Source organism: Molossus molossus, unplaced genomic scaffold (genome assembly GCF_014108415.1).
Source record: "Molossus molossus isolate mMolMol1 unplaced genomic scaffold, mMolMol1.p scaffold_m16_p_3, whole genome shotgun sequence".
Lineage (NCBI taxonomy): Eukaryota > Metazoa > Chordata > Mammalia > Chiroptera > Molossidae > Molossus > Molossus molossus.
This window is the reverse complement of record NW_023425366.1, coordinates 124,345,751-124,457,499: the sequence shown is the minus strand read 5'-3', so window position 1 is coordinate 124,457,499 and position 111,749 is coordinate 124,345,751. Positions and strand designations below refer to the sequence as shown.

Here is a 111,749-nt window from a genome sequence, read left to right as displayed (position 1 = left end):
ATAATTTGTGCCAGAAAGTGAAGTTGGTGACTATCAGGACACAAAAACCAGGTTGAAGGGGTTTCCAGCAGCCAAAATCAGGGACAAAAATAATGAGACTGGCAGGGTCATGAGGGAGCCTTCTGATGTGCTAGAAATGGTCTAATTCACCTAGGTGGTGATTACACAGTGTTCATATCAAAACACTAATCAAGTTGCACACTTAAGATCTGTGCACTTTATTGTATGTAAATTATATCTCAACAAACCATTTTAAGGATAATGACAGTAATGGATGTAATAAATTGAACTAAAGAACAATCTGAGACCATACTGACACTAAAAATTGTAAATAAATGGAGAAAAGGACCTTCTTTCATAGTAGAATGCCAACTAATAAATGAAGAATGGTAAACTTAAAACATCAACATTTTGTAAGCCTCATAATTGTCTTAGGCATACTGGGCATTAAAATTATTGGGGAAAATTTGCTGGGGAACAGGATATTTATACAGATTATTTTTTAATTACAAAGAATAAAAGGTATCTTTACCTTTTACCTTGCAGAAGTCTAACAGACACTACCTTAACCAAGTTGTCAATATTACCACCACCAATAAGAGAGTAAATTGACATCACATGCCTCTTGGTGTGATGTACTGAGGACACATTAACATTATGTAGTATTTCTAACCCGAATCCAATCATAAGAACCCAAATTGAGAACATTCTACAAACTGGCCTGCCTGCAAACATGTTATGAAAGACAAAAAAAAGAAAGGATGAGGACCTACTAAAAATTGAAGAGATACGACAATTGAACTCATTAAGTGTGTTCCCACACTGGACCTTAAAGCAGAAAAGAAATTGCCATTCGGCCCTGGCTGGTTTGGCTCAGTGGTTAGAGTGTCGGCCTGTGGACTAGAGTCCCAAGTTCGGTTCCCACTAAGGGCACATACCTCGGTTGCAGTTTGTCCCTGGCCCCAGATGGGGTCATGTGGGTGGCAATCAGTCAAATGTGTCTCTCTCACATGGATATTTCTTTCTCTCTTCCTCCCTGTCTCCCTCCTGCTCTATCTGAAGATAAATGCAAAAATGTCCTTGGGTGAGGATAAACTAAATAAATAAAGGATGTCATTGGGACAACTGGCAAATTTGAATATGTACTATATATCAGAAGATAATATTGTATTGATGTTACCTTCTGTGGATTACATAATTGTTCCCTAATTATGTGAGAAAATATCTTTGTTCTTAGTAGATAGATCATGAAGTATTTAAGAATGACAGGCCTTCAACTTAACCTCAAATGGTTCAGTAATAACAATATGTATATGTAGAAAGATACACAGTAAGTGTGGGGAAATGTTAAAAATTACAGATCTAGATGAAGAGTGCACAAGTTCATTGTACTATTCTTTTATTGTTCTGTAGGTTTTAACTTTTTTCAAAATAAGAGTTAAAAATTAGAAAGACCTCATTTAATCAGTTTGGGAAAAAGAGATATTCTTTACTAGTAAACTGAAGATGCGGATTAATCAAACAGCTTTAAAAAAGTTTCTGTAAAAATCTCTTTAGAATGTGTTATCCTGATAACCACGCAGCAGCTCACACCAGTTAAATCAGAATCTCTAAAGGTAAAGCCCAGGCTTTACCTTTTAAAGCTCCCCACATGGTTCCATTGTTGAAGACAAAGCTGAGAACCAATGCCCTATGTATGGCTTCTACCCATTGATGTCTGGGACCTACAATGGATTCTCTTCACTTTTTTCTTCCTGGAGCACTTTGAAACACTGAAGACAATTATCAGGTGCCTCTCTTTCCCCTTTAATCTTCTCTCTTCAGTGTGTACTATCCATAATTCTTTTAGGTGCTCTGCTGGTCTCTGGATTATGGTGAAATAACCTAAAATTTCCACTCACAGGGCATATGTACTCCAAGAGAAATGTACAAGAATATCACAACAGAATCATTCATACTATTCCAAAACTGGAAACATCCCCAAAATCCACCAACATAAAATGAATAAATTACAATATATTCATGTAATGGAATGCTATACAGTAATGAAAACTATAGCTACACCAAAGATTGATAAATCTCACAATTAAGAAGCCAGCCCTGGCCGGTTTGGCTCAGTGGTTGGAGCGTTGGCCTGCGGACCAGAGAATCCTGGGTTCGGTTCCCGCTAGGGGCACATATCCCCCCCACCCCACCCCCCAAAAAAGCCAGATAAATAGCCTGGCTGGTATGGCTCAGTGGTTATAGTGTTGGCCCTCTCACCAAAGGGTCATGGGTTTGATTCCCAGTCAAGGGCATGTACCTGGGTTGCAGGTTTGAGTCCCAGACCCTGTCAAGGCATGTGTGGGAGGCAACCAATCAATGTGCATGAGGTGGCCAATCAATGTTCTCTCTCATTGCTGGTTCTTTCTTTCTCCCTCTCCCTTTCTCTCTCTCTAAAATCAATAAAGGAAAAAAAAAAAAAGAAGAATATATATGAGCCCTGGCTGGGTAGTTCAGTTAGTTGGAGTGTCGTCCTGTGCAACAAAGTGTTGTGAGTTAAATTCCCAGTCAGGGCACATACCTATGATATGGGTTTGATCCCTGGTTGGGGCATGTTCGGGAGACAACTGACTGATGTTTCTCTTTCACCTCGATGTTTCTCTCTCTAAAAATCGATAAATATATCCTACTTGATGCAGTGAACAGTCTAGGGGGCAAAAAGGGTATCTGGCCACCAGGAGCCAGAACTGAACTTTGCTAACAGGACACAAACTTAAAAATCAACAGCAGCATCCTTAGGAAGCAAGTCACTGCATACAACATAAGGAGAGTTCCCTGGAAATGCAGTTGTCAGAGGGCATGCCAGTAATGAAGCAAAGATGGAGCAAGCAGTTTCGACCATAGGCAGTAACCATAGGAGAGGAGTTCCCAGGAATGCTAAAAAGAGAGTCATCAGTACAGCAAATAGACCAACACTCATTCAGTTCCAGGTTTGGAGTAAAGGTTTATACGCCTGTTGGTAAGAATCAGTGTAGAGATATCACACACAAAAATAAAATAAATAAATATATCTTCAGGTAATGATAAAAAAATACATATGAATTCATTTATATAATGTTCAAATGCTGGCAAAACTAAACTACATTGTTTTTAAGTCAGAATGAGTTACCTGTTGGAAGAAAGGAAGTAGTAGTGATTAGAAGGGATATAAAGGAGGCTTTGGCAATGTTCAATTTCTTGACTGAATGGTGGTTGTCCAGATGTTTGCTTTGTGTTAACTTACTGAGCTGTGTATTTGTTTTGGATATTTTCCTATATGTGCAAAATATCACATTTAAAATGTTTAAAATATTATCATTAAGGCTAAGATAAAGTATATGAAAATTCATTATAATCATAGAAACCTCCAGATACAGGGTGACGGGTGCTGTATTCAATCCATTTATCCTCTCTCTCAACTCTGGAACCAAACTGTCTGGGTTCAATCCCAGCTCTGCCACTTATTAGCTATGTGACCCTATAATCTATGCCTGTTTCCTCAACTATAAAATGAGAACAATGGTACCTACTATTGTGTCATTGTAAGAACTGAAGGAGTTAAAATAATAGTGTTTAGAACACAGCCTGGAATATATCAAGCACTCAATAAATAGGAGCTGGTACTATTACTCTTGCTCTGGCTTCTGGTCTCCATGTGTAAGAGAAAAGCTGAGATCTTTCCATAAAGGGATACTTCTACAAGAAGAAAAATCTTTCCTTCTCATGGAATAAATAGGTAAGGGGAGATGCAGACTTCTGCCATCAGTCAGATGTCCACTCTGGCTCTCACCAAGGTCCCAGGAAGAAGCAGGGAAGAACAAGTAGACAGGAGCAGCATTTCACTACTAAAAAGATTTTTATTACAAAACAAATTCTAATAAAATCAGGCCTGGTCTTCAACCCCACCTTTGGGTAGAGGACCCTAGGATGGGGTAGGTTGAGGGGGAACAGGGAATGATGAACACTGAAAGAACAGAGCAGGCTGACCTCCCTTCATCAGTCTCAGTTGCCATTTCCTTTTATAAAGGGCTGGAAGAGCTCTTCCAAAGCCCTTTGAGAGAGGCACCATCCTCCAGCCAGGAAGGACCACTGCTGGTACCAGGCCCTAGTAGTACTGCAATGCAGGAGCAAGAAGGTTTCAGCTGACTCTCAGCAGAGGCCACCCACAGTCACTCAGCTTGGGCGATGGCGTAAGAGAGAAGCCACAGAAGTAGGGGGCCCAGAATGAGGACAGCTAGCCAGACAGCAAAGCTGGCAAGAATAAACTTCTGGGCTCGAGCCCCCCAGTGCACTGCTTCCTCGGAGTGGCCTGCCTTATGCCGCTCTTCCGCCTGTGGGGGCAGGTTTTTGGTTAGGTTCTCCCCCTACTTCTGTCCCAAAGTGCCCACTGCCCCACTCCAATCCTGCATCTTTGTTATGGCTCAAAACCTCACATCAGAATCCTCTACCTCCCTTTCCATTTTCTATTTCTCATGCCTCATCTTCAAAATAAGTTATCCACTCTACTCTGCCTACTTTTTAAGGTGGCCATTGTTAATTCACAAGATCGTATACGGTATATTTTTCAATCCTTTTATTACCTAATCTTTTCTACTCATCCCAGATTCATTCCAAATTTGGAATTCTTGGCAAGAAATAGTGAGCTATGTTGGAGTATTTCACTCATGTCCAGTCAAATAACATCCCATTCTCATTAGTCCAGTGGGTCTCATCTTTTCATTATTAAGAATTCTTTTTATGATTTTACTGTAATAAAACCCAGAAATTTTTATAATGATAGGAATAGTTTCTGATTGTTAAAATACAACTAGGGCCCTGGCCATTCTGGCTCAGCAGTAGAGAGTCGGCTCATAGACCAATGAGTCCTGGGTTTGATTCTGGTCAAGGGCACGTACCTCGGTTGCGGTTCGTCCCTAGCCCTGGTTGGGGTCGTACAGGAGGCAACCAGTCAATGTGTCCCTCTCATGTCGATGTTTCTCTCTCTCTCCCTTTCTCTCCCCATCTCTCTACCTGAAGATAAATGGAAAAATATCCTCGGGTGAGGATAAAAAAAATAAAATAAAAGTAGGCTTGAGAAAATTCGAGAATATTTAAGTTAGCCTATGTGGCCTTTCAAACGGTAAATGTACAGTTTCTGTTAGGTATTTTGAAATGATGAAGCCCTCTCAAAACCCCTATAGCTTCTGCTGGACTCCTACAGATTGCTCTCATCACTGCTCAGCTGCCTCCAGTTTTGCCTCTTCTAATTCATCCATGTAGGCCTTGAGAGTAGATCTTACTAACATAAATCTCACCATGTCATTCTCCTCTGCTAAACCCTTGAATGGCTCCCTAGTACTTTCAAGATGAAGCTGAAACTCCTAAGCATAGCATTGGAGGCCCTTGGGAATCTGGGCCCTCTGCCTTCATCTCTCACTATTTCTCACAGTTATGCTGAACTAATAGTCCAGACCTTTGTACACAAGGCTTCCTTTCACCCTAATTCATTCATCCGTTAAGGTTATTTTCCTGTCACCTCCTCTCCCCAGGATGGCTTGCCTGCCACCTACTCTACTTTACACACACATGTAATCATACACATTCAGGGTGGGGCAAAAGCAGGTTTACAGTTGTATGTATGGAAAATAATAATTAATAAATAATACAAGAATAGCTTGGCCAGTGTAGCTCAGTTGGTTGAGAGTCATCCTGTACACGAAGAGGTTGCCAGTTTGATTCCCAGTCAGGGCATATACCTGGGTTGCGGGCTCAAATCCCAATAGGGGATGTGCAGGAGGCAGCCAATGGATATTTCTCTCTCTCCCTCTCCCTTTCTCTGTCTAAAAACAGTAAAAAGTATTTTAAAAATATAATAGAAGAATGAATTTTCACACCCTCTCAACTGTAAACCTACTTTTGTCCCATCCTGAATATCCTCCCCAGCTCCCAGAATACCCTGTGCTTCCTTTGCCATAGTACTAATGAGCTACATTCCATTAATAATTATCCACTTTCACAGCCATCTCTTTCATTACACCATGGGACAAATGATGGCAGGAACCATGTCTTATTCTTATTTCTGGAATAAAGCTGACAGATCCTTAGCAACTGCTTGATCCATGTGGATAGATCAGATATGAATTAAACCATTGCCTTACTACACCCACCCGTCTGCTCCCATAGGAACTGCATTCCTCACCTTGATGGCAAACACAAGGGCCATGATTCCCAGGCAAGAGCAGCCACAGATAATGCTAGTAGCTGCCAAGTAGCGGAGGCGGAGCCGGCAGCAGCGAATGGGGGATGGAGAATGAGCAGCTTCCATATTGCTCACCAAGATCTCCACTGCATTCTCCTTGTCCTCCATCACCTGTGGGCGATACAGTCAAGGTCCTTTTTTATTTATTTATTTATTATCCTCACCTGAGGACATTTTTGCATTTATTTTCAGATAGAGCGGGAAGGAGAGAGGAAGAGAGAGAGAGAGAAACATCGACAGGAGAGACACACATCGAGTGGCCGCCACCCACACCACCCCAACCAGGGCAGGACACAAACCGCAACCTAGGTACGTACCCTTAGCAAGAACCAAACCCGGGCCTCTCCGGTCTATGGGCCGACGCTCTAACCACTGTACCAAACTGGCCAGGGCTAATCAAGGTACTTTTAAGCCCCAAAACCATGCCCTTGGCCTGTCTTGCTCAGACTCCACCCATCTCTGATCATGTCCTTGTGGCCTTGCTCAATTCTCAAGAATGCTGCCTTACTGGGCAATTCCTCTAATGACTCACAGACCGAGAGAGGAAACATACGTCTGGAATCCTTTTTCCTCAGCCTAAGATTTCGACTCTCTAAAGGCAAGCCAGCATGAACATAGCATTATCTGTATTATAGTTTTGACAAGTGGGGAGAAGCAGAAAATAGAATCTCAACAGCTGCTAGGAATCTGAGACAATCAAAGTCTGATTTTGAAACTGTACTTCAAAGGGCACTAAAATTCCCTTAAGTTCCTCAGAGACTGCCCCTGAATAATAAGGGGGATCAGAGCATTACACCCTAGGCCCTGTTCCCTGCTTTAAACAAAACAGCCATTTCACGTGAAAACACAATTCTGGGGAATGGGAGAAAAGGAGGGAAACAGTGCCCATCTAAGCTCTCTTTAGTTGAGGAAACTGAACAGGAAGACCTTACCTTCCCAAATGGCCTGCCTCTCTCCATTTCAACATAGGCCATACAATACAATCTGGTTAATACTAGAGTCCGAATGACCTCATTACCCACACAGTAACCTGTATGATAATGCCTTGCTTAATCATTTCTCATCTCCCTACTTCTCAGGTCTTTTGAGCTTTGGTACCAAACCACCATCTCCAACCATTCCCCTACGTCCTAGATAAAATCAAACCATTTGCAGTTCTCTGAACACAACACAGGATACAAAGGGTGAATCAAGACAAGAAACAAGCAGAGAGCAAAGAATATGTGCCACAAAGCTGCAGAAGTGGGTATGAGGAAAGAACTCAGATGAGGTAAACAGATACAGACATGAGGGGGAGAACACAAGGAGGGTCCAGGGAGTTGAGATCAGAGAAAATGTAAAATAAACAGGGGCTCTTACCTGGCTATAGGCCTTGATGTACTGTGAGTTTCAGCTTCTGCCTCAGGTTTGATCTGGCTTGGGTAGAGATGGAGCTGATTCAGGGCTCCAAGCCAAGCCAGGGGCGGGGTTGGGTGGCCAGCCACCACCTGAAGAGCCCCAGGAGCTCATATGGGGGTGTAGCTGACTCAAACCAGTTTGGCTAGATGGAGGAAAGTGAAGGAGGAAAAACGATGGGAGCAACTCAAGGTAATGATGCCTGCCTTCTGGAAAAGGAGTAAAAGCACCTGAGCAAGGAAGATAAAAGCAGGAGAAAGTCTAAGGCATCAGAGGGCTCTGAGGGAAAGTCCAGAAAATGAGAGAATAGAAGGGAGGAGAGAAAAGTGTGAGTCTGAGTGATTGAAAACTAAAACCTTAGGGAAAGGCACCCTACCAGGAGATCAGATTTGCCAATCTTCTTCGGTGAACATTTCCACTTCCAAGATATATAATTCTGGGTTAGAGATGAGGTACTAGGTTCTTGGCAGGAGGAAAAGAAAAAAGATGCCCAAGTTCCCACCCAACCCTCCACCAGACCAGAAAATCAGAAGCCTCCTTACGCGGATGCTCATACAGAAACTAAGTTTATTATTTTTTCTTCTTAAAAAAAAAAAAAAAAAAAGAAAAAAAAATCCTTATTGTAGAGAAGCCCCTCCCCCTTCCCCTAAGGGTGGGGGGCTGTGAAAGATTGCTGGGGAATCAAGTACAATGGGGTGGGGCCAGAGACTATCTTGCCACCCTTAACACTGCCCAGCCATGTGGGGTGGAAGGGAAGGGAGTATGTGAAGTGCCCCATTTCCATGACAACCAGTTTCCTACCCCCTACTTTGGTGGAAAGAAGGGAGAAGGCCCCTATGTCTCCCTGGAGGCTTTCCCCCTCAAAAGACTTCAAGTAGTGGTTAACAGAGTCAGGCCTGGTTGTGGAGGGAGAGGGGCCATGGTGGAAAGCCTAGGTGGAGGGGCAGCCCATTCACGTCTTGGCCTTTCGGCCTCTGTGACTAACAGTGGGGCCAGCAGGGTGGGGAGGGGCACTGCTGCGTAGGATGCGCTGGTCCCCTTGGCTGGTTAGCCCACCAGGTCGGTGGGAGCCAGACCGGCGACGTGGGGTCCCATCCTCTTCCTCTTCCTCACCTGAGGCTTCAGCCTCAGACTCCTCTACTGAACCCTCAGGTCCCAAGGGACTTGGGGACTGCAGGCGGCCCCGCTTTGCTTGCCCTGGACCCCTGCCAACTGGGACACCTGCCCGTTTCCGAGGCACCTTCTCAGTCTCTAGTGGGGGAACAAGAGACCCTGGACGCAGCCGGGTGGAGCGCAGTTTTGGAGCTAATGAGACCATGGGAGGTGTCAATTCTAACCCGCCTGGCCCACCATCTGCTAAATCCAGGTCATCCTGAATTACAGCCACCACCATGGACCCTTCACTTTTTCGTCCCCGCATTCCCTCTGCTTCAAGGCGCAAGCGGGCCAGACGGGTGAGGGGGCGGCTTCCATCCTCATCAGATGAACTACCCTCGCTCTCCCCCTGGCCCTGGGGTTGCTGCCGCCTCCCCAGTCCACAGCTCTCAATGACAGATGTGTCTCGGTCCAAGGCAGGGAGCTGGCTGGGCCGAGGTGATGGTGGATTCTTGGGAGGTCGACCCCGCTTCCGTTTGGGTGGGGATGTTGAAATGGTGAGAGTGGTGACAGTGTTGGCGACAGTAACAATGGGACAGGCTAGGAGTGGTGGCACAGGTGGTGGTAGTGGGAGTGGCTGTGTCCGGCTCTCTAAGTTGCCATCCCCTGGAGAGGAAATGGTCCCAGGAATAGGTAAATCACGTGCCTTAGGGGGCCGCCCACGCCTTCTTTTCTCCACAGGTGATAAGATGATAGGCTCGGGTTTATGAATTGGCTGGGGTCCAAGAGACTGGGGCCCAGGAATAACCTGGGGTCCTAGAACAGGTTCTGCAACAATAAGGGTCTCAGGCCCAGGGACTGGGTCAGCCCCGTTGGTTTTCCCCTTAGAGGTGGATGAAGGTGTCTCATCCACCCCTCGTCCAGCATCTGCCGGAGACCTGTTCTTCTTAGGAGGCCTCCCCCTCCGACGCTTCATAGCAGGAGGGGTGATGGCAAGCACTGCCCCTTCTCCATTCTCTGGGCTGCCCTCTCCAGTCACCCCCAGCTCAATGTGACGGCGAGCTATGAAGGGCTGCTGAGTTGAGGTGGGCAGTGTGGATGGGGGAGCAGCTTCACAGGGCCCACTGGTGGAAGGTGAGGATTCTGGCCCCAACATACTGCAGGTAGATGGGCTTCCTGGGCTGGCACCAGTCTCAGAGACCCCAGGCACTAGGATGCTGGCAGTTCCCCGCTGTTGTCGCCGTCGTCTCACCAGTTCCTTTTCCTCTACCACAGTCACTAGCCGTCCCGGCAACTTGCGGAGCACTTTGGGGCCTGGAGGCTGCCCTGGCCGACCAGCCCCCTGACCCCTAATTTCTACATCGGCACTGGTGCGACGCCGAGGGGGCCGGGCAGGTGAAGAACCGTCAGGTGAGGAGGTGGCTGAGGATGAGGTTGACGGAGCTGTAACCTCAGATGAAACAAGTTCCTGAGGTTTTTGTGGGCTAGATGTTGGGGTCTGGGCTTCCACCAGCTCTTCTGAGTTCTTGTCAACCTCCAATGGCAACTCAAGTAGCTCATCAGATACTGCTGAAGGTGGAAGCATCAGACCATTGTTCTCATTCATACATGTGGGCACCTCCTCACCATCATGCAGCACTGTGAGGATGGTCCCCTCAGCAGGCTCTGGTACCTCCTGCTCTTGACCACTGGGGAAACTGCCAGCCTCTAGGATTGGGCTAGGTGCAGAAGAGGTGAGAGAAAGGTTCTTCTCTGGCATAGGCAGGATCTCAACAGCAACTGGCAACAGATCCTTAGGGGGCATACAAGTAAGCGAGGAAGTCTCAGAACTGGCCATATCAGCCAGCTCCAAGGACTCAGTAGATGCTAATGCTTGCGCACACAGCTCTGCCTCAGGCCCCAAGCCCAAAGGGAGGTTGGTGACTGGGGGAAAGATGGGCACAGAAGGTAGACCAAGCAAGAGAGGGGAGGTAGGAGTTAAGACAGAGGTTTGAGCTGGAGGTGGGGTATGAGCTGGTGGAGGGGTACAGGCAGGAGGAGGTGTGCAGGCAGAAGAACAAGAAGGAGGAATCTGCGGAGGAAGTGGGGGAGAAGGCAAGATGTGGACAGGAAGCACAGTTAATGGATTTGGAGCTGGAATGGGGATTGGGGCAGGGATTGGGACAGCAACTGAAGCTGGAGTGGGTCGAGGCCTAGAAGCTGGCCTGGGAATTCGCTCCCTGGCAGGGCTGCAGCGAGGGGGTGTGGAGGTGCTGCGGGTATGATGGGTTGATACGACAGGAGTGTGGTTGGCCCCTTGAGTCTCAGCCCGGGCTCCACGAAGACGCTCACTGACTCGAGTCCCTGGCCTTTCAGGGGCCTTGACCTTCTTACTGCGCCGGTGGCTGCCTCCACCAGTCCCACAGGAAACCTCATCCCCAGCCCCTGGCCCCTCCTCCTCCTCTTGGGGTAGGCGAAACACCTCCTCCTTGGCTTGGTCCAGGTCCTTTCGGGCAGCTTCCACTTGCTCCTACCAACAACAGAACCAACAGGGTGATCAGGGAGAGACAAGCAGGATGGTGAGTGACTGGAAAGTAGTAGTAGCTTCCCAATTCCAACCCCACTCCGTAGAACTACTCACTTCTGCCTGCTTGAGCTCCTCTCGGCTCACCTCCTCCAGCGAGGCTTCCAGGAATTTCATAGCATAACGCTCAATAGGGGTCAGCTGTGGGGAGGAGCAGTGGTGATGAACAGAGGAAATGCTGTGTCTAGGGCCCATCAACTGTGGTTATTTTTACTGGGGAAGATAGGAGGGTCACAGAGTCCAAAGAAAGGAGTTATAGAGGATGAGGTTGAGAACTAGTGGGTCCAATACTAACCTGTTCTACAAGGGCAGCAATTTCCTGCTCAGCCCGGGACATCTCCTCATCCTCAGCCCCAGGCCGACCAGCCTCCTCTCCCTCACCAGCAGGAAACCCATCATTCTCATTGAATTCTGCAAGCTCAGCCACCTGTTCAGCTTTGGCCTGGGTGGCTGCACGGATATCTTCTTCATCTTCTGCCCGACACAATGCCTACAAACGTGTGTGGAAAAAATCCATGAGAATTAACAAACTACATCCTGTGATTTGATTCTGCCAAAATTTGAGGCCGAGTTTACAACAACAACAAAAAAGGAACAAAAAAGCAATACGCTCAAAAATCCTGGGTTCCAATCCTGCTTCTGTCCTTGCCTTTTTTCATAAATAAGTCAGTTAATTAACTTTCTGTTAGTCCTCAGCCGAGGATATTTTTTTCATTAATTTTTTAGAGAGAGTGGAAGGCAGGGAGGGAGGGAGAGGGGGAAAGAGAGAGAGAGAGAAACACCAATGTGAAAGAGACACATCAACTGGTTGCCTCCCAAACTTGCCCGACCAGGCCTGGAGATTGAACCTGCAACCCAGGTATGTGCTCTTGACAGAGAACTGAACCTATGACCCCTCAGTGAGCAGGATGACGCTCTAACCGCACACCACACTGGCCAAAGCACAAGTCAGTTAATTTCTAAGAAGCAGCTATCTCACCTGTAAAATGAGATCATAGCACTTTTCCTGCTTACCCTGAGGCATTTACTGTATTTAAACATACTGTAAGTTTATAATTTTTTTTTTATCCTCACCTGAGGACATTTTTCCATTTTTTGTTCAGATAAGAGTAGGAGGGGGAGAAAGAGTGACAGAGAAAGAAAAACATCGATTGAAAGGGAAACATCGAGAGGCTGCCTCCCGCATGAGCTAACCAGGGCCGGGGAAAAACTGCAACCGAGATACGTGCCCTAGTGGGAACTGAACCCGGGTCTCTCTGGACCGCAGGCTGACGCTCCAACCGCTGAGCCAAACCGGCCAGGGCAGTTTATAATTAAGTACTATAAAGGTGACATCATTATAAGAACTAGACTAAACTGGTTCTTCACTCTACAAGGCAGATTTTGGATAAATCAAATATTGTCTGGGTCACAGCCCATATATTTTTTTTAAGTTTATATCAAACCAGGTTTATAACATTATAACAGAACTTAACTGGGCCCCCAAAGTTACCAAAGCAATGCAGTGATCTACACAGGATAGAATGGATTTGACCAGGACTCCTACCAGGGACAAAATAACTGTTTTAGTGACCTCTTACTCTACTTCCTTTCTGTGTGAATCAACCTTAAATCTCTTTTAAAAAGCAGAAAATTCTGACACAGTCTTCGCAGAGAGTCACCGTGGTTTCCTGCTTCAACAGTGCTAGGACGGAACCCGACATTCGACCCATCCCCGCCAGCCACCTGATCCAGCCTACGGCCACCTCCTCACAGCGCCTTGGACATCCCCAAGGCCCCCGCTCCAGGGCTGCGCAGCCGCCTCTCCTTAGCCGCCCACCATGATGTCCACCTCGCAGGTGCCAGAACTACCATCAGGACTCAGGCCGCCATCCACCGCCAGATCAACCTGGAGCTCTACGCTTCCTACGTCTACCTGTCCATGTTTTACTACTTTGACTGCGATGATGTGGCTTTGAAGAACTTTGCCAAATATTTTCTTCACCAGTCTCATGAAGAGAGGGACCATGCTGAGAAACTGATGAAGCTGCAGAACCAACAAGGCGGCCGAATCTTCCTCCAGGATATCAAAAAACCAGACCGTGACGATGGAGAATGGGCTGAATGTGATGGAGTGTGCATTACTCTTGGAAAAAAATGTGAATCAGTCACTACTGGACTTGCACCAACTGGCCACTGACAAAAATGACCCTCACTTGTATGGCTTCCTTGAAACTCACGACCTGAATAAGAGGGTGAAATCCATCAAAGAACTGGGTGACCACGTAACCAACTTGCACAGACTGGGGGCCCCTGAAACTGGCATGGCAGAGTATCTCTTTGACAAGCACATCCTGGGTGACAGTGACAAGAGCTAAGCCTTAGGCTGGCTTCTCATAGCCAGGGGGGTGACTTCCCTGGTCACCAAAACAGTATGGGCATGTTGGATTTACCTTTACCTTTTCCATAACTTGTACCAAATCATCCACTTACATCTTTTCATTTGTACCATTCTTTCAAATAAAGTAGTTTGGTACCCCCCTCCCCCCCAAAAAAACCCCAGAAAATTCTGAATACAAAATTCTTGTTTGCACCAAGATGTCTCATAACAACAAACTAACCACATCTAATCTTTCCCTTGAGAAATGATGGGAGCTTACATTTCTAAAGGAAGTGGCTTAGAGTGTGCTCAAAAATGAGGGAAAAGCACTTGGTAGTGGAAAACATCTCCATGATACTCTATACTTATAGTTCCTAAACATTTGTCTACTTCTGAAAGGCTTGAAAAAATACATATGCCCAGACCTCACCTCCTAAAATGATTTAGATTTTTGGATGGGGTCCAGGAATCAATCTTTATAAAAGCTTTCCAAGTGATTCTACTGTGTGTCAGTATTTGGAAAATAAAGAGTTCTACGCCATGTACAAAGCACTTCTTTTTTTTTTTTTTGTGGTACGTGCCCCTAGCGAGAACTGAACCCAGGACTCTCTGGTCCGCAGGTCAACACTCAACTGCTGAGCCAAACTGCCCAGGGCATACAAAGCACTTCTTAATCCACTATGTCATTTAACCTCAGTTACTTCCTTATCATTATCATTTCAGGAAAGTATAAAGTAAGGCTCAGAAGATTAAACAGATTTGGCTTACAATACTAAGAAGCACTGCTGGCCCTGGCTGGTGTTGTTCAGTTGGGTGAATACAGTCCTGTGCACTCAAGTGTCAGGTACATGCCTAGGTTGTGGGCTCGATCCCCTGTTGGGTGTGTTCAGGAGGCCGCCTATCGATGTTTCTCTCTCACATGGATGTTTGTTTCTCTGACCCCCTCCCTCTCTAAAATCAGTACAAACTTATTAAAAAAAAATATACATATATGTTTTGTTTAAAATAAAAAGCAGCGCCCTGGCCAGTTTGGCTCAGCGGTTAGAGCGTTGGCCTGAGGTCCAGAGAGACCCGGGTTCGGTTCCCGCTAAGGACACGTACCTCGGTTGCAGTTTGTCCCTGGCCCTGGTTGGTCGTGTGGGTGGCAGCCACTCGATGTGTCCCTTTCACATCGATGTTTCTCTCTCTCTCTCTCTCTCCTTCCCACTCTGTCTGAACAAAATATGGAAAAATGTCCTCGGGTGAGGATAAAAAAATAAAATAAAAAGCAGCACTTCTGAAATTCAAACTTAGAAATCAAAACATCAGCCCGGTTGGCATGACTCAGTTGGTTGAGTGTTGTCCTACGCAACGAGAGGTACCCAGTTCAATTTCTGGTCAGGGCATATGCCTCGGTTGCAGGCTTGATCCCCAGCAGGGAGCATGCAGGAGGTGGCCCATCGATGTTTCTTTCTCAATGATGTTTCTATCTCTCTCTCCCTCTCTTTTAGATCATTAAAAACATATTTTTAAAAAAATGAAATAAAAATTCTTTTTTCTACGAAATCACGTGAACCAATAAGCAATTTATTCACAACTATCAAAGGCCAACTGTAATCTGGGAAGCAGCAGAAACAGTTCTTTCCCCCTGGACAAGCTCAACAGACCAAGAGATAGCACACACTGTAACCCTTAACTCTCCTCTAAGGACGTCCACTTTTTTCACCTGCTCCAGGATGTGGGTCTGCTTGCTGGCCACAGTCTCTTCCTCCTCTTCAGGGGCAGAGGGTACAGAGGAGCCAGATGACTCCTCCAGGGGCATATCAAACAGCTCTCGAATGGTCTGCTTTGGAAAGAACAGAAGAAAAAGTGTCAGAGTCAATGGAATGCTGGTCCCAGGCCTACAGCTATGAGCCTGATAGTTCTTAGAAGTATTAAAGGTGTGCCCTAGCTGGTTTGGCTCAGCGGTAGAGCGTCGGCCCGCAGACCAAAGAGTTGCGGGTTTGATTCTGGTCAAGGGCATATGCCTAGGTTGCAGTTCAGTCCCCAGCCCTGGTCAGGGTTGTGCGGGAGGCAGCCAATCAATGTGTCTCTCTCGTGGCAATATTTCTGTTTCTCTCTCTCCTTCCCTATCTGAAGATAAAAATGGGAAAAAGTATCCTCGGGTGAGGATTTGAAAAAAAAATCAGCATTAGAGGTGCCACTGGTTGGAGACACAGGACACAGGTCTGTAGGGGTCAAAGCAGTTTCTTTAATAAGTAGAAGTAACTCTTACAGGCATAGCAGTTCTTTCCTCCACAGGCTGGAAGATAGTAGTACCTGTTTAAAATAGGCTGTGGTAAAGTTGCCTCCCTCAATGGCCATGTCTCCCAACATTCTCTTCTGATTTGCCTTTTTCAGGATGTTTTCCTCCACTGTCCGTTCACTGATAAGCCTGGGGGATGATAAAAGTCATCAGTAAACAGTCAACTACATCAATAAAACCCTATCAGCAATGGGGAAGCAAGGTAAGGGGGGACTAGGCAATACCTATAGATGTGAACATCTCGGGTCTGGCCAATTCGGTGACAACGATCCTGGGCTTGGGCATCCATGGTAGGATTCCAGTCGCTGTCATAAAAAACAACAGTGTCTGCTCCCGTCAGGTTCACGCCCACACCCCCACTCCGAGTTGAAAGGATGAAGCAGAATATGCGTTTGTCTGCATTGAATCGTTCCATCAAGGCCTAGAGGGAAAAGGAAAAAAAAGACAGCATTGGGAGCCATCCCCAAAAGTACACCTAAGGCTTAGTAGGGCAGCTTCTGGGACCCCAAGGCCTAGAAAAAGGAAACAGAAGCTGAGGTGTCTCTAAATGCTGCAATGCCTGGATTACCTGTCTCTGCTCAACTCTAGTAGACCCATCTAGACGCAAGTAGAGGTGGCCATGGTAGGTGAGAAACTGCTCCAATACATCCAGCATTCGGGTCATCTGGGTGAAGATGAGCACACGGTGGCCCTCTACCTTGAGCTGTCGCAACAGCACTGCTAACGTTTGCAATTTTCCTGAAGAGATATGAAGTGGTACAGGGAGCTAGCTATAATCTGGAATGGGGAGAATACTTAGCAACGGAAGGTTGTAGCTGAAAGATAACCAAAATTTTAGGCCAGGATTTCAATTAGCCTAGAATACAAAAAATATCTGAATTCACGTATTTTCTTCCCTTAAGGGTTTCCCTCCTCAGTCTGTTCCTGTCTTGGATCTAACTTCTTTAGTCTAACTAGGAGCAGGGTAATATAGACCCCTCAAGGGGAAAAAGGAATCCACAATTAGTGTATGAGCAAGAGATCTTTAAGTACTACAATGAGATATACTAGCTGAAACACAGGACAGATTCACAGGATAAACATCAACAAATCCACTGATGTCATGGTTTATAGACAGGGATGGAAGGTCACTGAGGTCAGAATGACAGAGGCAGGAGGATCTTAGGTTATCTATCTAGTTCAATCTCCCATCAAACACAATTAATTTCTGTAACATTTCTGACTTAATAAGTCAGTCTGAAACACTTTAACAAAGACTCTGAATTCATCTACTCTGAATGATTTAAAATTGTATTTTTACTCAAATATGTATTGAGCACATATAGAAATAAAAATTCTGCTGACTTCCTTATATTAGAAGACATTCAGGAAATCTCCAAACATGCTACTATAGAAATATCTCTGTAGGGTTGTGGCAGAAACTATTCACTACTATTCAAAAGACATTCTTGGTTAATAGAACCTGAATAATATTGTGGACACCCAGGCAAAGATCAACCCAATCCCAGAAGGTAAATCATGATTGGCCCTAAATAAACCAGATTTCCTCTTTGCCATTTCCCATTGTCAGTGATTGCTCTAGGGATGGGCTTATGGCCCAATTTGAGATGAATTATGAAGCCAACTGAGAGGGCTTTCTTTCCCAGAAGATTTGCTAAGAGTATTTTGCCTCAACCCCTGGCTTTCTGCATTTGACATGCTCCCTGGAGTTACAGCAGCCATCGTAAGACAATGAAGAAATAAGCATAAGAATAAATAGATAAAAACTAAGGATGATAGAGAGCAAGACAGAAAGACAAGGTCCTAGATCCATAAAAACACCACTAAACTATTGAACCAGCCACACACCACTATTCTCAGAACTGCTCATTAAGTAAACAATAAATGCTCTGGTGGTTTAAGTCACTTTTGGTTTTCTGTTACTTGCAGCCTAATGCATTCTAACCAATAGGATTCTAATAAAAAGATAAGGATTCTTGTCTTTTCAAAAAACAAAATTTACTACTTACTGTGCAGTCTTATACCACATAAATCTGAAAACTCTATGCTGTGCTTTCATTTGCCATTATATCCCAAATCATGAGCAAAACAGATGTTCACAAAATAATCACTGAGTTAACACACACTTTCAACTTCATCAACTTCATCAATCAAATTCATGAATGCCAAGAATCAAGCACAAACCCTACAATTCTCCATCTTGCACATAAGCATAACCTAAGTCAACTAAGTTTAATGAAATCTACAGAGACCTTAAGTACAGAGTCCCTGATATAACAATCTTGCTACTAACACAGGAAATGAGGTCAAGGGACCCTTGCTGGTCAACGAACTCACCGCAATCATACTGGATGAGCCTCAAGTCAGGGAACTGGGTGCGCATGTTACATACAATTCGGTGCAAAGGACGAGCCCGGGGCCAGAGCTCACAGGCCAATTGCTCCTGGAAGGCTGACTGACGTGGGGCCAGCCAAGGAGGTGGGTGGCAGGCATGCAGGGAAGGGGGAGGTGCCTCCACAGGAGGCATGACAAAGATGAACCTGCAAAAGGAAGAAGGTAAGCAGTATAAAAGATGGAACTTTGAAGGATCCCAAAAGTTAACACCTTCAACAGTCCTAACAACTACATCCACTCAAGAGGCCCCGAGACCCTCTTCCCATGAGCACTTAGCCCTGCCAACCTCTCAATGATTTCAGACAGCTGGTCTAGTCGTTGCTGAGGAAACAGTACAGCCCGGCGGGCAGCCTCAGTATAAGCCCAAAAGGTGGGGTGGCTGGGGCGAGGAGAACGAGGGCCGATGGGGCTGGCAACAGGTTGGGGCAGGGTACAGAAATCCAGGACTTCAGTCCCATACATGGGTGCCAGGGCCCCATGAGCCTCACTAAGTTGGAAAATCCGTTCCAGGCGTTCAGACCGCTGTCGTTTTCGCTTTTCCTCTAGAGAGTCCTTGGGACAAGGAGAAAAAACAAACAAACAAACAAAAAAATAAACATAAAAAAGTAATCAGTGTCCTCATAGAAAACCTGACAGTTCCTTGCTCTGGCTGGTATGGCTCAGTGGTAGAGCCTTGGTCTGCACACAGAAGGGTCACGGGTTCGATTCCCGGTTAAGGGCATGTACCTGGGTTGCAGGTTTGATCCCTGGCTCCAGTCAGGGCATGTGCAGGAGGCTCCCAATCAATATGTCTCTCTCACACCAGTGCTTCTCTCTCTCTCTCTCTCTCTCTCTCTCTCTCCCCCCCGCCCTCCCTCTCTCCCAAAATCTCTAAAAACCAATGGAAAAAATATCAAGTGAGGATATATCAAAATAAATAGACAGACAGATAGATAGCGCAAAGGATCCATAGAAATAGTTCTTCAAAGATACACAAATGGCCACTAACCACTTATAAGATGCTCAAAATCACTAGCCATCAGGAAAATGCAAACCAAAACCATAAGATACTACTTCATACACACTAGAATGTAATAAAAAAAGACAAGTGTTGGCAAAGATGTAGAGATCCTGGAACTACCTTTCAGGCTGCTGGTGGGAATGTAAAATGGTAGTTATATAGGAAACCAATATGGCAGTTCCCCAAACAGTTAAACATAGTTATTGTATGGCCCAGCCAATTCCATTCCTAGGTATATATCCAATAACAGAAAACATGAAAAAACAAAATATTATGTTCACATCTGCATTATTCCTAACAGCCAACAAGCAGAAATAATTCAAATATCCCCATTAACTGATGAATGTAGAAAATGTAGTATATCCATAAAATGGAATATTTAACAATAAAAAGAAATGACGTACTGATGTGCTATAACATAAATGAACCTCAGAAACATTAAGCTAAGTGAAAGAAATCAGTCACAAAAGACCATAAATTATATGACTCCATAGGCAAATCTATAAAGACAAAAAATAGATTAGTAGCTGCCTCAAGCTAGGAGGGATGGAGATGAGAGCTAAGGATGTGAAGTTTCTCTGTAGGGCCATGAAAAAAATGTCCTGAAGTATGATTGTGGTAATGCACAACTCTGATTCTAAAAGTCACTCATTGGCCCTGGCCGGTTTGGCTCAACAGTTAGAGCGTCGGCCTGCGGTCCTGAGAGACCTGGGTTCGGTTCCCGCTAAAAGCCACTCATTGTACACTTTAAATGGGTTAACTGTATAGTATGTGATTTATATCTCAAACTCAAATAGTGTTAAAAAGCTGCTGTCTACTTGCAGAGCAACCAAAATTTAGCACAGACCATGGGTTGTCAGCCTTGGGCTAGGATCTAGGATCTCTTCTATTTCCAACAAGCCAAACCAGCCTGGCAGTATTAGAAAGACAAAAGGTGGAGTCAGTGGCACTGATGGAGGGTGAGAGACTGAGGCTAAGGCAAAGAATAAAAAGCAGCTCTTTAATAGAGGGAGAAAAAGATAGAAGGGACTGGAATGACTCACTAGGTCTTTCTTCTGATTTGTTCCTAGGTTATTTACTTGAATCCGAGTTGTACGTTTAATATATAAGGAACTATTTAAATGATACAAAAACAATGGCTACCAGAAAGCTAATGAAGGGACAGGGAACATAGTCCTTTTTTAAAATTTAAAACCCTCATCTGAGGATATGTTTTATTAATTTTTTTGGTGAGAGAAGAAGGGAAAGACAGGCAGAGAAAGAGACAGAAAAGGAAACAATGTGAAAAGAGAAACATCTATTGGTTGCTTCCTATACATGCCCTGACTGCAGATCAAACCCACAACCTACATATATGCCCTGATCAGAAATTGAACCTGCAACCTTTTGGTGTACAGGACAACGCTTCTAACAATTGAGCAACCCGGCTAGGGCTAGAGTTCTTTTTATTGCCCACTTAATCACCATGGAGGTAAAAATCTTTTAGAAATGGCCATCAAAGTGAGATACGATCTTTAGGAAACTGCATTCCATGATGTCATCCCTCCCTTAGAAGTTCAAATACTTGATGATGATAATGGTTTCAGCAACTGCAGAAAGTAAAAGTCTTCCTGACTCTGAGGACTGCTTCTTGTGGGGAATAGGAGAAAGCAACGGAGTCAGCATATCCCTGTTCTCACAAGTTCTGTAGCATTTATGTCATATAATGGGCTAGTTTCTTCATCTGTAAAATGGGGTAATTAGATGCCAACCAACACTTACTCAAAAGAGTAAGCAAGAAGAAAGAGACCAATAACAAGAAGGCCTTCAACTCATTAGTGAATAGTTTTAAAAGCACTGTCCTCAATTACCCCTATGGGAAAAGTAGAACATGGATTATTATTCCCATTTTACAGATAAAGAGTACAGGCTCAGGGAAGAGAAGGGACTTGTCTAATGGCACTAAAGTATTAGATCCATGAAATCAGATTTTGTAATTTACCAAGATAAAAGTGACATTATTTTGTTCCATCCCTTCTATCAACACTCCAAAGAAAATTTCCCATTCCCTCTCCTTTAAGGCAGTAAAACTTACCAGATAGAAAGGGGAACGAGGTGGTGGTGGGGGCTGGCGTCGAGGCCGGGGACCACTGAACGAAGTAGCAGTGGAGGGAGGGCTGGGGGGACCAGAGCGCAATGTCAATGTCTCAGGCTCATCCTTGGAAACAGGCAGCCGGGATACCATGGTGATGGGCAAGGGAGCGGCGCCAGATGCAGAAACCACAAGGGAGGATGCCTGGGAAGCTGGGGCCTGTGTTGAGGCTGGGGCCAGTGCCAGAGTCTGAGTTGTGGCTGGGCCCAAGGTGGGCACTGGAACTGGGGCAGGGCTCAAGGTCAGTGTTTGCACTGAAGCTGGGGTCAGGAGTGAAGCAGATGATGATACCGGAGCCAAAGTCAGAGTGTGAGCTGGGGTTGGGCCCATTGGAGAAGCAGGAGCCAGAGAGGGTGCTGGAGCCAGAGACAGCGTCTGAGTTGGACCCAGTGGTGGTCCTGGTGTCAAAGACAGTGTCTGGGCTGGAGCTGGTACTAGGGATGATGATGGAGTCAATGACAATGTCTGAGCTGGAAAGGGCTTCTGGGGGTTCCCTGTTCCCAAAGAAAGTGTCTGAGATGGAGACGAGCCGCCAAGAGTAGACGCTAAAGCTGGGGCTAAGGCCAGTGTCTGTGTAGAAGCCGGGCTTGGGAGAGGTGACGGAATCGGGGCTGGTACCATAGTTTGAGTTGACGATGGAGCCAACACAGGAGTTGGGACTGGCACCAGTGAAGAAGCTGAGGCTAAAGGAGTTCCTGAAGTAGATGTTGAAGCCATAACTGGAACCGGAGTCTGCGATGGAGCCAGGACTGGAAGAGGAGCCAAGGTAGAAGCTGGAGGAGCCAGGATTGCTGTCTGTGGAACCGCCATGGGAGCCAGAGAGGTGGCTAGAGCCTGAGATGCAGAAGGTGCTGGAGCCAGAAGGGAAGCCTGAGCTGGAGCTGGATTTGGTGCTGCCGGAAAAGAATTAGCCAGAGCGGAAGCTGGCACCAGGACAGGTGAACATGCTGGGGCCACGGCTGAATTCAACCCTGGAACATGTGAAGAGGCTGGAGCCAACAACAGAGGATGACCAGGTGCCTGAGATGGGGATAGGGATGAAGTTGTGGCCAAACCTAGAGTCAAGGCTGACGCTGATGGGGAAGCCCCGGCTGGTGACAAAGAGGGAGGTCCAGGAGCTGCTGAGACAACAGGTGCCAGTGTTGGAGTGACATTGGTCAACACAGCGGGGCCTGAAGCCGTAACAGGTAAGGGAGCTGAGATGGGGATGGTGAGGGGGGCTGGGGCTGGGGCAGGAAGCGTGGTGGAGACAGAGATGGGGAGTGAAGATGACACTGGTACTGAGACTGTAGAGGACACAGCACTAGCAAGGGGAGAGGAGATGGGAACTGGCATTGGAGAAGAGGCTGGCCCAGGGAGTGAGGATGGCACAGGAAGGGAAGAAGAGATGGTCAAGGGAGCAGCTCCGGGTGCTGAAGCTGTGGAGACAGAGGATGAGTTAGCCCCTGAATTCTTTTCTTACTCATTCTATTACCCTCTCCCACCTCCTTCCCTTACCCCCAAGTATCACCTGTTTCCCAGAAAACCTTCATTCCCATACCATGAGGTCAAAGATGCAAGGAATCTGGTAACTTAATATTTCCTTTCCCTCTAAGATTCCAATAAATTTATCTTAGAATTAGGCAAAGGCTCAGCAGCCTAGTTCTGGGGCCCATTTCACAGCACATCAGTATGCTGGATAATAAAGGGATCTGTTATGACTAAGAAACCCTTGGGGCCATTCTATCTCCATTCCTGACAAAAATTTTTGGCCTCAGCCACCTTGACTCACCACTGACTTCGGGCGAAGGACTGTGGACCAGCTTGAGAAGGGGCCTCACCAGAGTGGACGTGGGTATGGGAGCCCGGGCAGTACCCAGAGAAGGTGTGGGTAGCCGGCCAGGGGTTAGTGTGGGACGTGGAGTCAACACAGCTGGAAGCCCAGAGCTCGGAGGCCGGGGTGCTGGGGCCAACGGAGGAACAGGAGTCAGTCCATCCCGAGGGGCCTGTCTCACTACAATCTTCACCACGCCTGTATTATTCACCATGGTTGGTGGCACTGCAAGAGGAAGCTACATTGAGGGAAAGGTAGAAAAGAAACAAGAGACCCAAAGGATGGAAGAAGTCCAGGGGCAGGAGAGGGAAGCAGACAGTTATTGGAGGTACTGGCAAGGGAAAACAATACTGAGGGAAGGCTGGACAGACAGTAGCCCAGGGCATGCCTGGAAGGACCAAGGCCTGCAAGAGCTAAGTAGGAAGGCCAGGAGCCTCACCCTGGTTAGCAGCAAGCGGAAGGCTGAGGCCAGTGGGGGCAGGGGTGGTGCTGGGGGTCGAAGAAGGCAGCACAGAGACAGGGGTGGGGCCAGGGGTCGGGGCCACGGCCTGGATGAGGGCCACATGGGCAGGCTGACTGATGAGGTGGTGCTGCCCCCCTGCTGACACCAGGTGCACCACATTCCCTGGGTTAAGGGAAGAGAGAAAGAGAAAGAGAAGCAGCTATCAGCCACAGGAAGGCAGAGAGGCAAGGGCAAGAGGAGAGAAAAAGAACAGAGAGGAGATAACTTCTCTAAAATGACCTCATCCTTATCTTTTATCAAAAACTTCCTCCAACCATTCCCTTTGACCCCACCCACCAAATACTAGGGAAAGAAAAACACGAGCTGACATTTTAAAAGAGCCATAAAAAAACAAGGACAAGAAAATAGAGGAAAAAGGCAGGACAGGGGGTGGGTTTTACCTACTTTGCAGCGGGCGGGGCTGCCCCACGGCTAGCTGGCGCACCTGGGCACCAGTCAAAGTCAGCTTGTTGCCCTGGATTTGGAAGGTGAGAGGTTTGCTTCCCCCTGCACTAGCCACCGGACGTTGTGCTAGTGATGCCAACTGGCCGATGCTGACCACTTCGCCTGCTATAAACAAAGAAGAGGCTTAATGTATACAGAGCTCACTCTGGCTCAATGGTAGTTTGCAGACCCTCATGAGGCACAAGTCTCAGTTCCTCTAACCTTTCCCTTCAAGTTATGTTCCAACAAGCTCAGCCCCAAACTACAGTCTGAACTTTTGCCATGCTATTCCTTTCAATCCTACTTATTTGCTTAACAATCTCCTTTACATCCTCTAATAGCCTGCCACCATACTGAGCTAATCACCACCCTCTCCTCTACCTGCCCTTTTACCTCAAATGATTTTCTGCTACTGTAGGATTATATGTCAACTCCCCAACCAGACTGTGAACTCCCTGAGGGCTTTTACCTGATTGTGAGTAACCAATGTCTGGCAAAATACCTAATGTATGTTAGCTATTTGGAATTTAATCCTCTCATGTTCCCAAGCTTTTCTTCCCCAGCTCCAGGGCATATAAGCCTTCCTCCCCATCTCAAGTCCCTCAGCCTCAGAGCCCTGGGAACTTACAGGGCAGGCGAGCTTGCATATCAGGAGACAGGATGAGGCGCTGTGGTGCAGGAGCAGGAGCTGGTACTGCTGTGGTGGGAGCAGTGGCTGTGGTTGTAGAAGTCGTGGTGGCAGCAGCAGAAGGGAAGGTATAGCCTGGTGGCACTGTCAAGGGCTTCAAAAGGCTGGAGGAGCCTGGGGGTGGGGCAGGACTCAGGCGAACAGGGGCAGGTGGGGCCGGTTTCAGGGATAGGGTTGGTGTGGGAGGTCGTGGGGTCCCACTCAGGACCCCTAGCGGGGAAGGCAACACTGTAGACACAAAGGGAACATGTCAGATAAACCCTGACCAGAGCCTTAGCCAGCTTCCAGCAGCCTCCATTCATACTCCCTTCTAGCCCAACAAACACCACACCCGTCTCTAATCCAACTTCTCAAACACTCTAATTTCACTACTTCTTCCCCAGTCTGACCATTCTACCTGAAGTATCCCCCAACCCAACACTCTGGCTCCCTTGCAACTCACCCTGGGGAAGAGGCCCACTGTTTGGCTGCAGTGGGGGCAACAGAACAGGGCCAGGAGGCCGGGATGCTGGAATAAGTGGGGATCCAGCAGGCGAGGCTGACACCATCAGTGGTGCTGGCAGCACTGGAGGGGTTGGGCCAGAGGTGGGCTGAGCTGACAGCTCAGGGCCTGGAGGGGTTCGGACAGGGACAGGACCCAGGAGGGTCCGTGGGCTGTTCACTACCACCACTGTCCGGCCTTCTTGCTTGGGCACTGGCTGCAGCATCCTATGAAGAAAAAACAAGGGGGTAAATAGAAAAGGAGGGAGAATAAGGAGTAAGAAAAAAAAATGAACAAGGTATACGAGGCAGAAAAATAGACTGTAAAAGTAAAGGTGGGAAAGAAAAAAGACCCAAATAAGAAAGAGGGAAAAAAAATCGAGATAACCAAAAACACCAAGCAGGGAAGATGGGGATCAATGACAAACACAAGGGCCCCTGCCAGGACTTCCTTCTAGTTATTTGCTCTCCTAAACCCTCCACAGTATTTTGAATCCATCCCATATAAACATTTTAGCCTAGTCTCCAACCCTCTCCTTGCCATCACAATCCCACCAGCCAGTTTTAGCCACTGGGAATCCATCCCCTTATTCCTCAGCCCTGGTACCTGTTGACTTTCATCTTGACTGGCTTGGGCCGGGGTGGGGGATCAGGAGCAGTAGCCACCTCTAGCAGAACCCGGCGGGACAGGCGGTGCCGGGGTAGAAATGTGTCAGCCTCATATCTAGAGATTCGACCCTCCAGGCCAATAAGATCAAAACGACCCATGTCTATCCGCTGGCACAAGAAGGAACACAAAAGCACAGTGTCAAAGGGATCAACGTGGCAATAATTTCTTAGATATGACACCAAAAGCACAGACAACCTCCAAAAAATGACAAACTGAAGTGCATCAAAGTATGCTATCAACAGAATAAAAAGGTAACCCATAAAATAGGACAAAATACTTGCAAATCGTGTATCTCATAAGGGGTTATTATCCAGAACATATAAAGAACTCCTATAACTCAGTAACAAAAACACAAACAACCCAACTGAAAAATTGGTAAAGGCCTTTAATAGACGTTTCTCCAAAGAAAATACACAATAAGCACATGAAAAGATGTTCAACATCACTATAGGTAGAGAAATGGAATACCATCTCACATCCATTTAGATATTACTTAAAAAAACAGGGTTGGCAGTCACTATGGAAAACATATGGCGGTTCCTCAGAAAATTAAAAATAGAATTACAAATTACTATATAGAACCCAGCAATTCCATTTCTTGCTATACAGTCACACACCACATGTGGTCAATGGAGGGCTGCATATATGACAATGGTCCTGTAAGATTTTAATGGAGTTGAAAAATTCTTATTGTCTAGTGACATCTAGGCATCCCAATATTGTAGTGCAACTCACTATGTGTTTGTGGTAATCCCAATGTAAACAAACCTACTGTGCTACCACTCATATAAAAGTATAGCACACTGCCCTGGCCGGTTTTGCTCAATGGTTAGAGCGTTGGCCTGTAGACCGGAGAGTCCTGGGTTTGGTTCCCACTAAGGGCATGTACCTCGGTTGCAATTTGTTCCCGGCCCCAGCTGGGTCATGTGGTGGCGACTACTCAATGTGTCTCTCTCACATCGATGTCTCTCTCTCCCACTCTATCTGAAGATAAATGCAAAAATGTCCTCGAGTGAGGATATAGAAAAAAAAAATGTATAGCAATAGCACATATAATTATGTATAGTGCATATTTTTAAATGTTTTTATTGGTTTTTGAGCGAGTTGGAGTCAGAGACTGAAACACCGATAGGCTGCCTCCTGCACATCCCCCCACCAGGGATTGAGGCCGCAACCCAGGCTTATGCCCTACCTGGGAATCGAGTTGGCGACCTCTTGGTGCATGGGACAACGCTCAACCAACTAAGCCACACCGGCCAGAGATATATGGTGCATATCTGATAATAATAGCCCTAGCTGATGTAGCTCGGTGGTTGGAGCATTGGCCAGCACATGAAGGGTCAGGAGTCTGAATCCTGGTCAAGGGCACATATCAGGGTTGCACTTGGTCCCCTGGCCTAAGTCAGGAAGCATGCAGGAGGCAACCGATTGATGTGTCTCTCACATCAATGTTTCTCTCTTTGCGTCACCCCCCCCTCACCCACTTCCTTCCACTCTCTCTAAAAAAAAAAAAAAATCAATGGAAAAAATATCCTCAGGTGAGAATTAACAAAAATAAATAATACATAAAAAACAGAACTCGTGCCCTGGCCAGTTTGGCTCAGCGGTTGGAGCATCGACCGGCGGTACAGAGAGACCCGGGTTCGGTTCCCGCTAAGGGCACGTACCTCGGTTGCAGTTTGTCCCCGGCCCTGGTTGGTCGTGCGTGTGGCAGCCACTCGATGTGTCCCTTCACATCGATGTTTCTCTCTCTCTCTTCCTCTCTCTCCCTCCCACTCTAACTGAACAAAAAAAGAAAAAAAAAAACAGAACTCGCTTCTTTGAGTGTATTTTTTCTACTTAATAAAAAAAAATCTAGCCCTGGCCAGTTTGGCTCAGCGATTAGAGTGTTGGCCCACAGACCAGAGAGTTGCGAGGCGGTTCCCGCTAGGGTCACATACCTTGGTTGCAGTTTGTCCCCGGCCAGGGCCATGTGGGTGGCAACCAGTCGATGTGTCTCTCTCACATAGATGTTTCTCTCTCTCCCCTGCTCCTGCTCTATCTGAAGATAAATGCAAGTGTCCTTGGGTGAGGATAAAAAAAAAAAGTCTGCACCCAGCCAGTGTGGTTCAGTGGACTGAACATTGTCCCATGGAGTGAAAGGTCTGACTTCAATTCCTGGTTGGGCACATGCCTGGGTTAGAGGCTCAATCCCCAGTAGTGGACGTATAGGAGGTAGCCAGTTGATGTTTGTAACTAAAAAAAATCAATAAAAACCTATTTAAAAAAAAGGTTGCCGTATGACAATACATATGCCATGTGAGGTCAGCCGCAGCCTCATACATCTCGTTTATCGTGTCTCTTAATTGTATCACTTTCTCTTGTGCTTCACTTAATCTCATGTAGTTTCTTTCTTTCTTTTTTTTTAAATCCTCACTGGAGGATATTTTTCCATTTATCTTAAGATAGAATGGAGGGGGAGGAGAGAGAGAGAGAGAAACATCAATGTGAGACAGACACATCGACTGGTTGCCTCCTGTATGACCCTGACCAGGGCTGGGGATTGAACTGCAACTGAGGTATGTGCCCTTGTCCAGAACCGAACTCGCAACTCTTTGGTCCATGGGCCAACGCTTTAACCGCTGAGCCAACCCAGCCAGGGCTCATCTTGTGTAATTTTATATATTTAATGTAGCTTAATGTCCTATGCCTTCACATTCACTCATTCATAAACTCACTCAGAACAATTTCCAGTCCTACAAGCTCCTTTCATAGTAAGTGTCCTATACAGGTATACTATTTTTAACTTTTATACTGTATTTTTATGGTATCTTCTATGTTAAGATACATAAATACTTGCCATTGTGTTACTATTGCCTATAACATTCAGTCTAATATGCTGTACAGGCATATAACTTAGAGACTGTATGCTACACCATATAGCCTAGGTATGTAGTAGATTACACCATCTAAGTTTGTGTAAGTGCACCCTGTGATATTCGCACAATGATGAAATCACTTAGACACATTTCTCTGAACACATTCCCATCATTAAGCAGAGCATGACTGTATACCCAGAAAAGTATTGGAAGTCAAGAACTATATTATTTCATTCATATGTGGGGTGTAAAACTGAAAGCAACAAATGAACAAATAAGACAAAAACCCACAGACAACAGTGTGGTGGTTACCAGAGGGAAAGGGGTAGGAAGAAGGTAGAAAAGGGTACATGGGGTCAAATATATGATGGCAGAACAAAGAGTTGACTTTGGGTGGTGAACACACAATGCAATATACAGATGATGTATTATAGAACTGTACATTTAAAACCTGTATAATTTTATTAACCAATGTCAACCCAATAAATGTAATAAAGACTAAAAAGAAAAACAAAAACAAAATAAAACCAGAGAGAACTGAAAGCAGGGACTTGGATATTTGTACACCTTTGTTCATAGCATTATTCAAAATAGCCAAAAGGTTTAAGCAGCAACCCAACTGTTCAATGATAGATGAATGGATAAACAAAATGTGGCATGTATGTATGTGAAAATATATGAATATAACACAACCTTAAAAAAGGGAATTCTGACACGTGCTACAACATGGATGAACCTTAAAGACACTCTGCTAAATGAAATAGGCCACTCACAAGAGGACAAACATTGTCTAATTCCAGTTAAATGAAGTACCTAGCATACTCAAATTTATAAACAGAAAGTAAAATGGTGACTGCCAAGAGCTGAGCGAAGGGGGAGAAGGAGGAGTCAATATTTAATAGGTACAGAATTTCAGTTTGGAAATATGAGAAAAGTTCTGAAGATGGATGGTGGTAATGGTCGAACAACATCACTGTACTTAATGTCACTGAATCATATGCTTAAAATGATTCAAACAGTAGAATTTGTTATGTATTTTACCACAATAAAAACAAAACTTGGAGGGGGCAGGTAGGAAGTAGCCAAAAGAGGGAAGGAATAGAAAAACAAAATAATAGTTAAATATTACTAACATGCCAGGCAGGCCCTTTCAAAAAGATTAACACAATTCTCACAAACCTATTGCAGAATAGGCCATAGAATCTCTATTTTGAAGGGCATGCAAACTTAGGTTTAGAGAGTAATAATTAGTTTGCCCAAAGTCACACAGCTAAAAAATAATGAAACTAAGGGAATAGTGCTGAGATGATAGAAGATGGAAGACTGGAAAAGGTCAGACTCTAGCCAAAAAAAAAAAAGAAATGAAGGTTTGGGGTAGGGCCAATAACCTTGGGGGCAACTACTTACCTGAAGAGGGTGGATATCAGTAGCCCTTAGGACCAGAGAGGCAGTGCTGAAACAGATGCCTGGGGTGATGAAGGGAGAGGTAACAGGTCGAGGGTCAAACAAGTTTGGATGATTGCAGACTTTTCGCAGCTGCATCAAAATGTTGATGACGCTCATGAAATGGCCAGTGGCTAGTGTCTCTTTAGTTCTGGGAGAGAAGAAAAATAAATGGGGCATCCTAACTCTGACCTCTGACTTCTGCTACAACATAAGAGTCCCAGGGCCCACCCTCAGCCCTCAGCCCTCAGTTCTCCCTTACGTGGTCTGTGCCATGAAGTCATCATAGAGACAGCGTTGGCGCTTGGAGAGCCGGCAGCGGATAACATGCTCATACTTTTTAGGCATCTGCTTCTCAACATCCACCTTAACTCGGCGCAGCAAAAAAGGCCGCAAAACCTAAAAGGAAATAATCAAGAGGTTGACAGGAGACCAGTGGGCACTGAGCCCTAGCCTAGCCCTACTTGCTGGGTCTTGGCTTGATGACCAGGTGGGCGCTGCCTGAGCCCATCAGTAAATACTCATGGAGCCATGCAGCATGCCAGAAACTCATCATAAAAAGATGAGTCATACACAAGCCCTCCTCTCAAGGAATTTACTGTCTGCTGAATGAGACAGACATAAAAATTGTAATACCACAACATAAGAAGTGATACAGAGCAACTAAACAGGAGGAATGACTCAAATTACATTCAAAGAGTAATGTAAATACACAAGATTATGAAAGTAAGTTCAGGAGAGAAGCTGAGAACAAAAATTGGGGGAGTAAAAACAACATAGAGAACAAAAGGCAAATCTGAGATCTCAGGAGGTAAAATCTGATAGGTCATAGTCATCAAGTTAACATGGAAAAAATGAAGGGAGATAAGAGGTATAGTTAAGAAAGACTTTTTGGTTTCTAGTTTGACTTACCAAAATGATGGTGTGAATGACTAAAATGGGATAGAAATAATAGGCTATAAAGCTTGAGATGTTTGGGTTAGAACAGAGTGAGTTCAATAGCAACTTTCAATTAAAGACATAAAGTCAAATTAAATACATGCCAAGTGGTCTAGAGAGTCAAGGGATTAAAAACACAAACTGGAGTCTTTAACGCCTTATGAATGAGTATGCCTATGATATATATAAATAGGGAGACAAAAAAAGTAAAGATCAGAATGGTGAGAGATGTTATTTAAGAGATGGACAAATAGGAGGCAAAAAAGACAAGAGGGGGCCCTGGCCGGTTTCGCACAGCAGTTAGAGCATCAGCCAGAGGACCAGAGATTCTCGGGTTCAGCACCTCGGTTGCAGTTTGTCCTTGGCCCCAGTTGGGATCGTGTGGGTGGCAACCAGTCGATGTGTCTCTCTCACGTCGATGTTCCCACCCCCTCACCCTCCACACTCTATCTGAAGATAAATGCAAAAGTATCCTCAGGTGAGGATTTAAAAAAAAAAAGACAAGAGCGAGCCTGGCCAGTGTGGCTCAGTGGTTGAGTGTCAACCCATGCATGCATCAAGAAGTTGCCTGTTTAATTCCCGGTCAGGGAACATGCTCAGGTGGTGGGCTCAATCCCCAGCGAGGGGCATGCAGGAGGCGGCCAATTGATGTTCTCGTTCATTAATGTTTCTCTTTCCCTCTCCCTTCTTCTCTCTCTCTAAAATCAATAAAAAAAAATAAAAAGATGAGAGCGGGAGGGAGAGAAAGAGAGAAAAGGAAGAAACAACAAAAATACAAAGTTGAGGGAAGTCAGGTAAAGAGAAATCCAAGCAGGGACTGATGAGTAATATCGTTCCACTCAGAGAATAAGGACAGAAATGTCACCATTAAACACTGCAGCTTGCCCTGGCCAGTTTGGCTCAGCGGTTAGAGCGTCGGCCTGCGGTCCGGAGAGACCCGGGTTCAGTTCCCGCTAAGGGCATGTACTTCGGTTGCAGTTTGTCCCCGGCCCTGGTTGGTCGTGCGGGTGGCAGCCACTCGATGTGTCCCTTCACATCGATGTTTCTCTCTCTCTCTCTCTGTTCCTCTCTCTCCCTCCCACTCTATCTGTACAAAAAAATGGAAAAAATATCCTCCGGTGAGGATTAACAAAAAAAAAAAAAAAAAACACTGCAGCTTGACATCTGGGTGAATTCAGCGTGTCTCTGTCTGACTTCCCTCTCCCTAAGGGTTTTCTACCCTTAGTTCATCATCATCCCCAATAACCCTGACAAACTGTTACAGACCCTACCTTGTGGAGCCGTTTGACTAGACCTTCATTGTACTCTTGACTGCCCTCAATCATGCCAGTTAGGGGGTTAGAGAACCACTCTTTGAACTCGCGATGAGACTGGAAGACATGGGGCATCAAAAAGTGCATCAAGGACCACAGCTCCATGAGGCTGTTCTGCAAGGGAGTTCCTGTCAGGAGCAGGCGTCTCTGGCTGCAAAGAGACAGAGGGAATTAAGAGGACGGATGGTCAGCAAGTTCTCAACCTTCCAAGCATCATACCCTTCAGACCAAGTCAACCCTCTCATGAATCCCATCTCCATTTTCACCTGTTGAAGTTGAGCAGTGACTGCCAACGCTGTGACTTGAAGTTCTTGATGTTCTGAGCCTCATCCAGAATGAGATAGCGCCAGTTCTTGCGGCGAAAGGCCTGGTGGTCCTGCAGCACCAGCTTGTAAGATGTGATACACACATGGAAGGCATTGGGCTTGGTCCACCCCTGAGGTATCAGGAGAAAACAGGACAAAGGCACAATGTTGAAAAAAAGAAAGAAAGAAAGGGCAAAGGAAAGATGTCCTCAGGGGACAGAAATCAGGTTGGAAAAAAAACAAAGTCCCAGGAACAGAATGGAGCAACAGAAAGGGGAAAGAAAGAAACTCAACAAAATCAGGCATCAACTGGATGAAGGGGATGGAGGTGTTCTCATGGAGGAGCGAACCTGCCGCTTGAGCTTCCTCTCTTTCTGGGCTCCATAGTAAGTGAGAATTTTAAAGCTTGGGCACCAACGCTTCAGCTCCATCTCCCAGTTTAACATCACACTGGTAGGGACAATGATCAAATGAGGACCCCAGTTACCTGTTTAGCAAAAGAATGAGAGATGTATAACACGATAACTATAGTCAGTACTGTACTGCATTATCTGGAAGTTGCTAAGATAGATCTTAAAAGTTCTCCTCATAAAAAAAATTTTTTATACGTATGGTGACCAATGTTAATTTATTGTGGAGAACATTTTGCAATGTACACTAATGCTGAATCATGTTGTACACCGGAAACTAACATAATATGTCAATACACCCCAATTAAAAAAAAAAAGTTCAGGAAGATTTTAAACAGATTAATTTTTTTAAAAAAGAATAGAAATAGTAAGGCAATACAAACTTTTTTTTTTTTTTTTATCCTCACCCGAGGACATTTTTCCATTTTTTGTACAGATAGAGTGGGAGGGAGAGAGAGGTAGAGAGAGAGAGGGAAACATCAATGTGAAAGGGACACATCGAGTGGCTGCCACCTGCACGACCAACCAGGGCCGGGGACAAACTGCAACCGAGGTACATGCCCTTAGCGGGAACCGAACCCGGGTCTCTCCAGACCGCAGGTGGACGCTCCAACCGCTGAGCCAAACCGGCCGGGGCAGGCAATACAAACTTTAAGGTTCTTGTTCCTCAGGCCTAACCCTGACCAGACTCCTAACGGTCCTTCCTAAGAATCCTAGCACTTACACTGGCGTCTCTGTACAGTTACTGACTAGTCAATGAAGCTATTAAGATTCCAGCAAAGAGTACTTCACTATCCCACAGCTGGAGTCACCATTAAACAAGCTCCCCAGGGAGATGGCCAGGGAGACCCAAGAGGAAAGGGGCCCTGCCTAGTTACCTTTCTCACAAGCCAAGTGGGCAAGCAGGGAGATGGTCTGGATCGTCTTGCCCAGCCCCATCTCATCAGCAAGAATGCCATTAAGCTTCTTCTCATACATAGTAACTAGCCAGTCCAACCCAATGTGTTGGTACTCCCGGAGCTGGCCCCGCAGGAGCAAGGGAATGGGTGTCTTCACCTGGTAGGGAGGAGGAAAGGTGTCAAGGCATCTGTGACTAAGAAAAAGAAAAGTCAAGATATGAGAAGCAGAAGCTGGGGCCTGGGGATACCTGGGTAGTAGCCAAGGTATAACCTTTGGGCTGAAGACTTTCAGCTGCTGCAGCGATGTCAGTAATTTCTTTCTTAGGGCCCAGAGTGGTGGTGGGCCCTGGGGTGGGAGGTCCACTGCCAGCATCTGCCTCACTATGCTCTTCGTCCCTGGCAAGCAAGTACTCCACTCCAAAGTCATCCTCCTCCTCCTCTTCCTTGTCTGCTTGGCTTTGTGATTGGGACTCCTCAGACTCATCAGACTCAGATTCCTCTGATTCTGAGCTCCCGCTTGTTTCTTCCTCCTCTGAATGCTCATCTTCTTCTTCCTCACTCTGCTCCTCAGCAGAGTCTAAAGCACAAAACCAAGACTTAGACTAGTTCACTTTACCTGCTCCTCCAGCGCCTGCTCTCCCCAGCTCCTGCCTCACAACCAATCATTTACCTGAATGACTGCTACTATCCTCTTGAGGAGCTACTTCAGCTTCTGTGGCCCCCTCCGGTTCACAGTCAGAACTGTTAGTATCAACCTCATCTTCCTCTTCCTCTTCACTACTCCCAGAAACTGGAGCAGAGGCATCAGAGGCATAGGCTCCTGCATACCGCTGCAGTAGCTCCTCCATAGATAGCTCACCTGAAGGAGAAACAAAGAGCAAGTTTTTGGGTGCTTCAAGAGAAAGGGAGGAGAGGTCTGAAAGGAGCAGTTCATTTTACCTAGGTCTCTGTAAATACTGCTAAGCCCAGGTCCAAGAGAAGGCAAAAAAAGTTTTCAGCACCAGCTATTAAAGCCAAGCCTTACCATAACATGGGCTAGAACCATGAATGGTGCTGCCTTCCACTGGAAGGACAATTCCAATCTGATAAACCTCCTCTTTAAGGTAAAACATAACCAATATTCTCTTACAATAACTCTTCTATGAGCGCTCACATCACTTTGTTCAAAATTCCAACACAACCAGTCATTATATTCTACTTATAAATATTCACTTATAAACCTGTCTTTGTCATTAGACCTGGAGTTCCTTGGTTGGAGGGGGGGAGATACATGTTTTATTCATCTCTTTATTCCTGCCACTCTGCACAGGAGACACCAAAGTAGATGTTTATTAAAATGTCTAGTGAATGTCACCTTCTCGAGCCAACTCGCTCAGTTCCATGGCATGATCCACCTCCCCTTCCAACTGCTCCTCAGCTGCTATGGTATCCTCTTCATCCTCCGCTAGGAAAAAGAATAAAGCAAGATCAGTAGGGACAGAGGCAAGGCACACACCCAGTGTAAGAGGTAAGAAAGCCTGAAACATTAGGTCCAAACTAGTCATGTGTTAAGGGGCAACAGGATAAAGACAATAGGTCTGACCTTCATCCTCATTGGCAGTGAACTCTTCATCGTCCTCATCTGGATGCCAAGGCTGTTTGTTACGCTGTGTAACAGAGGAGGGTGGGGGTTTTACCTGTAAGTAAAGGATAAAAACGAACAGGGCCTAAGATTAGAGCAACAGGAGAAAGGCACAATGTTGAGTAAGATGCTACAGAATAGACTCTGTGCCACTGAGTGACAGCTGCCACTGGCACAGTCCCAGGGCAAGGATGCAATCAAGAGTTTCCTTTCAGCACCAGCTACCAAATCCTGGTCCCACTACCTGGGGAAGGACCTGTGAAAGTGCTATATAACAAATACAGGCCCTCGATACCACTCCCACACATTCAGTCATATGGAGAAACAGAAACCTAGATCCAAAAGAGACTTCAAGGTTACTATCCCAGCTCCAAATCTACAAACCAGTAAGGGAGGATTAGGGCCATTTCACAGAAATGGCAAGGACTAAAATAAGTATTTTTCAAGGTCAAAAAGCAATTTAAAGAGTCAAGCACAGTACACTCCTCCCAGCATCAGAAACTCTGCCCATCTCAGACTGCAACTTGCCCCAAACCCAGATTCTTCCTTATTCATCCCCAACTGAGTGTCCCAAAATTACCTTTCACCAGGGAGAACTCCTGAAATCCACGACCAATCTTATAGACAGAATTCTGTCCTAGAACCTTTCCCCCTGCTCCCACTCTAAGCCCTCCTCCACCCCTTCTGCCTATACCTTCAACACTTGAGAGGGCTCTTCTTCACCACCATCTTCAGGCCCACCTCTGGTGTCACTATCATGAGATGATGGCGTTCTTGAGGGGCTGGAAGGCCCTCCTAGCAGCTGAGGGGGAAGGGAACGGAGCAGCTCTTCCAAAGGCAGTTCTCCCTCACGTCTAAGCAGCTCAATCTCCCGCCTCTGCGTCTCTGCATCATTGCCTTCCTGTTGTTCTTCAACCTCAATCGTCTCCTCATCATCTTCTTCCTCCTCCTCTTGGGGTTGGAAGTCCCCATCTATAGCAGGAGAACAAGGTCACAAAGTCCACGGGGCCCTGCAAGCCACAGGGTCGGTTTTCAGCTCTTGAAAGGGTACATGAGGAAGAGTAACAGAGCCAAAGAGGACACACACCTTCATCATCCAGCTGGGAAACTGGGGGTGGAGGACTAGAGGCAGCTGAGGAAGAGCCAAGACAAGGGGAGGAGCCAGCTTTGCTGGAGGCTAGCGGCTGGTTGAGGCTCTGAGACAGAAGGTCTGAGTACTTTTCAGTTTGCCCCACAATGAAGTCCAGGTGCAGGTCCAGAGCTTTTTTGCGCTTTTCCTCCAGTCGGGACTGTTGCTTGAATTGCACCACCTGCCACAAGCATGACATGGACGGTTCACCAACATAATCATTTCTTCATGTACTCTTTTACTCAACATTTAAGGAAGCCTCTGCCTATGCTAGGCCCTGGCTGGCTTTTTAGAAAGACAAACTAAATGTACTTAAGGGTGCTTCTGAGGAAAACACAAAGGGAGCACAGGGGAGAGAAGAGCCAGCTTAGCTTCAGGCAACAGAGAAAGATTTACAAATGTATCTGGAGCTAAATCTTTTTTAAAAATTTTTTTATTGAGTTGAGAGAAGAGAGGGAGACAGAAACATCAATATGAAAGAGAAACATCGATTGGCTGCCTCCACAAGTGCCCCAACCAGGTAGTGAATCCACAACCTAGGTATGTGCTGGGAGTAAGAATCAAACCAGCCACCTCTTGATATACGAGACAATACTCCAACCAACTGAGCCACAGAGGCCATGGCTGGAACAGAATCTTTTTTTTAAATCCTCACCTGAGGACATTTGTTTTTGCATTTATCTTCAGGGTGGGAGGGAGAAAGAGAGAGAGAGAAACATCGACGTGAGAGAGACACATCGAGTGGTTGACACCCACACAACCCCAATCGGGGTGGGGACAAACTGCAATTGAGGTACGTGCCCTTAGTGGAAAACCAATCCAGGACTCTCTGGTCTGCAGGCAACGCTCTAACCGCTGAGCTAAACCAGCCAGGGCTGGAGCAAAATCTTAAAGCCTAAGTAGCTCTTCCCTAAGTGGAAATGAGGAGAAAGGCATTCCCAGCAGCACAAAGAGCCGTGTATTAATGGTCAGGGACGTGCAAAAGAAGGAACAGTTTTAAATGGAAAAGAGAAAAGGAAATGGCAGAATACAAAAGACTGAAAGTATAGATAGAGGCCAGGTAGTGCTTGATAAACAATGATGTCAGTATATATGAACAATTTAATCAACGAGAACTTTGATGGCACAGATAGGTTTCAGAAAAAGCATGCTAAATGCCCCGTAAAGGACAGATGGCCTAGAGGAGTCAGCAAGCCCTATTAGCAATCCCTAATCCAATTAAAATGGGCAGAGAACCTGAGAAGACATTTCTCCAAAGAGTACAGATGGCTACTAATAATCAGAGCAGTGCATATTAAAACCACAATAAGGTATCACCTCACATGTTACAATGGCTATCATTAATTAACAAACAAATGTTGGCCAGGATGTGGCGAAAAGAGAACCCTTGTGTATTGTTGGTAGAACTGCAAATTGGTGTAGATGCTATGGAAAACAGTATGGAGGTTCCTCAAAAATAAATAAATAAACAAGAACCTCAAAAAGTGAAAAACACCCCAGCCGGTGTGGCTCAGTGGTTGAGTGTTGACCCGTGCCCAGGTTGTGGGCCCAAACCATAGTAGGGGTCATGCAGGAAATGGCCAATCGATGTTCTCTCTCATCAGTGTTTCTCTCTCTCTCCCTTCCTCTCTTCTCAAAAATCACTGAAAAGGAAAAAAAAAAAGTAAAAAATAAAATTACCATATGACCCAGCAACCCTATTTCTGGTATATATCTGAAAAAACCTAAAATACTAATTAGAAAATATATATGCATCCCTAGGTTCACTGCAGCATTATTTAAAATAGCCAAGATATGAAGCAACTCAGATGTCCACTGAGAGACAAATAGACAAAGATGTGATACAACCCTGGCTAGGTAGGTACACCAAGGTTTCAGGTTCAATCCCCCATCAGAGCACATACAAAAATCAACTAATGAGCCCGGCCAGTGGGAATATCAACCCATGCACCAAAAGGTCACCGGTTCAATTCCTGGTCAGGGCACATGCCCAGGTTGTGGGCCTGATCCCCAGTGAGGGGCATGCAGGAGGCGGCCAATCGATGCTCTCTTTCATCAATGTTTCTATCTCTCTCTCTCTCTCTCTCAAAAATTAATGAAGAAAAAAAACACTAAAAAAAAACCCATCAACCAATGAATGTATAAAAAAGCGGAACAAATCAATGTCTCTTCTCTCTCCATCCACCCCCTTCCTCTGTTTCTCAAAATAAGAAGTGATACATACATATATAATGGAATATTAGCCATAAAAAAAAAAGAAATCTTGCCCTGGCCGGTTTGGCTCAGCGGTTAGAGCGTCCGCCTGTGGTCCGGAGAGACCCGGGTTCGGTTCCCGCTAAGGGCATGTGCCTCGGTTGCAGTTTGTCCCCGGCCCTGGTTGGCCATGCGGGTGGCAGCTACTCGATGTGTCCCTTTCACATCGATGTTTCCCTCTCTCTCTTCCTCTCTCTCCCTCCCACTCTGTCTGTACAAAAAATGGAAAAATGTCCTCGGATGAGGATTAAAAAAAAAAAAGAAAAGAAATCTTGCCATTTGTGACAACATAGACGGAGACAGAGAATATTATACTAAATGAATTAAGTGAGACAGAGAAAGACAAATACCATATTAATTTCACTAATGTGTGAAACCTAAAAAACAAAGTAAGTGAACAAACAAAACAGACTCATAGACACACAGAGAATGAACTGATAGTTGCAAGACGGGAGAGGGTTATGGGGGCTGAGTGATAAAGGTGAAGGGATTAAGAAGCACAAAATGTCAGTTACAAATAGTCATAGGGATATAAAGTACAGCACAGGGAATATGGCCAATAATATAATAACTGTGTGCTGAACTGATCAGGGAATCACTTCATAAGTTATATAAATGTCTAACCACACTACGTTGTATGTGTACCTGAAACCAATATAATGTTGAATGTCAACTGTAACTGAAAAATAAAAATGTAAAACTATTCCCAAAGGCAGGGCCTATTTTCTACTGTATTTCTTTATTCTTCCTTTTTTTTAATAAAGGGACACATCAAGCGGCTGCCACCAGCACGACCAACCAGGACCGGGGACAAACTACAACCGACGTATGCACCCTTAGAGGGAACCGAACCCGGGTCTCTCTGGACCACAGGCCAATGCTCTAACCGCTGAGCCTAACCGGCCAGGGCTGTATTTCTTTCTTCTTAATAGAGCTTAATGCAAGAAAGGTCCAATGCACAACAGAAATATCACTAGAGTTGCTTAAAATCATAATATTCGCACTCTCACAAAGTTTTTTTCCCCCTTAATTATTGAGAGGAAGGGAGGAAGAGAGAGAAAAACATCAATAAGAGAGCATTGATTGGCTGGCCGCCTCCTGCACACTCCCCAGTGGGGATCTGGCCCAAAATCCAGGAATCAAACTGGCGACCCCTTGGTGCATGGGTCAACGCTCAACCACTGAGCCACACCGACCAGGCTCTCACAAAGTTTTGATCGTTCCTGCTACCATGCTACCCAGCAACCAAACCCAAGGCATCTACCTTTCCTAATCCCTGCTGCCTACCTTCTCCACATTGCTCCAGAACTGCCTGACATCCTTGGCCATGGTGGAGGCAATTCGGCGCAGCTTGGCCTGCTCCTCCCTCCGGGCCCGTTCCTCTTTCTGTCGCTGTTCCTCGTGGTGCCGGATCACCATTCGCACTACCTGTGGGAATGAGGAACCAAGATAAAAACACTCCAAGGCCAGACCCTTGCCCTCTCCCCAAGACAAAAAGCAAAGAAAATAATCAACGCCAAAAAACCTGGGAAGTCAGCTTGCCTCTAGAGACTACGGGCATTAATAAGCATCCTACATTGTTGTTTGGTTTCCCTCCAATCAATCCACCCATCAAAAAAAGCAAACCTGAAAAAGAAATGGGAAGTAGGCCTAATTGAAGACATACCTTACGGGCCACACCCCGTTTCCAACGGCGCTCCTGAGCAAAGTCGGCAGAGAGCCACTGCATCTCCTCACATAGATAGTCCCAGTGGCCTTTGGGGCGGGGAGGCTCAGGTACTTTAGGCAGCCTCTTCAGTGACCAGAAACCCTCCTTGCGCAGCTCAGCAATCCGAGTCTCAATCTCAGCCTCCTAATGAGGGAGAGTTGGGTCAATCAAATTACTGGACATATACGTCACACCTCATGACCATGACTAAATTCCTGAGCGCTGACTACGCGTAGGAACTGGCTGGACTGAGTGTTTTATGTTTGTCTTAAATCCACACGCTGATCCTACAAGTGGGTATTATACTCTCTTCAGATAATTTTTAAAAAATCAGATAAGATTATGTGATATACTTGAGATCACATAGAAAGTATTAACATGCTGAGAATTCAAAATATATGTCTAATGATTCTAAACACCAAATTTCATGCTCTTTCCATTATTTTATCCAATCTCCACTCCCTGTGAATATAGGCAAGACTTGGGAAAACATATCCGAAGGGAATTTCCCAGAGAAGCAGGGAGCACAAGTTTCTTGACTGACTCTAGAGACAAGGGCTCTTCTCACTGTAGAACTCTACTTATGCTGGAGAATGTTCATGTTTAGAAGTAGGCTATAAAGCCCAATTTATACAATCGTGCTTGCTTTTATTTTTTTTTTAAAGATGTTTTTATTGATGGTTTTTTTTAGAGAGAGGAAGGATGAGGGAGATAGAAGTATCGATGTGAGAGAGATACATCAATCAGCTGCCTTCTGCGTACCCCCACTGGGGATCGAGCCTGAAATCCAGGTATATGCCTGACCTGGAATTGACCTGGAACTCTCAGTCCATGGGGCGATGCTCAATCCAGAGCCAAACCGGCCGGGCAATCTTGCTTGCTTTTAAAAAATACTATTTTTAGAAAAGAGTACTTTTTTGGTGAAAATACTGAAATTATACACCAAAAGATTAACAGTGGTTACTATAATAAAAAAATAATCTTGTTTCTACATTGATTATACAGGGTGGAGCAAAAGTAGAATTACAGTTGTGAGTACACAAAACAGTTTATTCTTGTATTATTTATTATTTTACATATGAACTACTATAAACCTATTTTGCTCCACCCTGTATTTCATAAGGGAAAAAAACAAGAGCATTTTAATTTTTTTCATATAACAAAGGTGACTTAAAAACTTAAGACAATTTCCCTCATTATCCTTGACCTCTCCTGACAAAAATTAATCCAGAGGAAGTAACACCCAGAGATGAAATCAGGGAACTAAATGGCTTGATAGTGAAGAAAATATCAATTACATGGGAATTTAGACCAATGGCTCTCAAATTTGAGCATGCATCAGAATAATCTGAAGTGCTTTTTAAAACAGATTGCTGAGCCCTACTCTTTAGTTTTAAATGGGTAGGTGGAAGAGAGATATTAAGAATTTGCATTTCAATAAAAAGAATTTGCATTTCTAACAATTTTCCAGGTGATGCTGATGCTGAAGGCCCATAGACAACATTTACCACTGGATAAATAAGAAGCAGAAACCAGTAAATCTGAAGAGCCTCATAGCCTACAAAGCATTTTTATGTCTTTAATTTAAACCTCCTAACAGCCTATAGACTATTATACCATCCCTATTCTATAGAAAAGGAAATAAGGCTCAGAGTTCAAGCAACTTTCTCAAGATCATGTAAGCTAAGGCAGAACCTATACATGAGGAGAAAAAGAAATGTAAAATATCCATGAAACACAGGAATTCAGGAAAGATTCTTAAGAATCCTCACGAGCCTTCCCAATACATACATGCTTGGCCTGCTCTGCAATCTCAGCATGGCTCTTCTCCCACTTTGGGCCCTTGTGAGCCAGGTCAGCAGCCTGGAGTAAGCTGAGCCCCTCCAGGGACACTGTGGCACCATCTGGGGGCCCTGGAGGTCCATCCAGAGAGGAATCTTGAGCTATATGCTGGGGGGAGATGCCACCTGCCCCACTAGAGGCTGGGGAACTGGATGAGGCAGGGGAAACAGGATTGCTGCCTGTCATGCCGTCCGACACCATCTAGAGAAAGGAAAAATGAAAGATAAAATGAATGTTTAGCACTATACCAGGAGTTTAAAGTACATTATTTCACTGTATCTTTACAAGATAAAAACTCTGAAGTTAGGTATCAACCTCATTTTGTAAACACAAATTTTTAGGATAAAGTTGTTCAAAATAAGGTGTTCAAGACAGCACAACCAATCTTATGGTAGAAGCCTGGCATGCGAGAGAATTTATAACCTAGCAGTTTTAAAGAATACAATAAATACAATATTCTTTCATAGTTACAGTATTCAAGAGTACTATAGCATATGATTTCAAATTTTAGTTAACTTTTTAGAACCATCATGATTTCACTTACATAAACAAATCCCTGTTTTTCCTTCATTTTCACAGCAAGTATGGCAGATTCACCTATGCAAATAAATTTGAGCTACCACAAAATTCAAAAGGCCTCAAAAAACAAAAAAAAACAAGATCACCTAATCCTCTTTATATTCATTACCACTCTTGATAGTTCTTGATAGTTTCCGCTACTGGGGAGGTGTGAGAAAAAGGGAATGGAGGTTGGTCACTGTCTTCAAAAGCCCACCTATTATTTTATAAGGTTATGGGCCTGATCCCCAGTGGGGGGTATGCAGGAGGCAGCCAATTGATGTTCTCTGTCATCGATGTTTCTGTCTCTCTCCCCCTCTCCCTTCCTCTCTCTGTAAAACTCAATAAATAAAAAAAAATTAATTAAAAAAAAAATTAGAGAGCAAAGTCCTATTTAAATGTGGATAGTGAGCCCTGGCCAGTTTGGCTCAGCGGTTAGGCTGTCAGCCTGCAGACCAAAGAGTCCCGGGTTCGGTTCTGGCCAAGGGCATGTACCTCAGTTGTGGTTCGTCCCCGGCCCCAGTTGGGGTCGTTCAGGTGGCAACCAATTGATGTGTCTCTCTCACGTCGATGTTTCTCTCTCTCTCTCTCCCCCCCTCCCACTTTGTCAGAAGATAAATGTAAAAATATCCTCGGGTGAGGATTAAAAAAAAAAAGTGGATAGTGAGGGAACGCATGAAATTAACTCCAGTACACAAGAGTGCCCCTCAAATGCCTACTCAGCTAAATGACAAAAAACTGTATGTCACAAAATTTCCCAGCTGCTCAGGAAAATTATAAATATTAAATCCATAACCATCAAAAGCCTACAAACCTAGGTCTGTCTAGTGTAAAAAGCCATGATTTGCCCCCTACTTCTTTAATTTCTTTGGTATGAAAAATGAATGAATACCACACACACACACCCCCATCCATTAACGCTTAACTTACTCCAGTTCCAAAAGAAACTGAGCTATTCACAAAGAAGACAGTCTTAGAAGCATGTTGTCCCAACCTCCATTTCCAATCTGGTCTAATGCAAGCTTTTTCAAGTACAGGGAGTTTCCACACTTTCAGAGAGCAATGATAGACCAATATCAAGTACGATGTAAGTATCCAACAGGCTTACCAGTTCACCTGAAGATTCTCCAAACTCAGTACCCAAGTAACTAGGATCATGGAAATATGGCTAAGACCTGCCATACTTCTTCTGTCTCAGAGCCAGCAGCCCAGAAATTATGAGCAGAGAAGAAACCCTCCCAACTTTCAAACCTGTGTCTGCAGGACTGGGAGTTGAGGGTGAGCAGGGGAGGGGCTGCTCTGCATGGTCCCACTCCCAGGCTCCTCTTTGGATGCCTGAAGAACGACTGGGTCGTTGTCACCACTGCTGCTGGCCGAGGGGCTGGCGTCCGGCTGCAGGGCATGCTGGGAACTGGCCTCATTCTGGGCCACAGGCCACCGGGACCCGCCTTCCAGGGCCCGGGGCCCACTAGGGCGTCCCAGCCTCCGCTCAGGTCCACCGGCCTCTGGAGCACCTAAAGTAGGATAAAAAGAGTAAAAATGGGATTTTAAAATATTAAAGAATCTTTTAAATAACTAGAGATAACATTTAAAAAAAGTGATTAAACCCTGCATTTCTTTTGAGCATTTACTATATGTCCGATATTTACTTAGTACTTACTTGATGTATTCCATATCCTCACGTCCACCTTATGAACCAAGTACTTTTCATGCCATAATAAATATTTACTTAGTTCCTTCTACATATTGAGGATAGTGCCATGCATAAAAACGTCCTGACCTAAATGGAGCTTACATTCTAATATTTTCTCTATTTTACAAGTTAGAAAGAAACCAGGACACAAAAAGACCAAATGACTTAACTTGCATAAGGTCACAGTAAGGAAGTGGTTAGAGGAGGACTTAAACTTAGGTAGTCTGATGCCAAAACCATGGAGGACATGCTATTTACCTTGGTAGAGCCAGGATGATCAGATCTTTCTCTACCCACAGTCCCAGTTCTATTGTTGTGAACCCAGAAGTATTAACCTATCATTTCTCTCATTAATTATCTCAAACATCTCTCATTAGCATCAGTACACAAAACGGTACCTGAATCCTCACCTGTGTGAGCTGAGACCACAACCCCTGTGAAAGTCTGTACTTCCACGGTGCCGCCGTACTGAGGAGAATCACAACTGAAACAAACAGAAGGGGAAGAAAACAGCAGTGAGGAATCAATCCACATTTACCAACAGCAATCAAAGCCTTCTTTACACCAACCTTTGAGGCTTTTAAATATACCCAAAGCAGTTCAAAGACTGAAAAAGCGTTACAGTATTAGGAAAAGCTCACATTTCAGAAAAACAAAAGTAAATCTAGATTCTGGCTAGTGGGAAGAGCAAGTGAGTGAAGAAGAAAAAAAAAGTTTAAAAAGCCTAAGCATAAAAGGTTCCAACAACTGAAGACAAGTAACAAAGAAAAAACACCTGTCACATCTACAAGCCCAAAAAGGTGCTAGGTGCCTGGGAGGGCAGAACACAGTCACAAGAGAACCCACCCTCTCTTAGGGGAGGGCTCCCTGACCCCCATACCTGCACCAGGAGACACTTTCCGAAACACAAGAACGACCGCAGGAAACATGAGAGGAACAATCTGATGTGAGGAAGGCCGCATAGCAAAGAACTATGGCCCGGAAATAGGCAGGGTAAATCCACACAAGGCCCGGAAGTGTTTCCCCAGTGTTTAAGGAAATTCCTTAACCGTGGTGCTGCCTTTGATTCACTCCCTCCTCAACAGATTCACAGGACCCGAGCTAACTGAAATCCAAGAAACTTGCCTGAACTCTTAACCCGAGGCTTCATTACGGTCTCTCACCCCTCCAAAAGTCTAACCCAGCATGACCCCTGACCTCTGCCCCAAGTTGCCACTAGCCCTAAGATAGCCCCGCCCCTTCCTAGACTCCCACCCCACCCAACGTGAGCGAGAGTGGGGGAGGGGCCCGCGCGTGCGCGGCTAGAGGCGGAGTGAACCGGCTGCGCGCATCGCCCGGGGGCTCCCGCCAGAACCCAAGCCCACGCACACAAGGGTCGCAGGGCTGGGTAGCCTTTCATCCCTGCCCGCCAGGGAGCCCCCCCCCCACTACCAGACCGCGAAAGACTGAGATAAGGAAAGGTTCGAGCTGCCAGGTCCTGATCCCTGACTGGATATGGTGGGCGTACGCCCCGACTACTCATCCCACGCCCCCCTTCCTCTTCCCGCGCGCCCCTAAGGGGGACTGGGGTTGGTGGGCGGGCAGGAGCACACCTGGGTCCGTCCTCTCAAGGCTCGCTCGCTCGCTCAGGCACGCGTGCGCAGACGGGAGGGAAGGGAGAGGAGACGCGCCCAGGCCCAGTGCCGGCCGGCCGGCCTGGCCCACCTCAGCCTGTTTCTCTATGGGCGCGCGCCGACAGCCTCGCGTACCGGCCCCGGGGCCCCGGCCGAAGGTGCGCGCGCAGCACCCCGGGAAGGAGGGAGTGAAGGCGGTGGCGAAAAGGATGCGCGCGCAGTCCCCCGTCAGGGGAGGGGGAAGTGTGGAGCGTCCGCCATCTTGTCTCCCTCTCCTTACCTGCGTCCTCGGGGGCGTACGCACCACCCCCCTCCCGTGGAAGAGGAGGGGGGAGGACCCCCTCTTGGTGGCCGCCTTTGCGGCCTTTAAATTCCCCTGGGGCCTGCAGCTACTGCCACTGCCTTTCTCCCACTACCTCCTCTCACACCACAGAGGTGCGGACGGTGGGTGGGAAAAATGAGACGGTAGCCCCAGCGAACTGCCGCCGCCGCCGCCGCCGCCGTTTCCGAGGCCTCACCAAAATGGCCGCCGCCGTCTCGGCCGCCACCACCAGCACCAGCACCAGCAGCGCTATAACTATCGCTACCGCCAGCGCGGCCCGTCCTCTCGCGAGAGACGGTAACTGGAGGTTGGAAATGCGGAGAAGCTCGCGTGCTAGCTCAGGGCGCTGTCCGAAGCGCAAGGGAGTCTGGGAGGTGTAGTCAGCCTGGAGGCTCCGCGCTTTCCGCGCAGTAGAACGTCTTTATCATCCACCACAGAAGGTGCCACGGGGGTTACAATGCGGCTGCAAAGTTGGATCAGTTCCCCCTTTTTAATAGATTACCCAGAAAACTGAAGCGGTTTGTCAGGTATTTTCAACAAGTTAGCAGTGGAGCCTGAGCCTCTGGATTTACACTGCAGTCCATTTAACATAGAGCTGCTGATTTACAGAAGGGTGGTATTCCAGATAGCTCCCAAATACCTGTACCATCTGTCCACCAACTTCTAGGTTAAGAACCCTTTTGAGAATCGATACCCTAACCCCAGAATAGAATAACAGTTAATTTCTACAAAGACCACTTTGTGCACTGATGATCCCATTTAATCTCAACAACACTCCATTTACAAATGAATTGAGGCTCATAGGTTAACCAATGACGGAGCCCAAAACCAAGATTCATTGCCAAGCAGTGTAAGTCACAAGGATATTCACACTCTCAAATTGCACCACCTAAAGCGCACCGTAGGAGCCAGATTAGGAAGCACTGACAAAGTTCTCATCTCCTCTTCATCCACTCAGGTTAGCACTTGCCTATTCTACTCAAAGTGTTGCTCATTCTTTCTCTCTCTCTCATTGATTTGCAGTCGTATTTTTCTTGCAACAAAAACCAGTGGTTGAAAACAAAAACCTAAAAGGGCCAGAAAATAATGTAAATAAAGTGAAGACAAGCAAATGACGAATGTAAAGAGCAGGAAACTATATGCTCTATCCTAAAGGAACAGCCATTGTTCAAACCACTATTCCAGTGACCCTATAGGAATGTGGGGCAGAATACATGTAAGGGTCAGATTCAGTCCACAGGCTGCCACTTTGCTACCTCTGGCCTCTCCTGGAGCCTAAAGGCATACAGAAGCACCCAGGAGTGGTTGTTTGAATAAATAATTAAATGGCTATCCATTTGGGCCCAATTTAAAGTCTTTCCAGGCCAGGCTTGTATATTTATGAGATCCCATCCTAGAACCACACAGAGCTTACAAGATATCTCACATCTCTTGGCCTTTCCATACACCTTTTCATCCTTTTTAAATTATTCTTCCTTAAAATTTAGTTCAAGGGCCACAACTCCCAGGTGATCTCTCTTGATCACTCCCAGACTGGTGTAATACCTCTTGTGGCTCCCATAGCTTCCTAGGCTTGTAAAGTACTGATTGCATTGTATCTGGATTCACGGTCTGTCCACACCACAACAAAAGGTATTAACCTTTTAAGTGTAGGGACATAGTTTACACATGAAAATTCACTATTGCAGTCTCAGAAAGATTATTTAGGAAATTAATTCGTGTGAGCTCTTTGCATTATAATACTTTAAAAACCATTGTAGTGGATAAATAATCTCAAACTCAAATCCAAATCTTTCTTATATTTCCATGAGTATCACCCTGGTCCAGTCACCATCACCTCTTGCTTGGATTACTCCTAATTGGGCTTCCCACTTCCACTCCTGTTACCTTTTACTCCATTATTCACATAGCAACTAGAGTGTCCTTTTCATGTAAATCAGATCATGTTGCTCTCAAACTTAAGACCTTCAAATGGCATTCTTAGTCCACTTAAATCATCAAAGGACAAACACGATGAACTGAAGAAACAAAACATAAGAGTATATACATATGATTCCATTTGTTTAAAATTCAAGAACTAGCAAAATTAATTGATGGTGATAAAATCATAGCAATAACTATGAGAGAGAGGGATTTTACTGGGAAGAGGTACAAGGGGAACTAAAAATGAGTTATATCATAAATTAGTAAACTATGACCTGAAGGGCAAGTCCTGCCCACCACCTGTTTTGTACAGCCCATAAGCTAAGAATGGTTTTTACATGTTCAAATGGTTGAGGAAAAATCAAAATAAGTATAATTTGTGATATACGAAAATTCAATATGATTCAAATTTCAGTGTTCATAACTAAAGGTTTATTGAAACCCAGCCGTGTGCATCCACTTACATAGCATCTATGGCTTCTTTCCTGCTGCAATAGCAGAGCTGAGTAGTTGCAAATGAAACCATAGGCCCACAAAGCCTAAACTATTTTCTGTCTGACACTTTACCAAAAAAGTTTCCTGATCTCTGTCCTATGTCTTGATCTAGATGAGGTTACATCCATGGATGTGTACACTCGTAAACATTCACTGAGCTGTGCACTTAAAATTTATACAGTTTATGTACCTCGCAGCATGTATTTTATACTTAGATTTAAAAAATAAACTAACTCACTCTGGCCAGTTTGGCTAAGTGGTTAGAGCGTTGGCCCTCAGACCAGAGTCGCGGGTTCGATTCTAGTCAAGGGTATATACCTCAGTTGCAGTTTGTCCACGGCCCCATGGGTGGCAGCCAGTCGATGTGTCTCTCTCACATCAGTGTTTCTCTCTCTCTCCCTCCCTCTCTCCTTCCCACTGCATCTGAAGATAAATGCAAAAATGTCTTCAGGTGAGGATTAAAAAAATAATAAAAATTATAAAATGAACTAACTTTATAGGGTATGACCCCTGTCTAGTTTTTTATTCATTTACCCCTTGTTCACTACACTATAGCTGCCAGACCATCCATAGAGTTCATTTCTTCTGCTTCCAGAGCCCTCATCTTTGTTGTCTGAACTTTTTTCCTCACGGCTAGCTTTCCCTTTTCATGAAGATCATGGTTCAAACATTGCCTCCTCTGACAAGTTTCCTGACATTGAGTAGCCTTTTCACTACCAGTCACTTTATCACATTCTTTTTTCACATACCTGAAACTATTAATTTATTTGTATGCTTGTTTATTGTCTGTCTCCTTCCCCAGTAAAAGATAAGTTCTATTATCACAGAGTTCATAGCTCTCTAGATAACTACTGAATTAATGAAAAAATTTTCAAACAACCTTGTAAAGATTGGTGGTTCAGTTTTACAAATGAAATTTTGGTTGGATGAAAAATGAATGATGAAGACTCAATATCATAAAGATGTCAGTTTTTCTTCCCAACTTGATCTATAGATTTAATGCAATCTCAATAAAAATCTTGGCAAGTTGTTTTGTGGATATCAAAGAACTGAGTCTAAAGTTTATGTGGATGGGCAAAAGACCCAGAATAGCCAACACTATTGAAGGAGAACAAAATTGAAAGACTGACATAATCTGACAACAAAACTTACTATAAAGCTGCAGTAATCAAGACTGTGATATTGGTGACAAACTAGACAAAGAGATCAATGGAACAGAATAAAGAGTCCATAAGTAGACCCAAATAAATACAGTCAACTGCTCTTTGACAAAAGGAACAAAGACAATACAATGGAGCAAAGATAGTCTGGAACAACTAGACATCCACAAAAAAATTAATCTCAACACAGACTTTACACCCTTCACAAAAAATTAACTGAAAATGGAACACAGATCTAAATGTGAAACACAAAGCTATAAAACTTCTGTAAGATAACAGGAGAAAATAGAAGCTAGGAGAAAAACCTAGATGACCTTGGATAAGGCAATGATGACTTTTAAAACACAATGTCAAAGGCATGATTCATGAAAGAAATACTTAACAAGCTGGACTTCATTAAAATTTAAAACTTCTCGTCTGTGAAAGACAATGTCAAGCAAATGAGAAGACAAGCCACAGACCAGGAGAATATATTTAAAGAAGACACATCTGATAAAGGTCTTATCCAAAATATACAAAGAGCTCTTAAAAGTCAAAAAGAAAACAAGCTGATTAAAACTGGGCCAGCCCTGGCCAGTTTGGCTCAGCAGTTAGAGCGTCGGCCTGCAGTCCAAAGAGACCCCGGGGGTTCAGTTCCCATTAAGGGCACATACCTCAGTTGCAGTTTGTCCCCGGCACTGGTTGGGTTGTGCAGGTGGCAACCTCTCGATGTGTCCCTTTCACGTCCATGTTTCTTTCTCTCTCTCTCTCTCCCCCCTTCCCATTCTATCTGAACAAAGAATGGAAAGATGTCCTCAGGTGAGGATAAAAAAAAAAAAAATGGGCCAAAGATCTTAACAGACAACTCATCAACCAGACATACAGATGCTAAATATGCATATAAAAAGATGCTCAAAAAAAAGAGAAAAATACACACAAACAAATACACACAAACAAATAAAAAGGTGCTCCACATCATATATTATCCGGGAAATGCAAATTAAAATAATGAGATATCACTGCATATCTATCTGAATGTCCGAAATCTGGAATGCTGATAATACCAAATACTGACGAAGATGTGGAACAATAAGAACTCTCATTCTTAGCTGATGGAAATGCAAAATAGTGCAGCTACTTTGAAGATCGTTTGATTTGTTTCTTATAAAAGTAAACTTACTCTTACTACAGGAAGCAACAATTATCCTTTGAACTCCCAACAGAATTGAAAACTTATGCCCACCCAAAAACTACACACAGATGTTTATAGCAGTTTTATTCATGATTCCCAAAACTTGGAAGCAACCAAGATGATCTTCAGTATATGAATAGATAAATAAGCTGTAGCATATATCTGTTAAGGGGTTAATATCCAAAATACATAAATATCACATACAACTCAATAGCAAAAACAAAACAACCCAATTAAAAAATGGGCAAAGGACCTGAATAGACATTTTTTCAAAGAAGGTATATGAAAGGCTTACAAGAAAAGATGTTCACCATCATTAGTCATTAGGAAATGCAAATTAAAACCAGATGAAACATCACCTCACACCCATTAAAGTGGCCATTATAAGATAGGCAAGATATTATATAGAGAGAACCCTAAAGAGTCTACCAAAAAACTTTTAGAATAAATTAATTCAGTAAATTAACAGAATACAAAATTAATATTCAGGAATATGTTGCATTTTTTTTTGTTTATGCAACTTTATTGAAGAAAAATCAATTACTAGCAGAGCTATTAGTTGATCACTCATTCATTGACAACTTACATATTTTATTCAGTGCTATATTAAACAGTGTATTGGAAAATAGATTAACTAATAGCTCCAAGTCTCCTAACAATTTAAATGAAAATTACAAAATGTTTGAGACCCTATTTTGGAATACAAAGGGTGTTTGACTTCCAATTTCCATTCTCTGTAAAACAAGAACAGGTCATTCCTTTATTGACATGCATAAAATACATCACATTTTCTGTTCTGCTGATGCTATAAATTCAATACCAATTCTCCAGCCACATCAGTTATGAGCATAAAGTATATCATGTAACCTCAGATCTCTAACCATGGAAGGCTTAAACAAGAATGGATGCTGCTAGAATAATGCTGTTTCCTTTAATGCGACAACTGAGCATCCATCTCCCTCCCCTTCAGATGATTTCTACAGCATATTAGAGCAGTGAGGAATGGTTTTAGTCTCATAACCAAGTTAGAGTGAAGACATTGGCCACATAATACACATTCTCCACTTTTTAAAAAATTCTGAATCTTAGGCAACTGTTCTCTTGTAACTACTTTACAATTTCTAAAAGCAGTTATTGTCCAAAGCTGGAAGAACAAGTTTTCTCAGATGAGCATGTGAATGAATGAAGGGAGGTAAACAAAAAATAAAATTAAAAAAGATGAGGTCTGATAGGGGAGCAGCGGATAAGAAAATAAAAAAAGGAACAGTAATTTAAAGTTTATTCCAGCTATAATGCAGGTTATTCTGACTTTAAGGTAGCATCACATGGCATACTTCTGAGTCCATTCTCGAGATATTCTGTTGTACTTATCTCTGTTTTATAGATCCATGCAATCTCTGGCACTAGGGGGTCATCTGGGTTTGGATCATATAGCAGTGAACAAATGGATAAAAGAACTTTAGAAATAGTTAATGCAGGAGACCACTGTGATCTTAGAATATCGAGACAAGTGCTGCCATTACTGTTAATATTTGGATGATAAATTGTTGTAAATGCAACCTTAGGTGGTTTGAAGGGATAGTCTGTAGGAAAATGAATTGTCAAAAAGAATACACCGCCTTGATATGGGCTGTCATTAGGTCCCATTATTGTGTCTTGCCAATGAAACATATCATCCTAAACTGGACCTGCAGAACATTTTGCTGTAGGGTCATGGGTCAAATCACTAAGTTCCTTATTAATCCGTTTCAGCGCCATAGTCTGTGCTATGCATCTGGCTCCTCACTATCTCAGTGTGTGCTCAAAGGTCCGGCCAAAACTCTTGATTATCCCGGCGGTAGGGAAGGATTGCCTCTTTGTCTCACACCGGCTCTGCCAGACACAGGTGCTTGGTATTGAGGCGGATCTCGCGATAACCTCGTGGCTGGCTCACAGGAACTGTCCTGTTGCATTTTTATACACCAATAATGAACTATCAGAAAGAGAAATTAAGAAAACAATCCCATTTACAATTGCATGAAAAAGAATAAAACACTTAGGAATAAATTTAAGGAGGGAAAGACCTGTAGTAAGAAAACTATGACATTGAAGAAAAAAATTGAAGAAGATATAATAAATGGAAAGTTATACTACGCTTATGGATAGGTAGAATGAACATTGTTTAAAAGCCATACTACCCAACCCTGGCCGGTTTTGCTCAGCGATTAGAGCATCGGCCTGCGGTCCAGAGAGACCCGGGTTCAGTTCCTGCTAAGGGCATGTACCCTGGTTGCAGTTTGTCCCCGGCCCTGGTTGGGTCGTGTGGGTGGCGACCACTCGATGTGTCCCTTTCGTGTCGATGTTTCTCTCTCTGTCTCTTCCCCTCTCTCCCTCCAGCTCTATCTGAATAAAAAATAGAAAAATGTCCTCGAGTGAGGATAAAATAAATAAATAAATTTTTAAAAAGTATGAAATTTTACTACTTGTGACAATATGGATGGACCTAGAGGATATTATGCTAAGTAAATTAAGTGAGACAGAGGAAGACAAATACTATATGATTTCATTTATATGTGGAATCTAAAAAACAAAATAAATGAACAAACAAAATAGAAACAAATACATAGATACAGAAAAAAGCACTGATGGTTGCCAGATGGGAAAGAGGTCAGGGGTATGAGTAAAAAAGATGAAGGGATTGCCCCACTGGTGTGGCTCATTGGACTGAGAGTTGTCCCATGGACTGAGAGGTCCGGATAGATTCCAGTCAAGGGCACGTACCACAGTTGAAGTTTGTTGCCGGCCCTGGTCCGGGTCGTGTGGGAGGCAGCCTGTTGATGTGTCTCTCTCACATTGATGTTTCTCCCTCTCTCCCTCCCTTCCTCCCTCCCACTCTGTCTGAAGATAAATGGAAAAATATCCTTGGGTGAGGATAAAAAAAATCATAGGTATATAAAGTACAGCATAGGGAATATAGTCAATTATATTGTAATAACTGTAACCGGATGGGTACTAGATTTATTGGGGTGATCATTTAATAAGTTATATACGTGTCTAATCACTAAGTTGTACATCTAATATAATGTTGGATGTCAACTGCAATTGAAAAATTGAAAAAAAATTTTTTTTTTTATCCTCACCCGAGGACATTTTTCCATTTTTTGTTCAGGTAGAGTGGGAGGGAGAGAGAGGAACAGAGAGAGAGAGAGAAACATCGATGTGAAAGGAACACATCAAGTGGCTGCCACCCGCACAACCCAACCAGGGCCGGGGACAAACTGCAACCGAGGTACGTGCCCTTAGCAGGAACCGAACCCGGGTCTCTCAGGATCGCAGGCCGACGCTCTAACCGCTGAGCCAAACCGGCCAGGGCTAAATATTTTTTAGAAAAACAAGAGATAGCCCTGGCTGGTTTGGCTCAGCAGTTAGAGCATCGGCCCACAAACCAGAGAGTCCCGGGTTCAGTTCCCACTAAAGGCACATACCTCGGTTGCAGTGTGTCCCCGTCCCCGTGGGGTTGTGTGGGTGGCAACCACTCGATGTGTCTCTCTCACATCGATGTTTCTCTCTCTCTTCCCCCCTCTCTCCCTCCTGCTCTATCTGATGATAAATGCAAGAATGTCCTCAGGTGAGGATTAAAAAGAAAAACAAAACAAAACCAAACAAGAGATAACAAATCCTGGCATGGATGTGGAGAAAAAGAAACATCTATGCACTGTTGTTAGAACTGTAAATTGAAACAGCCACTAAAGAAAACACTATGGAGGATCTTCAAAAACTTAAAAATAAAACTACTATATAATCCAGCAACTCCACTTTTGGGAATAGACCCAAAGGAAATGAAAACATTAACTTAAAAAGATATCGGCACCCAGATGTTCATTGCAGCACTATTTGCAATAGCCAAGACATGGAAATAGCCAAAGTGTTAATCAATGGATGAATGGATAAAGAAGTCAGAACAGAAACCTATGAATGCAGTGAGTGTGGTCTCACCTTCAGTGATCAGTTATGTCTTATTTTATGTTAAAGGAAACCAATAAGAAGAAGGTTAGAGACATTCTGTGTGCAAAAAATCGAACAAAAATTTCCAGCTCAGGTTATGGTTTTAAAGTATATTCTGAGAGAAATTATATTAATGCTGAGATTGGGAGGTTGTGATATTCCCATCTTATTACATATATGAATTGCTATGGAGGCATAATCTGATGTTAACCCGCACACATACATCACTTGCTCTATTGTGTCAATTAAAGAAATGAGAAAAACTAGAAAAAAAAAAAAAGGAATGTGATTCAGTCATTAAAAAAGAGGAAATCCTGTCCTGGCTGGTGTATTCCAGTGGTTAGAGCATCGACCCTTGCACTAAAGGATCTCAGGTTCAATTCCTGGTCAAGGGCACGTACCTCGGTTGCAGGTTTGATCCTGGGCCCAGGTTGGCGTTGTGTGGGAGGCAACCAATCGATGTGTCTTTCTCACCTACCTCTTTCTCTCTCTCCGCCCCCCCCACTTCCCCTCTCTAAAAATCAATGGGAAAAATATCCTTGGGTGAGAAATAAAAAAAAAAAAGGAAATCCTACCGATTGTGTCAACATGGATGGATCTTGAAGGTATTATGCTAAATGAAATAAGTCAGACAGAGAAAGATAAATACTGTGGAATCTAAAAACAAACTCAGAAATAGAGGGGACTGGTGGTTACCAGAGTGGAGGGTAGGGCAGGGGTAATTGGAGGAAAGTGGTCAGAAGTCACAAACTCCCAGTTATAAGATAAATAAGTGCAAGGGATGTAATGAACAACATGATGACTATATTTAACACTGCTGTATGATATATAGGAAAGTTGTTAAGAGAATAAATCCTATGCATTCTCTTCACAAGAGAAATTTTTTTCTTCTTCTTCTTCTTTTTTTGTGGTACATACCCCTAGCAGGAACCAAGCCCGGGACTCCCTGGTCTTTGGTCTGCAGGCCGACGCTCAACCGCTGAGCCAAACTGGCCAGGGCTTTTCTTTTCTTTTTTCTTCTTATTGTATCTATATGAAATGGTGGATGTTAGCTGAACCTATTGTGGTAATCATTTTATAATATGTGTAAATCAAACCATCATGCTATACACCTTAAAGTTATACAGTGATGTGTGCCAATTATTTCTCAAGAAAATTGAGGGAGGAAAAGCTGAGGTACAGACAACAGAATATTATTCAGGGCTTAAAAAAGAGAGAGAGCTATAAAACCATGAAAAGACATGAAGGAACTTTAAATGCATATTACTAAGTGGAAAAAAAAGCCAATCTGAAAAGGCTACATAAATATAATTCAAAGTACATGATGTTCTGAAAGAGGCAACAGTATGGGGAAAATAAAAAGATCAGTGGTTGCCTGGCTGATGTGGCTCAGTGGATTGAGTGTCATCCCATGGACTGAGAGGTCCCGGTTCAATTTCCCGGTCAGGGCACATGCCAGGGTTGCGGGCTCTGGGGACATGCAAGAGGCAGCTGATCAATGTTTCTCTCTCAGATTGATATTTCTTGCTCTTTCTCCCTTCCTCTCTCTATAAAAAAACAACACAATAAAAACATATTTTAAAAAAAGATAGTGGTTGCCAGGGAGGTGGGGGAGGAGGAGTGAATAGGTGGAGCACAAAGGATTTTAGGGCAGTGAAAATACTCTGCGTGATACCCTAACAGTGGATACATGTCATTACACATTTGTCCAAACCCATAGAATGTATAGCACCAAGAGTGAACTCTAATGAAAACTATGGGCTGTGGGTGATTATGATGTGTCAATGTAAGTTCATCAATTGTAACAAATATACTCCTCTCATGGGAAATGTTGATAGTGGGAGAGACTATTGCATGTGTGGGAGCAGGTGGTATATAGGTAACCTCTGCATGTACCTTTCCCTCAATGCTGTGAACCTAAAACTGCTCTAAAAATTAAAGTTTTAATTGTTTTATCCTCACTCGAGGATATGTTTTTCTTTCTTTCTTTAGAGAGAGGAAAGGAAGGAGAAAGAGAGAGAGAAATATTGATGTGAGAAAGAAACATTGATTGGCTGTCTCTCATATGCATCACAACCTAGATATGTGCCCTGACCAGGAATTGAACCCGCGACCTTAGCTCCACACTCCAATCAACTGAGCTACCCGGCCAGTGCAAGTCTTAATTTTTGAAAAAGTGAATGATGCCCATCTTTTTAGACCCTCCTCTCATCCCCTCATAAGACAGGAGGCCAGGTCAGAGTCTGAATGAATTGGAACTAACCTTGTGATACTATTTTCTTGCTATGTGACCTTTAGCAATTTACTTCACTTTTCTGAGCGTCATTTTTGTCATCTGTAAAGTGGGGATAGAGTTGCTGATGTAAAATAACTTTGAACAATCTAAGGAATCACCTAAATGCAAAGGTGTATTGCACTTGGCACTTTCACACATTTGTCATATCTGTGTGGCTCCTGAAGCCAGTTGAATTTGTTCCCTCTTGTCCCTATACTAGTGGTAGTGGGTACACTCTCCTGACCAGCATTTCACCTGCCCACTGCATGTCAGGTCTATGCTGGGTGAAGTGGGAGAGACAGAGGGGAAGATGACATGTCCCTGCTCTCAAGAATTTAGTCTCATTGTGGGATGACCTGTGAGCCTGATAAAAATCAGGGCAGAGTGTTTTGATGCCACAGGAGAAGGTGGTCAAGGGTGAGGTCGGATCAAGGAGTAAGTGTCATTTAAGCCTGTCTTTGAAAAATTTAGACACTTCAGCAAAATGACACAGCCTCAAGAAGGTTGAGGTGTGGGAGGACAGTGAATAGATCAGCTTATCGTTTTTTATGAAGGAGCCGATTGAGATAGTCTCCACGTAACCAAAGGCCCCGCATGCCAGGCTAGGTAGTGGAGCATTCGTTGGGAGATGACAGGGAGCTACTGAAAGTTTCTGAGCAAGGATTAGCATGGTCCAGGCTCCACTTTCCAAAGAATGATTTAACAGGATGCATGAGTTGGCTGCAAGGAATGCAGTAAGGCAGGAGATGGGACAGAACAATTACCCAGTTGTAATGGGGGCTACTGGACAGGAGGTGGCAGTGGAGATTGAGGGAGAGGCTGTAGAGGACGAAAAGCAGAATTTGGCAGACAGTTGATGGCTAGTGACAACAAGCCTCTCTAAATAGCCTATTTCTCGCTTTTTGTGAAGCCAGCCTTTCCCAGTCTCCTGCTACCTCCTGGCCACTCCTTCTCAGTCTCCCTTGCAGGCCTCTTCTCCTGAACCCCTCCATCCGTTGTGGGGTTCCTCAGGATTCTTCCCTGAATCGCCTTCTCATCCAACATGTTCTCAAAGGCAGAGGCAGATACCCTAAAGTTAATGAAGTGTAAGCTTCAGGACCTCTCCCTTATAGGGATCCTTCATTGCTAGAAGTATCTGGGGGCTATAGAACAGTCTAGATAAGGCGGGGAAGCCAGGTTGCAACCAGAGAGCATTTGCACGTAAACATTTCTGGTAATTTGTCTAAAGAGATCTCAGAGGGAAAGGCATTATTCCCAACACTTTGTCATGATTTCATTGTTCACTCTGTCAACACAAGAAATGTCCAAACCTGTAGGGAATCTTTATAAGAGTTTATTTGAGCTCTGGCCGGTTTTGTTCAGTGGTTAGAGCGTTGGCCCGCAGAGCAGGGAGTCCCAGGTTCGGTTCCGTTAAGGGCATGTACCTCAGTTGCAGTTTGTTTCTGCCTGGGCAGGGTCATGTGGGTGGCAACCACTCGATGTGTCTCTCTCACATCAATGTTTCTCTCTCTCTCTTCCTCCCTCTCGCCCTCTTGCTCTATCTGAAGATAAATGTAAAACTGTCTTCAGGTGAGGATTAAAAAAAAAAAAGAGTTTATTTGAACCCAACTGAAGACACTGCTGGGAAGCAAGATCTCAAATGCTTCGGAGAATAACAGTTTTGCTGTTTCTTTTATACATTTGAAATTAAAAGGGAATGTATGGAAGATTACATGGAGGTGAGAGAAAGCAAGGATAGTTGACAAGATGATGAGCTCCCTTGAGGGTAGTTACAGCTTTGAGAGGTCTGGAAAAGAGGATTGCTTTTGGCATTTCAAAATAACACAGATGCACAATAACAATGTATAGGGCTTGCTTAAAAACCTTTTACTGCCCCGGCTGGTGTGGCTCAGTTGGTTGGAGTGTCTTTCCATAAACTGAAAGGTCACAGATTTGATTCCTGGTCCGTGTACATATACCTAGGTTGCAGGTTCAGTCCTGATTGGGGTGCATAGAGGAGGCAACCAATCGATGTTTCTCTCTCACGTCAATGTCTCTCTCTCTCCCTCTCTGTAAAATGAAAAAACATATCCTTGGGTGAGAATTTTTTAAAAACCCTTTACTAAAGAAGTTATAGGCCTGGGGTGTGATTACCCATCATGATCTGTCCAGTTAGGAATTTATTATCAGATCACCTTATGAGGTTACTTTGGGTCACTGAACTTGTTTGTACATACCCCCTTTTTTGTCCACAATACCAAATACCAAGGACTCCCAAGGACTATCCCTAGCTCAGAACTTGAGTTCCTGTCTGCCTAAATCCTGGATTCTTCCTGTAGGCGTCCCAGGCACCTTGGACTCATACAACCAAAACTGAACTCATGATCTGAACCACAAAGTCTGCTCTGAGGCAATGACACCACCATCCAACCAGTTGCTCAAACTAGAAATACAGGCATCACCTTCCCTTTTCCTCAAGCCCCACACACCCAGCCACCTAGTCTTGTCCCTTAAATCTTAAATATTTCTCCATTCTCTAAATTTCTCTCTAGTCTCACACAGGATCCTTAGCCCTTAGTGACTTACCATCAGTGACAATACCAAGAACTGTCTTGGGACTGCTGGGATTTTAGTCCCTCCTCCTCACTACCATTCTCTCCAACTGCCTCTGTACCTCATTCTTTGATTTGCACAAGTGTTGTTTTCTCAGTCTTATGTAAAGTCCTATGCAAATGAAGCTTCAAGATGAGGCAAGCCTTCCAGCCTCCTGTTCTCTACTAGCCAGATAGCTACTCCTAACCTTCCTAGCAAGTAAAAATTCCAGAGCTTGGACCATCTGCACCAGCATCCCAATGGGTCTCCCTGTGGTCAGTCTCTCCTTTGGAATGGAACCCCTGCAAGAGCTTTGGGGAGGGTTCCATTCCAATGGACGCAAACAGAGAACAAACATGAGAAAGTGTAATATAATGTTAGGCACTGATGAGGGCCCAGTCCTCTCATCAGAGGTGAAGAGGGGCAGAAATGAGGGCCAGGGAAGATGCTATTTTAGACAAGGTGTTCATTGATAAGATGGCAGTTGAACTGAGACCTAACAAGGTCTCTCCACACAGTAACCAGGAAAAAACTGTTCTAATTGCAAAAATGACTGATGGAGTCCCTCTTCAAGTCCTTTCATGGCTCCCTGCATGGTGGGCCCCTGCCAAGTTCTCCAGCCTCATCTCTCCCAGCCCTTTACACTCAGACACACTAGTCTTTCCACTGTTGTCTCTTCAGAGGTTCTTTATCCACTCTGGGCTTTCTCACACATGGTTGACTCTTTCTTTTCCACCAGTCACAGGGTAACATCACTACCTTCAGAATCCTTCCCTGGCCCTCGGACTATATTATATCTTTTGTTAACATCCTGTGCTTTTTTGCCTCTCAGCACTTTAACACTAGGAATAACTAGTGAAGTTCCGAAGGTTCATGGTAAGAGAGGGGTCATATCTGTCTTGTTCACCTATGTGCACGTGTCTATACCGATTGTCTGGAGGAGTGCCTGGCACGTACTAAATATCAATCCATAGGGTTGGTTGATATCTGCATGCATGCATGATACAATTACTCATGTGTGTTAAATTTCATGATAACAATTACTCATGTGTTAAATTCACTCAAAAATTATAATAGGGATAAATACTAAGTACCAAGCTGTGTTTTTACATGAATTAATTCACTGAAATTTCACAATAACCCTATTAAATAGACTACCATCCCCATTTTACAGATAGTAAAAAGATGATTAAGTAACTTTTCTCAAGTAACACTAGAAAGCAGAAGAGCAGAGACTTGACCTCAAACGCTGACTCACATGTGTGCCCTTAACTGCTGTGCCAGATAGCCTATCGAATCCAGGCATCATTCTCGACACCAGGGAGATAATATTGGAAAAACAAATAAAACTCACAAAGTTCCAGTTTTTATCAAGCTTACATTCCTAGTAGGGGAAGACAAAGAATAAACACATAAATACGTAAAAATATAAAAAATGATGAGTAATGTGTTATGAACAAAACAAAGTGGGGTCGGGGAAAGGGAATGAGGGGCACAGGTGGTGCTATTTTATTTTATTTTATTTTTATTTGTTAATCTTCACCCAAGGATATTCCATCGACTTTTAGAGAGAGTGGAAGAGATGGAGAGAGGGAAGGAGGGAGAGAGAGAGAAAGAAAGAGAGAGAGAGAAACACTGATGTAAGAGAGACATGTTGATTGGTTGCCTCCCGCACTAACTCTCAGGGCTGTGGATTGAACCTGCAACCCAGGTACATGCCCTTGACCAGAACTGAACCCAAGACCCTTCAGTGTGTGGGCTAATGGTCTAACCATGGAGCCACTCCAGCCAGGATGAGTTGTGCGATTTTAGACAAGGTGGTCTGGTAAAGCCTCTCTGGTGTGACATTTGAACAAAGACATGAATACTTTGGGGGAAGAGCATTCTAAAACAGAGGTATATGCCCTGGCCAGTTTGGCTCAGCGGTTAGAGCGTTGGCCTGCAGTCCAGAGAGACCCGGGTTCGGTTCCAGCTAAGAGCACGTACCTTGATTGCAGTTTGTCCCTGGCCATGGTTGAGTCATGTGGGTGGCAACCACTCAATGTGTCCCTTTCACGTTGATGTTTCTCTCTCTCTCTCTCTCTCTCCCTCCCATTCTATCTGAGCAAAATATCAAAAAATGTCCTCAGGTGAGGATAAAAAAATAAAATAAAATAAAATAAAATAAAACAAAACAGAGGTATATAAGTACAAAGACCCTGAAGCTGGCCAAGATAATCCAGGCAGGAAACAACCAGGTGGTCCAGGAGGTGGCAGGGGACAGGAAACAGTGGGAGATGAGGTCTGAGAGGAGGCCTGGTTCTGGGAGGCCTGGTTCTGGCAGGTCTTTGAAGGCCAATCTAAGAAGTTTAGATGGAATTCTAAATGTAGCAGGAGGGTTCTGAGCAGAGGCCAGTGTTAAGAATGGACTGCATGGGGTGAGATTAGAAGATGATTGCTGAAGTTTGGTAAGAGGTGATGGAGACTGAAAATTTTAATTTGAACAGGAACCTGGGGGTAGGGTTATCATATTCAGCAAATAACTGTTTTAGAGAACCTCTGGGAGGAGCTTCCAAAGGCAGCTGTAGGTCCCAAAAGGCTATGAGAAGGTGGGGAGCTGTTACAATACTTCTCTCATCTCTGGGAGGACTGGGAACTTGTGAGTACACAGCCAAGCACAGAGCCATTACAGGTTGAATCCAGCACATCTTAAGCAAACACACCAATCAAAACCATCCTAACCCAGCCCTGCCAGTGTGGCTCAGTGGTTGAGTGTTGACCCATACACCAAGAGGTTGCCGGTTTGATTCCTGGTCAGGGCACATGCCAAATCCCCAGTGGGGGCATGCAGGAGGCAACCGATCGATGTTCTCTTTCATTGATGTTTCTCTCTCTCTCTCCATCTCGCTTCTTCTCTCTCTCTAAAAAAAAAAATCAATAAAGAAAAAAAATATTTTTAAACCCACAAAAACCATCCTAACCCTAAAAGAAGAAAACTAAAAGCATGACTCCCAGTATTAAGAAGGGCATGGGCCCTGGCCGGTTTGGCTCAGCGGTTAGAGCATCGGCCTGCGGTCCGGAGAGACCCGGGTTCGGTTCCCGCTAAGGGCACGTACTTCAGTTGCAGTTTGTCCCTGACCCGGGTTGGTCGTGCGGTGGCAGCCACTCGATGTGTCCCTTCACGTCGATGTTTCTCTCTCTCTGTCTCTTCCTCTCTCTCTCTCCCTCCCACTCTATCTGTACAAAAAATGGAAAAATGTCCTCAGGTGAGGATAAAAAAAATAATAATAATTAAAAAAAAGAAGGGCATGGTGCGGTCCACAGAGACCCGGGTTTGGTTTCCGCTAAGGACATGTACCTTGGCTGCAGTTTGTCCCCGGCCCTTGTTGGGTCGTGTGGGTGGTGACCACTCGATGTGTCCCTTTCACATCGATGTTTCTCTCTCTCACTTCCTCTCTCTCCTTCCCGCTCTATCTGAATAAAAAATGGAAAAATGTCCTCGGGTGAAGATAAAAAAAAAAAAAGAAGTGCATGGGAACACAGGTACTCACGTGCTGCTGAGGAAAGTTTAAATGTACACAATCTTTTAAATTGGATTTTTAAAATATAAATGAAGAAAAATTTTACTGTTTTTTTTTATCCTCACTCGAGGACATTTTTCCATTTTTTGTTTGGATAGAGTGGGAGGGAGATAAAAGGAGAGAGAGAAAGAGAAATATCGACATGAAAGGGACACATTGAGTGCCTGCCACCTGCACGACCCAACCAGGGCTGGGGACAAACTGCGACCGAGGTACGTGCCCTTAGCGAGAACCAAATCCGGGTCTCTCTGGACCATAGACCGACGCTCTTACTGCTGAGCCAAACCAGCCAGGGCAGAAAAATTTTACTTTTAAAAACTATGCTTTTGCCCTGGCCAATGTGGCTCACCGGTTAGAGCGTTGGCCTGCGGTAGGGAGAGACCCGGGTTCGGTTCCCGCTAAGGGCACGTACTTCGGTTGCAGTTTGTCCCCGGTCCTGGTTGGTCGTGCGGGTGGCAGCCACTCGATGTGTCCCTTCACATCGATGTTTCTCTCTCTCTCTCCCTTCCTCTCTCTCCCTCCTACTCTATCTGTACAAAAAAAAAAAAAAAACAACTATGCTTTCTCCCAGATATTCCACTTTTAGAAATTTATTCTTAGGAATGAATCAGGAAAAAAAGAGCAAATATGCATGCACAAAGATGTTCATCACAGCACTGTTTACAACATCAAAATCATTGGACATGACATAAGGTTCAACAAAAGAAAAATGGACAAAGATATGAAGAGGTAGTTGGGAGACAAGGAATCTCAAATGGCTAATAAATATATTGAAAAGGTGGTCACCCTCATGAATTATCAAGGAAATGTAAACGTGATGACAACCATTACAAAGAGGACTTCGCCACTATCTGTAAATTGCATTTTATTTAACAACTCTGTACTCCTACAACGTATTTTAGCACCACACTATGGTCTTTGAAAAGAACTAAGTCTGGTTGCAGAAAAGAGTCTGTGTCTAGAACTGAAAGGTGTAAGGTGAGCCTGGAACATCTTGCTGAATCAGAAAGCAAGGAAGTTTTCAAAGAATGACAAAATCTTGTGGAAAGATGGCCCTGGCAGGGTAGCTCCGTCGGTGAGAGCATTGTCCCAATATGTCAAGGCTGTGGGTTTGAGCCCAGGCCAGGGCGCATATACAAATCAACCAATGAATGCATAAATAAGTGGAACAACAACTCGATGTCTCTCTCTCTCTCATCAGTAAATAAAATAAAAAAGAAAGACATGAGAACCATCCCAAAGGGTTCCACCGGCCAATGCTAAGACCATTGAAACCTCAAAGGGTGAATACTGGGCTGAGGTCAGTATTGGGCTTGGTTCATTAAATAATTCACAAAAGAGTCCTCGCCGGTTTGGCTCAGCGGTTAGAGCGTCGGCCTGCAGGTAAGAGAGACCTGGGTCCAGTTCCCGCTAAGGGCACGTACCTCGGTTGAAGTTTGTCCCCGACCCCGGTTGGGTCGTGCGGTGGCAACCACTTGATGTGTCCCTTTCATGTCGATCTCTCTCTCTCTCTCTCTCTCTCTCTCTCCCCCTCTCTCCCTCTCCCTCCCACTCTATCTGAACAAGAAATGAAAAATAAATAAATAAATAATTCACAAAAGAATAAACATAAAGTATTGCACTCTAATAACAGGTAATGAGAATAAGATGCATCCCATTTTGTTGTCTTGTTAGTTTAAAAAAGAAAGCAAAAAACAACAATAAACAAACCAGAATGTATTTGTTAATTCTAGGAGAGTGAGTACAAAGGTATTTGTTATATTTTTCTTATATTTTATTTTATTTTTAAATATTTTTTCTTTATTGATTTTAGAGAGAGAGGAAGGGAGAGGGAAGGAGAAATAGAAACATCAATGAGAGAGAACATCAACCAATTGGCCACCTCTGCATACCTCCATTGGGGGTTGGGCCCACAACCTGGGCATGTGCCCTGACCGGGAATTGAACTGGCTACCTCTTGGTGCATGGTTTGACGCTCAACCACTGAGCCACACCAGCTGGGTTTTTTCTTGTATTTTAAACTTTAAAAGAATTTAAAATGGCCCTGGCCGGTTTGGCTCAGCGGTTAGAGCGTTGGCCTGCGGTCCTGAGAGACCCGGGTTCGGTTCCCGCTAGGGGCACGTGCCTCGGTTGCAGTTTGTCCCCGGCCCTGGTTGGGTCGTGTGGGTGGCGACCACTCGATGTGTCCCTTTCACGTTGATGTTTCTCTCTCTCTCTCCCTCCCACACTCTATCTGAACAAAAAATAGAAAAAATGTCCTCGGGTGAGGATAAAAAAAAAAAAAGAATTTAAAATGTTTCCAGATTATAGATGACACAAATATTTGCTTTATAGTTACTCTTTTAAAAGTACATATATTTTGCCCTAGCTGGGTTGGGTCAGCGGTTAGAGTATTGGCCTGCGGTCCAGAGAGACCCGGGTTCAGTGTCCGCTAAGGGCAAGTACCTCGGTTGCGGTTTGTCCCCGGCCCTGGATGGGTCAACCACTCGATGTGTCCCTTTCATGTCGATGTTTCTCTCTCTCTCTCTCCCTCCCACTCTATCTGAACAAAATATGAAATAATGTCCTCAGGTGAGGATTAAAAAAAAAAAGTACATATATATTTTTATACATTCTGATGTGTGTTCTATTTCATAATTTTAAAGTTTTTTTAAAAACGAGCAAGAGCCCAGCCAGTGTGGCTCAGTGGTTGAGCGTTGACCCATGTACTAAAAGGTCATCGGTTTGATTCCCGGTCAGGGCACATGCCTAGCTTGCGGGCCAAATCCCCAGTGGGGGGTGTGCAGCAGGTGGCCAATCAATGTTATCTCTCATCAATGTTTCTTTCTCTCTCTCCCTCTTCCTTCCTTTCTCTCTAAAGTCAATAAAGAAAAAAAAATTTTTTTAATTAAAAAAAGTGAGCAAGAGCAAGGGATTGCTTGATTAAATAATTGTGTAGTTGTATAACGGCATAATGTGCAATTATTAAAATGATGTACTGACATGGAGTATATTGAAAACAGCAGGGTACAGAGTAATTATGATACCAATCATAAATGGAGAGGATGGATATGTTTGTATAGGCAGAGAGAGAAATATGAGAGTGTTCACCAGGCCTCGGCTGCTGTGGCTCAGTTGGTTGGAGCATCATCCTGTGCACCAAAAGGTGACAGGTTCAATTTCTAGTCAAGGCATATACCAAGGATGCAGGTTTGATCTCGGTTGGGGCATGTGCAGGAGGCAACTGGTTGATGTTTCTCTCACATCGATGTTCCTTTCTCTCTCCCTTCTTCTCTCTAAAAAAAAAAAATCAATAAAATGTATTTTTTAAAAAGAGTGTTCACCAGAATGTTAACTGGAGTTACTTCTGGGTGGTAAGATTTGGGAATAATTTTAACTTTATATGTATGCTTGTCTAAATTAAATTTTTGTCACATGCATGTATCATTATTATAAAAGCAACATACTACAAATTCAAAGTATCTCAATCCAATCTCCCACAAAATCTCTCAAAATCTCCCACTTTGAATAGAAGTTGATGACTATCCTCATAGACCTTTACACACACACACACACACATTTTCTTGTGTGTTTTTTTAAACAAAAATGAGATGATGCCGTACATATTGTTCTACAACTTGCATTTCTTATTCTGCAACAGCTATAGAAATACAGTACAGTATTTTCTTTGTAAATCTCACTTGTATCATCAGAAAAAGTACAATTCTTTCTGGCTTTGGAAACAAATGATGCTGTAGATAAAAATTATTGACATGATAAAATGTGAAAAAACTATCAACATGTATAATACAATTTCATTAAAAGAATAGGTATATCTAAATAAGAAAGCAAAAAAGCAGACAAAAAGTTTAGAAGAATATACCTCAAATGGTTAAATATGATCATCTTGTTGAGGATGGGAAGGCAAAACTATGATCTTTTCTTCATATATATATATATTTAATCCTCACCTAAGGATATTTTTGCATTCATCTTCAGACAGAGTGGGCTGGAGAGAGAGAGAGAGAGAGAGAGAGAGAGAGAGAGAGAGACATTGACTGGCTGCCTCCCACACTACCCCAACCAGGGCTGGGGACCAAACTGCAACCAAGGTACACGTGCCCTTGACCGGAATCGAACCCTAGACTCCTGGCTCCTGGGCCCACACTCCAAATGCTGAGCCAGACCAGTCAGGGCTCCTCTATATTTTTTTAAACACATTTTTTTTGCAGTGAGCATACATTGCTTCTTTTTAATTTTTGAACGCCCCCCCCCCCAGCTTCATTGGTATGTAATTGATGTATAACATTGTGTTTTGAACTTTTATTTTTATTTATTTATTTATTTATTTTTTTTATCCTCACCCGAGGATATTTTTCCATTTTTTGTACAGATAGAGTGGGAGGGAGAGAGAGGAAGGGAGAGAGAGAGAGAAACATCGACGTGAAGGGACACATCGAGTGGCTGCCACCCGCACGACCATCAGGGCCGGGGACAAACTGCAACCGAAGTACGTGCCCTTAGTAGGAACCGAACCCGGGTCTCTCCAGACCACAGGCCGACGCTCTAACCACTGAGCCAAACTGGCCAGGGCTGTTTTGAACTTTTAAAACAGATTTTTTATTATAGAGATGTGGTGTCTTCTCTTTGTAAAAAAATAAATAAAATCCAGCCCGACCAGTGTGGCTCAGTGGATTGAGCGTTGTCCCATGGACTGAGAGGTCCCAGTTCAATTCCCCATCAGGGCACATGCCAGGGTTGCAGGCTCAGTCTCCAGTGGGGATCATGCAGGAGGCAGCTGATTGGGATGTTTCTATCTCTCCCTTTCTCTCTCTCTATAAAATCAATAAAAAAACATATTAAAATAAATAAATAAATAAAATCCAGTATTACAAAGTGTAAACCAAAAAGTATGTCCTTCCCTTGGCCTCTCAGTCACACTCTCCATAAGTAACCAGTGTTAACAGCTGATTGCATTTCCTCAGAAATTTTCCGTGAATATGTGTGCCTTTTATGCCTGCAAATGTTATACTATATAAAATGTCTACATCGTGCCTTTTTACATTTAATATATGTGTATCGTCTTTCCAGGTCAATACATATAGATTTATCTCTTACTTTTTTTTTTTTTTAATCCTCACCCGAGGACATTTTTCCATTTTTTGTTCAGGTAGAGTGGGAGGGAGAGAGAGGAACAGAGAGAGAGAAACATCGATGTGAAGGGACACATCGAGTGGTTGCCACCCGCACAACCGACCAGGGCCAGGGACAAACTGCAACCGAGGTACGTGCCCTTAGCGGGAACCGAACCCGGGTCTCTCAGGACCGCAGGCCGACGCTCTAACCGCTGAGCCAAACCGGCCAGGGCAAGATTTATCTCTTACTTTTAAATAGCTGCTGAGTAGCCATGATGTATAGCTAACTTTGTACCATGCTGTGATGAACCACCTTGTATATTTATATCTTGAGTTGTGCAAATAAATTTATAAGGTAAATTCTGAAAGTGGAATTGCTGGCTTAAAGAATGTATGTATTGCCCTGGCCGGTTTGGCTCAGCAGTTATAGCGTTGGCATGGGTTCCATTCCTGGTCAAGGGCATGTGCTTGGGTTGTGGGTTTTTTGTCTGTTTGTTTGTTTTTGTTTTGTGGTATGTGCCCCTAGCAGGAACCGAACCCGGGACTCTCTGGTCCGCAGGCCAACGCTCCAATCGCTGAGCCAAACCAGCCAGGGCATGGGTTGTGGGTTTGATCCACAACCCTGGTCAGGTTCCTGTGTGCAGGAGGCAACCAATCCATGTGTCTTTCTCACATCAATGTTTTTCTCTCTCTTTCTCTCTTCCTCCCTCTCTTCAGCTCAATCTAGAAAAACTCAATAGAAAAATATCCTCAGGTGAGGATTAACAACAACAAAAAACAGTAATAATATGTGTATTTAAGATTTTCATAGATGCTACTAAAAACTGCCCTCCAGAGGGGCTTTACCAATTTCTAGTGCCACCAACAAGGTATGAAGGGTGCCTGTTTGCCCATTTTTCATCAATATGACTAATTAGCACGCTCTTAATATATCTGCTGTAAAAAAAAAATCAACTGTACTGAATAAAAGTTTTTATTTTAGCCCTGGCCGGTTTGGCTCAGCGGTTAGAGCGTCAGCCTGCGGTCCAGAGAGACCTAGGTTCGGTTCCCGCTAAGGGCACATACCTTGGTTGCAGTTTGTCCCCGGTCCTGGTCGGTCGTGCGGGTGGCAGCCACTCGATGTGTTCCTTTCACTTTGATGTTTCTCTCTCTCTCTCTGTTCCTCTCTCTCCCTCCCACTCTACCTGAACAAAAAATAGAAAAAATGTCCTCGGGTGAGGATAAAAAAATAATAAAAAAATAAAAGTTTTTATTTTATTTTATCTTGACAGGATCTCTCTCTTTTTTTTAAACACCTAAGGATATTTTTTCATTGATTTTTTTCTTTAGAGAGAGTGAAAGGAAGGGAGAGAGGTAGAGAGAGAGAAACATTGATGTGAGAGAGACATCAGTTGGCTGCCTCCTCCACAAACCCAACCAGGGCTGGGGATCAAACCTGCAACCCAGGTTCGTGCCATTGACTGGGAATCAAACCTGTGACCATTTGGTCCAAGGGCCAACACTAATTGCTGAACCAAACCAGCCAGGACCAAGCTACTTTTTTAAAAATGTATTTTTATTGATTTTTTTTTAGAAAGAGAGTGGAAGGGAGAGGGAGAAAGAAACATCTACAGGCTGCCTCCCGCACCCACCCATCCCCACCCCACTGGGGATCAAGCTTGCAACCTGGGCATGTGCCCTGACCAGGAAATGGTGCATGGGATGATACTCAACCAACTGAGCCATGACACAAAATCTTATTGAAAAGATAGATTCTATCTATTCATGAGGTCAAATGAAATAAGACAAAAATTCAAAATAGTCCACAAAGGTATACAGTAAAAATAATGTCTTTCTGTTTGTGATGTCCCACCACATTCAGCCTCCAGTTACCCTGTGAAAGGCTGTTTTACAAGTATAGAATATTATATGTATTGGATAGATATTTCCTCCACTAATGGTTTTTTGTTTTGTTTACTCTTCACCCAAGAGATTTTAAAAAGAGGGAGGGAGGGAGAGAGAGGGGGGGAGAGGGAGAGAGAGAGGGGGAGAGGGAGAGGGAGAGGGAGAGGGAGAGAGGGAGGTGGGGAGAGATCTTGTATGTGCCCAGACCCGGATATTAAACTCACAACCTGGGTATGTGCTCCGACCAAAATCGAACCACCACCTTTCAGTGTATGGGACAATGCTTCAACCAACTGAGCCACATCAGCCAGGGTTCCTCCACTAATAATTTTTACATAAATAGTAGCATATAGTACATAGTCTTTTTTCTTTTTTTAAAGGATCTCCAGTACAAAGAACTGAATTAATTGAAAATATTTTTTTTTATCCTCACCCGAGGGTATTTTTCCATTTTTTGTTCAGATACAGTGCGGGGGAGAGGGAGGAAGAGAGAGAGAGAAACATTGACGTGAAAAGGACACGTCGAGTGGCTGCCTCCCGCATAACCCAACCAGGGCCGGGGACAAACTGCAACCGAGGTACGTGCCCTTAGTGAGAAAAGAACCCGGGTCTCTCTGGACCGCAGGCCGACACTCTACCGATGAGCCATACTGACCAGGGCTGAATTAATTAAAATTCTTAATCTGTGACATATTGCTATTTTCTGTTCATGGCCCCCTTTTATTTATTTACTTGTTGTTTTATGTTTTTATTTGTTTACATATTTAATTATTATTACAAAATTTTTGACAATAATTCATTTTCTATTCAAGCTACTTCCTCTTCTCCTCAAACCAGGAAATTGGTATCTTCATTTTGTGTTTATTGTTTTCTTGCTTTTAGTTTTGTAGTTTTGTTCTCTGTATAATGATTAAGCAATATATTGTTTAGTTTTAGTTGTTTCTGAATTTGAGAAAAAGGGTATTACAATGTAGGTAGTCCTTGGGTTCTTGCTTTCTTTTTTTACATTCAATATTATATTATATTAATAAAATTCATCCCGCCCTGGCCATTTTGGCTCAGCGGTTAGAGCGTCGGCCTGCGGTCTGGAGAGACCCGGGTTCAGTTCCCGCTAAGGGCATGTACCTTGGTTGCAGTTTGTCCCCGGCCCTGGTTGGTCGTGCGGGTGGCAACCCCTCGATGTGTCCCTTCACGTCGATGTTTCTCACTCTCTCTCCCTTCCTCTCTCTCCCTCCCATTCTATCTGTACAAAAAAAAAAAAATGGAAAAATATCCTCAGGTGAGGATAAAAAAAAATAATAATAAAAAATAAAATAAAATAAAATTCATCCATTCTGTTAAATGTAACTGTGGTTCATTCAAATTTCACTCTTCTGTAACATTTCATTTTGTCAAGGTATCCCAGTGTACTTATCCATTCTTCTGTTGAAGTGCATTTCGAGTTCTTTCTGGTTTTTTGTGTTTTTTCATTTCTTTCTTTCTCTCTCTCTCTCTCCCCCCACCCCACCCCCATTTGTTCACTGCTGTTATGAATACTCATGTCTATGTCTCCTAGAGCACTTGTACAAGACTTGCTCCAGAAGCCCTGACTGGATGCTGGTTAGAGCATTATCCTGATGCACCAAGGTTGGGGGTTCAATCACTGGTCAGGGCACATACAAGAAGCAACCAATGAATGCATGAATAAGTAGAACAACTTATTCGCTCCCCCGTCCTCTCTCTCTAAAATGAATCAACAAATGAAAAGACTTGCCCCTGGATATTTGTCCAACAGCAGAACTGCTGAATTTTAACATCTTTAAATGTTCGATTTTAAAAGAAAGTGATAATGTTTTCCAAAATGGCTGTAAGGATGTATTCTTTCCCACCAGCAGTGTATAGAAGACCTTTGTTCTTCTCCAATACTTGGTGTTACTCAACTTCTTAACTTTTGCAATAGATTGGATATAAATTGGAATCTTATTGTTATCTTGATTTGTATTTCCTTGATTACTAATCATATTAGCATCTCTTCATGAGCTTTTAGCCATGTTTCCTTTTTTTTTTTTTTTGGTATGTGCCCCTAGCCGCTAGGGCCTAGCGGGAACCAAACCCGGAACTCTCTGGTCCACAGGCCAAAGCTCCAACCGCTGAGCCAAACCAGCTAAGGCCATGTTTCCTCTCTCTAAAATGCATGTTCAATCCCCTGGCCAGTTTGTCTCAGGGGTTAGAGCATTGGCCTGCGGTCCAGAGAGACCTGGGTTTGGTTCCCGCTAAGGGCACGTACCTCAGTTGCAGTTTGTCCGTGTGGCGTCGTGTGGGTGGTAGCCACTCGATGTGTCCCTTTCACATCGATGTTTTTCTCTCTCTCTTTCTCTCTCTCCCTCCCACTTTATCTGAACAAAAAATGGAAAAATGTCCTCGGGTGAGGATAAATAAATAAATAAAATGCATATTCAAGTCTTTTGCCCATTTTCTGCTTGTTTATTGTCCTTTACTGATTTGTAGAAGATCTTCAAATATATTTTTATTGATTTTTTTAGAGAGAGAGGAAGGGAGAAAGAGATAGAAACATCGATGTGAGAGAGAAACATCCATCGGCTGCCTCTTGCAAGCCCCCCACTGGGGATTGAGCCTGCAACCTGGGCAAGTGCCCTGACGGGGAATGGAACCAGGACCTCTCAGTCTATGGGACAATGCTCAATCCACTGAGCCACACTAGCTGGGCAAATGTCTTTATTTTATTATTATTTTTTGGTTTGTGCCCCTAGTGGGAACCGAACCCGGGACTCTGATCCACAGGCCGACGCTCCAACTGCTGAGCCAAACTGGCCAGGGCTGGGCAAAAGTCTTTAGATGATTTCTATATATATCCTTAAATGGTTACATGTTTGCACATATCTTCAAATTTGTAGCTAATACTTTAATTTTCTTTCATTTCAATATAGTTTCATTTATTGATATTTTCTTTTAAAATTGTTTTCCCATTGGTTTTTTATTCTTTTAGAGAGTGGAAGGGGGGGGGAGAGAGAGAGAGAGAGAGAGAGAGAGAGAGAGAGAGAGAGAGAGAGAGAGATTGAGAGACACACATCGATTGGTTGCTTCCTGCACAGACCTGGTCAGGGTCAGCAAAACCTGCAACCCAGGCACGTTCCCTTGACTGGAATCAAACCTGTGATCCTTCAGTCTTAGGTCCAATGTTTTAACCACAGAGCCAAACCGGCCAGGGGATTAATAATTTCTTTTAGCCCAGCCAGTTGGCTCAGTGGTTGAGTGTCCCATCACCAAGAGGTTGCTGGTTCTATTCCCAGTCAGGGCACATGCCCAGGTTATGGTCTCGGTTCCCAGTAGGGGGTGTGCAGGAAGTGGCCAAGTGATGTTTCTATCTCTTTCTCCCTCTCCCTTCTTCTCTCTCAATAAAAATATTTTTAAAGGGTATTTTCTTTTAGAATTAACCTTTTGTGTTTTGCTTAAGAGATTCTTAATTACCCAAGTTCAGAAAAAAAATTTCTTATATTTTCTTCTAAAAGTTTTAAAATTTTGCTTTTGATAATTAAGTCTTTATATATCTGGAGTTGATTTGTGTGTATAATGTAAAACAATGATCTAATTTCATTTTTTCCCATATGCATGATCATTCCCCCACCCCAACTCTATCTATGGAATAGTCCCCACTTTGATCTGCCATGCCACCTGTCATTTATCAAAGTTTTATATATTCATGAGTTGATCTTGGCGAATTCCTATTGCTACCAACACCACCTTGTCTTTGTTACTCTTGGTTGTCAACAATTCTGGTAGAGCTATTCTCTCTTCCTGTTCTTAGCCCTCTACCTGTCCCTATTTATTTATTTATTTTTCTTTCTTTTTTTTTATCCTCACTCGAGGATATTTTTCCATTTTTTGTACAGATAGAGTGGGAGGGTGAGAGAGAGGAAGGGAGAGAGAGAGAGAAACATCGACGTGAAGGGACACATCGAGTGGCTGCCACCCGCACGACCAACCAGGGCCGGGGACAAACTGCAACCGAAGTACGTGCCCTTAGCGGGAACCGAACCTGGGTCTCTCCAGACCGCAGGCCGACGCTCTAATCACTGAGCCAAACTGGCCAGGGCCCTATTTATTTTTTAATTGGCTTGTCAAGTTTCATGAAAAACCCTGTGGGTAAGTTTTATTAACATTGCATTAACTCTAACAGATCAATTGGGAGAGAATTGTTATCTTTACAATATTGAGTCATTCTATATCCATGAACACAAGATATCTCCACTTACCTATTAATAAAACTTAAATATCTGCACACTAGGGTCTACCTAGTATTTTTAAAGGCTCTGGTGTTCCATTGTGTGAATATCAAACCTACTATTTTGGACACTTGAATTGTTTCCATTCTCTAGCTCTAGAAACAATACTTCAGTGGCTACACAAGCAGTTTATATGAAAAAGTATTTTTTAAAGATTTTTTAATTGATTAAGTTTTAGAGAGAGAGAGGAAAGTGAAACATCGATTTATTGTTCCACTTATTTATGTATTCATTGGTTGATTCTTGTATGTGCCCTGACCGGAGATCAAACTCTCAACCTTGGCGTACTCACCAGCTAAGGTACTCAGCTAGGGCCCATATTTTTTTCTCCTTCCTCTCTCCCTCCCCCCACCCTTTTTTTTTAAACTATCTGTCTAATACTTACTTAACTAGACTGTTCTACATCCAGCACAATGGCCCTCAAACCTTATGCCTCACGCATTCCTCCCCTATGTCTTCCTCAAGAGACTGGAAGTGGCTCTGTGATATCCAATGTTGGGATTAGGGTCTCCTAGGGAGCCTACAATTGCTTCTCTTGAAGTAGGAGTGGGAAAGTTGTGGTAAAATAAACTGATAACCTTAGGTTAGAAAAAATTACTTTGTTTCTAAGGGGTGCCAAGCTCTTCATAGCATTTCATCAAAGCCGCCCACCAGTCCTGAGAGGTTAGTTAGCATCTTTACCTTACTGTTATACCTGCTTTGGCTAGAGACCCTGGGAGGCCCTAGTTCACATAGCAGTTTAGAGACCTCGACTGGATTCCAACCTGGGGTTGTCCCAGCAGACTTTAGTAAATGTTTACTGACAATAGAGCAGGGTATGAGTATATCAACAAACACTTGTTAACTGATTTTTCTCCTTTCAAAGTTCTAAAGGGGCTCATTGTTTTGTTAATGAAAGTCAACATTCATTTGTATCACTGAGAGCCTCCCCTCCCCTTTCACAGTGGGACTGTGGAAGGAAGAAGCTGGGATTAGGGAGAGAGTGAAGTGACCACAAGACTAGAAGACCTGATTCTTGTTCATCTGCTCTCCGCTCTTAACAAGGGTCTGACACCTAGTTCCCTAAATGTTCTCTTCAGAACAATTACCCTAATAGCTGCTATTTTTGGGACAGTTACCAGCTCCAAGCAGTGTGGGAGGCCTTTTCTTTTGCAGCAGCTTTTAATTCTCAAAGTCTTGTAAAGTCCAAGGCCTTGTCCCTTTTTAATAGGTGTGATTAACTCTCAGGCTCACATAGGTAACTTGCCTAAAATCACAAAGCAGTTAGCTGGCAAAGCAGCGAGTTAAACCCTTATTTCTCTGTCCCTAAACTCTGTCTACCTTGAATGTTTCACTAAGTTTGGATGAGCCCTTCTATCTTTGTGCCTTGGTGTACTTATGTATAAAATGGGGATAGTCCTACCAGTTTTGCTTGTTTCGCTGTATAATTGTGAGCATTACGTTCCCATTAGTAGTGCTGACAGCGGACTAATATTAGTAATAATTTATTATTATTTTTTTGCATTTATCTTCAGACAGAGCTGGAGGGAGAGGGGGGAAGAGAAAGAGAAACATTAATGTGAGAGAGACACATCAACTGGTTGCCACCCATACGACCCCAACCAGGGCCGGGGACGAAGTGCAACCGAGGTACGTGCCCTTAGTGGGAACTGAACCCAGTTCTCTCTGGTTCGCGGACCGACACTCTAACTGCTGAGCCAAACTGGCCAGGGCCTAATATTAGTAATAATTATAACCATTTTTGGAACATCAATAATTCTCACTATGACTCCACTGAGATAAGCTTTGTAATGGCCATTGTGCAGATGAGGGAAGTAAGATTCAGAGAAGTGAAATCATTTGTTCAAGGTTCATTGCCTACTCTTGATTTGATGGGTCCTGAAGATAAGCTGGGAGTGGGTGAACCAGGGTAAGAGGACTCCCTCTAAGACCCAGGGCAGGCCCTGCCACCAACTGAGAGGAACTAGGAGGAACCAGGAGCTTGGTGAAGGCATGTGTCAGCCTTATCCACCACTGCCCACCAACCATCCCAGAACCTAACAAAAATGCCTGGCATTTATTTATTTAAAAAATTATTATTATGATTATTTTTTGTGGTACATGCCCCTAGTAGGAACCGAACCCAGGCCTCTCTAGTGCACAGGCCAACGTTCAACCGTTGAGCCAAACTGGCCAGGGCTAAAAAATGCCTAGCATTTAGAAAGTGCTCCACACTCTTCATAGTGTGGAGCAACAGCCCTACTCAATAGCCAGCAACAGCCCACTGACCTCCTGTCCTGGCTGGTCCTCCAGCTCATCCAGCACTGCTGCTGCTTCTGCCTAAAGCATTCCTCTCCCCAGTTTTTTATTTTGGTATTTTTAACTTTTGTTGTGATAATTTAAAATTATGTTTTAATAAAAATTATACATATACATATTTGTTGTTGTTGTTGTTTTTATCCTCACCCGAGGACATTTTTTGATATTTTGTTCAGATAGAGTGGGAGGGAGAGAGAGAGAGAGAAACATCGATGTGAAAGGGACACATCGAGTGGTTGCCACCAGCAGACCCAACCAGGGCCGAGGACAAACTGCAACTGAGGTACGTGCCCTTAGCGGGAACCGAACCCGGGTCTCTCTGGACTGCAGGTCAACGCTCTAATCACTGAGACAAACCGGCCAGGGCTAAATATTTGTTTTTTAAAAGTAGAGAGAGTAGCTCTGGCCGGTTTGGCTCAGTGGTTAGAGCATCAGCCCACGGACCAGAGAGGCCTGGATTTGGTTCCTGCTAAGAGCATGTACCTCGGTTGCAGTTTGTCCCTGGCCCCAGTTGGGGTCGTGTGGGTGGTGACCAGTCGATGTGTCTCTCTCACATGGATGTTTATGTCTCTCTCTTCCTCTCTCCTGCTCTATCTGAAAGTGAGGATTAAAAAAAAAAAGGTAGAGAAAGTAGAACCTATCTTCACTCCCTAGAAGTTTCTATTAAGAAATTTTCAGAGCCCTGGCCGGTTTGGCTCAGCGGTTAGAGCGTCGGCCTCCGGTCCTGAGAGACCCGGGTTCGGTTCCCGCTAAGGGCACGTACCTCGGTTGCAGTTTGTCCCTGGTCCTGGTTGGGTTGTGCGGGGGGCAGCCACTCGATGTGTCCCTTTCACGTCGATGTTTCTCTCTCTCTTCCTCTCTCTCCCACTCTATCTGAACAAAAAAATGGAAAAATGTCCTCGGGTGAGGATGAAAAAACAAAACAAAAATAAATAAAGAAATAAAAACTAGCCCTGGCCGGTTTGGCTCAGCGGTTAGAGCGTTGGCCCGCGAACCAGAGAGACCTGGGTTCGGTTCCCGCTAAGGGCATGTACCTCGGTTGCAGTTTGTCCCCGGCCCTGGTTTGGGTGACAACCACTCGATGTCTCTCTCTCACATCGATGTTTCTCTCTCTCTCCCTTCCGCTCTATCTGAAGATAAATGCAAAAAAAAAAAAAAGAAATAAAAACTAAATCATGAGCCCAGTCAGTGTGGCTCAGTGGTTGAGTGTCAATCCATGCAACAAGAGGTCACCGGTTTGATTCCGGGTCAGGGCACATGCTCAGGTTGTGGGCCAAATCCCCAGTGGAGAGCATGCAGGAGGTGGCCAATCAATATGTTCTCTCCCATCAATATTTCTTTCTCTCTCTTCCTCTCCCTTCCTTTCTCTGTAAAATCAAAAAATCATGGAATGTCATTCCTCTGCTCCAAAGCTCTTCAAAAATAAATTAATTAAGTTAAAAAGTATAGCCAAAATAAATAAACTGCAATGGCCAGCATCTCACACATAGTAGAAGCCAAAGTCCTTACAAACGTTTTCAGGCCCTATCTGATCTGCTTACCTCTTCCATCTCATCTCCCATCCCTCTCACTCTGCTCTAGCCACACTGGACCCCTGGTTGTCCTCCAACTCATCCAGCACATTCCCACCTCAGGGACTGCACAATCTCAGCCAAGTGATTGGGGTCAATATCAACAATGATAAATAAATCATCCTGAAGGCATGCACCCTTGATATGATGCAATGAAAATGGCACTTCACCTCTGCTTCCTCCCCAAACCCATAATTCATCTGATCCTAAGAAAAACAACATACAAATCCCAATTAAGAAACATTTTATAAAATACTTGACCAAGGGATAGAAAGAGACTTTTCTTGGGGTGATGGGCACACAATACAGTGTGCAGATAATGTTTTATTAAGTTGTACCCTTGAACCTGTATGGTTTTGCAAACCAATGTCACCCCAATAAATTCAAGTAAAAAATACTTGCCCTGGCCGGTTTGGCTCAGCGGTTGGAGCGTCGGCCTGCGGTACAGAGAGACCCGGGTTCGGTTCCCGCTAAGGGCACGTACCTCGGTTGCAGTCTGTCCCCGGCCCTGGTTGGTCGTGAGGGTGGCAGCCACTCGATGTGTCCCTTCACATCGATGTTTCTCTCTCTCTCTCTCTTCCTCTCTCTCCCTCCCGCTCTATCTGAACAAAAAATGGAAAAATGTCCTCAGGTGAGGATTAAAAAAAAAAAAAAACTTGACTAATACTCCTTAAAACTGTCAAAATTATCAAAAACAGGGAAAGTCTGGAAAACTTAGTCAAGAGCAGCCTAAAGAGACATGATGACTAAATATAATGTGGTGTCCTTGCAGGATCCTGGAACAAAGGACATTAGGTAAAAACTAAGGAAATAGAAATAAACTATGGACCTAATTTAATAATAATATATCAATACTGAGTCACTAATTGTAACATATGCAAGATGTTAATAGAGAAAACTGAGTGTAGGGCATTCAGGAACTCTCTGTAATATCCTTGTAATTTTTCTGGAAATCTAAAACTATTCTAAATAATAAAGTTTATTTTTAACTTCCTCCCCAAATGTCTCCTTTCTTCTCTTGATTCCACAAGTCATTTAACTTCTCTGAACTTCAATTTGCCTATTTTGAAATAGGGGATTATTTTTAATCTTTCCAACTACAATCAATAATAACTCTAATTCAGTGAATGTTCATTGCATACTAAATTCTACGCTAAGCACCCTTTACATGCATTTTCCCATGTAATCATCACAGTGAATCTGTGGGCTGGGATTGTCATTTTCCCTGCTTGTCCACCATGGAAACAGGCTGCAACTAGACCAAAGTCACAGAGCTGGTTAATGAAGGCCAAACTCAGTCTCTGGCCTGTCTGATGTCAAAGGCTCTAAACCTGTTTTTCACTGGTTCAGGCTCCTCCTTCTCCTATGCCTGTAGACAGAAGGATGCCCCCAACCCCAACAAACTGCTTATAAGTAAGCATTCTCCTTAATGGAGCTCTAAAGATCTGTTTCTTTTACTTTCTTTTTTTTTTTTATCCTCACCTGAGGACATTTTTCTATTTTTTGTTCAGGTAGAGTGGGAGGGGGAGAGAGGAAGAGAGAGAGAAATATCGATGTGAAAGGGACACATCGAGTGGCTGCCACCCGCACGACCAACCAGGGCCGGGGACAAACTGCAACCGAGGTACATGCCCTTAGTGGGAACCGAACCCGGGTCTCTCGGGACCGCAGGCCGACGCTCTAACCGCTGAGCCAAACCGGCCAGGGCTGTTTCTTTAACTTTCTAATGAAGAAGACATCACCAGTAATATCAGCAATCATTCCATGAGCATTTACTCTGTGATAGGTACTCAGAACTTTGTGCTTATTACCTTACTGAATTCATACAGTAATGCTAAGAGAAACCATTAAAATTCCCTTCATACATTACCGGAGGGAATACAGCCACTTTGGAAACTAGTTTGGCAGTTTCCTAAAATGTTAAACATATGACCCAGCAATTCCACTCCAAGGTATATAAAACATGCATTCATACAAAAACTTGTACATGGATATTCACAGCAGCATTATTCGTATTAGTCAAAAGAAACAAGCTAGTGTCTATCAACTGAAGAATGGATAAACACAATGTGGTCTATCCATACAATGGAATATTATTTAGTAATAAAAATAAATGAATTACTGCCCTGGCTGGTGTTGCTCAGTGGTTAGAGTGTTGGCCTGTGCATCATAGAGTCCTGGGTTTGATTCTCGGTCAAGGTCATGTACTTGGGTTGCACGTTCAATCCCTGGCGCCTGCAGGAGGTGACCAATTGATGTCTCTCTCTCACATCGATGTTTCTCTTTCTCTTCTCCCCACACACCCCGACTCTCTTTAAAAATCAATGGAAAATATATCCTCGAGTAAGGATAAAAACAAAAACAAAAATAGTGAAGTACTGATACAATGATACAGGCTACAACATGGACGAACCCTGAAACAAATAAAGCTAAGTGAAAGAAGACATTCAGAAAAGATGGTGGAGCCCAGTGGGTGTGGCTTAGTGAACTGAGCATCTTCCCATGTACCAAGAGGTTGCAGGTTCTATTTCCCATCAGGACACATGCCAGGATTTTGGGCTTGATCCCCAGTAGGGGGCCTACAGGAGGCAGCTGATCAATGTTTCCCTATCATTGATGTTTCTACCTCTCCCTTCCTCTCTAAAATCTATACAAACATATTAAAAAAGAAAAAGACTGGGCAACCCACTTGGGTCCCCTTCCCACTGCAGGAAGTCTATCTTTCAAATAAAATTTCTTTGGCTTAAAAAAAATAAAAATAAAAAGACTGGGTGAATTGTATGGCATACAAATGAATTATATCTTAATAAAGTTGTTTTTTAAAAACCCATTTTACAAATAAACCATGGCACAGAATTAAGAACATCGCCACTTTGCTGAACTTATTTAAAGCAAAGAAATGCATTTCCAAATAACAGCTTCTCAGTGGTGAATGATTTGAGTTTGGTTTTGTTTTCCTCAAGGTTGAAAGTCACTTCCAGACTTCTCTTTGACCTCTGCCTTGGGAGTTGCCTGCATTAGGATCAAAACACGTGAGCTGAACCAATGGAACATAGTGGCTACAGGGACAGGCTCTAAGAAGGCAGCCCTTAGGATTTTTTTCCCTTTCCCTTTTTCTTCTCAGTATGTGTTTGTTGCTCTTCTCACAGTAGCTTGTAAGCTCCAGGAAAGCTGAAATGTGTTTAGCTCTGTATCCCCAGCCACTAGTTCAGTTCCTGACAGAGTGGATGAAGTGAATAGTGGTTGAAAGAATAAGGGCTAGTTCAGATAGAGAATCAAGTGAGTTAATAGTCAGGTTTCTGGCTTGGGTGCTGGTAACACAGAGATGGAAGAGGGGTGGGGGAGCACAGTATCAGGTCTAGGGGATATCCGAGGTACATGGGAGAGATCTAGGAGAGGGTGGATACACCTACCTGGAAAATATTTCATTGAGAGTGCTTACAGGAACCAGGGAAGTACACTGAATAGGGACAATGGCCCATTCCTAAACAATAGAGTGGAGAGGACAGTGGCAATCTGGAGAGATCATGCCCAATCTCAAGGGACAGGCATAGGGAAAGCAGTGTTAACTCATTTTTCAGAAGCTGAAAACAGGGGCTGCCACGTGAAACCTTGTCTGAAGGCCAATGTTCTCCTGGTCACCTGTTTCTGATTTCTGTTGGAACAATCTAGCCTTGAGTCTTCTCTAGAAGTCTTGGGTATGTGTAGTGGTAGCAGAGAATGTTGGATGCTGTTTTTCCTAAGGCGATGGGTAGATACACTTAGAACAAGTCAGTTCTGGGTGGCATGAATAGGAGCTAGCCTCTCTTAGCTCAGTTTAATAGTCACTTGTTTTTAATGGCTACATCAAAGAATAATGTTGAATGTAAAAAGGTAGTTGCAAAAAAGCCCTGACTGGTTTTGCTCAGCGGTTAGGGCATCCACCCACGGACCAAAGGGTCTGGGGTTTGATTCTGATCAAGGGCATGTACCTCAGTTGCAGGTTTGATCCCCACCCCAGTCAGAGTCATGCGGAAGGCAACCAATGTGTCTCTCTCACATAGATGTTTTTCTCTCTCCCTCCCACTCTTTCTAAAAAATTCAATGGAAAAATATACTCAGGTGAGGATTAACAAGAACCAAAAAAAGGTAGTTGCAAAATAGATTTCACTTATCTACAATATTTTAAGTATATAGTTAGAAAAAGAACTGGAGGAATATATTCCTGACAACTGTTATCTCTGAGGGGTGGGATTATGAGGCACTTTCCCTTTGCACTGTTATTTCTGGGCTCTGGTTAATGATCATGTATAAAAAAAACACACCCAGATTTTAGAAAAATATTTTTAAACATACCCATGCATGTACATATATGTCAAGGGAAACACATAGTAAAGGGACCTAAAGAGTATGTATCAAATGGTTGACAGTGGTTACCTCTGGGGAAGGGTGTGCAGGACTTGTGTGGGCTGGCAGATGAGTAGGAAATTGTTTTGTCGTCTTTCTGTAGTGTTTGAATCTTATTTAACATGTACTCCCAGGTTGTAGAAAAATGTGAAAAACTCCAATGCCCAACACTCCAATCCATCCATCCAGAAGTTGAACACCTCTTCCAGATGAGAGGGAGGGGAAAACCTTTGTCAGGACATGAATAGTTATCATCCCTCCTTGTCCCCAGGGCTCAGCCCAATCCCCAATACCAGGTGACCCAAACACACTGAAAGAGAAGCCAAGGGACCTCATTGTAACACTCATTTTTATATAAATATCCGCAAGTCATGTTACAGAATAAGCCCCACCTGGGAAAAAAGTCAACATTTATGTTTTTGTTAAACTGACCCCTGCCTTCTAGGCTGGGCCCCGGCCTGGGGGCGCCTGGTGCTTTGGGAAGGCTGAGGCTGCTAAAGAAGCTGCCCATGTGGTCCACCTCCGAGCTGACCCCCTTCTTTGGTGTGTGGTACATGGTGACCTTCTCTGGCCCTCCTTAGCCTGGGGCAGGGCTCTGGGAACAGGGCTCTAGAGAGCAGGGCCCAGGAGTCCTGGGGGCACTTGGAAATGAAGTGGGGAAACTGAGCCACTAAGAAAGAAGTAGACTCTGAAGCTTAAAGGTTGAGCCTTTTGGGGATGGGGCACACAGAGGTAACAGGAACAAGTGGGGAGAACCTGGGCTGTCAGCCAAGCAGGAAGCATTTGCCTTTCTTTCCAGCCTAGGTACCCAGGTCCCTTCCCCTGTTGGTCCACTTCCTGCTGGACCCCATATTCTGAGGGATAAGCCATGGGCCTGCCTGTCCCCTTCCAGCTCTCCCCTTCCCGACACAGAGAGGCCAGAGGCTAGGAACACAGCACCAGTCTGAGGATTTAATTAACCAGGAAGGGGGATTATTGGGAAGGGCACCCCTGTAAAAATGTACAAAAGGTCTGAGGGGCTATGTGGAAGGGGAGATAAATATGTACATGGAACCCCCCTTCCTTTAGCCCCTCCTCCCCCAGCCCTGAGAGGGCATGAGGACTTGGGTGGTAGGTGAAGGGGAGGGGGGCACTTTGGCCTCTGGCTTAGTGAGCCCTTGGGGAGGCAGACCAAGGGCCTAGGGGCCCTCAGAGGGGGCTATGGTGCACCTCAGGAGATCATGAGCTATGACCTCTGAAATGATCCCCACTCTCATGTATGTGTACACACACACACACACACACACACACACTCACTCACTCTCCCCTTTCTAGAGGTTTATGACCTCTGCCCTCCCAGTGACCCCAAGGTTCATCTGATGCTTGATCTCATGGGGGTTGGGGTTCTGTTCTCAGGTTCCACGACCTCAAAGGTGGCTGGTGAGGTCATGACCTTCGCCCTCCAGCCCTGGCTTAAAACCTCAGCTCTAGGACCTTATCAAAAGGAAAGGGGATGGAGCTTTGCCCCTGCCCCTCCCCTTCCCTCACCTGTCAGCCCGGGCTGGGCCAGGGGCCCTAGGTGGGGAACTAGGCCGGGGGGCGGGCACAAGTGGAGGTGGTGCCCCTAAAAGGGCTCCTGGTGGGGTCTTGCTGAGAAGGTGAGGGGTTCCCGGGGCCGCCGTAGGTGGTGGCGGAGGAGCCAAGCGGCTGTATAACAGGGGATGGGCAGGCTCTAGACCATAGAGGCGGGCAGCAGCCACTGCCCCTGGCCCAGTCAGCTCCTCACCCGCCTCATAGAAGCGAGGTGGCCTTGCAAGGCGAGGGGGCCCTGCCAACCAGGTTGGCTCCAGGAAGCCAGCACAGCGCTCTGGAGGTCCAGGGCCCAGAAAGGGGGGTGGCCGGGGCCTCTCAAACAGCAGGTGAAGGCCCTGAGGCCCAGTGGCGGCAGCAGCGGCGGCAGCGGCGGCGGCAGCAGCTGCAGCAGCAGCGGCGGCAGCAGCCTCCTCTTTCCGTTCTTCCTTTACCCGCACCGATTCCTTGGCTGGCCTGGCCCCTTCCTCACCAGCCCGGGCCTTGGGAGTAGCAGGAGATACTCGGGGCTGGGGCCGTGAGAAGGGGAGGTCCCTGGGGGGCAGGTGTTGGGGAAGAGAATAAAGGTACTCCAGATGTCAGACAAAGGTTGAGGGGAAGGTGGGGGGACAGTTTTCGGGAAGCATACCTGTCTTTCTCCTCCTTGGTGATAGAAGACTCTCTCCGCTCCACAGGCCGCTCCTTGTCTGAGCCTGGTGTCCGGGCGGCCTCAGGGGGCCGGACCCAGGCAGGAAAGGCCAGAGGACTGCGGTGCAGGCGACCCCATGGGTCCGGGGGGGAGGCGAAGGCTGGTGGGGCCCCTGGGCTTTCTTTCTGGGCAAAGACGGCGCCGGAGTCTAGACAGAAGGCAAAGTAGAGAGTGACAGGAGCCAGGAGTGGGAGGACCCGCTCTGGCACTCTCCCACCCTCCTGCTTGAGCACGTTAACCTGCTGCTACAGCCCCTCATCCACCCTACCTCACCCAGCACTCACTGAAAGTGGGGCTTCCCAGGCCTCCAAAAGCCCCGTTGGAGAGGGCAGCCAAGGAGGCGAAGCTTGTGGGACGCCCAAAGGGATCTGTGGGAGAAAAGGGGATGGTCAGAGCATTGGGCAGCCAACTCTGAGAAGTCACCAAGAACTAACAGGGAAGAGAAAGATCAGCAAGCAGGCCCCGAAGCCCTGGGCCACTGTGTCTTAACAACCGGGTGCTGAGCACTTCCTTGGGCCAGGCTAGGCACTGAGCTCTGACATGCATCATATTGTTTAACCTCACAAACCCCATTAGGCAGACAGAATTATTCCCACTTAAAGATGATGAAACAGGCTCAGAGAGGTGAAGTGACTTGCCAACAGTCAACCCAGGGCCTCTCTGACTCCAGAGTTCAAGTTTTTACCCCATACTCCCCCACACCAGCCACCCAGACCAGCTCTACAGCAAGTCAGTTGCCCGAAGACCTCGGCTGGCTTCCTCCCACTTGACATGCAGGGACCTTCCCAGCCTGACCCTAATTTCATGCATGTGTCACACAGCCAGTCAGAACAACTAACCTATTCCACTATGGGACCTCACAATTTCCTCTTCCAGGAACACCTTTCCCTACGCCCTCGGGCTCAAATCCTCCTTGTCCACCCAAACTCAAGTTTAATCTCCCCCAATAGCCTGCCTGAGATGGCTAAGAACCATTGACCATGCTCTCTCCTGGGGCTGCAGAGCCTTCCTCCATGTTCTTCTCCCAGGTGGCATACTAGTCCTCACCACTGGCTATTATTTCAGAGAATATCTGGACTGGCAGAGATTAGCAATCACTCTGTCCTTTCCTATTTCATTTTACAGCTGATGAAATCAAGGTTCAGAGAGGGTAGAGTAACTTGCCCAAGGTCACAAAGCAAGTGGGATCAGGTCTACTCCCCATTTCAGCTGCCTTTTTGGGTCTAACTTCCGTCCCCAGCTTGGTAATTCCTGGAAGTCATAGACAAGGCCTGAGTTTCCCAACATGCCCCTGGCTCTTACCAATGTGGGTGCTGGGGCTCAGAAAGGGTCCGTGGGCCCCGGGAGCTGCCGTGAAAGGGTTGGCTGCAGCGTGGACGGCACCTGGGGCAGAGAGGTGGGAGATTCTGATGAGGCTGAATGGGTGCTAGGTGGGCCTTGGGTTATAGATGGGGAACCTCAGGCCCCAAAAGGGCTGGCCAGACTCACCAGTTGCAGTGAAGAGGGAGGCGGCCGGATGGGAGAGCTCCTGGCCAGTGGGCAGGGCCCCATAGGGCCCTGGAAGGCAGGGCAGGAGGTCGTTCCGAAAGTCAAGCTTGTGGGAGTCGCCCTGCATGGGACAGGGAGAGGGGCAGTGAGTGAGGAGTCAGACTTGGTCCTGCTCTTGCTCTTCCACCCTTACAACCCCTCCAAAGGCTGCCTGGTGTCAAGATGGGGACTGGGTGCCTTCTCTGACCATCCCCCTAGGTAGCCAGAGAACCTAGTGCTAATTGTGGAATTGCTCAGGCAGTGACCAGGGATAGGATGGGATGTTTCTGGCAAAGATTCTGCCAAGCTCTATAGAAAGTAGACCCCCAGGGTTCAGGCAGGCCCGCTCTCCCCAGCCCTCCGGCCCCAGTACCTTCATCTTTTCCTGGTGTCTCAGGATCATGTAAGCCACGCGCACGTGCATGGCACACCACTTCCCTGGTTTCTGCCGCCCCAGAAGGATGACCAAAGGGAAAGGGAAGGAAAGAATGTTCACTCGTCACCCACTCCAGGCCTGGCCCAGGGCCCAGACTTGCCATATAACATATTTTATCATCCCTACAAATGAGGAGATGACTAGGTCCATTTCACAGCCTAGGAAACTGAGGCTCAGAGAGATGAACTGTCTTGCCCAAGGCCCCATGGCCAGTTACATCTGAACCCAGGTCTCTGGCTTACAGTCCTTCCTCCTTCTGCTGTTCCACATCTGGCTGCCTCCATGTCTTGGACTTCTCACTCATTTTCAAGCAAGAACCACCCCCCTCAGCCAAACACCCTGACACCAGCCCCCAGCCTCATGCAGCCTGAGTTCCTCACCAAACTCACCCTCAAAGGTGGCCGGAAATGGTCAGGGATCTGGGGATGGCAAAGCAGAGATTGGTGGCAATTCAGACCTGTTTCTGACCTGGGCACCTCATCTCAACAGCCCCCAAATCCGCCCCCAAACATCTCGAGACTCTGTGTGACTCCCTCAATACTTTCCTGCTGTGTTGAGATTCCTTCCCCCACCTCTTCCACTCTGGGCCTCTCCCCTCCAGCACCAAGTTCCTGAACCAGGCTCTAAGAAGATGCTTTGCTTGGAAGACTGGGGAGTAGGTTGGTGGGCAGGCAGGACACATTTTTCAACAGGAGAAGCTATCCTATTAACGGCTTTATATGAGATTCTGTTTAAGCTTTCTTTAGAGAATAGCCTTTATTAGGGCTAAAAGAGGTTGGAAAACCTCTGGTCTAATCTTTCCTTTAGGAAATACATCCTGTGTTTTTTCACGCTGTTCCCAGAGTCCTGGGCTCTAAGTGGGAGGGAAGGCTTGGGCTCCTTGTGCCACTTCACAAAGGGACAGCTTATCTTTTCACAGTTTTATGAACAGGACTTCCTGGCATGATGTCATTTGAAAAAAAAAAAAGTTTTGTGACTTAAAAAACTTGAAAACCCTACAAAAAAACCACTGCTCTAGTTATCTTATTCCTTGGGTAACATCATGAAATTCCTATTCCTCACACCTGGGGAATCCTGTCATTTACCTAAATTCTTTCACATCAGAGTCTCAGGAACACCCCCAATCATATATTAAAGGGAGGGATCAGCCAGTGACTCATTCTCAAGTCAATCCTACTCTACTCAACAGATCTTCCACCTCCAACAGAACCTGCCTTGCCCCCCCTCACCTGTGTCCCCTTTTGGGGAAGCCCGCTTGGCACTGGCCCCAGTCGTGGTGGCAGCTCGGGGTTCGTGCTCTGGGAAAGGGGAGTGGAGGGATCAGTCAGGAGAGCTGGCATAAAAAGGGTCTAGAACCAAGCTGGGGACTGGGACAGGGAGAAAGTATGGTTTTGGGGAAACCTGAGTCCACAAGGGGAGGACAGGACGATGGGCATGGTTTGGGGAATGGGACGAAGGTATGTGGACCTGAGGTGTCTGGGTTTTAAAGGGTGGGAGGTGGTGGTATTGTCTGGATTGGGAGCTCACCTTGGGCTGGAAGGCCCCCTGCAGGGAGCCAAAGGAGACAGCCGGCGGGAGGCCCGGAGGTAGGCCGGGCACTGCGGGAGGGAAGGCCGTGTACGGCTGTGGAGAGAAGGGGACTAGTCCAAACTGGGGGTGGGGGTGCAGCCCACATCTGGTGTGCCCATGAGTCCTCTGGTCTCCACCCTAAAGCCCCCCAGGGAGCTCTCCCAGGCTCAAGGCTTTGGCTTTTGAAGCTGAAGATTGGACCCCAACAGTTAGGGTCACACGCACTGACGCATCTATGCCCACACACCACACACATGCACTCACATTATGCCGGAAAAGGCCTTCCATCTTTCCTGGGTATTTCTCAAACTAGGGAAGAGAAGGGAAGAGTAAGCTGCTAGCCAGAGACCCTGGGCCTTCCCCTGGAAGCCAGACCCTCCCCCCAAGTCTCTGAGCTTCATCACTGGCCCAGTGAGGAGCTCACCATGTGGGGGCCATGGGGTGGCAGCAGGCCCGGGGGATAAGGGGTGAAGTGCTGGTGGGTGTGCTGGTGGGTGTGCTGGTGCTGGTGGTTGTGCTGGTGGAACTGGAAGGCCAGGGGCCGGGCTGAGCCCCCTGTCCCCACCACCTCGGGGTAGCGAGAGTTCAGGTCCTGGCCGATCAGGTCCTGCTCTGTGGGAGGGGAGGGGGAGAAGGCTTTAATATTTGTCACCACCATGTCAGCCTCCTTGGGCCCAGGTGACTGGCCTTCCCTTCTGGTCTTGAGCCATTCCCTCCTCAAGCCCTGAAGTCTGCTAAGGTCCAAATGCCCCAAAGCCGACTGGGCCCAAGCCAGGGTCATGGCCCCCCACCCCCCGGCCAGGACCCCAAACTCACCAGAAAGGGCGTTAGCAGCTGAGGCCCCAGGGTGCCCTGGCACCTGCAGCAGGGGTGGGGGTGGGGGCAGGGTAGGGCCAGGGGAGAACAAGGAGGGGTGGTGGGGTGGTAGGGGGGGCCGCAGCCCGGGGGGAGGAAAGCCGTGGTTGGACAAAGGCAGGGGCAGTGAGGGCGTCGGGGGCCGGTGGGTGAGCTGCGCGGACGAGGAGGAGGCAGATGAGGAGGAAGAGGACGAAGAGGATGATGAGGGGGGAGGCTGAGCCACGGGAGGGGCCGGGGCCTTGGGGGGCGGCCGTGAAGAGCTGGGGAGAGAAGTGGGGAAATGAGTGAGGGGTTGGGAGGTGCCAGCTCTGACAGGAGTGGGTCAGAAGCCTGGGCGATACCTTGACCCTGGTTCTCCAACATGGAAGGTGGTAGAACCCAGCCCCCAGGACCTCCACCCCCACCCAAGGAACCCATCCTCAGACTGAGGTACCTCCCACAACCGATAACCCCCTCTTTCTCTCTCTAGGTCTCATCTTCCACACAGCTGCCTCTGATGTCTTTGACCACATGACTTTCCCTTTTCTGACTCAATCACAGCACAAAACATATCATTCACTTTGACACTTAATTACAACAGGCCACCTGGGTTCCTACCCTAAGACAGTGGAAGCAGCACCGTGCTGGCCTGGCCTAGGAGTTCTAGGCCCATCTTGCCATTAACATCCTGGGTGACCTTGAGCAAGTCACTGCTCCTCTCTGAGCCTTAGTTTTCTCAATGATAAGAAAAAAATAACAATGATGACAGTAATAACAGAGATAGCATCAATAATAATTGTATCAAGAATTCTTACCCTTTAATGAGCACTTACTGTAGGCCAAGTGCTGTCACTTGTTTTATATGCTAATCCAAGTCTCCAACATTTCACACCACCTTCCCAAATGCTGCCGCATCCATGTAACCACCTGTACCATTTACTTCTTTCTTTAACGTAACCATTTTTCTTTTAACTTAGCTTCACCCAAACCACAACATGTGAAATCCAGGGGGTGAGATACTAGTCATACTTTTCTAAAGCACGTAAAAGCTGAAAAAAATGTACTCACACAACATCTGAAAGTATCTCACATATCACTAATGATGAGCGCACACACTTTGGGAAACACTGCATTAACTCACAATTCTCACAACAGCTTTAGAATGAAGGTACTATTATTATTTCATTTTACAAAAAGAGAAAATTGAGGCCCAGAGAGGTTACGTGACTTCTCAAAAATCACACAGCCATTAAGTGGCAGAGCAAGAATTTGAATCCAGGTCTGACACCAAAGCCAGCACTCTTAATTATCATGACAGCATTTCCCAAAGTATGTTCTGAAGAACACCATTCCTAGAAGACGAGCCTTGCAAAAAGGTTTCATCAGAAAATAATACTGGAAAATGGCACAAACTGAATTCTCCTGCATATGAATGTATAAAGGGTTCTGATGAATTCTGTGTTAATCTCTTTAAATTTGTTTCACCCAGTGTCTTCCAAACTTGTATCAGAATCCTTTTTCAAATCACATCCCAGAGGTACTATCCCCTCTCCCAGCCACAGAATGCAGGGGTTGGTGCCAAAATGACCAGGTCTTTCCACACCAGACCAAATCCCTACACCACTCACCTGCCAGTGCTGAGGTCCAGGCTGCTGTAGGGAGAAGTGCGGAGGCTGAAAGGTGAGACCCGAAGCTGCAGCTGGGGTGGGGGTGGCAGACTGGGGGTGGCCGGCAGGGGTGCAGGGGGTGAGACAGGAGGCCGAGGGGCTGGTGGAGGTGGTGGTTCCTTCGGGGGGAAAGGCACTAGCAGCGGATCGGGCCCTGGGGGCTGTTCCTGGCTCCGCTCCAGGCCCGACACTTTAGGGACTATGGAGAGTTTTGCTTCACAGTTCCCATTGAAGGCGCCATGAGGGCCTGAGGCTGTGAAGGCAGGAGAGCAAACATTCAGTTAAGACCCATGCTCACCCAAATTCCCTCCCTTGTCTCCAGCCCCAGCCCTTGGAACCAACCTTTGCTGGTTGAGACAGTAAAGGATGGGTCGAGGTCATCATCGGAGACCTGGGGAAAGAAGGGTAGGGACAGGGTCAGGTTCTGGTTAGGCCAGGCCCTTACCCAGGAAGGCCAACAATCTGTGCCTGCTGGGAACTGGCAGTGGTGGTGAGTCTACTCCAGCACCTTAGTTGAAATCCATCAAACACTATACTCTAGAGTGCCTATGGCTCGAGGAAAAAGAGTGGAGCAGCTGAGCCTAAGAATGTGGTAGGTCAGGAGACCTACATCACAGCAGTACTAAACTAGCATAGAAGCAAAGAAATCAAAGAAAAAGATATCAATATCTGCTAGCCAACAGGCCTACCTAACTTATTTGTCTGGTTCACAAGTGTTATAAAAAAATTATAAGCTAATTGCTGATACTTAGAAATCCAGACTCCTCATAAAAACTCAACTTGCAGCTTCTCTTGAGAATGGGTCCTTAGTTTCACATGGCGACAAAGACCTATTACTAGACAGTGGTTCCCCCCTTTAAATGGACAAGAACTCTCTGGTTCACCTCAATTCCTGTCCGGCCAACTTTTAAAACTAAAATAAGTCACACATCGGGAAGTACAAATTTAATTAGTCATAGGGGTAGAGCACCAATTGCTAGGACCTACTATTTTAAAATAAGCAAATCAGCTTTATTAATAAGGTGAAATATAATGTATGTTTTTACATTGATTATAGTGGCTTAGTATCCTCAATGTCATGACCACAGTCTCTCTCTGTTCAGACTCTAATCTATTAAAGACTGACTAATAGCCAGGAGAGGACCAGCCTGGTTCCATAGCCATTCCGAATTTCCATAAATCACTGGTATTTCTAAGGGCTTTAGAAATGATGGCACACCAAGGCAGGGGCCTTTTATTCTTCGGTGAACTGGTTCTAGTAACCAAGGAAAAGAAGTCATTTACTCTCAATCCACGCCCCTCCTCCCAAAAATTGAATCCTGGCTCAATCTAATTCATTTTTCCCACTCTAGAGAAGTCTCTGTCTGCTGCACCTAGGAGCCCTTTAAGCTGCAGTTCATTTTATAGGCTGCATCATGCCCACCCAACAGACTCTAGATCCACTCACCCTTTCGTCCAAATCGCTTTCCGCATCACACTGGAGAGAAGGAAAGACAGAAGTGTCACAAAAAAGGGAAGAGAAGTGGGCCCAAAATCAAGTGGGGATTTTCAAAGAGGGAATACGAGGGGAGGAACCGGTACAGGTGGAGAGCACTTACTATATATCCAGCTTCCAGAGAGTGACGTGAGGAGGCCTGAGAAAGACCAGAGTCCAGAGGTAAGGGAAGCTGACTGATGAGGTCTTTGGATAATATCTAAACTCCCCAGTAAGGCACTCAGGGCCCTTTCGTGACCTACTCTCTCAACCTCTTTTTAGCTGCTTCTACTGCTACTGCCCACCCTTGTACCCAGTGCTCTGACCATTTTCCAAATATACCAGACTCTCGTATCTCTGTGCTTTTGTCCAAAACAACTTTGCCCCGTTTCTTCTCTTAGCAAAGCTTATGACTGTTCTTTAAGGCCTGACTAAGATATCCTAGGGGGCTTTCCCTAACCACAACCTTCCTCCCATCCCCCAGGCAGAATGAGTGGCTTCCTCATGTGGGTTTCTACAGCATCTCTCCCAGACCTCTGCCTTCTGTAGCTTTTCGGGTTTGGTATCGCTATTTGCTTGTAGATTCTTTCTTTCCTGCTAGACTGCCACCACCTCAAGGAGGAGGATGGAAACATATCTAATTCATTTATGATTCAATTAAGTCCCTTTGATACACCACTGAATTATCAACATATTTGAGACAGACTTAATGCCAGCCAGAAGCAGGCAAGTCTGACTGAGGACATGTCTTTGTCAGACTTGGATGAGGGTGTAGGAGCTCAAATTTGCTCTACTTTCTTCTTTGTCCTTGGAGACTAAGATCACTGTATATAACCGGTAGCAGCATTGTTGATGGAAAATGGGTCTACTGAAGAATACTCTGCCCAGAGTTTCAAAGGGCAGGGATCTAGGACAAACTCACCTCTTTCCTTCTCCGCTTATTGGGCCATTTTCGGGCACGATCTCCAGAGGGCCGGCCAGGCTCCCGATCAGAGCTGTCTCCTGGCTCCCCGGTGGCCCCACTGGAGCCCCCCCTCTTCCGCTTCCCAGAATGCTTTAGCCGATGTTCTAGTCGCTCTGGGGGCTGAAGAGAGGCATCCTTCTGTGGAGAAGGAGGTGGGACTAAAGTAGATGGAGAAAGGAAAGCTCCCAAACTCTCTAGGGGTGACCAGGCTACCAAAGTGGCTCTCAGGCCAGGTAACCTGGTTGGTCCCTGGAGACAAGCTCTACCTCCTCCCACCCCAGGGCGGGGCAGAGGCCTGGCCAGAGGAGCCGGTTGCTCTGGTTTGGGGTGCCAGCATTCCCCCCTCAACTCCACCCACTCCAAGCACCGTACCCTTCTCTCTGCCTCGGTGAAGCCCCCAAAGGTCCCCAGCCTATTAGGCCCCACCTGCAAGGCCTCCAGGCTGGCGAAGCTGGCAATGGCGAAGCCATCGATCAAGTCCTCCTCCTCTTCTTCCTCCTCCTCAGGCTCCTCCTCGGCCTCCCCGTCGTCTGCACCCCCCTCTTCCTCCTCCTCCTCTTCTCCGCGACTGCCGGAGCCGGCAGGGCGCTTTCGAGCTCGGGGTCGCGGTGGCCGAGGCCTGGGACGGGGTCGCCGCCGTCTCGGGCCACCGGGCCGCTCTCCAGACGAAGCTGACGACCAGGGCCTGGCGGGCGGCGGCGGCGATGACGAGGACGAGGAGCCGCGCGGGGCGGCCAACAGGGCCCGGGGCGCGTCACCGCCAGGACCTCGGCGGCGCCGCTGCTCCCGGTCTCTGTCTCGGCGCGAGCAACGCCGCCGCCGCCGCTCTCCCTCAGCGGCCCAGCCTGGGCCGGGAGCCGCGGCCGTCTCCATGGCGACCGCCCTCAGTGCCGCATCCGGAGGCGGCCGGGCCCGAAGTGGCCTGTCCGCAGGCCCGGGGTCGCAGGCGCGGCGTTGGCGGCTGCACAGGGACGAGAGGGCCACGGCTTCCTCTTTAAAGCAGGATCTGCTGGCCCTGAGCTTGCCCCAAGGCCAAAGCCTGGGGAGCCGGCACCGCCCCCGGGGCGACAAGCCCGAGGGTCCCCCCCCCAGTGGGGCCGGCAGGGCCAAGACGGCGAAAACCGGGCGGCCGTCCCTTTAAAACGAAACCCAAGTAGTCCAGTCCCTGGCCCCTTTAAGACGACCCGACGGTGTCTGGGCGAATGCGGTGGCCGCCCCCGGCCAGGGGTCGAGACTAGTCTCCCCGAAGAAGAGGAAGGGCCACCCCTTTAAAAGGGACCGAAAGCTCGCCCCGAAACGCAGACCTCCCCTTTAAAAGTGTCTCAAGTCCTCCGGCTAAAAGAGGCCACCCCTTTAAAGAGTCCTGGGTTCTCAAAACAGCAGGCCGCCGCTTTAAAGGCTCGGGAGTTTGTTTCCAGTTCTCCACAAGCGGCCACTTCCCCTTTAAGCTGAATTTAAAGGACTTTCTGGAAGGCGGGGGGAGAGGAGGTAAGAATCCTCACACGCTCCAATTCTCCCAACAGCACAGTTCTCAATTTGTCAGCTTCTGTTCGGCGGCTTCCCCTTTAAGGCAGGCGTTGTAGTCTGCCGAGTTCAGTGGCCACCCCTTTAAGGAGATTTAAAGGGGCCTCCTCCAGTCCCAGCTCTTCCAACCTCCGCCTCCAGTCGCCATGAAAGGCGCGAGGGGGGGGCGGGGCCGCGGGGGCCAGCCCTCCAAAGCCCCGGATGTGAGGCAACGGTGACGGGTAGAGCTTCTCTGTCTGCCGACATAAAAGTCTCTTCCTCCTTTCCTCGTCTCTGTGTGACTCGCTCCTTAAGGGATCCGAAACAGCCGTTGGTCAGCGGGGGAGCTCCAGCGCACAGTCTTGTTGTCTCCTTTGGAGTCTTGGGCCTCTCCGCCAGGACTTCCCTGCCCCTCCTCCCTCTTCCTCCTCAGCCTACGCCTCCTTCCTCTCTCTGCCTCCTCCCACTCTTCACTCCCTTCCCCTCACCCCTCCAGTTTTAGTCGTTGATAGGTGGAAAAGTGTACGTCAGGACGCGGGGCGGAGTCAAACTCGGGGAGTGGGTAATTTGTAACCGCCCTCAAATTCTGGATTGGATATACGTCAGATTCGCTCCGTCCTTCACCAAGTCTCGTGACTCGACTGGTTAGAAGTATGGACTTGGGCGGTTCCGCAGGTGACCCCGCCTTTTCCCGTTCTTCGTTCATTGGTCCGCCTTCTGACGGCGTCACGGCGAGGAGTCGGGATGTGGTGCGCGAGCCTTGGTGGACGGTTGGCCGCTGGGAGGCGCGCGGCTACGGGAGGTGCTGTCGACAGCCTGTTACGTCGTCTCTCCCTTTCCGTCGCTTGGCTTAACCCACAGGTCTCCTGGCTTCTCGCGCACGCGCGTGGCAATACCGCCCTCCGACGGGCAGCTCAGCAGGATTAACTCAGCGGAGTGGGGTGGCCGAACATGCGGCGCGCCTGGCGACTGCCGAGTCGCGTCTTCTCTTGGTTCAGTGGAAAAGTGCTGGCCTGTGGTCTCTGCATGCTAACAAGAAGAAAACACCTTGCTCTTCTTGTGTGCCGGGCACTTTCTGTCATACTGACTAATTGGGTTCTTTTAAGAAGGTACTGTTATTAGCCCCATTTTACAGAAGGGTAAATATTGACGCACAAATATTTAGTTTCCTAGTCAGGATTTGTACTCAAACCTAGCTCTAGAGTCTGCACCGTTAGCACTGTTCTATTTTACTTCTAAGAGTAGAGTGAAAGCTGTAGGGTGCCACTTCTGGACTGTGGTTGGCTGGGTTACTCTTTATGTAGACATCACACTGATACACTCAACTTAGCTTTCCCTCTCACTGGGTTATGTGCAAATCACATACTCCTGACAGTTTATTTATTGTAGGTGCTCAGTTTTAGTTGATTACTCTTAACTTTCAAATCTAGGAGCAGGTGCTGGCCTGCATGTTAGGAAGAATTCAGGGCCATCTTGATCAAGGCCTTTGTCCACTCTGGGACTTTCAGTCTCTATTTTGCTGTAAGTGAATTTGGAGAACCCTGACCAGGGTTTTGGATCACAGTATCTTCTGGAGCAGATTCAGAAGTATTCCTCCACACCAGAAAATTCTCAAGTAAACAAAGTATCTCCAATGACCATTCCTCAATTCCCTCCCTGTATCTAACACTCACTGCTTTCCCTAACACCTTCTCTATTTCCCAGTGTTTCAGGATCAAAGTAGAAACATCAGCCAATAGTGTCAAGCAATCTCAAACTCAGCGAGGAACATACAAAAGAATCAGAAACATACCGAAAACTTTACTAGAAATACAGAGAAAAAAAATAAAAGGGCCTCAGAGGCTTTCCTTCCCTCCAGGATGGATGTACAGATAAACAAATGGAGCCCCTAGGTCTGATGGGGCTGCTCCTTAATCCACTTCCTCCTCTTCCAGGAACAAGGCATCCAGCTCCTCCAGCCGCTGCTGAAGCAGGGGTCCCACATCTGGGCAGGGGGCCAGGTTGGGAGTAAGGGTCCTGCCAGTTGCAGCCCGGACTCCACGAGATGGCCTCCGGGATCGAGGAAGGCTGCTGTCCCGAAATTCCACAGCCCGCCGCAGTTTCCTCGAGCTGGTCAAAATCAGAGTCCCATTGCGCTCCCGGGGTTCCTCAAAGATGGTCTCAAATGTCCTGGACCAGGCAGGGAGGTGTGCTGGTTACCAGCATGGCCCCCGATTCTAGCCTTCCCTCTATTACCCCCCAAGCCTTCAAAGTTTCTCACCTCCTGGTTGTAGGCGACTGATAATTCTTGTTGGTGTAAATTTCTTCTAAGCTGAACTCCTTCTTGTTCAACCTGGGAGAAAAGGGCAGAGGCCACTAAAAAACCTGGGGCCAGTGGGTCCAGGAGAAGGGATAAGCAAGGCCTGGTCTGTATTTGTTTCTGGGACATACCAGATGCCAGGAGTACTGCCTGAGGCAGACAAATAGTTCTACACACAAACCACCAAATTGGACTGTGCTCCCTAAGAGGAGACAAAGCCACACTTCAGAGAATGGGAGCCTATATCTGTTTGGCCAAGGCAGTTCCATACACAATAAGCATTCACCTGATCGGTCGAGGTAGCCCCATTGGTGTAAGGTTTAGTTGAGGACGGGCCAGTGTCCTGCGTATTCTAAATCGAGAAACCTTTCCCATGGTCTGCAAAAATGGGGCAGAGGGTAAGAGTGTGGCATGGGCAAAGGCTCCCACTTATCTCCTCCCCCTCATCTGTACACCTACCTTGGTCTCAGGGTCTGAAAGCACTTGGTCCTCTGAGGCCCGTGGCTCCTTCCTCTTAGTTGAGCCCAACCTACAGAGAAGGTCAAGGCTCAGGAACAAACATCATTCATAGCAGTATTCCCATCTCCTGCCCACTGGACACTAGGGAAGGAGGCTAGGCCCAGACTGTGGCCAGGGATTTAAGGGTTTATTGAGAGTACTACCTGGGTTCTGCAGGTTCAGAAAAGGAGGAAGTGGATGTGGTGGACGAACAAGATGTAACGAGGGGAGGAGAGCCTCCCACTCCTCCAAGAGGGAAGACCTCTTTCCGGAGACAGGGTCGAGGGGGTGGTGGGGCTCCAGCCATCTCTCCACCACCCACAGTGTGCCGTCGAGGCCGTGGCCGGCTTGGGTGGCATGGAGCAGGGGGCCAGCTGCAGGTATCTGCCCCAGGAGGCCCCAGGTCAGGGCAGGAGTGGCTTCGGCCCAGAGATGGTTTAGGGAGAGGTGCTGGGGGACTGTGGTCTTGGGCTCGCCACTGGCGGATAGGGGGGCGGGGACTGACAAATGCAGTACCCTCAGCAGCTGTGGACTGCTCAGCCTCTGAGATGGCAATCTTCAATTCCAACTTCATTGGGGGTGATGGGGGCGGGGGCTGTGGGACTTTGATGGGTGTGAGGAAGATGTCAGCAAAGCTCTCCAGCTTGGAGCGGACGGAACGGAAGAGGGGGGCCAAGCCCCAGGGACTGAGGCGAGGGCGTAAAAGGCTGGAAGGTGGTGGGGTTGATGGGGGTTCCAGAGTAGAATCTGAGGCTGAGGAAAGGAGAAGATCACAGGTGAGCATTCCTCAGCTGCAGGGTCTAAGCCCCATTTCAGTAACTTTAGCCCCTCCCCAAACACTAAATTGCTCACAAAGGAAGCATATTCCTTTAAAAAAAACAAAAAAAAACAACTAAGCCCTAAATTTAAGAATTAGACAGTAGGCCTCTGAAGCTGAAATCCTATCTTTATATACCAAGCTCTGCCCTGGAAGGGGGTTAAGCCGCACTCCCACCTCTGTATCTGAGTTCAGCTAGAATTTTCCAGAGCCCCAAATCTCATCCTTCTATCTCAGTCCTTACCTGGTGATGGGTTCCCCAGAGGGTCTGCAGGCAGGGCAGATGGCTGGAATGGGGGTTCCGGGTCCCTGGGTGGAGGCATTGTCTGGTGAATCATCATCATGGACTCAGCTCTGGGGTAAAGGGGCAAGGTAAAAGCTGGGGAAGCTTCCAGATCCAGATCCCACCTGAGCCAGCACCTCCCCTGTCCCTTAAGGCTACTAAAGGTGCTACATGGAACTGCTGAACAAGAAAATTCTAATGCCCCTAGCTCTGGCTGCCTGGAAAATGGTTGTTGCCTTGACATTTTCTTTTTTTTAATTCTCACCCAAGGATATTTTTCCATTAATTTTTAGATAGAGTGGGCGGGAGGGAGGAAGAGAGAGAGAAACATGGATGTGAGAGAGAGAGATCGATTGGTTGCCTCCCTCATGACCCCAGGGTATTGAACCTGCAACCCAAGTTTGCAAGGAATCGAACCCGAGACTCTTCGGTCTGCAGGCTGACACTCTAACCACTGAGCAAAACTAGCCAGGGCTTGACTGGACATCTTTTTTTTTTTATCCTCACCCAAGGACACTTTATGATATTTTGTTCAGATAGAGAGGGAGAGAGAGAGAGAGAGAGAAACATCGACGTGAAAGGGACACATCGAGTAGCTGCCACCCGCACAACCCAACCAGGGCCAAGGACAAACTGCAACTGAGGTACGTGCCCTTAGCAGGAACCGAACCCAGGTCTCTCGGGACCACAGGCTGACGCTCTAACCGCTGAGCCAAACTGGCCAGGGCTTGACTGGACATCATAATTCCTTCCCCAGCCCTCTCACCTTCTCGCTGGGATGATCAAGTTGGGAGTCTCGTCAGCCAAGTCCTGAATATAAACAGAGGATGTTTGTGGGGAGGCAGGGCAGCTCCCTTTGGCCTTGTTAGCATCCCACATCTCAACTCTCTCAGTCTCCAGATGCCTGCCTGGGTTCACACCAAAGACTTTTTCATTATAGTTCTTTGCTCAAGCAGTGTCTTCCACCTAAAATCCTGTTCTCTTCGCTCTAAGCAGTCTACCCCAGACTCAACTCTCCTACTTGTCTTCTACATCACTGGAGTGCCTGCCCCCAGCTGTACCCCTGACATCCTTACTGGAAGTTCCCATACCTCAGGTGGGGGTCTGGGACTGACAATGTCTTCTAGCATCACCACCAGAGTGGGCTGGGGTGCCCGGTCCACCTCTTGTGAAGGACCTTCCTGTGGGCCAGGGGATGTCCTTGATCGTCGCCTCAGGGTGGAAGAAGGCCGGTGGATGCGGCTCAAGGGCTCTCGGCATAAGTGCAGTGGGCAGGGAGGCCTAGAGAGAGAACATGAAGATCAGAGTGGCTAGGCTATGCCTGGCCGGTATGGCTCAGTGGTTGAGCATCAACCCATGCACCAAGAGGTCGCCGGTTTGATTCCCAGTCAGGGCACAAGCCCATGTTGTGGGCCAAACCCCCAATGGGGGGCATGCAGGAGGCTGTCAATCAATGTTCTCTCTCATCGATGTTTCTGTCTCTCCCTCTTCCTTCCTCTCTCTAAAATCAATAAAGAAAAAATATTTTAAAAACAAACAAAAAGAGTGGCTCAGCTGTGTCACCAGCTTACCCCCTATCCTGCCTTGCTCACCTGGCCTGCGATGACCACATGGCCTGTTGGGGTGGTGAGGCAGGCGGCTGGTTGTGGATAGAATCCCAACGGTTGCTGCGGTGTGGTGGGGTGGAGGTCTCCTCTTGGGGAACCAGGGGAACCTAGGAAAGAGGGTGTCAAGAGCAAGGTGATGGAATGAGGTTGGACAGGACAGAGCCTCCCTGTGCCTAACAGTGTCCTATGCAACAAAGGTGACAGAGGTTATGGCTAGAATTCACTCAAGATCTTCAAAAAAGGTGAGTTGAACTGAATTGGGGACCACATATGACAGTGTTCTGAGCTGCTGGTGTGGGACCTGGGTAATCTCTCCCAAGCTGTTTGAAGAAATGACAAAAAAGAGTGACCTTGGGTGAGTTGCTGCCCTGTTTGGGGCCTCAGTTTTTCTCTGTGCAGTGGAGCCAATGATCTCAGTCTGCTTCCTAAAGATTGCCTAGAGGTTGGGCTGGGAAGAAAGCAAAAGGCTTGTGGTTCCAGCCCAACAGTGTTGGTGGTGGGAAATGGGCACTGGAAACCCTGCCCAATTTGAGGTTGGAGTTAGAGAGCCAAGCAGACCTCTAGCATTAGGGAGGTTGCCTGAGCAATATGTGTGAGAATAAGGTGTTTGGACCTCAATTATCCTCACTGGTGATCTGGCCTGACTGGTACTGAGGAGAGACCTGGGGGAGAAGGGAGCCCCTCCCTTCAGGGGGGCTCACCATATGGGCAGCCATGACATCTTCCAGTACCACGGCCAGGACCCGCCGAGAGGCCTTTTCCAAGGGTGAAGGGGCCACAGGGAGCTGCAACCTCGGCCGTTTTGGGTTTCTGGCTCCCCATAATGCTCGAGTCAGGGGCTGGCGGCACAGACGTGGCTGGCTAGGCGGGCTGCAGAGGAAGAGAAGCAGCAGAGGATCGCCTGAGCCTGTCATTTGGCTTTGTGGTTTCCCCTGTACGGTAGCCAGGCTCCCCGTTTCCCGAGCTCAAGACAGGCTGGCAGGGTACGCTCTCACCTGGAGTCCCCCGGCAAGTCCATGGGGGAAGCGGCGGCTCCGGGGGAGTCCCTGGGGGATCCCAGGCTGCAGCCTGGGGTGGGAGGTGGGGAGCGGGGGAGTGGGGAGTGAGGGTCAGCCCTTTCCCTGGGGCTCCACCCTTCATGGTAGCCCACAGCTCTTGGTAGCCCATGGGCCAAAGACCCGGAGCGCGAAAGGGCGCCCTCGGTCGGCCGAACCGAGCGGGTGTCTTCCCACTGCCGCCACCGCCGCCGCCGCCGCCACAATCAAAGGATCACTCGCGCCCTGCTTGGCATTTACCGCGAGAACCTGGATTGCAGCGGCCTCGGTTCTCCCACAGCCCAAGCCTCCGGGGGCCTTTGTCAATGTAGATTCTACCCTGAGAACCTCCCCCTGGGATCAGCTGGGATCCCGGTCCTGGGAGGCTCGATTTCCGCCCAATCCCGCTGCAATCCCCATCCACTCCCAGCGAGTGGCGGAGGACTACGAAGCAATACACCCACACACAGACGGCTCCCCCCTCCCACCAGATCCCCTAGACTGGATCCAAGCGGAAAGAATCCTACAGCGCGTTTCCTCCAATCAGACGCCGCGGGAGGATCCTCCTCTCCCTGTGAGCTTCGATTCTGCAAAGCTCCATACAAGGGCGGCCCGAGCTTGAGCATCACAAACTCAGTTAGGATCCCTGGGGATCCACTGTCCAGCAGATACCCCTCCACTCCAATCCCGGGAGGTCCCGCCCACAGACCCCCTCCCTCCACCCTCCCCGGATCCCCGCCCAGCGCTCTCCCTAGCCCGGGACCAGATGGTTCAAATGTTTCTTCCCTCCCTTCCCCCTCCCTTTCTCCAGCCGCTCGGTGCCCTGCCCCGCTCGCTGCTCACCGCCGCCTCCCGCCGATCCCGGGTCTTCGACGGCTCCCACCTGCGGCTCCTTTAAAACCAGCCTTACCCAGTACCGCCCAATCGCAGAGGGCCTTCTTCTCGAAGTCTCAGGGCAGTGCCCAATCGCCGGCCCGCGTCTTCCGGGTGGTGAGAAACTAAGTGAAGCCACCTGGCAGCCATCATCCCCAGGGGCATGCAGCCAAATTGGGCAGCGCAGCCATTGTGGTTGAGCGCAGATATCTCTGTTCTCGAGGAACCGAAGTGAACTGGGTGGTGTCACCTTCTGATGGCCAGACAGTGGCGGAAGCCTATGCCAAGTTTCTTAATATATTGAGACAACTGTAGTGAAGGTAGCGTGCCGCCACATTTTCTAAGGGCATCTTCCGGTTCTTTCGCCTTTAGTCCAATCAACGTGAACTGAATGCTAACGATATGTAAAATTCCCAGTTTCCTAGAGAGGCCCCATCGAGGCCGGTTTCGGTACCATCCTGGATACCTCAACCGGGTTCCCACATCGCGGGAAAGAGAGAGTTTGGGAGTGGATAGCGAAGGCCAGAGGCTAGGATGGGTCCCCTTCCGGCTCCGTTGCTCCGAGAGGTCCTGGAGAGACTGAGCTGAGCCAAAGTGGAGAGGAGATTGGGAGCGTTGAGTTTCACTTTACCCAAGTGTTGGCACCTCTTAGGTTAAGTGGGGTTTCTGCCGGCCCGTGCAGAGGGCTCAGTATAGGGGCATCATTGCAGGAGACTAATAACTAATTTGACGTGCTCGGTGGGGTCCAGCCTCTTTCCTCTCTGTTCCAGCCTCCCACGAGCCCTCACTCAAGAGGGGCCTGGCTGATGAGGTGTGTAAATAGTCCTTAGTAGTAAGGGATCAGGCATGTAATTCCGCTGCTCGGAGAGGCTGCACAGTGGAACCTTTATCTGGAGTCATGCTGTTGATAGGTAGGAAGTGGGTTAAGTCCTGGCACCGCCTAACCAAAGCCGGTGCCTCCACTAATTCACTAATTCTTCCCTAGAATTCCCTGGTCCAAACCAGTACGTATTTTCTTTCTTCCTTTTTTAATTGACGTCACAGAGAGGGGGAGAGAAAGACCCCATCAATTTTGTTTTTTGTTTTGTTTTTCTCCTTTTAAGTTTTAATGAAAGTTGTATGTAAGATTACTTTATTCCTGCATCTTCTCCATTGTTTCTTCCTTGTATTTGCCCTTTTCCTTTCCTACTTGGCGAGATTTGGCTTTACTTTCAAGGATCTTTTTGCAGTCTTTGTCCAGTTTTAGTCTAGTGATAACCACCTTGCTGGGGTGAATGCCCACATGAACAGTTGTACCATTAGCTTTCTCCCGTTGCACAATGTAGATGACATATTTCCTCCTATAAACCTGGACTACTTTGCCAATTTGCTGCCCTTTGTAATGTCCTCGAACAACCTGAACTTCATCATCCTTTCGGATGGGCATGGACCGAACATTGTACTTTTATTTCAGCACTTTGGAAAGAGGAGAAGACATCATCTTCCTGCGAATGTGGGAAGGTGCATTGAAACGCCTTTTATGGTTCTTGCTCTGGTTGGAAGTCACAAAGAGATTAAACTTCATTTTGACCGCTGGCGCTTCTATGATGGCCGCAAAAGGGAAAAGACTGACACACTACTTAATTTTGTTATTGTTGTTCCACTTAGTTATGCATTCATTGGTTGCTTCTTGTATGTGCCCTGACTGGTGATCTAACCACAATGTTGATGTATGGGGAGGAGGCTGTAACCAACTGAGCTATCCTGCCTGAACCAGCACATATTTTCTTGATACAAGAGAACCTGAAGCCTAGACTTCTTGGCCTGAGATGAAGGTGCCTACCCAGCACAGCATGATTCTCTTATGGGCTTGATTAAATGATAAAACTAATGACAAAAGGTGATATAGAAAGAGCAGAATCAGCAAGAGCTGGTGTGGAAAGTGAAGACTCCCCAACTCTATAATCAAGGACTTATCCAGATAGCTCTCCCAGGACAACAGCAACTTTCTGTAATAGCCTGCTGGCCCTCTGGAATTTCATGATAAGGCTTCTGGTGGAAGTAGGCAGCAGCTCTTTCAGCTAGAGGTGTTCACTCCCTCTGGGTCAGGACTGTCTGCATAATACCTGAGGGTATTCCTTGGAGGGTATGGTGATATTTGGAGATCCTTCTGAACCTTGGTGAGTTATGAGGCCCTCTGTAGGCTCTCACTTAATTGCTTAAACACACAGGTGCTTCCCAGGCCCCAAGCCAAGGAAAGCTGCCAGATCTGAATTTTAATTTTCTAGGTCTCCTGAAGAACTCAACGTCAAGGGCAGAGGAACTAGTCTTAAAGAAAGGGTCTTGCCCAGCCGGTGTGGGTGTGGCTCAGTGGATTGAACGTGGTCCCATGGACTTAGAGTTCCAGTCAGGACACATGCCCTGGTTGCAAACTCGATCCCCAGTAGGGGTCGTGCAGGAGGCAGCCAATCAATGTTTCTCTCTCACATTGATGTTTCTATCTCTCTCTCCCTGTCTCTCTAAAAAAAAAAAAAATCAATTAAAAAACATATTTAGCCCTGGCCGGTTTGGCTCATCAGTTAGAGCGTCGGCCTGCAGTCCAGAGAGACCCGGGTTTGATTCCCGCTAAGGGCACGTACCTCGGTTGCAGATTGTCCCTGGCCCTGGTCGGTCGTGCAGGTGGCAGCCACTCGTGTTCCTTTCACGTCGATGTTTCTCTCTCTCTCTGTTCCTCTCTCTCCCTCCCAACTCTACCTGAACAAAAAATGGAAAAATGTCCTCGGGTGAGGATAAAAAAACACACAACATATTTAGAAAAAATAATTTACAAAAAAAAGAAAGAAAGGGCCTGGAACTGAGAAATCTGGTAGGGAGAGCCCAGCCCTACAACCCTAACTGAGGCGCTAGAGTTTATCAAATTGAATTCTAAAGTAGACTGTGGTGTCTTGGCCCCCAGCCTAGGCCAGCAACTTCAAGCCTTCATAGCTTCAACATATTACTTCTGCCTTCTTTGTGACTATTTCAACAACAACTTCCTTGCCCACCAGCTGTGTACACACTCTATGGTGTGGCTGGAGGCCCCACACAGCCTTCAGCAGGGCAGGTGATGTAGCTGGAGATTGGTTGTTAAGACACATCAGTGTATCATTCTTCAGAAACTCTGGGCCCCTTTAGACTCTGGCTCTCCCACCTGCTTAACTGTTCCCTGGCTTCAGTAAAATAAGAACAATAAACCCTGACATGCCTATTTCAAAATAGACTGGGAAGATCAAGAAGTGAGAAGATACATCTGAATGTGCCTAATAAATAAATTAAGGCTCAGGCTACAGGTAAAAACAGGATGATAAAAACTGCTTCTTCTGCCCGGCCAGTGTGAGTCAGTGTACTGAGTGCCATCCCATGGACTGATAGGTCCCGGTTCAGTTCCCGGTCAGGGCACCTGCCTGGATTGTGGTCTTGATCCCCAGTGTGGGGTGTGTAGGATCAATGTATCTCTCACATTGATGTTTTTCTTTCTCTCTCCCTAAAAAATCAATAAAAACATTTAAAAAACAAACTACTGCTTCTGCCCTGGCCAGTATAGCTCAGTGGTTAGTGTGGGCCCCACACACTAAAGAGTTATGGGTTCAATTCCTGGTCAGGGGCATGTGCATGAGGTGCAGGTTTGATTCCTGCCCCAGTTGGGGTGTGTGCGGAAGGAAACCAATCTATGAGTCTCTCACTCATCAATGTTTCCCCCTACCCCCACCCCTGCCTTCCACTCTCTAAAATGAAATCAATGGAAAAAATATCCTTGGGTGAGGATTAACAAAAACAAAAAAACCCTGCCTCTTCTCAGTGTCCTATGCCTTCCTGTCCCAAGCCAGCTGCTCTACTCAGTACCTTTCACTGCAGAAGCCTCTAGCCTGAGCTCCAGATGAGCCAGGGTAGGTTGGGTTAGGATGTGGCTTGAAGGTGCTGAGATGAATTTGGGTTGCTGCTCTGGTTTGCATCAACCATTCAACAATGGTTGCCTCCTGTATGCTATGTCTTGAGGATATTCTTGAGGATAGACAAGTGCCTGTCCCCAAGAGTTTGGAGTTGATATCCCTGTATACAAAAGTGCCATTGGCTCTGCTGATTCCCTCAGCCTCAGTCCTCTCCATCCTGAAGTACTCAGTCCAGTCAGGTGTCATCACATTCCTGCCCAATTTAATTCCCCTGCTGAGGAGCTTTTAAGACCCGTCTTTGGGGGCTCTTTCACTCTGGTCAGCTACTTCAAATTGTTAGAATTTTTATTTATCTGAGAAAGCTAGTACTACCCATGGTCTAACTTTGTCTCTTCCCCGGTCTAGAGAGCCACCCACCACCATTTCTATCTTAGCCTCTTAGCGGGGGAGGGGCATAATGGGCAGGGGTCAAGTTTGGAGGAACTGAATGGTAAAGTGATAGAGCTTATGGTGAGGAGGTTGGAAATGGGAACAAGGTTTGAAGGATTGGAGAGAGAGTCAAGAAGGGTGAAGGGAGCTGCCTATCTGAAAGTGGTATGTCACTGTGCTGTTTATCAATTTATTATCTCTCAGCTCTGAATTCATTCTTTTTGCCTGCTCTGTGAAAATGGGTCTGGGCCCTTTAAATATTTTTTGTGTGTGCCAGCTGGAATCATTAAGTTTTGTCAGCTGGGGAGACATCGCAGGAAGAAAGGGTTTTGCTTTCTGGTTCCAGTGACTCCTATTGCAGTGCATGTGGGTTCCTCAGCTCCAGCTTCTGCAGTGTAGGCAGTTTGTACAGTGCCAGACTCCTGCTGGGCATAGTGGCCAACAGCACCCAATGGCTAGCACCTTTCCCCGGTATGCCCCTTGGACACATTTGTGGTGGAGTGCCTCTGCTGAAACACCTTCCCATGAACAGCTTTCCCTGACACACTAGAGGGAAGATTTCCAGCAAGTTACACTGGAGGGGTATCCCTGTGACTTCTATCTTCTCTCCAAAAAGATCTGGATCTCTGCCTTGGCTGGGTGGCCCAGTTGACTGGAGCACTGTCCTGAACACTAAAAGGTTGTGGGTTCAATTTCTGGTCAGGGCACATACCTAAGTTGTGGGTTCAATCCCCGGTTGGGGTACATATGGGAGGCAACAGATCGATGTTTCTCTCTCACATTGATCTCTTTCTCACCCTTTCCTCTCTCTCTAAAAAGCAATGAAAAAAACAACAACATATCCTCAGGTGAGGATTTTTAAAAAGTTCTGGATCTCAGCCCCAGGGAGGCCCAGGTAGAGGCATCCCTTGGGTGTTATATCTTAGCCTGAGGGGTATTGGCTGCTCTTATATCTGCTATTCCTATATTCTTTAGAATTCACTTTACTTCTTACTATCTGTAGATAGTAAGGCAGAATTGAGTACCCCAAAAGATATGTTCAAGCCCTAACCCTAAACTGTCCTCATTTTTTGTTGTTAATCCTCACCCGAGGATATTTTTTCCATTGATTTTTAGAGTGGAAGGGAGGGAAGGGGCGGGGAGAGAGAGGGAGAGAGAGACATCGATGTTAGAGAGACACATTGATTGCTTGCCTCCTGCACATGCCCCGACCAGGACTGGGGATCAGACCTGCAACCCAGCTGACACCAGTGCCAGCTGACACCAGTGCCAGGCCTGGGGCTGCACAGCAAGAGGCACAGGGCACGTCAAGACCTGCTGCCGCCTTCATGGATCCTGCAGACCTTTTAGAGTTTTTAGGGAAGTCTAGCATGAGCTGAGGCCAGCTGCCTGTGAGCAAAAGCTGCTGAAATAGCCTGGGACAGTGCGTGAGTTGGGTGGAGTAGAGTGGGGTCTCAGGGAGACACCAGGGTGAAGTATTTACCATGTAAATGCAGATTCAGATTTGGTGCTCACCTGCGCCTGCACATGCGAGCTATGTGGAAGGAGGACCCAACACAGGAACAATGGCAGTTGCCCCTTCAGCCCTAGCTCTGAAGCCACACAATTCCGTTTCTCCCCATATGTCCCTCACACCTTTTAAGCTACTAAGGGACTTTTTATTTTTTTGCATTTATCTTCAGATAGAGCCAGAGGGAGAGAGGGAGGAAGAGAGAGAAACATCAAGTGGCTGCCACCCACACAACCCCAACCGGGGCCGGGGACAAACTGCAACCAAGTTACGTGCCCTTAGTGGAAACTGAACCTGGGACTCTCTGGTCCATGGGCCAACACTCTAACCGCTGAACCAAACTGACCAGGGCCCGAGGGACATTTTTTAATTAAACAGGACTGTCTGATACCATGTAAAATAACTGATATTGCCCAGCCAGTGTGGCTCAGTGGATTGAGCATCTGGTTCAATTCCTGGCCAGGCACATGCCCTGGTTGTGGGCTCGATCCCCAGTAGAGGGCGTGCAGGAGGTGGCCGATGGATGTTTTTCCTCTCATGTGGATATTTCTCTCTCTCTTCCTTCCTCTCTCTCTAAAAAAATCAATAAAATGTATATATTTTTAAAAGATAGCTGATATTTCTGGGCCCATTCATTAAATGCCAATAGGTCCTTCATCACTGTGACCAAAAAATTGCTCCCACAAAATCACTAAACACTCTGCTGTTGAGAGCCACAGGTTTTGGGCTGTAGATTTAGGGCATGAAGTTCAGTTCAGCAGCTGGGGAGGGGTCATCAAAGAAATGGGAGGTGGAAAGATTATTCAGGGCTCAGTGAAGTTCAGCTTTCGTGGAGAATAAAAGTACTATAGTGGGGAAAAGTGGGGACTTCCAGGCATTGGTGTGCTTGACTCCAAAAAGATTTGTTAAATGAATAAGTAAACATATGAGTGAATGGATGCTGCAGGTAATAAAGAACTGTTGACTTTTAAAATTTACTTTTTATTAAGTAATAAAGTTACATGGTTTACATTTTATTTATTTATTTATTTATTTTTCTCTATTGATTTTAAAGAGAGAGGGAGAGAGAGATAGAAACATTGATGTTGACTGGCTACCTCCTGCACGCTCCACCACTGTGGATTTGGCATGTGCCCTGACTGGGAATCGAACCAGCGACCTCTTGGTGCATGGGTCAACGCTCAACCACTGAGCCATATGGTTTACATTTTATGTATTTGTTTATTTATATATTTACTTATTTATTTATTTTTAATCCTCATCAGAGGATATTTTCCCATTTATCTTCAGTTAGAGTGGGAGGGAGGGCGAGAGAGAGAAACATTGACATAAGAGGGACACATCGACTGTTTGCCTCCCGCACTGCCGGGGAAAAACCGCAACTGAGTTACGTGCCCTTGACCAGAATCGAACCCGTGACTCCTTGGTCCACAGGCTGATGCTCTAATTGCTGAGCAAAATCAGGCAGGGCAAGCCATGGTTTACATTTTAATAATAATTTTCTATTCAGTCTTAGCCCTATATAGGAAATCATTATTAGATTCTTATCTATCCTCTAGAGTTTCTTTGTGCATAGAAAACAAATATCCATATATATTCTTCTCTCTGGCTTGTTTATACTCAGGAGGTAACATACTACATATAGTGCTCAGCTCTTATTTATTTACTTAGCTATTTTTTTTTTTTTTTTGGTACATGCCCCTAGCCCGAACCCAGGACTCTCTGGTCCACAGGCCGACGCTTCAACCACTGAGCCAAACCAGCCCAGGGCAGTGCTCAGTTCTTTACTAATGTATCTAGGAGCTCATTCCTTGGCAGTGCTTGGAGAACGTCTGTGTTGTTTTCAACAGCTGCCTAGTTTCCCATTGTGTGGCTATACTGTAGTTTCTTTCCTTACTCTCCTATTGATGGGGACTTGAGTTGTTTTTTGTCCTTTAGAATTATAAACAATGCCTCAGTGGTAACCTTTACACACGTGTCACTTAGCATATGTGTTTTATAGTGGAGATTTTTGAGGAAAGACAAGACAAAATTAAGATGACTCTTTGTGCCTGGCCTGTGTGGCTCAGTGGTTGAGCATTGACACATGCTCCAAGGGGTCGCTGGTTCAGAGCACATACCCAGGTTGTGGGTCCAATCCCCAGTGGGGGGCATGCAGGAGGCAGCCAATCAATGTTCTCTCTCATCGATGTTTCTATCTCTCTCTCCCTCTCCCTTTCTCTCTCTCTCTAAAAAAAAAGAAAGAAAGAAAAAAAAAAAGATGATTCTTTGTGAAGACTTAGCAAATCCTGTTAGCAAGATAGATTTGGGCCCAGCCAGTGTGGCTCAGTGGATTGGGCATTGTCCCATGGACTGAGGAGGTCCCAGTTTGAGTCTCGGTCAGGGCACATGCCTGGGTTGCCAGCTCGGTCCCCAGTGGGGGGCGTGCAGCAGGCAGCCGATAGATGTTTCTCTCTCACACTGATTTTTCTATTTCTTTCTCCCTTTCCCTATCTCTAAAAATATCAATAAAAATATTTTTTTAAAGAGGAGGAAGCTCTTAAAAAAAATAAAGATGGATTTCGGAGTAGGTATAATATGGGAGGCAAGCTATTAAAAT

The 111,749-nt window shown here is 46.0% G+C and overlaps 4 protein-coding genes, 1 non-coding gene and 2 pseudogenes across 5 annotated transcripts; all 7 read right to left on the bottom strand.

The window, feature by feature from the left end:
• Positions 1-3,911: 3,911 nt before the first annotated feature.
• Positions 3,912-11,249, bottom strand: TMEM265 (transmembrane protein 265). The gene is made up of 4 exons (XM_036278549.1): positions 11,211-11,249; positions 7,619-7,675; positions 6,200-6,370; positions 3,912-4,352 (listed from the first exon to the last, which is right to left on the bottom strand). The coding sequence occupies exons 3-4, from the start codon at positions 6,365-6,367 to the stop codon at positions 4,191-4,193; spliced, it is 330 nt and encodes a 109-aa protein (XP_036134442.1). The 5' UTR covers positions 6,368-6,370; positions 7,619-7,675; positions 11,211-11,249; the 3' UTR covers positions 3,912-4,190.
• Positions 8,202-45,532, bottom strand: LOC118641383 (Snf2 related CREBBP activator protein). Its single transcript, XM_036278548.1, has 33 exons — positions 45,459-45,532; positions 44,607-44,869; positions 42,747-42,998; positions 40,914-41,099; positions 40,535-40,675; positions 36,953-37,175; positions 36,560-36,837; positions 35,827-35,920; positions 35,599-35,688; positions 34,915-35,103; positions 34,493-34,821; positions 34,224-34,401; positions 33,286-33,422; positions 32,897-33,066; positions 32,589-32,781; positions 30,641-30,777; positions 30,343-30,529; positions 26,015-26,184; positions 25,370-25,635; positions 24,868-25,155; positions 24,201-24,365; positions 23,733-23,918; positions 23,252-23,518; positions 21,424-22,898; positions 18,636-18,901; positions 18,293-18,495; positions 16,524-16,693; positions 16,180-16,376; positions 15,970-16,084; positions 15,377-15,496; positions 11,608-11,802; positions 11,370-11,453; positions 8,202-11,258 (listed from the first exon to the last, which is right to left on the bottom strand). Exons 2-33 carry the CDS (start codon positions 44,658-44,660, stop codon positions 8,607-8,609), a joined length of 9,657 nt encoding a protein of 3,218 aa, XP_036134441.1. The 5' UTR covers positions 44,661-44,869; positions 45,459-45,532; the 3' UTR covers positions 8,202-8,606.
• LOC118643027 lies at positions 36,008-36,136 on the bottom strand. The gene has a single exon (XR_004961920.1). It is a non-coding gene; the product is annotated as a small nucleolar RNA SNORA30/SNORA37 family (small nucleolar RNA).
• Positions 45,533-52,848: 7,316 nt separating the features above from the next.
• LOC118642436 lies at positions 52,849-53,618 on the bottom strand (annotated as a pseudogene).
• Positions 53,619-83,920: 30,302 nt separating this feature from the next.
• Positions 83,921-95,262, bottom strand: FBRS (fibrosin). Its single transcript, XM_036279921.1, has 18 exons — positions 94,816-95,262; positions 94,348-94,527; positions 93,550-93,585; positions 93,399-93,428; positions 92,294-92,342; positions 91,913-92,204; positions 90,264-90,565; positions 89,872-90,059; positions 89,712-89,756; positions 89,406-89,501; positions 89,108-89,176; positions 88,268-88,297; positions 87,816-87,887; positions 87,404-87,524; positions 87,218-87,298; positions 86,200-86,283; positions 85,856-86,063; positions 83,921-85,761 (listed from the first exon to the last, which is right to left on the bottom strand). Exons 1-18 carry the CDS (start codon positions 95,260-95,262, stop codon positions 85,182-85,184), a joined length of 2,910 nt encoding a protein of 969 aa, XP_036135814.1. The 3' UTR covers positions 83,921-85,181.
• Positions 95,263-97,728: 2,466 nt separating this feature from the next.
• PRR14 (proline rich 14) lies at positions 97,729-103,289 on the bottom strand. The gene is made up of 12 exons (XM_036280845.1): positions 103,274-103,289; positions 102,392-102,464; positions 102,098-102,266; positions 101,382-101,503; positions 100,881-101,070; positions 100,556-100,599; positions 99,751-99,860; positions 98,854-99,442; positions 98,651-98,720; positions 98,478-98,569; positions 98,153-98,224; positions 97,729-98,061 (listed from the first exon to the last, which is right to left on the bottom strand). Exons 2-12 carry the CDS (start codon positions 102,412-102,414, stop codon positions 97,803-97,805), a joined length of 1,740 nt encoding a protein of 579 aa, XP_036136738.1. The 5' UTR covers positions 102,415-102,464; positions 103,274-103,289; the 3' UTR covers positions 97,729-97,802.
• Positions 103,290-104,435: 1,146 nt separating this feature from the next.
• On the bottom strand, positions 104,436-104,907 carry LOC118642535 (annotated as a pseudogene).
• Between the last annotated feature and the right edge of the window lie 6,842 nt (positions 104,908-111,749).

What these genes read in the sequence shown, in the direction of transcription:
- PRR14 (XM_036280845.1), bottom strand. Translation starts at nt 102,414, where the DNA reads ATGGACTTGCCGGGGGACTCCAG. An exon ending in GACTTGCCGGGGGACTCCAG is followed by an intron (nt 102,267 to 102,391) that starts GTGAGAGCGTAC and finishes CTTCCTCTGCAG; the next exon opens with CCCGCCTAGCCAGCCACGTC. An exon ending in GGGCTACCTCGACCGATCAG is followed by an intron (nt 98,225 to 98,477) that starts GTGAATGCTTAT and finishes CTTTTCTCCCAG; the next exon opens with GTTGAACAAGAAGGAGTTCA.
- TMEM265 (XM_036278549.1), bottom strand. Translation starts at nt 6,367, where the DNA reads ATGGAGGACAAGGAGAATGCAGTGGAGATCTTGGTGAGCAATATGGAA. An exon ending in CCCTTGTGTTTGCCATCAAG is followed by an intron (nt 4,353 to 6,199) that starts GTGAGGAATGCA and finishes CTGCCCCCACAG; the next exon opens with GCGGAAGAGCGGCATAAGGC.
- FBRS (XM_036279921.1), bottom strand. Translation starts at nt 95,262, where the DNA reads ATGGAGACGGCCGCGGCTCCCGGCCCAGGCTGGGCCGCTGAGGGAGAG. An exon ending in AGGGGGCCTTCCAGCCCAAG is followed by an intron (nt 89,177 to 89,405) that starts GTGAGCTCCCAA and finishes CCCCTTTCCCAG; the next exon opens with AGCACGAACCCCGAGCTGCC. An exon ending in ATTTCCGGCCACCTTTGAGG is followed by an intron (nt 87,888 to 88,267) that starts GTGAGTTTGGTG and finishes CTGGGGCGGCAG; the next exon opens with AAACCAGGGAAGTGGTGTGC.
- LOC118641383 (XM_036278548.1), bottom strand. Translation starts at nt 44,660, where the DNA reads ATGCAGAGCAGCCCCTCCCCTGCTCACCCTCAACTCCCAGTCCTGCAG. An exon ending in CCACTTGGCTTGTGAGAAAG is followed by an intron (nt 33,423 to 34,223) that starts GTAACTAGGCAG and finishes TTTGCTAAACAG; the next exon opens with GTAACTGGGGTCCTCATTTG. An exon ending in GCAGCCCCGCCCGCTGCAAA is followed by an intron (nt 23,919 to 24,200) that starts GTAGGTAAAACC and finishes CCCTTAACCCAG; the next exon opens with GGAATGTGGTGCACCTGGTG.